Raw genomic sequence first — 144179 nt, forward strand, 5'->3', positions numbered from 1 at the left:
TTGCAGGGTTACACCAAGTCATGGTGATATTTTGTCTAAAAATGTCAAGTCTAACATGCTGGTTCAACTCTGGTTGTGAGGGGAGGATGTGGGCAGGAGCATCGAGAGTGAACTAGAAGGGAGGGAGAGGGTCAATACCAATTCCAATCGAGCTCAACAAAGACAAAGCAATTCTTGGTTATATGAGTTCTTGAGAAATGAGAACAAAAGCTAATGAAATATGAGGTATTGTGTATGTGCAAAAGTATATTTTACCCATACATTCAAATTAAACAATCACAACCTATTGGTGTTTGTGTGCATTTTTGTGTTTCACCTATTAATCCAAATTTTGAAAAAACATAACCCCTTTAATATTAAAGCTTTTGCATACAAGTATTTAAATATTTTTACAAATGTTTCTAAACACAAGTTTTTTGGGAAATGATTTTGTTTTCAAAACCCTCCAATATTATTTTCAACCAAGGTGCTTGTAAGACCACTGAGTCATTTCTCAAGAGGGTAGGTAAGGTATAGGAGAAGGGCCCTTTCGTGCAAGAATACATTGTCCTACAAAAGATATTGCAGAAAATGTAGCCACCAAAAATATAGATAAAAATGGTGGTGAACTATACAAGTTTGCCCTAGTGTTCCACAAGAGCAGTGCACTGCCAAAAATACAATACTCATTGAAGATAGAGGGTTAGAACATAGAGGTTTTGGAACAAGTCAATGCCATAATCTACACGTTCAAAGTGTTCCAAAATGATGAAATGTTGAATGCCATTAAAATTGAAAAAAATAGAATTTAAAATGTGTAAATTTTTCCATGGTTTGCAATGAAACCACTAGTTGTAGCTAATAGCAGATAGCAAAAAGCCAAATACACTAAAAGAAAATGCAAAATTAATAATAGATCGAAAAAAACCATAGATTGTAAAATCTCTGAGTTGCCAAATATTCTCTATTATTTTTGCAGACAAGTTTAACTCACAAGTTTATAAACACAAAAAATTATGGGTAAAAATGTTGAAAAAAGTAAAACACTAGTTGAAATCTATTTTTCACATTTTCTTTTGGCTATAAAACCATGCATTTTCTCTTTCAATATTTTAATTTATAAATGATTGGTTTTGTAATTGAATTTTATAAAAGATATATAAAGATATATGTTAATTTAAGAGAATTTAATTTTGATTACTCTCTAAGTTGTATGGTTCTTGTTTTTGCGATTGTCGAGTAGTCTCCAAGTCTAAGTCTATGAACTATGAGACAAACATTTTTATTTATGACCTTGATTGAGAAAGGAAGACAAAAAAAAATCTTCACTAACTATCGTGGCCATGTTCCTAAACTCTCCTATTTATTTATTTGTATAGATAATAGGTCTTTAAAACCTAAATTACAAATATTATTAATCCATCTTCAATTGAATGCTCCTTGGAGAGTTCTTTATGGTATTTTGACTTTTATTTCCTCTTTCATATTTCCATTTTTGAGCTTTTTCCTTTTTGAGATCGTGCAAATTTAAAATTGGCTAAGGCCACATTGTTATTGATTTTAGATCTTGATTTGAATTATATAGATTAGTCTGAACAAAATAAAAGAATTTTTTTATATTTTATTGCCAAAGTCTGATAAGGATCATAGAAAAAGGAGAATTCAATATTTTGAATTCTCTTTACATTTTGAGAAGGAATATAAAACATGTTATTGAGAAAGGGATGCAAAATCAAAGATTTCGTCAAAGGGATGATTAGGCTTAATGTGTTCAATGTCAATATTCTCAATATCTTCCCATAAACAAACTTGATCATCCTTCATAAACTTGTCTATCCAACCATTACCAGGAAGATATCTTGCATGAAGAAAGTACATTAGAAATTCCACATTTCTTCTAATGACAATTTTCCATTTATTAAATATTTTTCGATCTTTAGCGAAAATGATAGGAAATAACGGTACATTATTCCTTCCTATCAAATTTATGTATGGTGAATATCAAGTGTTGATATTCTGGAGACCATTACTAAGAGTATTTGGTGATTATCATATGTTGATATTCTGAAGGCCAGTACTTATTATATTAAATGTCATACCAAATGATGAAAATCTTTTGAGATATCCTTAAAATTGTTATTTACACTTGTGTTTATCCTCCCTAGCTAAGAGGGAGTGTTGATGTTTTGGTAGCTTTAGTAGGATAAACTTGTGATTGATAACTTAATCAAAGTTATATATATATATATATATATATATATATATATATATATATATATATATATATATATATATATATATATATATATATAAAACTTTGATTAAGTTATCAATCACAAGTTTATCCTACTAAAGCTACCAAAACATCAACACTCCCTCTTAGCTAGGGAGGATAAACACAAGTGTAAATAACAATTTTAAGGATATCTCAAAAGATTTTCATCATTTGGTATGACATTTAATATAATAAGTACTGGCCTTCAGAATATCAACATATGATAATCACCAAATACTCTTAGTAATGGTCTCCAGAATATCAACACTTGATATTCACCATGTATTCAATAAGGTAATGGTCTTTATAACATCAACATATGTTATTCACCATTATAATATCATATTTGAGTATTGGTCTACAAAATATCAACGCATGATATTCACTAAATACTCTTTGAGTAGTGGTCTCCAGAATGAGATGCAAGATATTCACCAAGCATTGTGAGTAATGGCCTCCAGAATATCAAGTCATATGATATTCACCACATACTCTATGTAATGGTCTCCAGAATATCAATTTGTATAACATTCACCATATACTCAAAATGTTTATAAGGTATGTGCACACGCATTCTTATAATGCTACCATATAAACATCCATCATGCAATGTATAATCTATCATGATCTTCATAGACATCATAAGATATCCATCATAATAGAAAATTTTAAGTTATTGTAAGATCATCACCTTTCAATAACTTCTGCAGTTTCAAGTGATGATCATTTGGAAGTCGTCACTTCCTCATGATGTACACAAGGGTTAGGGCCATCACATAGTCACAAGGTATATATGAATTATAGTCCTTTTGATTTCTACAATTTATGACTGGAGAATCCATCTCAACATGTTTTGCTCCGTTTGAATCAATACGATCGAAATCATTGAAGGTTGATTGAATCATATCCTCTATTGGCTCCCTCTCTTTCAAGGTTGCTTGAACTATCAGTCTCCCTATGAATCTCAATCTCTCTTTTCCTGCAAGAACATTCTTAGAGGAAAAGATCAAGACAAACATATCTTTTAGTACGCATACAAAAAATTAGAGAGGGATTAATATAATACTCAATATTTTCCTTACATACTCCCATATTGAATCTCTTTAATATTATATTACATATCATTTTGAATGAATGTATATAATACAATTATGCACATATAATTCATTACCACATATATTCTCAATTATATATGTTATATAATATTTTAAAAATAATATTTATAAAATGATCATTAATAATAAAGAATACCTCAATACCCATCATTATTTGATAGTTGAATCCCTTCATTACCACCTTTAATATAAAGTGCTTTCCTGTGTTTGATCCATTCACTGAACATGCCTAGCGGCATATGTCAACAAATACTCATTGGTTTATGTTTAGTAATGGTTTACAAGACTTACCTGCTAACATCAACATCTATGTCACTTCTCTTACATATGAATTTCCAACGATATACCATGTCATCAAGTTGGGTGCTCATGATAATGTTTGATTTTAATATTGGCACTTAACCCCAAAATTTTCTCTTTTATGGTCCAACTCCATGTATTCATGAATTTCCTTTGATAATCCAATGATGTGTATGTCAAAGTCTTTGTTGGTTGGTCAAAAACCTCTTTTGGCCACAATTTATCAACACCTTAGCAAGCCCCAGATATGTTATAGCCCTATATTAGCTTCTACATGCAATCCGATGAGAATAATACTAATTATGCATCCTTTGGAGGGCCTCTGCTAAATGATGGTCACCCACTTGGCAGTCAAATTAAGAGTTTCTATTTAAAAATATGATTTATATACACCCCTTCTCTATTTTTGCAGACTTGAACACAAAGGGCCCTCATCGTCCACGTCAGACCCATTTCCTTATATCTTTGACTTCATACTTTCCTTATGAGTTGGTGGGCACATTGGGGGTTGTAAAAGGTTTTGGGTTATTGCACAATCGACATGGTGGTATCCATGTGGGACATCGCCTTACAAGTCAGGTCTCAAATGTAATTATCTAGTTCACTTTCGCATGGAATGATCATTGCATTTTTACCGTAGAAAACTAATCATTGATGATTATTCTTGTTGGTTTTTGAATAACATGCCACAATCATTACATTTCAAGTATTGAATGTTTCTTTTTGTTTTCTATAGTATATAAACTCTCTTATCTAAACATGGCCAAACTGTTTGATGTTCCTCCTTACATTCAAGACTACATTCCTCTTTAAATCTTGATATCTTTAATTCATTCGATATTTACGAACATCATTTCTGCCATGATAAGAACTTAGGAATCAAATCAAAATACACAATGTCCTCATCAATAACTTATGTTGTATTTGTACTTAGATAAACATGTTTGAATATTATTAACACTACTATTAAATCCCCATCACTTTGTGTTCACATAGACCTCTATGTCGATGTTCTTCTCCTATACATCGTTGTAATACTAACACCATTCCAGTCACAAAACATATAAACTTCCAAACCCAAGTGATCATCATTGCTTCTTAGATATATCCATCACAATATGTGCTCATCTACCATTGAAGTGAAAGCAACTTTCACTTAGATCAGTCTTTTTTGTTTTAAATTTATTTACATTTGCAAGTAAGGCTATGATACCATGTTGAGAAATGAGGATTGCTTGCAGATGTAATTGCATTGCCTTATTGGTATATGTTTTCCAAATGCATTCATCTCTATTTGTATGAGGAATAAACCGATAAGAGACATGTCCCTTCATGGGACATGTCTATTAATATAATTAATATATTAGATAACTTAATCAAAGTTATATACATAAACTTTTCTCAACTGATAAGAGACATGTCCCTTCATGGGACATATCTATTAATATAATTAATATATTAGATAACTTAATCAAAGTTATATATAAAAAAACTTTTCTCAACTGATAAGAGACATGTCCCTTCATGAAACATCTCTATTAATATATTATATATATATATATAACTTTTCTCTGATCTCACAGGTTTATCCTACTAAAGCTACCAAAACATCAACACCATCAAAGGTTGTTTGAAATTGCAACTTTGACTATAGTTTCCATATCTATTTCCTGAGTCCAACGAGCCTATATACATCTAGTTATCCAAATGACCTTTTCATGACTAAAAAAATCCAAAAAATGAAAGGACAACTCATCAAGTAGTCCAAATGATTTGGAATTTAGAAAATGAATAGACAATTAGAATAAACCAAGGGGTCTATTAAAGTCAGAGTGATATTGTTGTTAGCGAGATGAATCTTCATCCTAATGTACTTAATTGAATGCTAATACTTACTTCATATTGATTATCGTCATGATTAAAAGAAACACTAACAAAGCTTATTGGGAAAGGATGAGAGAGCACAACCAAAACCCAAGAAAATAAACAAGCAAACTAGCATAGTAAAGCCAAAAGAAATGAAACTAGACACAATCTGAAAGCTACTAAGAACCCTTCAACAATAGAGGAAAACAGAGGGAAAGAAGGAAAGGAACAAGAAGGAAAAATATTTCAGGGGGCATTGTAATGTTCGAAAATTTTGTAATGGTCCTTACAAAGAATTTCCAATCGAAAAGAAAATAATAAAACAAGACCATGAAAAATAGGGAGATTTAACCCTGAGAACATGAATGGGAAATAGAGAAGCACAAAACCAAAAGAGAGAAAAACTATAGAATGAAACTTAAAATTAGAAAAGACTATTTAAAAATTGCAAGCCACATACTAATAAAAGCAAACAACTAATACGAGAAGAGAATCTGAAAACTAAGGAACCGGGCTAAATAAGGAAAAGGAAAAATAAAATCTAAGAAGACGCAAATCTTAGAAGGCTAAATCTCACCGAAAAGGAAGAAAATCGAAAAACAAAACAACTAGATATAAAAAAGAGACTAAACAAAAAGAAGGAGAAGATAGCCGAGAAAAATAACCCTATGAATAGTGTGAAAGAATTTTAGTAAGGGAAGATTGTAATAGGGAGATAAGATGAAACTAGGCAAAATATACTAAGTAAAAGATTCTATGCAAGACAGATATCTAATCAGAGATAACTACAAAAAAAAAAAAAAAAAAAACCTAGCTTAAACAAACCTATTCTAAGCAAAGGAAATTTAACTATGAGCTTAGAAAAATCTACCAGACGATGTATTGGTTTTGTTTGTAGAGACTTCATATTTGATTAGGGTGTATATCTTAAACAATTTTAAACCAACATATACGGACAAATATATAACCATTTAAGACTTTAGTAACATATTAAGCAATTTTGACCCCGGTTCAAGGATTTTGACCCGTCGACGGAATCCTTTAACAAGGTCCCTCTATGGGTCAGGTTGTTGAATCTTCCCCTTCACCTTTGGGTGGATTCTGTCCTAGAGGCGGTGGGGGAGGCCATTTTGGATTTCTTACTTGTGGATTATGCTTCTTCCAATGTGTATCGCACCACTTATGCTCGGATCCTAGTTGAGGTCAACATCTCCAAGGGTCTCCTTGCGATGATTTGTTTGGCCTCCCCGATTGGATCTTGGATCTAGTGTCTTAATTACAAAGGTATCCCTTTCTGATGTAGGAAGTGCCACAAGACCGATCACCTTGCTGCTCGTTGCTCCTCTGAAAAACCTAGACAGAAGAAGTCTCCTTCTTGGTGAAAGAATGTGTCGGATGATCATTACACTATCCTCAAAGCCCCCTCTATTGGGGATGGTGACTTTCCTCAGGACTCGTTGGTCATTGTCACGACTATTGTCCTAGATAGCTCTCCTATGGCCCCTTCGTTGGAGACCTCCTTTGTTCTACCCTTGTCTACGGATGTCTCCTTTGCAGATGATTCTTCGATTGAGAAGGAGTCTGATGTTCCTCCTGGTCCTATTGGGGGCTAGGACCCTGTACCCTCTCATGGCCCCGCCCCTATTTTGGACTTTCCTCTTGTTTCAGTGGGGGGCCAGCTGACCTTGGGTTCTTCTAGGGAGATTGTTGTTTTCTCGGATTCCCCTAGGCTCCATTGTTCTGTTTCTTCTAGGGATTGGATTGCTGAGGCAGCTAAGGTGGAGGATGGTTGGACTGTAGTAAAAAGAAAAAAAAAACTAGGCCACCTACTCCTCCTTTAGAAATGAATCTCCGATCATGCAAGGGAGGCTCTAAATAGAAAGGGCAAATCGTGATGTATCTGGCCCTGCCTCCTTGTTGGATCTTTTCTTTTGGCTGGTGACTAGCTTTTTGTCACCATGGTTACCCTTAGATTGGGGGGTGACCAGTTCTGCGTCTGTTTGTTGTACCTTTTGTTTATGCTCTCATTGAAAATCTTTAGGCTTGTACAAGGTTTTAGGCACCCTTCAAAACCTGTTTTACTTAATCAAAAACATAATAAGCGATTTTAAGAAGAAATTAAAAAATAAAATATTTAAGAATTGAATCTACACATATCACTAACAAGCTAGCAAAATCTAAACTCAGCTAGATAAACGATAGAGCAACTATCAGGTATATGGGTTGCAAGCACAAATAACGGATATAGACAAGAACTAATCAGAAGTTAATCACTAAATAAAATCTCCAAAGATTAAAAGATTAAACTCTTATACCAAAATGAATAACATATACCTAAGATCAAAATAAATCCTACAAATTGTTTGAATATTTTTTACCTAAATACTGAAATTTGTAAAGACAAACATTAGTTCAACAATTAAGTGAAGAAAGCGAGATTTAAAACTTTAATTCATGCACCAAACTCAAATATAGTCCATAATCTATTATATTTAATTATCCTAATCCAACATGGAACAATTACTTATGAAAGGACTAATACAATAAATAAAAATTTAAATCCCAAATTAGGTGACATCTTGATCAAAATTAATAGAAAACAACATGACCAATTCTGAGACCTAAAATTTTTTAAACAACCAAAAAGAATTATAGATAAGGTTAAAAACTTATATTGATATAAGAAATCAAACCTAAATATCAATGGGCTATTTGATACAAAGTCTACTAGTAAACCCTATAGGATATAAAATCTTTATATATGATTTGCGCTTAAATTGAATATAGTGCATTAGTACATTTTATGTAGTTTAAAAAGATAGCTAATTAGAGCTAAAAGCCTTCGAGGACTCGAATGAAACCATTACATAACAAGAGCTCTTTGATAGAGCTAGAGTCCCTGCCTTCTGTAAAAAATAAGAGAATCATAGTATTTGAATAGCAAAAAGATATAGAATAATTTATAGGAGAAGAATAAACAATCATTTGTTAATATTTCAACAACAAATCAAATCTAGATTTTAGTTTAATATCTACAATTTGATTTTAAATTTATCCTAAAATAAAGGGGGACAATTTAATTTCTAATAGAATGTAAAATAATTTCTCTAAAAAACAAAAATATTTGCAAATGATATTTTACCATTTTTTAATATATCTTCATTCCACTTAAATATAAGACATATAAGTTTGATTAGATATTTTAAGCATACTTCGTCCATAAAAATAGTCATATTAGTTTTTTATTAGAATGGATAATTGACACCAATAAATATTGATATGATTTTAATTCACTACTTCCTATATTTGTATTTTAAAGATGGTTCTTCACAAATGGTGGAACAAAATGCACATTGAAGAAAGAATAAAAGTTGAAAGCTTTAGTACTTAGATTGAGAGCTCTAATTCAAAAAATATAATGCCAACATTTCAAACCCCAAAACTTTAAGTCGTGCTTCAAGAATGAAGCATAACAAATAGAAATGTCATCATAAAATATTAAAACAAATATATAAAATATCAAATTCAATTATTTTCTCATTTCTTATATAATTGTAACAATAAAAGCAAAATATTTTTAGCGGTTAGAAACACTAATTTTTTAACAAATATATATAAATCTAACATTGACATTTTAAATATTAAATTTGTTAATATCAGAACATTTGCTTTAAATCTTCTACTATAACATTTAAAATTTAAAAGATTTGATAAAATAATATATATTATTAAAATTATAAAATTTTAATAAACATCTTATTAGAATATTTGAAGTCAATTCAAATTGTACAAATTAATTTCTTTTTATTAATCATTACTTGAATAATTTTTCTACTGATTATTCTCGTATCTGGAAGCCTTCTAGTTTAAAGAAATTGAATTCTTCCTACCATCTCATTATACGAATGATTGTCAGGAAAGCAACAAAATTGCCGAGAATATAATTGCAATAACATATAGAATTTTCTAGATATCGAGAGGGCAATGGAGAGAAAAAGATACGTAAAATATTTTGTGGGAGACGGTCATCGTTGGCACCAACAGATGCATAAAGCAGCGGGTAAGGTGTGGTGGGCGCATTTACGGAGATACATTTTAAAAAGTTGTTTAAAAGTGTTATCAAATGTAAGAAGCCAACTAAATGAGGTTTTTCAAATCCATTCCATTTTTAGTGCCAAATTTATCTCAACTTTTTTTACATAGTTTTTCTACATAGTATTTCATTTTAGGATTGAAATTTTACTTAATATTGTTGGTGTTTTCATTTTTGGGTAAGGTAAAGATGTTTTGAAACTTGAAAAATTTTCACATTTTTTAGCAGGTTTTGAAACTTGAAATTTTTTCACATTTTTTAGCACAAAGAGACCTGAGAATTTGTTTGACAGTGGGTGAAGAGAAAGAAAAAGAGAAAGAGAAAGTAGCAGCACTCGTTCAGGAGAAGCCAGATGGGAAAGATAAGTTTCAGCTGCAATATCTTGCTTCTTTTGGTCCTAGAATCCATCCTCACTGCAATACCACCGAGGTCCACCAAAGCCATACCACAAGTCTCTGATACAGCTAGTAGGAGCAACCATATTGCGCCAAAGCTACGAAGGCTGTAATGTCCATTAACAACGTGCAAGGGGATCATTTAACTCCACTCTAACCCCACCCCCTATCCTGTGGTTATCAGTACAACAGTTGCTAGTGAGAGGGCTAGCTGTCTCTGTCTGGTGCTAAATCCTCAACTGCTCACTTCTGACTTTATTAATACATGTACGCACCTCCTTTGTTCTCATTGAGGACCCACCTTGGAATGCATGCAATCGCTCTATCTCCTGCTAGCTGGAATGAATAATTAGTTAACTGACAATATCATACTAATAATGTCATTAATGCATCTTTATCTTATCATTTTTATACTATTATTTGAATTGGAAAAATAATATTAGCCCAACAGAATTAAGGCCCCGTTTGGTTACGGGAATACCGGGCGCGGAATAGGGTTTTCAGCGCCAAAATCGGGTTATGGAAGAAAACGGTGGCGTTTGGTTCATCAAACGCATAACCCGGTTTTAGGTTTCGTCTGCCAATTTCGCTCAAAAATTGGAAGAAATTTCTTCCAAGAAATAGGTGGAAGTTGAAATGAAAACCAAGTTTTGGGTTTTTATGAATGCGTTTGAATAAATCGTCGGGTCCGCCGAATCCGCCTTAGGTTTTTGGAAGAACAAATTGGGTTTTTTGGAAGACGACGGTTGTATTGTTTTCGTGCTCTGTTGTGCGAAGGCGAGGGTTTTTGGTTTGCTGCGTTTGTTGGGCTTGTGGGTTTTCTGTGGCCGTGGTTTGTGAGGGTTTCTGGTTTGTGGGTTTTCTGTGGCCGTGGCGTGTGACCGTGGCATTTTCTGCGATTTCTCTTCTCCACTTTGAACAGCGGCAGCGGTAAACGGTTCTCCTCTCACACCCACCTTTGCATACTGAATTTTTTTAAGTTTTTTTGGTTCATTCAAACGTAACTGTTTGTTTCAAATCTATTTTTAAAATAGTCAATATATGTGGTAACTGTTTGTTTCAAATCTGTTTTTAAAATAGTCAATATGTGCTCACTAATAAATTTGAGTATAGTGCTGTGAGAGATCAATACCAGTGAAATGAAAAATTAAACTTTGTAACAGTTTCTGGGTGTTTGTTTTAAATCTGTTTAGCAAAATAGTCAATATGTGCTCACTAATAAATTCCACTATAGTGCTGTGAGAGATCAATACCAGTGAAATGAACAACCAAACTTTGTAACAATTTCTTGCCAGTAATGAGTTCTAGTATGTTGTTGTGAGAGATGAATGAAATACCATTAAATAGAGCCAAGTCATAAACTTGTGCTCACTAATAAATTCCAGTATAGTGCTGTGAGAGATCAATACCAGTGAAATGAATAACTAAACTTTCTAACTGTTTCTTGCCAGCAATGAGTTCTAGTATACTGCTGTGAGAGATGAATGCAATACCATTAAATAGAGTCAAGTCATAAACTATGTATGAATCAACTATGTATAGATCAATGTCAATCATGGCTTTTATCTATACATAATCAATATGTGCTCAATATGTGCTTAATAATGAATTCTAGTGTGTGCTCATGTGATTACCTGTATATATCATAGTGCCAATCAAGAAAAACATGGCAATCATGGCTTTTATCTATACATAGTTGACCTATACGTAGTTTATCATGGTTCAAATCTGTTTAGCAAAACAGTCCAATATATGCTGTAACAGTTTGTTTAGAATCTGTTTGACAAAATAGTCAATATATGCTCACTAATGACTTTCAGTATAGTGTTGTGAGAGATCAATACCAGTGAAATGAACAACTAAACTTTGTAACAGTTTCTTGCCAGTAATGAGTTCTAGTGTACTGTTGTGAGAGATGAATGCAATACCATTAAATAGAGCAAAATCATAAACTATGTATAGATCAATGGCAATCATGGATTTTATCTATACATAATCAATATGTGCTCAATAATGAATTCCAGTATGTGATCATGTGATTACCTGTATATATTATAGTGCCAATCATAATAGCAAAACATGGCAATCATGCTTTTATCTATACATAATTGACCTATACATAGTTTATCATGGTTCAAATCTGTTTAGCAAAATAGTCCAATGAGTTCCAGTATAGTGATGTGAGAGATCAATGCAATACCATTAATCAAAGTGAATCATGCCAATGAAATGAACAACTAAACTATGGATATATCAAGTATGTATTGATCCATGCAAAATCATTCAACATACTTATGAGGTCATAAACTATGTATAGATAAAAGCCATGATTTCAAACTATGTATAGATCAATGCAGAAAGAAACTCTATTCCTATTGCCAACTATGCTACTTTTCATCTTCTAAAAGACGAGCCTCAGTTTCAGCGGACCCGACGATTTATTAAAACACATTCATAAAAGCCCAAATTCAAGTTATAGTTTGTACATGTGTATGTGTACATACATACATGTCTGTGTATGTACGTACACACATACATACTTGTGTGTGTACGTACATGCATGCATACATACATGTGTGTGTCTACGTACATGCATGCATACATGTGTGTGTGTGTGTCTACGTACATACATACATACATTCATGTGTGTGTATGTACATACACACATACATACATGTGTGTGTACGTACGTACATGCATACATACATGTGTGTGCACATACATATATACATACATGTGTGTATACATATAGACAAATGGAATCAATATTATGCTTTCATTGGTATAGATAGATTACATGGAGTATAATGACACATTGTAATTTGTTCTTTATGGGCTTATGATCCTCGGTAGTTGGTACTCCTTGTTGTATTTGAATAAATAATTGACTTCTTAATGCAATGAGGCTAGCAAATAATCATGTTGTATCTCGATAGGTGATAGTTGATATTTCATAACTGATAGTGTTTAAATTGTCCACATTTCAGGTCACTAATGGATCCTATGGAGAGTATAGAGGTCCAAGGAAGCATAGTTAGGAAGACCACATACACCCGCATTCTCACAATTCTTTTTGCTTTTGTTGGCATAGCCAAAGTACTGGTAGCCCGAGAAGGTAGTCAAATGGGTAAATGAATAAGAAAAGGAAATTTCTTTTGTAGAGACATTATTCATTCGAATGAGGTGGATTGTCATGATCAGATTCGGATGAGTAGGGCAGCCTTCTTTTCTCTAGCTCGTATTCTGAGGCTGAAAGGAACAACTAGTGATGTTCCTCCACACCCTTGGGCACAATCTAAGGAACCGCAAGATTGCCCATAACTTTGGGCACTCAGGAGAGACAGTCAGTCGGTACTTCCACAAGGTTTTGATGGCTATCTTAGCCCTTCACAGAGATTACTTCATACCACCTAGTCCAGGCACTCCTCCTGAAATTAGTGGGAAGGATCGTTTTGAACCATTCTTCAAGGTAAATCACACATTATTACAAGTTTATTGTCTAGAATGTTGTCCTTATCTTATTATTACTTGAGCATACATTTGATCAGTGTATCATATCCCACAGGATTGCATTGGAGCCATCGACGGTACCCATATTCCAGTGCGAGTTGATGTCGACATACAGGGTAAATATCGTGATAGAAAAGGGAACCTATCACAAAATGTTATGGGTGTCTGCTCCTTTGATTGTAAGTTTCAATATTGCCTTGCTGGTTGGGAAGGCTCTGCTGCAGATAGCCGTGTTCTAGCCTCAGCTCTATCCAGATCAGATCCACTTGTAGTTCCCCCTGGTAAGCCAAATCACATTTTAATATACTCAAGGTTATGCTAAATGGTTCAAGTATTGACAATATACTTTCTTTATATAGGAAAATATTATCTCGTGGATGCTGGATATCCAAATGCACCTGGATTTCTCGCTCCTTATCGGTGTACACGCTACCACTTGAAAGAGTGGTCAAGAGAAAACCCAATAAACTCTGCACATGAGTTGTTCAACCATCGACACTCCTCTCTTAGAAATGTAGTAGAACGTACATTTGGTATTCTGAAGCAGCGTTTTCCAATCTTAAGACATGCAACGTCTTATGATATCATGACACAATCCTATATTGTTTTAGCATGTTGCATACTTCACAATTTCATTACGATAGAGGATGGCCTTCCATCGGAAGAAGCTATTGAAGAGGAAGATGATCGTGATGGGATAGAGGTGCCACTACTTGAGACATATGGGTTGTCTCAGGAGGATAGAAATGAGTGGGCCCAATTTCGAGAAGATATAGCAAATAGGATGTGGGAAGATTATAGATCTCGAGAATAAATGATTTATTAGAAGGCAATGTGTTTTATATGATTAAATTGATGTATGCATATACAATGATGGTGTTTGATTTCGTTATTCTGATATCAGTCTTTGCTACATTCTAATTAAATAAAAAGAACATTAACTTTCAATTTCACACCTACATTATGTACAAAAATTGTTGATCATATCTGCAATACACAATTCAACTTGAAATATAGATTACATTGATTTAAATGCAAGAAAGCACAATTATTATACATCTTTGCATTGAGAAAGTACAATAACATGCTTCATAATGGGGCTCATGACTATTTACTTGCCATTGATATCACCATTTTGTCTTACTGGTAGTTTTTTTGATGTTGATGTGTTATCATCAATTATTGCTTAAAATGTGTATCATCTTCAGTTAAATTCTTTCAAGTTTATTAAATGTTAGCCTCATTGCATTAGGATGTATTAAAAAATGATATTTAAAGTTTATCATCTTCAATTTTAAATGAAATACAGCAAGGAGTACCAAATGATGAAGATCATAAGCCCACTAGTAAGAAGAGAACAACGAATTCTTTGAAAATCCTATTTTTTTGATGTTACTGCTTGCTGCATTCCATTTAAATTTAAAGAGCAATAACTTTCAATTTCAGTCGTATGATTACTTTAAATCGTAATACGTTTACCTATTCAATATGTTAGCCTTGTTCCATTATGACGTATTACAAATTGATAGTTAAAGATTTTCTATTTCAAATTTAAATGAAATACAAGGAGTACACAATGGCATATACCGAGCTCATGATGAGCATGGACGGATCTGATCATGTGAAACAGATGTGTTCTCCCATTACTTTGAGTGATATAGATGGATCCCTCGCTGTGAGCAACAAATCTTCTTCTTCAAAGAAGAAAATGTGGACAAAATTGATGGAACGCAAGTTTTTAAACTTGCTCCTTGAACAAGTCCATCTCGGACGGAAAGGTGAAGGTGGGTTTAAAAAAGAGGCATGGACTGCGATAGAGAGGACATTCAATGCAGCGATGAACTCGAATCTGTCACGAGATCATTTTAAGAATAAGCTAAAAACATGGAAAGTAGGATATAAAGTAATGAAGGACTTGAAAAATACAAGTGGGTTAGCTTGGAATGAAGAAACTCAAACTGTGGATGCTGAGGATTCAGTGTGGGATGACCTTTTGAAGGTAGGATCATCTTTGTACTCTTTTCATTGAATAAATTTTTTCTTCTTATTTTAATAATGAAAAACTTACAACCTAATCCATCTATTAATGCTTATATGTAGAGGAGAGAATTCAAAAATGCAAAAATGTATAAGAGGTCACCTTTCTAATATTTCAATGAGTTGGCTGTAATTGTTGGTAATGACATTGCTGAAGGGTTCGCATCTACAACACCCCTTGATGCTAAAGAAGGGCACCCTATGAACGATGCATTTAATGTGCTTGATGAGGATGATACCAATTGTGGTACACCTCTTGACAGCCAACCAGATATTGATGAAGAGTTATATCATTCCAATCAGTCGAGTGCAAGTGCTAGAGGGACTCCTCCACCATCATCATCAAGGAGGGGAAAGAGGAAGAAGACATCTTTGGCTGCATCATTGGATGTGATATGCGAAACTATGAAGGAACTGAAAGATGGCCTCATTAAGCCTCAGATTGTAAAAGTGGATAAATCTGAAGATGATAATATTTTGACTGCTGCATATACTGCTCTCAAAGCTGTCCCTGAACTGAGTCGAGCAATTTTCGTGAAAGCACATGATACCTTCGTGCTTCAACGTGAAAGAGTCAAAGGGTTCTTGATGATGGATGAGGTGGAGAGAGTGGAGTGGATTGCAATGACATTTGGTACCATTTAGCTATTTCAGCTACTGACTGGATTGCAATGATTTATGCTGCATGATTACTCTATTCAATGGTTTTGCATTAATCTCTAATAGCATTAAACTAAAACTATATTAATCTCACATCACTATATTGGAACTCATTATTGAGCACATTTTGACTATTTAATTAGTGATCTCTCATAGCACTATACTGGAAGTCATTAGTGAGCATATATTTACTATTTTGTTAAACAGATTCTAAACAAATTGTTACAGCATGTATTGGACTGTTTTGCTAAACAGATTTGAACCATGATAAATTATGTATAGATAAAACCCATGATTGTCATTGATCTTCCATGTATCCATACATAGTTTATGTGTTGGCTGTGTTTAATGGTATTGCATTGATTTGTACATAATTTATGACGTCATAAGTATGTTGAATGATTTTGCATGGATCTATACATACTTGATATATCCATAGTTTAGTTGTTCATTTCATTGGCATGATTCACTTTGATTAATGGTATTGCATTGATCTCTCACAGCACTATACTGGAAGTCATTAGTGAGCATATATTTACTATTTTGTTAAACAAATTCTAAACAAGCTGTTACAGCATGTATTGGACTGTTTTGCTAAACAGATTTGAACCATGATAAATTATGTATATGTCAACTATGTATAGATAAAAGCCATGATTGTCATTGATCTTCCATGTATCCATACATAGTTTATGAGTTGGCTGCGTTTAATGGTATTGCATTGATTTGTACATAGTTTATGATGTCATAAGTATGTTGAGTGATTTTGCATAGATCTATACATACTTGATATATCCATAGTTTAGTTGTTCATTTCATTGGCATGATTCACTTTGATTAATGGTATTGCATTGATCTCTCACAATACTATACTGGGAGTCATTAGTGAGCATATATTTACTATTTTGTTAAATAGATTCTAAACAAACTGTTACAACATGTATTGGATTGTTTTGCTAAACAGATTTGAACCATGATAAACTATGTATATGTCAACTATGTATAGATAAAAGCCATGATTGCCATTGATCTTCCATATATCCATACATAGTTTATGAGTTGACTGCGTTTAATGGTATTGCATTGATTTGTACATAATTTATGACATCATAAGTATGTTGAATGATTTTACATGGATCTATACATACTTGATATATCCATAGTTTAGTTGTTCATTTCATTGGCATGATTCACTTTGATTAATGGTATTGCATTGATCTCTCACAACACTATACTGGAAGTCATTAGTGAGCATATATTTACTATTTTGTTAAACAGATTCTAAACAAACTGTTACAGCATATATTGGACTGTTTTGCTAAACAGATTTGAACCATGATAAACTATGTATAGGTCAACTATGTATAGATAAAAGCATAATTGCCATGTTTTGCTATTATGATTGGCATTATGATATATACAAGTAATCACGTGAGCACATACTGGAATTCATTATTGAGTACATATTGACTATTTTGCTAAACAGATTTGACACAAACAGCCAAACACTGTTACAAAGTTTAATTGTTCATTTCACTGGTATTGATCTCTCATAGCACCATACTAGAATTTATTAGTGAGCACATATTGACTATTTTGCTAAATAGATTTGAAACAAATAGTTACCACATCTATTGACTATGCCAAGCAAATAGCAGATAGAAATAGAACCATGATAAACTATGTATAGGTCAGCTATGTATAGATAAAAGCTAGTGATATACTTGTAAATTTCATTATTGAGCACATATTGAGCACATATTGATTATGTCTAGATAAAAGCCATGATTGCCATTGATCTATACATAGCTTATGAATTGGCTCTATTTATATGGTATTGCATTCATCTCTCACAGCACTATACTAAAACTCATTACTGGCAAGAAACTGTTACAAAGTTTAGTTGTCCATTTCAGTGGTATTGATCTGTCACAGCACTATATTGAAATTCATTAGTGAGCACATATTGACTATTTTGCTAAACAGATTTGAAACAAACAATATGTATGTACACACATGTATGTATGTACGTACGTATGTATGTATTATGTGCGCATGTATACATACTTGATCTATGCATTGCATTGATCTCTCACAACACTATACTGGAACTCATTACTGAGCACATTTTTACTATTTTGCTAAGCATGTATGTATGTATGTACACACATGTATGTACGTATGCATGTATGTATGTGCATATGTATGTACACACATGTATGTACGTATGTATACAAACTTGATCTATGCATAGTTTAGTCATCCATTTTATTGACATGATTGGCATTGGTCAATACACAGGATAGTTGTTCATTTCATTGGCATTCGCACGATTGGCATGTGAAGTCATTCCAAATGGTTAATTGGCTTTGTGTAATGGTATTGCATTGATCTGTCACAACACTATATTGGAAATCATTACTGAGCACTTTTTTTCTATTTTGCTAAGCATGTATGTATGTATGTGTATATGTATGTGCGTATGTATGTATGTAGGTGCGTATGTATGTACACATGTATGTACATGTGTATGTATGTATGTATGTGCGTATATATGTATGTCTGTGCATATGTATGTTCACGCATGTATGTACGTATGTATACATACTTGATATATGCATAGTTTAGTCATTCATTTCATTGACATGATTGGCATTGGTCAGTACACAGTTTAGTTGTTCATTTCATTGGCATTCACACGATTGGCATGTGAAATAATTATAGAGGGTTAGTTGGCTTTGTTTAATGGTATTGCATTGATCTCTCACAACACGTAGTTTATGATCTCGTAAACGTTTGGTATAGTTGTTCATTGCATTGTTAATTAGAGTTATATTTGAACCATACATACGTGGAATACACAAAGAGTGGCAAATGATGAATGCTCAATTGTAGAACTTGAAAGCATATAGAAATGTGATTTGCTAGATGATTGTATAGTTCATGATTCTGTCCTATGTTATATCTATAGTCATAATTTTCTTGCATATGTTTTTATTTTTTTGTCTTTTTGTCCCTATTTGATTTCCTATGTATGTTTTCGTTGACAAGATTATCAAAAGTATTGAGGATTTTTGGTAGATGATTGTACAGTCATGATTATGTCCCATGTTATATGTATATTCCTAATTTGCTTGGATATTTTTTAAATTTTTTTTTTTTTTTCCACAGTTTGGTTTCCTATGTACGTGCTTCTTGACAAGATTGTCAACGATATTGATAAAGTGTCTTTCTCTTGTATTTTTTTATTGCTCTTGATTTGCTAATATTGCAAGACCACACATGCTGATAAAAAATGAGCTATCGAATGATTGTTTACTGTGTTTGTAAACGATCAATATTTCTGATGCCACTCCTTGGTGTATTCCATTAAAAAAAAATCAGGTTTTAATTTTTCAAGCATGTTTAGTTCATATATGCAGGATTGACCATCTAACAACACAAACAGTAATGGGAAGATTGAGCAGCATGAGAGGGTTGCCGTCGAATGTGGGGCATAAGGGCATACATCGTGGATTTCTCAGTGTTTTCGTATGTAACGGTGTGTCGTCGAATGTGGGGCATAAAGGCATACATCGTGGATTTCTCAGTGTTTTCGTGTTTAACGGTGTGTTTTCACACCACCATCAAATCATGGATATTGTTCTATCAAGTTAGCAAGTTTTCATATTGTAGTAATTATGTGAAATTCATTATTAGAATTTCATGATGTTAAAATATGATTTATATGATTAATGATTTTCATGATCTTTTTTTTAAAATTGCATGTAAAATCTATGTTGCCAAAATTCCACATTTTTTAAGAGCAATTATTAACAAAGCATCATTTTTCTTGTTAAAGTTATCATCAAATGTTTAATGTATGTGAATGTAAAATGGTATATTTTTTCCTATATAATATTTCACGTAAAATTTAGTTGCATATTTTGTTGAATAATTAACTAACTTAATAAATTTATTAAAAGGGAGAGATACATAGAGGGGCAGAGAGTGCGGGATAAGGAGGAGGGACGGAGGGACAGAGGTAGAGAGTGAGAGAGAGAGAGAGAGAGAGAGAGAGAGAGGAGCTTGTGTGTTCCTGCATCTGTAGAAAGGTGTCTGTTGATGTGTGTTTTATGACTCACCAAACAGTAGAACGAAATACTGAAATATCTTATCCTCTCTTGAATATATATCTGTCTATGACCTCATCAAGATCTTCAAATGTCTCCTCCCCAATTGAAAGTATTTTCCAAGTCGAAGATAGCTAGCAAAATCCTTTTGGTCTTTTCCTGCCTCCACAATATCCTTGTGTGCATAAACTCCATTGAAAATGTTCAGTGTTAGAATCAAGTGAGTAGGCCCTTTCAAGCATGGACGGATAATACTCTCCCCTGGCTCTTTATCTGTTAGGAACTTAATGGTTTCATTCTCTTGTTCACTTCGTGAAATGGAATCCTCTTCCGCAAAATATGGATCCTTAACCTCCTTATCCTTATCCTATGCACCCTGATAGTTATCATTCTTTAGTGAACTCTCTTTGCAAGTTAACTCAACTAGGTACTTCACTTTTGTCATAGTTTTCACCCAACAAGGATGTTGCCTTCTGCAATTTTTTCTAAAGGATCTATATCTAGATCATCAAAAAGCTCCTCTTTCAATATTATTCATGTCAAGCTTGATTCCAGATCACAAATTATACGATGATTTTGGACTCTGCAGAGACAATTTTTTCCATTAACAGGGTCTCTTCATTTTCTCCAGTCAGCAGATAAAATTCCTCATCCTGGGATGGCTCTTTATATGGCGATCTCAAATCCTGAAATCCATGTAACAATTCACTCTTTATGTCAGCAAGGGTTTCCTGCTTTTTATTGGATGTCCATTGCTCCACACTTCTAGCATATTCATCAATATCAAGGGCATTTAACAGATCAGGATATTTTTGACATGCTCAACAACCATTTCTTGTGTTTCCTCATCCATATCATCTATATCATGTCCAACTTCTTCACAATATATGTCCTTAGCCATTTTCTTGGCAAATTCATATGACTTTGGATGAATTCTAGTATCATCCAATGGATCCATAACATGGTTTTCGGATGCTGCTTGTCCATTCCCTCTAACCCTTAAAAAAACCAATAGCATTTATAAAGACAAGTGGCTTCATAGCCTCTACAGTTGGTTGTTGTAACTATTACCTGCTCAACAGCTTCATACTTTTCATCTGGAGTAAGGAAATGGTCCAGTGAATGAAGCTTCAATGATAATATTTCTTTGCCAAGACTATATAATGTTGCAACCATGGCCAATGGATTCTGAAGATACCGACCAAGAGCCACAACACGCCTCACAATCCCTCTCTGTGTCGGCAACTAGTCTTAAGAGATGCGAGAATTCTCATATAGTGTAGGCAATAATTCATCTGCATAAACAACATTTATTGTGTCCAATCCTTCTGCCAAATCACGTGGATGAACACAAACACAGGGAGGGATAGAGAGAGGACACAAACACACATATTTAGCGGCTAAATCACAAGGTTCAAGTTTCAATTCGAGTTCGACAATTATGAAGTTCGGATGAACTTGACAATAAATTCAATTCGACGATAAATTTGTCTTACACAATTTTTCAAAAATATATAATATATATGATCACAATTTCCAACAATGGGACAAAAAATAACTTCGTACAAATGATTGCATGTATGATTATTTTTTACTTTTCTTTGCTAATAAATAGAATTAAAATAAAAAATAATAATCATTTTATTTATTATTGACTAACAAAATAAAACTGTGAATATTCAAAAATAAAAAATAATAATAATGTAGTCTAATTATAAATAAATTAAATCATAAATATTAATAATTTACTCATTCTAATCCTTGTGTTTCACTAATTAAATAAGATTAAAAAAATTTACATCAAATTCCAATTCCAATTAGAAAATGAACAACCAAACGCAACAAAAAGATATTCCTAGTCATATTCTGTTCCAATTCCAATTTCTAAATTGGCAACCAAACGCAGAATATGGATTTGAAAATTCATCTTCCGTGTCAACCAAACGGTCCAACTATCTTCCTAAAATACATAACCAGGTTTTCGAAAACCTGGTTATCAGATAACCTGGTTATGAGGAAAATTCATCTTCCCCAACCAAACGGGGCCTAAGAGTATCGAATCAGAAAACAGGAATTAATGAAAAAAAAAAATTATAAATAAAACATATGAATGTTGTTTTAAAACTTTAGAAATAAGATTTATTTTTATTGAACAAATAAATGAGAGGGTTTCAAACAAAAAGTAATAATTCCTTTACTGGTAGTTAATATACTAATTATCATGGATAAAAAAGACATCAGGGAATCTAACTTTTGCTCCACTGCTCCCAAAGATCCAAAACGAATTACCATCTCCCTGTAACTAAGAAACCCACAATTAAATTTACCTCGCCTCCCTGCCAAAACACAGACCCAAAAACATTGTTCAACACAGTAGTGGACACCAGTGACGCTTCTAGAATCTCTAGTGCCTGTAAATTGTTAGACTTATCACCAAAACAACATTAAAAGTACTCTATTGTAATCGAACTAATCAATCCCAAATAAAATTCAAAAATACGTTTATCCAAAGAAAAATGAAATGAAACTTAATGCTATGACCTTGTTGCGATCAACAATTGCTTTCCGCTCCCTAAGATCTATCAAGTTTTTAATATTGAGCTCATTGAGCAACATTATGCTGGTTATTGTTGAACTACCTGTTACTTTTAGGCCATCAGTTATTATAAATGTAAGCATTTCTTTTAGGTAACCGATACTCTCTTGGGACGTAATTGAAGGTTTTCTGCTTCCGGTGGTCTGGTTGACGATATTGGTATTTTGATGCAGCTGAACGAGGCGGCTGATAAACTGTCCGCAGATACATCTATCTGTGCTGTTGTAGCTGATATTGTGAATTATGCCTCTCTTTTGTAATATATAAGGACAGACATATAAGAAAATTCCTCCTTCAATTTTGAGAGAATTATTAAAGTAAGAGGATATAAATTTAGGATCAAGCAGCTAGGATTTATCTGTGTTCATAAACTGAGGCGGCAATTTTTCAATGCTATTATAGAGATTGGAGACAGACCTAACTTTTGTAGAAGATTCGGACTCATTCAGTAATTTGAGGGTGGCACCGATGGGCATAGAAAGAAAACTGAAAAGAAAATCAACAAAATTTTTACCTGCCTCTGCATATACGATGCGTTGAGTTTTAGTGTTTATGAGGAAATGTACATTCATTTCTTCAAAGCTACTATCCGCCATTTTATAAAGTAGGAAAGAAACAAAACTAATATATATATATATATAGCAGTAGAGCGATGAGTGATAAGAGTTTGGGTAAGCAGCGCTATATATTATAGTGAATCAGTTCATCGAAGTATGAGTGGCCATTAATGGTGAACCGAATTCCTCCCTTCCTTTGACAGGCCACTCTACAAAACAAAAACACCCAAAACATAAGCCCTCAAATATCCCCCAAAATAAACCCCAAATCACAGAAATCGAAAAGGAAGAGGCCAGGGGAGCTTAAACTCACTCACCTTCTGTACATGACGGGAACAATGCTGGCTTTGAGTTTGGCAATGTTCTGGAAGATGGGCTGCGAGAGATCGAAATGCTCCAGGTGAGGATTGTACCATCCGCCATTGTCGTTGGGCAGAGCATTGTTCGGCGGCCAAAAATTTGTAGCAGTGACGACAATTGAGCCGGAAAGACACCATTGCGCATCGTCATTTCACTAAATATCGTAGCACTCTCCGCAGCTCAAGCCATTGTTGAACAGAGTAGTGCTCAATGCTGCAGTGCTCGTTCCATACCTTTGGCTATAAAGATTTCTATAGCCGCAAGCCCCACCTGCAATGCAAATACTAGTTAAAACCACTTTCAAACCAAAACAAGACCACTTGTAAAGCTTCCCAAACACCGAATTTCCAAGAAAATACAACAGAGAAAATGATGAAATATTCACTCAGCCATTGTTCCAGATGCATTGCTGCCTTCATATAAGGTAGCATGGGCATTGGTCCAGTCTGAAGCACGGGCCAACACAGACATAGACAGAAAAACAAGCAGACCTAAAAGAGCCATTTCCTTCTCTACTACAGAGGAAAACAAATAAAACCCAATGCAAAGGAAAAAAAATTCGAAACAGCTAAAGTGTCGGGTCAACTTCCTTCTGTTTTATTCTCATAAATGAACATTAATAATCGTGCACAGCTGTTTCTTTTTATTATTCATTAATAATCGTGGACGTGGACAGCTGTTTCTTTTTATTACTCGTCAACTTGCTTGTACTTTCATAAGCGAACATTAATAATCGACAGTGTTTATTATTTTTAAGAGAGATTGAAAAAAAACAATAAAACCACTAGGAAAATGGCCGCGGACGAATAGGAAAGCAGAAAAATTTCAGAAAAATAGAAATTAAATACATAAAATTGTATAAATCATATCATATTTTTATTTTCTCTATAGTTACAAAAATGTGAAAGGAGGATTAATAGTTTTTATTTGATATGAAAACAATAGTCTCTGCCTTTTAAAAGGCAGGGACTAATAAAAGGACGTAGCATGAGAAGCTCTTCATCCATATCTTCACCATCCGCCTCTACTTGAAGACTGAAGTTACCTCGTCCTTCACCTTTTTCGAAAAATTTGATTTTTTTAGTTGAAGTAGTCAGAAACTGTAAGCATTGTGGTCTTCATCAATTGATAGCGAAGGAGGATCAATTTTTTCCTTTTTGAAGATTGGAAGCAGCCAAAAATTATTCCTATTCTTTAACAATGTTACACCATCGGAGGAGAAAATCTATGTTGGCCTCCATCTCAGGCCAAACTTTGTTAAATAAATTTTTATCTCTGATGGTTAAAACCGAACGCTTGGGAACCTTTGCCCATGTGAGGCTATGAATTGGCCAATCCATATACGTTTCTGGATATTGAATTTCCATTTTCTGATTGATGTTAAAGACTGCTTGGTGCAAACCTTTCATCCAAGTCAGGTCGAAAATGGCCTCACATAGCTTGACCATGTTTGAGTAGGTGATAACAACTTTCAAAGATACTGCTATTAAACTCTCTACTACTTCATTGTTGGTTCTCAATGAATTACTATAATTGAAATGTTTTTCTCATAGCGCTCTACCAATAGCAAACTAGATCATATCATCTAGACTTTGGAGAATGTTGTTCCATCTTTCTAATTTGATTGAACCTAAAAACACCATAGTCTTGTTCTCATGTTGAAGGAAATGAACTACACCAGTATACATGACTTGATAAATCAAAAGTTTTACTAAAGAAGAATTGACTCCAGGTGAGGATAGTGACACTACCAAACAAATTTTACCATAAAAATCAAAGAGCCTAGGTACCCTAAATAGAAGACTTGAACAAGACGATACCAGAGCTCAAGAAGTAGTTAATAAAAGTGTATAGTTTACAATGCAGAGAGATCTCAAAATATCATGATGAATAAATGGTGATCGTGTGATAATGGCAGACGTACAAATTCTCACGAAAAGAAGATAGCTACGGATTCTGATGCAACTTAAGTTAATTAAATTAAGTGGAGGCATATACCACCATATAGAGTAATTATTTCAGACCTAATTCTATACCTAACAATTGGAAACACCTCTGAGATCTTAGCTAACTTAAGTGGTTTTAGAATAATAAAGTTGGGAAGTTTTTTAATGTAAGGAAGGTCTTCACCAACTTTTCGCAAAGTATATCAGCATAGGAATATTACACATTAAAACTGAATAAATCTACAAGAGAAATAATCTAAATACTCATTAGGAAGATAATAAAGCTAAAACTAGCAATCCTTCAATGAAAGTTTTGTTAATATAAGTCAGTTTATTCATTACAATAAAAGATAAATAAATATAATGGACTTATCCTCTTTAGTAAATATTATAATATTAATAAGCTATTAGTTATAAATTAGATAAGGAGATAATTCTAATGAAGGGTATTATAATAAATAGATTAGAAAGCATAAAATATAATTACAGTTTTTATACAATTTTATGACATAAGTTAATAACATTCTACTTCCTAATTTGATAGATATTTACTATTTTTATATACAATTAAATCATCAAATCTTACAATTGGGATTAAGTCTTAGCTTAGATGGAGATAGACTCTATTAAGAAGTCTCATTTTCTTAACACTTTTGCAATTATATACAAGTACCCTTTATTATTAGATTGATACTTAAATTCCCATCGGCCAATTAATATTCCTATCAAAATTTCTAATATGTCTAAGTTAACCAAAGATTTGGTTACTAATTTGAATAATTTAAACACCTAAAGCCACTATATCTTAGTAGGCCTCTATCAAATAAACCCTGATCATCCAAGGATTGAGGATTTCCAACTGTGGAGTTCCTTATTCGTTAATTGGCAACCGATTATGCCTATCTAATATGATTATTATAGAATTTAAAATAATAACTTCTCTTATAAAAATATTTTTGCCATCTCTACCTTTATTAGCTAGACCATTTGTTGCTTTATTACCTTCTCTATAAATGTATTTTATAACAATTTCCTCAAAACGATCTACTATGGGTAAGGCAATTTCTAGCTTGGAATCCTAAAACTCTCCTATGACGACATAGATCCAACCATTGAAACATAAGGAAAAAAACTAAATAAAAATTAACTAAAGGACTACTAAGTAGCAACCAGAGACAGTTACAAATAAAACCCCAAAATATCAAAAGCATAAAGAAACAAACAATAAATAAAATTCCCGCCACAAGATGGCAAGATGACAATTATGTCATCCTCACCATGTTTTAAAATAAGTGATCCTCATTGTTCAAAGAAACTTAATTTGGTAAATGTCGTCTCCAATTTTGTCATTACCAGTACAAGAGTAAACCTCCCAGTCGTCTTGTCTTCAAAGTACTACTTTGGGATTCCTTGGCACAACTAAGCCACTACAAAATCTTCTATCATATGCACTTCAAGAGTCACAAGGAGTTCAGTGTGTTGATTCCACTTATTTGGGCCTAGAATGCTAATCAAAGTCTACAATTGCAATGCAAAATTGACAAAATAATTGTTGTTGCTACCACCAACAAACCAGCAAAAGTTCATAACAAATTGGACAAGCCCTCTCATTTCTAAGCAAATTAAAATAAACCATGCAAGAAGAGTTTGTAACAAATTGGACAAGCTCCTTTATTTCTAAGACTGCTCACAACTTCAAATCCTCTTAAACAATTATCTTACCCAATCCATAAAACTCTCCTGGCAATGCACTACTACCATAAACCAAAATGAAAAATTAAATTAAAAAAAAACAAAGAGACCATGACATAGAAAATCACAAACAAAAACCCAAAAAGATCAAAGCATATAGGAGCAGACAGATTGTAATACCCAGGTCACAATAGGACAGTTACATCATTCTTTCATTATTGATTTTTCATGTTTCATGTTGCAGGTTTTAGTAGGGTTACAGGTGGAAGTTTCTTTTCATTGTGTTTCTCTTGTAGTATTGTATCGAGTCTAGGTGTTTGCTGGCCCTTTAGTCCTGCACAGTCCTTTGTTGCAGAAGTCAAAATGGAGGTACACATTACGACCAACCTGGTGTTTTATGGGATTGTTTCAGTATAAAAAGATGCAGCATTCAATGAAGATGGAAGTTCATAGCAAAGGGTTTTTGAACAAGATAACATCCCTACCTCCACCTTGAAAGTATTCCCAAATGTTGAAAGGAGTAAAGCCATTAAGAATGAAGAAAATAGGCTTAATGTTGCAGGGATTTTCTTTGTCTTCATAAGTAAACATTTTATGGCCTACCATAGAAAAATTTAACAACTGGGCCATCTCAATATAGGGAAAAAAACTTGGCCTATGTGGAATAAGTCTAGAATGGTCCAGAAAAGATTGTTTTATATTTGTTTCTAGAGGACTGCGATGCAAAAAAGAGTGGTTTATGAAATTAAAATGTTGCTAAATTGATATTTTGGATTTTACCATGGCATCCAATGGTTCAACCAAAGAAAACAATTTCTTACTAATCCCCAAAACAAGTATGAGCTCAAAAAAATTGAAGATACTTCATCCTTCCTGTTGAGTAACTTAGATTGTTTTTTGGCAAATGTATTAACATTGGCAATGTGATTGACGTGTTCCAAATGCAGATTTGGAACTCCTATAAATGTAATAGTGAAGAGACATGTCTCTGTGGTGTAATCATCATTTAATAATATTATATTAACATAAATAATAATAATATGTATAACAATATATATATTATAATATATATATAATGTAATATATATATTATATTATATACAATAATATTATTTAACATGGATAAGTATATATAAGAAATGATGATTTACCAATAACAATAATGTATCTCAGATCAAACCAATCCAACTGAAGCTACAACCTTAACACTCCCTCTTAGCTAGGGAGGATTTGTAGAACACATTATGCTCTCAAGTATATGAAGAGATATTGTCTCAGTATGATATTCTTGGAATGACATATTTAAGAATATCAAAATATATTTGTTAATTTAGATGTTGTCTTTCAATTTAATCCTAAGTATAATTCAACAAGAAATATTAGTCATATGATATTCATCATACTTATATTCTTTTGATATGTGCACTAACATCAAATAAGAGATGTTTATCAAGAGAATAAGTTATTTGATTTTTGGCTCTCTGGGACAATTAGGTCGATCGGATTAACAAAAATCTTTGGCACTTTGGGACAAAAACTTAATGAATTCCGATCATAATATGTTAATTATCAAGACTTCCAATTATTCGGAACAACATGATAACATGTCTACCACTTGTAAGACCGTCACCTTACAATGGTTACCTTCTATTCATTATCATGACTTCTAGCACTCTAGGACAACTTAATTAAGTTTGTCATGATAAAAGGTCTACCATTTATAAGATTGTCACCTCACAATGGTTACCTTCTATTTATATATGTCAATGAAAGATCATCACCTTTCATTACATATCATATGCGAAATCATAACCACCATGAACCAAGCTAGAGGGTGGTACAAAGGCTTTCACCTCAATTCTCTCTCACAGAGAGGAATGCAATACAAGGAATTTCACGTAGAACTTCTCCTCATAGAGAAGATATCATTCACAAAGGATTGCACCTCAAAATTCTCCCTCTAAACAAGGATCCTAGGAAGTCAGTCCAGTAGTTACTCCCTTAGAGCCTCTCTTCCCCCAAGGATTCTTGTCACACTTACTCTAAATCTGATATCAATCCTCTGATTTTTTAGTGATAAGTCAATACTTCCTCATGATTCACACAAGAGTAGGCCAATCAAAATCATGCAGTCAGACACATGTATTTCTAGACTCCCTCTAAGTATTAATCTTCTAAGCTCCCGTGTTGCCTTCGAAGAAGTGTCATGCTCCCTCCTAATGTAGAAGGATACTCATAATCTCAATCATCAAAGACATTTGCTTCAAGAGCCTCACTTTATCTAGCCTGGTCACAACTTCTTTTAAGCTATTGTCATAAGCTACCTAATGTGTCACTCTTCTTTTCCTGCAAGATCAACTTCAGATACAAAGGAAAAGATCAAGGCAAATAACTCTTATAGTATGTGTAAAATTACAAATAAGAGAGAGACTACAATAAGAAATGAAATACAATATTCAAGGATAATAAATACCTATCTGCACATTAATGTTCTTGATACAAGTTGCTCCAATGAAGGCCCATATGTATCAAATAAAATGATGTCGTTGTATAAACATTTGTCAACCAATAGGAATGAAACATTAGTTATTATTCCCCCCCACAATGTAAAATTCCCACTCATTCCATCAACATTGTTAGTGATGCTTAGTTCACATGAGAGATAATCTCAATCTCCCTCTTTTTCCTGCAAATACAAGTGATGCCATTTGGAAGTCATCATTTCCTCACGACGTACACGAGGGGTGGGCCCATTAAAATCATAGTCATGCATATGGACATTCAAACTCCCTCTGAATATCAATTATTCAAGCTCTATCAGAGGGATATGTTAGACTCCTCTGAATCTGATATCTATCTTGCTTTTCCTGCAAGAATATTCTCCGAGAAAAAGATCAAGGCATATAGCTTATAGAGAAATAAAAATCACATATAATTATTATTGTCGATATTATTATTACAAGAACAATAGGAATTTGATTCTATACTTAATTCATTAGTTCAGCTCAATGTTCATAAATAATATCAGTATTTAATACTATAACAAACGAATTTTCTTGACTAAAGAGACAGAGCTATTTCTGAATTAAGAACAGATATGAAATCAATACTTCAACCAATTTACCGAAGTGAACATCTTTAATTCCATTTGATGTGAAATTAACTGAATTGACATTCAATTGAAATAACAATCAATTGAAATAACTAATTTCTATCATAATTACAGAAAGAACTATAATCATTATCATTAATTCTATGATATTTGATATTCACAAGAGAAAGAAAATGCATAGCAAAGGATGGAAGAAGAACATAAAAAATCTAACTGGAGAGTCTCTTAATAATTGTGCAAGCCTCGGCTTTCAAATAAGAGGAGAAGCATTAGCTTAGGCTTAACCTCCCAACTGCAGACCATATCAATTCCCACACAATCTTTTGATAAGAACGACCCTCTCTACCCCAGGGCTAGGCTTGGGGCACTATTAGTCCAGCCATCTGAGCAATACCAGTGTTTAGAATGTCCACTTAGTAATAGACGGGCATGTCTGATTAACTGGCGCCACCAACATCATGTTATTTATAAAAGGCAAGCATGCCTTTAATGACCTTGGCCAAGGTTATTGGATGGGTTTCTAATACCCAATCACCACCGCTCGACTTAACAATAGGATAATTAGTTGGACATGCACGAGCTATTGATTAGTTCTTTAAAAGATTAAAATTATCATATCAATTCTTATTCCTATTTCTTGTTCTTGTAGAATTTTCTTTCCACCTCTTCACCCTCTTTCTTGGCCAACCAGCCAGGTGACTCCTAGGTGTCTGTTCATAGAGGATGTCAATTCTTTTGCTGAAAATCAGTTGATGGAAATAATAATTTAGTACCGGCATGAAGCCGTCCTTAAGACTCAAGGACTTCCCATAAGAAATTTCAAAGGATTATAATTCAGATTTGAAAGACAAGCTGATTTGAAATGGAAATAATAGCATGACATATGTATTTTTTGGTTCAAACTTAACATGGTGAGATAACTTGGTGTGCTTGATTGAATGAATTATTCGATAGACTTGATTTACTTCACAGCCAAACATTGTTATTTGAAAATCCTTGAAAAACTATTCTGCATCTGTACTTTCGAATGCAGTACATATACCAAAATAAAGATTAGAAACTAATTGCAATAACCTGATCAATGAAAGAATGGATCTTTGATTAATTCTAAATGGCCGGCTCTCAAAAGTCTGATTTGCCAATGCGGATTTCAGATTGTGGAGACTCTTTAACAACAGGAACAGTGGCTCGGTTTCTGTCCAATATCAGCCGTGAGAATAAGGAAAAGAAAAGAGAAGAAGGAATGGAATAGAACAACAGTATCGAAGCTTGCTACCAAACATACTCTCGAGCATATATCAAATGAGAATAATATAGAAGTCACGGCTCTTGATAGCATTTACAAAAGATTATTGGCTTCTTGGTTCACCGATTTAAAAAGAAGAAGATGCCAAGTGTACTCCTCATCTCTTATAGAGACTTATAATTATAAAAAAGAATTCGAAGGACTCCTTATTAAAAGAATAATTTATAATTTTATATCTATCTATCTAGCTATATATATATATATATATATATATAAAATTTTCGAATGGTGACATCATATTATTATTGTGTCCAAGGTTATACCTATTAGATGCGCATATCTAAATACGTGCATACTTGGGAGATTATTTTATCTTCGTATACTCTTAATGTATATGCATATTTATATATACGTATGTTAATAGAGATGAGCTTGAATAATTTAATACTATGGTGCCACCATACTTTTATACTTATGCACCCACACACATGCACACACGCGCACACACACACACACATATAATGAAATGATGAGAATGCCGCCATAAACCATTTAAAGGTACGTATTTTGATTGTTTTTAAATGTTTAATGTTTAATTGATTGTCCATATAGCTCATGCGTCTCCAATGTATATACCCTGTTATGCAGTCGCTAAGTCCTTACCAAGATAGTTAGAGGTCATACCTATCAATCAGATAAATAGACTAAGGTAGTGCCCCATTCGATATTAACTGTTAAGCAATGCTTCCCCCCTTTGTCTGCTCTTGCAACCACCCGTGCAACATTTTCCACAATAGTAACAAGTTTACATGATAAATCCATATTAACATAGATAGTAGTACAGAGATTAGTTGATTACCATCATTCAAAAAACAAGCAACTGCTAACTACCATCATCAATAAATAATTATACATAATAAATGATAACAACCAAATTCATATGAAACAATGGTTACATATAACTACCCTTTTCACATGAATAGGAAAACAATAGTTTTTAACTAATCATCTCAACGGCTATAATAACTTTTTAAATAGGTCAAAATTTTGGGATGTAACAAATACAAATAAATTGTAATCTTATGTAATATATCTTCTTATCTCTTATTTAATATGTGTTCTAGTTTAAAAGCCCTTCAAGAGGATTATTGCTTGGAAGATAAGTTGTCTTATTAAACCCTAGCGGCTATCCCTGCTCCTCTGCCCACCCCCCTCCTTGGCGCAAGTAGAGAACCCAAAATGCTCAACAATTGGCCCTCAAAAGGATTTGAAGGATATATGATCCTAGTTTGAGAGCTACTACCCTTCTAGAAAAGGAAGCTCTTCCATTCCACCTTGCCACTCGATACATTAGGAACCATTTGAGAAGGACGGTGTCCCCCCTCCCCTATGGATTGGAATTGTATCATGGACGATAATTACATAAAGGAGGTTGATCCTTTTGTGAGAATAGTGGGTCGAGTTAAGAAGATAGATAATGGTTCAGATGTTAATGCATCTACTAATGGTTTAAAAGCCCTTCAAGAGGGTTATGGCTTGGAAAATAAGTTGTCTGATTAAACCCAAGAGGTCATCCTTGCTCCCCTGCCACCCCACCCCCCCCCCCCCCCCCCGGACCCCCTAATTTTTGTCACTCATTCCCATGTTTCCACCTAGGCTCATAGGTAGAGGGCAATGGTACTTCTCAAGGGGTTTCAAGTGATGAAACTATTAGAATGTAAAGTACACCAATATAACTGAGGGGGTGGGGGTGAACCAGTTATCCAACAATTATAGAAATTATCAACCTTATTAATCATTAACCATATGAGCAATATAATTAGAAACCATAACAAGATACTCATACACAATAACACCAAATATGTTCACGAGGGAAACCCTTGATCAGAGGGAAAACCTCGGTGGGGATGGTACCCACAAAATTATGTACTAATATAAATGTTCCTTGTTAGAGGATGGACCCTGTTAGAAGTCAATGAAATACATTCAGTACATATCGCTCCTTGTTAGGAGACTTTGAATCCATGTTAGGAGAATCCAACCCTGTTAGGAGTTGTAGAAGGCAAATGGACTCATTGTCCAAACAACTAAAGGGGCAAGACCACTGAACTCATTGTCCAACTAGTTTCTATATTATTCCTTGCAAAATAATAGAAATGAATTGTACTTGTATTTCCTCTGTCCTATCAACTGGACTGCCTCTTCTGATCTTGTCACCACATCACCAAATTTGCATCATTAATCCCTTGGATCGCTTACTTGCATCTATCAAACACTTTTCTCTTGTTCGCACTATCTCGATCACAATGCTTACATACAATCAAGGAAAATACCTTCCTTTATACCAAGTCCTTAAAACAAATCCTTGAGACGTTATAATAGGACCACCTTAAGATATTTAATTATTTCGCAATTACAGAACACTGTCAGCTCACAGTCTTTACAACTTCTCACACATGCAACTTCAGACCTTACGCACTTGTTGACGTCACCATCAAAGTGTCTGCACTCACTATACAACTTCACATGTCACTATTCTATCTCTGTTAGGAGATATTATCCAACCATCATAAACTGCTTCTTAGATACTTTGTCTGTATACTGCTCTTCTATAAGTCGCCCATAGCTCCTCCATATCTTCAACTCTTTGCTTGCACTTTAGTACATGTCATCAGGACACACTATAGAATATTTTCTCAACCACGCTTCACTTGACCATCTGTACATTATCCATACGACCTCGTTCTTTGTCTGTTACTCTTTCAATATTTACAAAATTGCTACTATGTTGACATCAATGACAAACATAGTCATAAAATCCAATATATCAATCATGCTAACAATGTCCACATGCTCTGGCAATGCTTAGGATACTCCCCCAAGGAATATCATCAGCATTCATGCTGACAAAAACTATGGAAGAAGTGGATATTAATGAGAATGACACTATGGAGGAAGTGGAGATTCCTTCATCCCTTAAACTAATACCAAAAAGGAGTCTGAAATATTAATATTTCAAGATCAGAAGAAGAAGAGGGGAGTTAGAACCATTGAGGTAGATAAAAGTATGGAACCCCCCAGCAAGTACCATTGAGGAGGGTGTCCCAAAGAAGAAGAGGGGAAGGTCGGTTGGTTCCTCAATACAAAATAGAGATCCAAAGCATTCTAGAAAGCAACTTCCAAAATGCTATAAGAGATTCAAAGATCCAATGAACACTAACTCCTAAATTTGAGCATGGATCTAAAATATGACTCATGGAGTGTCAGAAGACTAGAGTCACCTCACAAAAACTACATCATTAAAAGGTTTCTCATGATGACTAAAGAAATTGACATCTTAATCCTTCAAGAAGATAAGGCCATTGGGTTGTCATTGGATATTGGTTTAAAATACATATGGAAAGATGCCAAAGCATTCACTACTTTTCATCAAAAAGGCAAAGGGGGCATCTATCTTAGCCGACCACAAATGGGTTAAGAAAATTTCAAAATGGGGATGCTCCCCCTGTTAGAGGATAAATTGGATCACCTTTACAATTGGTAATGGAGAGATAGGCAATTGTAATGTTTATGCAGCAAATGATCACAGAAGCGAGATTGAACACTGGAAGTGGATATTCCAGCTAGATGGTATTTTGTGGATCATTAGAAGTGATTTCAACATGATTAAAGCACCTCAAGGTAAGGCTGGAGGTAATAAGTTCAAATTAAAAGGTACTGAGAATTTTTTCTGGAATAAAATGATTAATAAACATAAGTTGTTTGATCCATTAGCTGGAAACAAAAGTAATCATAAGGGTATTTGGCACACATGGTCTAATCTTCAACAAGGAAATAAGAGGATATTTTGCAGGTTGGACGAAATCTATGTGAACAGAGAATATTTAGCTTTAGGAAAGATGATTTAGGCGTAAGTGTCAAGGTCTCCTCAATACCGTGTCCAATCATCATCCTATCATGCCTAAAGTCTTTCATATAGGGAAGGACTGTAATGCAAGGATGGTTTTGCATCAAATACCTTTCTACCAAATGATGAGGATGTCACTATTACAATCAATGTCATTAGATGATGTAATAAAAATATCTATAAGGCATTAGAGTGCCTTGGAGAGATGGGCACAGAATATATCTAGCTGGAAGACCCTCTTCCAAGTTGTAGGCAAGAAAAAAGCTAAAGATAAGAGGTTGGAGTCAGAACTTCAAAAAAATCTTTACCAAGCTGAAGAAATCCTGCAAAGTCACCCGGCTAATGTTGTTGCTATGGAATTTGTGGCCCAGTCTAGAGACTCCCTCAGGAGGTTGACAAATATCAAGATCCAGGAGGCCAAAACAAGAGCTAGACTAAACTGGATCAATCATGGGGACAAGGGGTCTGGATTTTTCTTTCAAACTCTCAAAACTGAAGAGGCTAAAGAAAGGATTAAGACAATCTAGAAGGAGGGAATAGAACTCAACTCCCAAGTAGACATAATTAAGGCCTTTGTTGGATACTATAGTAAGCTCTTCACTACAGAAGATGTTGATCAAGATATGGAAACTGCCAGAAATAGTATCAGCTGTATTGTTCCTTAAAAAGTTTCCATAGTTAAAGCTGAAATATTGAACAGCCCAATAATAGTGGAAGAGATCAATAACATCGTTCAAAAAAAATTGCATCAAAATGGCCTCTAGACTGGATGCGATTCTTGTGGAGTTCTACAAAAAAGAACCTTGATTGGATTGGAGATGAAGTCCTGCAAGTATATATAGAGGCAATTGGAATGAAGTCACTTGGGACCGAAATCAATGTGGATCTCATGAAACTGGTTCCCAAAGATGGGGACAAAACACATATTAAGATTGGAGACCTATTACCTTGCTAAACAAATCCCACAAAATATTAGCGAAAATGTTTGCCTCAAGACTGGAAAACATTCTTCCTCGTGTGATCAACCATGCCTAAACAGGGTTTGTTAAAGGAAAATATATTCTTGAGAATTTGATCACTTTTTTGAAGGCTATGAACTGGGCTAGGGACTTTAAGCAGCAGTTTTGCATGTTGCTCCTGGACTATGAAAAGGCCTATGATAGTATTGAATGGAAGTTTATCTCTAGGATGCTAAAGTGCTTGGTGTTCCCTAGTTTTTCTACCAAATGGTTGTAAATCTTATGAATGGTACCAATTCCCGGGTAGAAGTGAATGGGGTTAGATCAGATCCATTTGAACTCTCTAAGTCAATAAGGCAAGGTTGCTCACTTGCCCCAAACCTCTCATAGAAGAGGATGGTGAGTACTTGCTAATGTTCGATTTCCTGATAATACATCAATCACTACTCAACTAGAAAAGGATAATGTGTGCAATCTTATGAATGAATTGGATCTTTTATGTGCAGCATCAGGCAGTAAGGCTTCACTCCCTAAATCTATTATGCTTGGATGGGTGTTGGCATGATGATGATGAATGGGTAGAATGTTTGAGTGAGATTGGTTGGATCATCATCCTAGTGTTGTCACTGCTGGCAATAAGATGATCTACAGCTCATAGATTGGCTATACCGGTGGATAGATTGATCAAATAGACAAAACTGTGAAGAGTTTAGTGTACCAGATAAAAGACAGACTGATACAGTAATTTGGATATGTAGTAATGTGGTTGATGAATCATCATGCATGGTTGATAGGATATGTTTAATAGAGGCATGTTTCTCCATTTATGAAGGAATATCCACCAGAAATTCAGTAGAGATGAAGATTTGAACAAGTCTACAGATCATAGAGTGAAGAAGAGAGTAACCGGCAGAGTATACTTCTGTAGATCCAATAATCCAGTAAAGATTAAGTTGTTAGTTGAAAAGTCAAAGTGGTTAGTTGTGTTTGGGCTGACATCATGGCACAGAATTCAAAGTATTGGCACTCGCTCACAAAATTTGAATTGCTTTTAAAGCCGACTATGGCAATACATTCAGGGTTTTCCCACTGCCTTAAGAACAGTCTAAAATAGATTGATATATTGATGTGCAGTGACAGTTGGTGCAATTGTTGTGATTGTGCCATCAGTATAGTGTGTTACATGCAATTCAGAGTAAATGATTGGTCGCAAACAGATTGGATCTGTCATGCATTGAGTGCAATATTCAGATCACCTGTCACTTGTTGATTTTAGCAAGTTGACAAGATAAAACCCCTCATAGGTTCACTCCTAACAGGGTGAGAAGGATCCTAACAGGTTTGAATTACAAAATTCTCTAACAAGGTGACTCTCACAAGGAGTTCTAAATCCCTTAACTGGGTGAATCCTAACAAATCTTTATTGTAAGTATCTAACAAGGCTAAACACTCTTAACCAGGCACATACCCTTAACCGAGTGGATGTAATGCTCCTAACAGGACAACTTATTACTGCAGTAGTGAGAATTGTGGGTACTAATTCCCACCATGTTTTTGTCCCTCCGACCAAGGATTTCCACGTGAAAAATACTTTTGTTATAGTGTTGCATATGTTGATGTTTGATTTACTTTGCTTCTGGATTGTTATTTCCATTGCATGTTACATATTGTGGATATTATTGGTAGAAGTATTTACATTTATAATTACACTGATTCACCCCCCTCCCTCACTCAGTGTCATCTAGCATTAACAATTGGCATCAGAGCAAAGTTCCCTTCAAAAAGCCTAACAACTTGGGGAAGGTACTTGAAGGAGAAATGGAGTCTGCTAGATATGTGAAGAGCCTTGAAGATCAGCTTGTATATGCTGAACATGCAATTGAAAGGTTGAAAGATCAACTGAAGCATTCAAGAGATAAGAGGAAAGAATTATGTGAACAAATGGAAGCATATAGCAACAGTCAAGCTGAGGATGTTGATGCCTTTAAAGCCTTCTCACAAGAAAATGAACAATTGCATAAGGACAAGAACATCAAAAGAGAGATAAAGGCTTTATCCATCAAGATAGGTAGGAAATAGGAGCTCTGAAAGTTGCAGAGGAAGCAAGAAAGATTGTGGAAGATGCCCTAAAGGCAAAAGTTGATGAGCTCTTCAAATCTGAACAAGAGGTCGGTACTTTGCATGCACATCTTCATGAAAATAATGAGGAAATGCAAAATCTAAGAGGTAAGCTCAATAATCTGATGATAAACAATAAACAATGAAAACTTGGGTATAAAGAATGGGAGATTACAGAATGAACTAGATTCTACAAACAAATTGCTGTAGTAATTCATTGAAAGTTCTGCAAAGCTGAATGAACAACTTAGGAACCAAAGGATGTATGGTGAGACTCATGGTCTTAGATATACCGGTTATGAGGTTGGAGAATCATCTAGATCCAAAAAGCCTAAACAAGATGGCCAAGTCTCCACCCAAGATGAACAAGAAGAGTCCTGGTAATAAAGCCTACAAACCAATTTTTTTTAATTGTCATAAGGTGGGAAATACTGCAAATGTATGAAGGAATAGGACTAGTACTCCTACATGTTCAATTTGTCTTGAGTCAGGTCATACTGCTAGAGTTTGCAGGAATAAGCCAAATGTGTTTAGTGATAATTGCTATAATTGCAACAAGTTTGATCATAAAGCTAATGAGTGCAGGACTAGATTGAACAATCGAAGAACGTTTATAAACTGAGAGAGCATTTAACAAAATGAGAATAGGTGGAATTTCACATGTTCACATTGTCACAACCATGGCCATATAGCAATCAATTGTAGATTGAGAACCGACAGGGGTATTGTAGGACCTTGGAGATCTACAATAATTGCATGTTTTCATTGTCACAAGATTGGACATATTGCTAGGTTTTGCAGGTCAAAGGACAAAGGAAAACTACTGGTAAACCAAAAGAATAATAAGAAAGGCAAGCAGATTGCTAGGGTTAAGGAGACAAGAAATTGGATAAGCAATGTATAGATTAAGGATGAAAGTTAAGTCATTAGAAGGGTCTGCATCTCCATCGAGTGCAAAGAATTCATCTGCTAACTAAGCTTGCATTAGCTTAAGGGAAGCATCAGCGTCAAATCCACTTATGAACTCTCTCGATGTATGTGTGGTAAGTTTTATCTACATTATTAGATGCAAAATGATGAGTTATGATGCGATACAAAGTTTGGTTGCATGATGATGATTTACTTTACCGAGAAAGAGACTCGGTTAAGCGGTACCTAGTTTTGCTCAACCGGTGATGCATTTGACATTGATGAGCAATGGATGATAAAAGGCAGTTTTGACTTCATTTGTCACTCGCACGTTCAAAGAACAAGTGCAAAAGTGCCAAAAGTGGTTACTTGGGCTAATGAAGAGATCTAAGCTAGCAGGAGAAGGATTTATTGTTGATTTAGTGCAAGATTCAAGTTTGCTTGAAGGAACCCAAATTTTGCAGTCTTAAGAGGTACTTATCGAATCTTAAGCTTGAATTTCTTGTTAGAATCTGATAAGATTAATAACCCAGAAAACGAGTGCAAAGAATAAATTTCTATACTATGAATGCAAATGATACAAAATCAAAATAGCAACACAAAGTTAGTCTCCAAGAGAGTAATGCAAATGCTAGAAGCAAAATAGCATTAAGAGGATGCAAAAACAAGAGATGCAAATACAAGCCAGGTAGCATGTTTATATAGGCTAGGAAAAGGGAGGAGGTGGCAACACCAACCAATGAGGAGCAATCATCTATCGGACTAAAGATAGCAAAGTATCTTCCCAAGATAGCTAATGGATGCTCACATGTAGGAAGGTGACACCTCACAACCATTCACCTAATAAGACATGCTTTATTAACCTAAGCGAGATTATTAAAAGTGTAGTAAAAACCTAGCAATATAGCAAAAATAAAAAACTACACTAACACCCCCCCATAAGCGAAACTTAGGTGGATGTAGAAATGGGTCTCGGCAAGTCAAGTCTGATGAGGTACCCATGTACATAAGATTTCCCAAAAGAGAGAGAAAAGAGACCCCCCAAAAAAAAGTCAAGACTTCGAGTGAGAGGAAGAGGCCCCCCCCCCAAAAGATGCAGCATCTCGCACCCCCAGCAAAGCTCGCAAATGAAGAAACTTGCTCTCAGTAAAGGGTTTGGTGAAGATATCAGCAACTTGCTCAGAATTCGGACAATAGCGAAGGTCAATGACATGACCATGGATGAGCTCCTGGATGTAGTGCATGTGGACCTCTATGTGTTTGGTCCGCTAATGATGAACTGGATTCTGTAAGATTTGAATGGCACTCTGGTTGTCACAAAATATGACTGATGATTGTCTAATCTGGATACCAAACTCAGTGAGAAGATGTTGACGCCAAATGGCCTTAGTGGCAACATTTACAGCCCCCCGATACTCAGCCTCAGTAGAAGATAGAGCAATAGCAGACTGCTTTTTTCTTGACCAACAAACAGGACCTGACCCAAGTGAGAAGCTATATCTTGAAGTAGACTTGTGATCCTCAGAATCACATGCCCAATCTAAATCTGTGTAGCCCACCAAATCAAGCTCAATACCTACTGCGTAGTGAATACCACAACTATGAGAACCCTGAATGTAGTGAAGGATCCGCTTGGCTGCTTTCCAGTGCAGCTCATGGGGCTCCTGCATGAATCGAGAGACCATGCCTACAGCATAGGAGATGTCAGGTCTCGTATGAGTCAAATAAATGAGACTCCCAACAAGTTGGCGGTACAAAGTGCCATCAACAAGTGGAGAAGAACATTGAGCCTCAAGTTTGACTCCAAAAAGGAAGGGAGTCGGAGCACGCTTACAGTCAGCCATATGAAACCTCGAGAGTAAATCTAGAGCATACTTGGACTGTGTGATGGCGATCCCAGAAGGAGACTGAAGGATCTCAATCCCTAGAAAGTAATGCAACAAGCCCAAGTCAGTCATCAAAAAACTATCCTGAAGGGCCACTTTGACAGCCTTAATGGTGGGTGAAGAACTTCCTGTGATCAGCAAGTCATCAACATACAAAACCAAAAATAGAAGTGAATCACCCTGTTGCAAAATGTAGACATTAGGATCAGAATGGCACCGAGTGAACCCAACTAATAGAAGGAAGGAGTCCATCTTGGCATACCAAGCCCGAAGAGCCTGTTTGAGGCCATAGAGAGACTTTCGAAGACGGCACACAAGTGAAGAATCCTAAAGGAAGCCCTGTGGCTGCTCCATGTAGATCTCCTCATGAAGGTCACCATGAAGAAAAGCACTCTTCACATCCATCTGATGTACTTCCCAATGATTAACTGTAGCAATGGCAAGAACAATTCGAGTGGAATTCATTCAGGCAACTGGCACAAAAGTCTCAGAGTAATCAATCCCAGGAACCTGGGAGAATCCTTTGGCGACCAAGCAAGCCTTGTGTTTGTCAACTGACCCATCTGCTGCAAATTTTGTCCGATAGATCCACTTACATCGAACAAGTTTTCTTCCTTTAGGAAGAGGGACAAGATCCCAAGTGTGGTTCCTCATCAAGGAACTATACTCTTCCTGCATAGCTGTATCCCACTTAGGAATACCAGAAGCCTCATGAAAGGACTGTGGATCTGAGGCAGTAGCAATGAAGACATATGGAGCATCCTGGAATTGTGAACAAGTTCGCCTGGTGTCTGATGGATCCCCAACCCAATCATTTGCAGACTGCAAGGTCTGTCTAGCCCAAAGTGGACAAGAAGATCGAGAATCTGGAGGGGAATCATTAACCTCTGAATGATGACTAGGAGAGGAAGGAGGTGAGTTCTCTGAATCACTTTCTGCATCAGAAGTAGAGATAGAAGATTGTTCAGGTGAATCTGACTCATCAGAAGATCTGTCATGTATTCCAAGTGACTCTAATGTCAAGGTAGAAGGAGTTGAAGAAGTGATAGAAAGCGAGCTTGAAGATCCCTCCTCAAACTGAACACTCCTCTCAATGAATAACTCATGTGTAGTAGGGTGGAGCAACCGATAACCCTTCACACCATCAAGATAACCTAAAAATATGCAAGGTCTACTTTGCGGATCCAAGGCCTTACGTTTCTCTGTAGGAATGTGGGCCCATGCAAGGGAGCCAAAAACTCGAAAGTGCTTAACTAATGGTTTCCGACCGCTCCAAGCTTCAAAAGGAGTAACTCCCTTCAAGGCTCGGTGAGGAACACGATTCTGGATATAACAAGCACAGTTAATGGCTTCTGCCCAATACTGTGGTGCAAGAGATCTAGAGTGAATCATACTGTTTGCCATTTCTTTCAAGGATCTATTCTTCCGTTCTGCAACACCATTTTGCTGAGGATTGTATGGAACTGAATGCTGTAAATCAATCCCCTCTGAAGTGCAAAATCTTTCAAACCGATGGTTGACATACTCACCACCATTGTCTGTGCACTAAACCTTGATGGCTTTCCCAGATTGCTTTTCTACAAAATTTTTGAAGTCTTGAAAATGATCAAATACCTCTGACTTCTGTTTGAGAAAGTACACCCATGTATATCGAGAAAGGTCATCAATGAATGTGAGGACATATCGAGCCCTGTTGAAAGAAGGATGTTGAAATGGACCAGCCAAATCACTGTGAACTAACTCTAGTATCTGTGAAGCTCTCCATGCCTTACTTTTGTCAAACTTTTCCTTAGGATGCTTACCAAGAATGCAACCTTGGCAAACACCTCCTGAGAATTGAACCGAAGGCAACCCTGTGACCATGCTCTGCTAGTTGAGCCGATGCAAATAGCGGAAGTTAAGATGGCCAAACCGCTCATGCCATAATTTACTCACATCATTAGAGTGAGTGAGCAAAACAGATGAAGGAGGATCAGGAACAAAGTGAGAAAACAAATAGAGTCGTGACTGATGATCTGCTCTCCCAACTGCAACTACAGAATCACTATGCAACTCACGTATCTCCACTGAATCAGGAGTGAACTCAACCCGCTTGCCTAAACCTGTGTGAGTGATTTGGTATATTGATAGGAGATTAGTTGATAATGAGGGTACACAAAGAACATCATGGAATGTGGCATCCTCCACATCAACAAACCCTCTCCCACACACCTCAACAGGAGTGTCATCACCCATCAAAATAGAAGGCATAGTACATGGCTCCAAGGATGCAAGTTCTTCCTTAGATGAAGCCATGTGGTGTGAAGCACCCGAATCAAGAACCCAAGTGGATGGTGAGGAAGCAATTGCAACAAGAGCCTTGCCCTTTCCTTTCCCCTTGTTGTTTTCTTTTGCCTTGTTAGACCCTTCATTAGAACTTTGTTTGATGGACTCAGGAACACTAATATTATCCTTCTCAAGAATATATGTCAAGTGATCAATTTGTTTCTTCAAACATTTATGTTCATCATGACCGGGTTTTTTACAATAGGCACATTTAACATTTTCTTTCTTAGGCTTATCGCCCTTAGAGGATGAGGCATCAATAGTTGCTTTTGAAGCAATTGGTATCTGATCCTTCTTTTCCTCACTATTATTTTGTTTCTCATCCTTACTATTGTTGTTACTACTTTGTCCTTTTTGTTCTTTTGTGCCTTGGTTGGCAGCTAAGGCATGTGACTTAGACGACTTAAGAGTGCCCATCTGGATTAGCTTGTTCTGTTCTCGAGTGAGATTGACAGCAAAATCATCTAGAGATGGCATGGTTAATTGAGTACCAAGTACACCCTTAGTAGTGTAGAAGGTAGAGACAAACACAAAATATTCTGAACTTAGCTTAGAGAGAATACTAAGAATCAGTTGTTCATCTTTCTTTTCAATTCCACATTGTTTTAACTGCAGCCTTAGTGATTTCAATTTGGTGAAGAAATATTGGATTGTGTTGAAATTGCCTGGACTTAAACTAATTAATTCATTTTCCAACATATGACCCCTCATTGAATCTTGTGTGCCAAACAGTGTTTCTAGCTTTGTCCATATTTCATTTGGTGTATCCAAAGACTCAATGTGAAATAGCAAGTCAGGAGAAACAGACAAACACAATGTTCCATATGTCTCATCACATTTGTTAAACCACTTAGACTTATCTTCATCTTTATCAAGTTCACTTTCAAGTCCCATAGTTATCCTATTTAATCCAACTTTCCTTAAGTGAATTGTCATGCGTGATTTCCACTCAAAGTAATTGTATGGAGTTAGGATGGGCATATTTGTTTGATCCATGATGAAGAAATGCAGAGAAGAAATGCTAAAAAGAAGAGAACCCAACCGCGACAATGCCCCCCCCCCCTTTTTTTACTCAATCAAAGAATCCCTCCCAAAAGAAATATGATTTGGCACTTTATTTTAGTGCGTTTACAACTACCAATAGAAAGAAATACTTAGTGGTCTTGATTTCAATGCATTACAAACCCTCATGAAGAGCATATGTTGAAAGTGAAACTTAGGCACAATAATCAAGGAAACAAATAACACCACTGTGATCTACTCGAAAAATCATGCACTTTCAAAAAAAGAATCGCCTCGATACGAGGTCGTATGAGAAAGTTATGATCCTCCGAAGTTTTCAAAACGAGAACTGTGCACAGTTACGGCCAAGAATCTGCAATTTTGAAAAATTTATGCATGAAAATCAAAAAACAACTCCACTAGTGGATAGAGCACCAAAAAATAGCCAAGGTCATAACAAGAATCACTGAAATCGGAGTTCGTATGAGCAAGAACGAGGCATTTGAAAACTGCATTCAAATTTGCGACTGCCAACGAAGAGGGGTACGGCTGTATCTTTCTGCGCTCAATTCTGCAAAATATGTAGATTGCATGCAAAAACTAAAAGATACCCAAATGGATTTTTGGGGCTACGAACAAAACCCAAAAAGCGTTTTTCTTGTTGATGTACAAAAGATGTAGCTGTAATGTAAATTAGACGCCTTTAACAATAAAAAACGGCTCCAAAAACCAAGAAACGACCCTAGCAACCAAAAAATGACATGCAAATGTTGAATTAGCTTCCTAAGTCCATCAATGGCATGCTGGAACCTGCAATACTAATTGAAAACTTCAAATATGCATGTTGGTTGTCAGATTTGAGATTGAAACCGCAGAAATTAAAAACGTTTTTGTCAAAACTTTTCTAATTCTCAAGATCATCCAAAGATGCAAGACAAGAGCATACTTCGTTTTTCAAAAAACTACAATAAGATTTATTAGCCCCCCCCCGAATCTCTCAAATAAGGAAACTAAAACTACTCTTGCACATAGAAAAGCTCTGATACCATATTAGAATCTAAAAAGATTAATAACCCAGAAAACTAGTGCAAAGAATAAATTTCTAAACTATGAATGCAAATGATACAAAATCAAAATAGCAACACAAAGTTAGTCTCCAAGAGAGTAATGCAAATGCTAGAAGCAAAATAGCATTAAGAGGATGCACAAGCCAGGTAGCATGTTTATATAGGCTAGGAAGAGGGAGGAGGTGGCAACACCAACCAATGAGGAGCAACCATCTATTGGACTAAAGATAGCAAAGTATCTTCCCAAGATAGCTAATGGATGCTCACATGTAGGAAGGTGACACCTCACAACCATTCACCTAATAAGACATGCTTTATTAACCTAAGCGAGATTATTAAAAGTGTAGGAAAAACCTAGCAATATAGGAAAAATAAAAAACTACACTAACTTTTCTTACTAGAATCATGGCTACACCATACACCAGTTGTTGTTGCTGCTACCGAGAGACCATGCCCTAAATTCAAGAAACACCCCTTCAAATCCACTGAGGTTGATGCGATGGCTACCCTATCCAGTGTGCCCTACGGTGTAATGTGTGTCAAAGATATAAGGGCCTACATTCATTGCAAGATAGGAAACCTAGTGGCAATAGAGATTTTTTATCAGTACAAAGAGCTATGTGAAAATAATCTAGAATTGAAGGATGAACATAAGGGTTTGACGAACACAATGCATTTCTCAAAGAACTTCGAGGACGAGAAAATTTATGTATTGAGCAGAGTTCACAACCAGTTCCTGTGGTTGGATAGACCATACAAGATCACAGAGGACGCAATACAAGTTGTTATGCTACCAGGGAAGTCTATATAGTCATATCATCTCAACAAGACGAGCTGACCTAGTTGACCAAATCCAAGTGGGATTGGAGACCGATGATAGTCAATGATATCACTGATCGCAAAGTGAGATTTGCCTCAATGATTACTGGATATAAGGTTTGTATAGTCTAGGGGGATGAATAGCATACCGGCAACTACTATTCTAACAACATACAAGATAATTAAGTAGAATGCTAACTTTGATTTGTGTATAAGCAATGAGAGATTAGTAGTGATTGAATTTGGAGAAGATCAAAACCTATAAGAAAATACCATTCGAGTATGGATAGGTACTAATGGAATTATTCTTTTACTTTCAAAATTTCTCTCGGGCATAGGAAAAGTTGCACGGACTTTGGATACCCCAGCAATAGTGCATATCAAAAATTGTATAGCAGTACTGGGAAATAGGTTTACTAGTGTGGTATGGCAATATTTTACAGACTTCCAATAGAGGATCCATCAAAGAGAGAGGATTCCATCAGTCGTGGTGGAAAAGTACAGAATACTATCTATTTCATGGTGGATACAATTACTTATTTGATGGAAGCAATGAAACCAAGAAGTTATTGGGTAATATTGATAGGATATGAAGTTGAGGCTGATCTTTTGATAGCATATGTGAAGGATCTATTGTCCAAGCCTAGAGATCCTAATGTTCCAAGGTTAGGGGCTTGATGAAAAGGATATGGAATTTTATAGCAAGCTCAATCAATCAAGTGATTGAGAAGAAGATAAGAAACGAGGTTGAACAATTTTCTATTAAACAAGATTTCACCAAGGAGCAAATTGTGAAGGCAATAGTTCAGCATACATCTCAACAAGCTGGTACATCCAGAATAGCAGGAGAAGAAGTTGAAGTCGTATATTTAATCAGGAAAGCCACAACCAGGATGCAAACAAGGACAACAATGGTGAAGAAGGAAAAAGCCACTCCACCAACCAAAGTGCCAATAAGAAGTAAGAAGAAACTTGCTCAAGCTAATAGGCCTAAGGCCTCCAAGAAAAAGAAAGATGAACTAGCTAAGGCTACTCAAATGAGGAAGAAAGAGAAGGCCCAGAGAAAGAAGTCTCATAAACCTGGTGAGGAAGAAGCAACAGAATTAGATAAAGGGCAGCAAGAGATGAGAGCAAGTAGGACAAAGTCAAGATAGTCGATGCTCCCACAAAGAAGACCATTCAGACTAAAGTAAGTTTCACCATGTTGATAAGATTGTTGGTCGGTAGAACAATGGGGTATAATGGCAAATGTTATTATGATAGCTTTAAGGAGGATGAGCATCGAAGAATTGAAGATGTTGTAGCAGTTAGCATGAATAAATTGGGTAAAGCACTAGTAGAGTTACAAGGTCAAATCCCTACTCTATATAATACACTAGAAGCTAGATGGAAGACTTCTCTAAAGCAAGGCAAGGAGTTCATTGAGTATGTTTTGAAGCAACTCCAACCGGGATTGTCACCTGATGAGATAAGGAGATTCTTTCCCAGACAAGACCTTACTTCAAGCCCAAGAAGACGTCAACCAGACTACTCAATGGAGAAACATAACTAGTCCAGGAGGATACTAAGGAAACACTTTAAAAAAATTGTTGTTAGACGAGAAGAAGGAAGAAGAGTTTCAAGTAATTAATGATGAACCAAAAAAGGAAACATGAACTAAAATTACACATACAGACAAGGGATGGAAGATAGGTAATGTCAAGGTGACTATTGATGACATTTATATTCCAAGTGGCACTGAACATCAAATGGAAGGACTACATAAGGCAAAGATAGACCAAGTTATGGAAGAATTGATGGTTGAGGATGCTACTGCCAATGCTCCTACCGCAGAATAAATGCAAGAACCAACAACAGATAATATTGGGATGGATCAAAATAAGGAAGAGCAAGCACAAACAAAGAATGTGCAAGTTGAAATTGAAAAGGAGAAGATTGAAGAAGAAAAAAAGGATACTAGAGAAAAAGGGAGAGCACAGGAAAATGTTGTGAAGACCTTGTCTACCGTTAAGACAACTATTGATGATGATGATGAACATAACCTGATGGTTATACAAGGGACAATTGATCTAAGTACAATGAACCCTACAAAGATGACGAATGTGACTATGGGTATCAAGTCTAAGGCCAAGAAAGATCAAAAGGACATAAAAATCATTCAATCTACCAGAGACGTATTATCGGATTTGATGCAAAGTGCAACAAAGAAGGCCACACCTATTCAGCAATTAGGTCAATTCGTGTCAACTACAAAAGGGAAAATAACAAGTCTAGAGGATGCAGCCATATAGAGTGTCAAGAGACATTATGAGAAGAAAAGATCTAATTAGTTAGCACAAAGGATTGGATTGGATAGAGTAACACTGACAATTGGAGTCAATCATGTGAAGAACCACTAAAAGTGGGTGGTAAGAGACTCATTTCTATTTTTTATTATGCAAATTTTGTCAAGGATATGGGTAGGAAGAGATGTGAAGCTCAACAAGAGCTAAGGTTATTAATTATAAATTTTGATCCCATCAAATAATCAGCTACAAATTTTGGAGCATCTATAAATGTTGTGAACCACAAGCTCAAAACTTAGGGTAGTGAATAAGAGAAACAAATTAGTACATTGATGGATTTGCAAACTCAATTGATTATTAAACTTGATATTTTACAAAAGGGAGTCAAGGAAGCAGAGGTAGTCTTATCCTTGCCTAATATGAGTGCTATGGGTGGACTAGAGGAATTAGCATATCAGATATGTAGTCACTATAAGCCTATACCCGTAATAGTTTTGCATTTTTGAAGTTTTGTACACCTTTTTCATTGTTATCAAAGGGGAAGTACTATAAGTTGAAAATTTTGTATATTGGGTATTAGGCGTTTTGGTACTTGGAGTAGTATGTAAAGTATGTATAGTGATGTCATCATAAGGAGGAAGAAGTAGAGTAGTACACAGGAAGAGTTACTAATAAGCAACTAAAATATTGGTCATGATTTTGTTTTTGGACACTTCGTCAATTTTTTCTCAAAGTGTTGCCATCAATGCTGAAGGGCAAGATTGCTGGCATGATGATGATGAATGGGTCGAATGCTTGAGTCAAATTGGTTGGATCATTATCCTAGTGGTGTCACTATTGGCAACAAGATGATCTACAACTCATAGATTGGCTATATTGATGGACAGATTGATCAAACAGACAGAATTGTAAAGCGTATAGTATAACAAGTAAAAGGCAATCTGACACAGTAAATTGGATGCGAGGCAATGTGGCGGATAAAATATCATGTGTGGTTGATGGGATATGTTTATCAAAGGTATGTTTATCCATTTATTAAGGAATATCTACTGGAGATTCAGTAGAGATCAAGATTTGATTAAGTCTACAGCTCACAGAGTGAAGAACAAAGTAACCGACAGAGTATACTTCTCTGGATTCGGCAATCCAGTAAAGACTAAGCTGTTAGTTGAAAAGTTAAAGTCATTAGTTGTGTTTGGACCAACATCACGGCACAAAATTCAAAGTATTGGCCCTCACTCATGAAATTTGGATTGCTTTCAGAGTCAAATATTGGGAATATGTTTAGGGTTTTTCCACCACCTTAAGAATAGTATGAAATGGATTGAATGATCAATCTGCGATGACGGTTGGTGTAATTATTGTAATACTGGCAACAGGACAGTGTTAGAAGCAGTTTAGAGAATAGCATTGGTCAGGAACAGATTCGATCTGTGACGCACTTGAGTGCAACATTCAGATCACCAATCACTTGACAATTTTAGCAGGTTGACAAGCTAAATTTCATAGCAGGGTTACTCCAAATAGAGTGAGCAGTATCCTAATAGGTTTGAAGCAAGAAAATCCTCTAACAAGGTGACTCTCAGAAGGATTTCTTAATCTCTTAACTGGGTGGATCCTAATGTTAACGTTTGGTAGCTTCAGTTGGATAAACCCGTGAGACTAAACTAAGGATATATATTATATATATGATGTATATATATAGTTAAACAATTAATTGTTATATTAATTAAATAATAATGAATAGACATGTCCTATGAAGGCACGTGTCTCTCCACACATTTCCCACAATATAAGAGACAAATTGCTGCTCTTGGAAAACATATACCAAGGAGACAATGGTATTACATTTGCAGCAACCTTAAAACTATCATGGTATTAGAGCAAGTTCCCTACCAGATCTGAGGTTTTGAAGTGCAGATTCTACATTATAAGAAAGTACTGAATATTTGAAAGATTTACTACATTCCTGTCGTGATTGAAGTTTGGCATATTATCTGTAGACTCTAATCTTTATTCAAATTCAATGCCACCATGAAGTTTATTCTGGTTCTTAAAGCTTGTATTGTGGGACAATTCTTAAGGATGATTCTTATGCAGTTTTAAAACTTCAGTTCACTTATACGTAAATACAACTCTTACAGATTGTTCAACATCGATCAAGGATTTAATATATATGATGGGGAGCTGAGTATGTATCGAGCACATCTCCGCAAGATATATTGGAGTAATTATCTGATATTATTTCTTATTGGCTATCGAAATGATTCCTCGACATAGAGGGGTGGAAATTATAACAGATATTATGGTCAGCACCTTTATATTAAATCGAATGATAGCAAGGAGTCTACATACATACAAATCAACATTTACCATGCAATCTTTATATAGGTGACTTCATCAGCGATTATGTCTCTTGAAAAATAAAAGGACATTATGGATTTTAATATCACTTTTGGGAAAGATGTTATAAGAGTGATAATTATCAAATTAATAGTGCCAATAATAGCAGAACGCAAGTGAATTGTTTGATAGAATGCCGCCATGCGAGAGATAAATTCTGCAATGCGATGCTATCACAGGAACAAAATGAAATGTCGATATTATGCAAGACCAATACTCTGCAAGACCATATTCTGCAAGACCAATACTCATGATATTAGATGTCATATCAAAACTTTTAAGTACTTGGTGAATATTGAATGTCGATATTTTGGGAGACCAATACTCATAATATCAGACGTGATATCACAAATTTTTGAATACTTGGTGAATATCGAATATTGATATTCTGGGAGACCAATACTCATGATATTAGATGTGATATCAAAACTCTTTGAGTACTTGGAGAATAGCGAACGTCGATATTCTAGAAGACCAATACTCTTGATATCAAATGTGACATTAAAATGGTGGATATCTTTTGATCAAAGATATCCTTAAAAAATTTCATTCCTAATATTACCAACGGTGTAATATACGTCTTGTGTTTATCCTCCCTAGCTAAGAGGGAGCGTTAACGTTTGGTAGCTTCAATTGGATAAACCCATGAGACTAAACTAAAGATGTATATATATATATATATGGTTAAATAATTAATTGTTATAAGAATTAAATAATAATGAATACACTTCCCATGAAGGCACATGTCCGTCCATGTGTTTCCCACAATATAAGAGACAGATCGCTGCTCTTGGAAAACATATATGGAGGAGACAGTGTTATTACATTTGCAGCAACCTTAACACTAGCACCTAATAGATCTTTATTGTTAGCTCCTAACAAGGCTAAACACTCTTAACCAAGCACATACCCTTAACCGGGTGGATGAAATGCTCCTAACAGAGCAACTTATATTTGTGCCGTGTTGCATGTGTTGATGCTTGATTTACTTTGTTTCTCCTTCGTTATTTCCATTGCATGTTACATATTGTGGAAGTTATTGGTGAAAGTATTTAGATTTGTAATTACACTGATTCATCCCCCCTCCACTGTCTATTTCATCTAGCATTAACATGATCAGCCTCCTAGATGGTGTAATAAGTTTGAAATATCTTGGAGAGGACGTGGTCACATTGTGAAGTACTTTGGAATCCCTTTTTCAAATAACCCCAATCTAGGTGAAATGTGGAATTGGATTAGAGATAAAATAAATAAAAAGCTTAATAAATGGAACATCAGATACCTTTCCCTGGCTGGGAGGTTTCAAGTCTGTCAAAAGGTACTTTCATCGTACACTATCAATTATTCCTCACCTTGGCTGTTCAACCAAGCCTGGTCAATTACATCTAGAAGAAGGTAACAGACTTGCTTTTTGTTAGATGACAAAGGGAACAGGAAAAGACATGCAGCTAACTGGCATTGGTGTACTAAGAGGAAAGAAAGTGGAGGCATGAGACTTAAAGATTTTGGAATGCAGGGACTCGTTTTTGTTGTTAAATGGATTGCAAAATCCACTTTAGGGGATGAGCCTTGGAAGGTTTTGATTAAAAATAATATTGCCAGGGGCAGTCTTGCTAGCACTTTTACATGGAAGGGGCTCCATATTAATGACCTTATGTCTGGAAAGTTTGCAATTAAGGTCTCAAGATCCAATGTTTTCAAGGCTGTATGGTAGAGCCGGGAACATTTGAGAAATTTAGTCACTAACAACAGCTGTATTGATGAGAGAATATAATCTGTGGTGAGAAGTCATTATGCTGGAGTCTCAAAAGGGGCGATAAACCCTTGGCCCTTATTCAAGGCTTCTCTGCAAAGTATTGGGCTGGTGAGGGCATTAAAACAATTCAATGACATTATAAGGGAAAGCAGAATCATTAGCTGGCATTAGTTGGGAAACAAACTTGACATCCCCCAATCTCATTGGAGAACTTATACCATGTTGAGGGAAGCCTGTTGTAGTCTCAACCTCCCAAAGGATTGTGATATTAATGATGAGAGAAACTTATCCCTGAAGTGGTCAGGTGGAACCCCTCTTACCTCCACCAAAGCAAAACTCATTTACAAACTCCTCTCAGATAGCCATGATATTTTTGAGCACCCTAACTCCAGCAGGAACAAGAACCTAGAACCCACTCAATGGAGCAAAAACCTTGCAGACTTATGGCAGCATAGACCCATGGAACCCAAGAAGTCTCTTTTTAGGCGGCTCTTTTTCCTGTATAAATTAACTATCAAGAAGCCTAATGGGGACATAAAAATTTGTTCATTCTGTAGAAGTTATGAATTATCTCACACATCCTTTTTGACCATTTCTTTGCCAGGGAGGTATGTGGGATCTTTGGTCTTTATTTGCACCAAAATCTCAGTCTTTTAAATATTTTAACTGGTAAGTTCTTGGGCGTGAATAACTGCAATAATTTACTTTGGTCTGTTCTTTCTATTGAATTGGTGTGATCTATTTGGAAAATGAGAATAAAGACATGTTTAATAGGAGTCTCTTCAGCAACTCATATAATAACATTTCCTTGCAGGTGACTGCCATTTTGAAGATTGATGAGAAGAGTTCATTAAACTATTAGAGGAAGGTAAAGTCAGGATGCTGAAAAATGAACTAGCATATGGATACACCACAGTTCAGGAACTTGCAAAGAGCATCCCCTTTGAAGAGGCCCTGAACCAAAAGAAAAGGTATGGAGAAGGTTGCTTTGGAAAAAGGAAAGACAGTTCAAGCTGCTCCAGTGTTTGTTCTGCCTCCACATGCTATCCCACAGAAAACAAGGGGAGGTGTTCAGGTTTTTTGGTTTGGAATGAAGGTCACTTTGGATGGATTGCTTGGGTTGCTCATCAGGGCAATGATCTCTGATCTATTAGCTGATTTTTAAATTTTTTTTTGCAGTGCTATTAATGTAACATCTCAGTAATTGTTGTACTCTCCATAAGACGACCTTCTAGTATGGGGCTTACCATTTTTTCATGACGAAAATATCCGTATGGAACTGGTAGTACATTGTAAATGCTGCTTTTTGATATACTCAATAGAAATAAAAAGTTAAAAACACTTCAGGGGCTGCAACTCGGCCTAAGGGTCATGGCAGAAGGGATGAATTTGATGGATGATTGGATAGAATGTTTGTATGGCTTTAACAGATTAAAAAGCATATGATAAAATTAAATGGAAATTTATCTTTGATTATATAAGATCTTTGGAGTTCGGAAATATCTTATCATTATGTATGTTAAGGTATTCTTCTTGGAATGTGTAATGTCCCCTTTTTTAGCAGCTTCCTGTAGTTGGCTAGGTTAGTTCACCATCGCTACCCTCGTGAGCTGGCAGTAGGATTTCAGAGTCTCAGTTATGTGGTTATAGGCTTTCCAACAGCCTATGGTGTGTTTTGGCTCCATTTGAGGGACTTATTATTTATAGTAAGTCAAATTGTTCATTCCAATGAGCTCAGTTGAGTTAGAGGATTTGGGTGATGCTCCCAGTTTTTATTTCGGACTTTCGACTTGGGCTTCAAGAATCTTGGAGGGAGCGTCTATTTATAGTAAGTCATCCCGTTAGGTTCATTCATCGTCTTTCATCATCAGGATCACTTTGTTGTTGTCAAATTTCGAATCTGATGCTTCTTTAGTTGTTTTCACAAGACAAGTGAATTATTATTATTATTCATCTAAATACACTGAGGTTGCTATTTTTGTTGGTGTTGTTTATTGGTCACCTCAGTATCATAGCTCGTTGGAACCGCGACGAAAAGTTTTAAATCGCAAGAACAAGAAACAATGGCCTTGCGTGTTAGAATTTTAAGTTATGGTAGAAAAGGTCATTTTCAGGAGCCAAAAGCACTTAATAAATTATATTAATGACACTTTAATATATTCTAATGTTGTGTAGAGTAAGCTTCTTAAGTGGAGTTCTTTTGGGAAACCGGTGCCATTTGGAGATTATAAATATGAGGACATTTGATGAGAAAAACATCCAATTATTTGATTATCTTATTTTGCTCTTGTTGTCTTTGTGACATTTTTGAGTTTGAAGTTTGTGCCTTTGTTGAAGTATAAGGGTTTGGGATCTACAGCTGAAGTATTGTAGATTTAATTCTAAGAATCCACATCTGAGGTATTGTGAACTTTTGAGTTTTATTATCGTCTTCTCTTTTTGTATTAACGGTGGCTGAGGAGCATTTATACAATTCTATATTATAATTTCTCTGTTGCTGGACGTGGGTTTAGTCTGTAGATTGGAGTTTGTTTTGGGTAGCATTTGTAAGAGTAGACTATGAATGCCAGATTGAAATTGGACCAGGCGGCTTTCAGTTTGACTTTGCAATTACATTTTATGTCAAAGACTAGGTTCTTAATTTGAAAAATTCAGTTTATATTACATTGTTTGAAAGCAAACAAGCTGGCTTCAAATTTTGATTTATAATCAGCCAACAATTAAATTCCCTTTTCATTATATTGCTATATGGTTTGTTGATGAATGAATTTAGAGGCTGGTGTGAATTGTTTCAAAATTGTTTATTGGCATTTGGTATTTATTTATGCAAAACTTATAAAGCCAAAATTAAGTAAATTTGCGATCAGTTTGTTGTACATCCTAATATTGTGTTTGAAAATTTATGACATCATAGATTCAGTTGTAATTGGGCTGCTTGCCAAGTGTTTGACAAAATGTCAGACCATCGAAATGTGAAAGAAACTAATGCTTGATTTAGCTATAACCAGATAGGGTTATTACAGTGGTATCAGAGCGATTTCCGGCCAGCTTGCAAGAATTGGGCTCAGTTTTTATTTTGTTTGGTGTTGACTTTGAAGATTTTCGGATTTGATTTCTAGAGTGACTAGCACTTTATTTTTTTCAGCTATGGACAGACATAGGACTGGCAGTTCTAGAAATCAAGGGAGTAATGAGGAAGTTAGCATAAAAATGAATGCCTTGCAAGAGAGTTTGAAGAAACTGAAGCTTCATCAGCAGAGGTTGGTGGAGAGCTTGTCAAATCCTAGGACAGTTGAGAGGGCGGCGAGGTATATAGTTTCTGTCTTAAGAAGGCCGATATTGAGGTTGAAGGGAAGCTTGAGTTTTCCTCGACAGGTGTTTATGATGCTGATGTACTTATATTTACTACAGCACCTGCTAGCCCCATCCGCAATGTTGATGGACTCATTTCACAGAGATCAGTAGATGTGTCAGTACCATTGGTGGATAGGACATTGAACTTTAGCAAGTTGAGGCTCCCAGAGTTGTTGCAACTAGTGCAAAAACAGTTGATGCAGTTGTTACTACTGACACTTCTGGCTCTCTCGAGGAGGGGATTATTATTGGAGATTTGTATGTGAATTATCATAGTGTTGCTCTAGTACGAGAGGCAACTGCTTCCTCAGGTGGGACCTTTGCATGTATGGAGCCACCCAGCTGTGATGTCGGTGATTTGTATGTTACAGTGGAGTTAGTAGATGTCGATGCAGATAGTATGGACACATTTGATGATGTTATGAGTTGCACCAGGTACAATATCTCTTGCCAGATATCAACTGATGACTCCGAGGAGGTTTTGGATGGGTCCCAGGATCAGTGTTTACAAGATCTATCCTTTGAGGTGGACGTTGAGACATGTGGGGATATTGATATTGTGAGGGCTCCCATTTCTTCAGATGAGGAGTTGACTGAGGTACATAGTAGTTGTATCTCGAATGCAGAGTTGTGCAAGGTCGATAGCACACATGCAATGAGTGATCTTGTGGTGCGCAATTCTAATTCGATTTCCTATCATAGTGCAATTTGTGAGACAAAGAGCTTGCATAAGAGGCAGGGGTTACAGAGGCATCATGTGACTTGTCAACTGAAGGTGAGTGATAGTGACATTTCTTCACCTCTTGAGCATTATGATGCTATTCGTCAGATGCTAGCTACATCTGGTTGGGGTGCTCCTATGTTAGATGAGCACGGTGATAATAGTCTTTCCCTAGCGGAGGTTCATATGCTTTGAGAGGTTGTCAGGATCTTGAAGCATAGTTACTCTCAATTAGTTGCTGACAGGGATTACCTTCTGGAGTGGGGTAGCACCTGTTATGGGACGTTGTTAGGGAAAGAGGAGGTAGTTGAGCTTACCCAGGAGCTTGAGGTGACTATGGACTCTCTTTAGTATACTCAGTTGGCTCTTCAAGAGTCACAGTTATAGTTGGATGATGTTATCGTGGAGTTAGAGCGCATACAGTCGAAACTAGCCCTAGACCCTATTCAGTTACATATTGTGGTTGGTGGTGAGTTTGCTTCCATGGTTGAGAATGATGGATGCGATGATATGGTTGACACATCCATCCAAGATATAGTTGCAGAAGATACGGATGAGATGAGAGTATCAGGGGAGTTGGGCTCTCATGCTGATTTGCTTCTGTCTGCTAGAGGCGAATCTATTTCTTCATCTCATACAGCTGATAGCATTGGGCAGTTGGCAGTGCCACATTTTCAAAGGGATCAACTATGGGTTGCAGGGGAGTAGGTTGATGCTTCCACATATAAATTCTACTGCACAAAGTCCTTCATGGAGTATTTGTTGGAGAGTTTGGTAGTGAGGGAGGATTCATACAGAGTGTCTAAGGGTACTCTCATCCGAGGCTCTCATGATATTCAGAGGTTGGTCGGAAAGATTGTAGAGACTCTATCTGCTATGCTTCACCACAGGGATTTTGAGGTTGGGTTTGCTAAGATAGTTGCCCAGGATCTTGCCTGACCAATAGTTTGAAGTCAAAGATTGGAGCCATCTTTTGATTCCCAATTCGATGATGATGAGCCCTTGATAGAGATTGGGAGTTTTTATCGGCATTACACTGTGAGGAGTGCTCATCATTTTTCTTTTGACCCAGAGGTAGAGGACTTAGTTTCACGTCAGTGTCAGTTAGCTCCAGTTTCATACCATCCATCATGGGATGGGTTAGCACCATCTTTTGCAGATGGGATTAAAAGTTGCTTGCAGTGTCTGCACACCCCAAACAGTTTGGTAGGGGTTGGAGTTGGTGGTAGTGTTTCAGGTACCTATGGTTGTTACCATCTCCGCAGTGCAATTGGGTGCGAGTATCAATTTGATGGGGACTCAGGTGTGGACAGTGTTGGTATTTCAGTTGGGTTGAGTTTCGATGAGTTGTTGCCTTCATCAACACCTCGGGTTAGTTTTTAGATAATTCTGATGTTGGTGTCCGTCATTTGAGTGTTGGTGCTATAGGAGTTGTTTGTACACAATAGGGATAGTACACAATTCTACCTTTGGGATCCAGGTGGATTGTGATGTCCATTTTGCTCTAGGATTGATTGGGGACAAGCAATCATAGGGAGGGAGGACTATTATGTCCCCTTTTTTAGCAGCTTCTTGCAGTTGGCTAGGTCAGTTCACCATCGCGGCCCTCGTGAGCTGGCAGTAGGATTTCAGGGTTTTAGTTATGTGGTTATAGGCTTTCCAACAGCCTATGGTGTGTTTTGGCTCCATTTGAGGGACTTACTATTTATAGTGAATCAAATTGTTCATTCTGATGAGCTCAATTGAGTTAGAGGAGTTGGGTGATGCTCTCAATTTTTATTTCGGGCTTCCGGATTGGGCTCCAAGAATCTTGGAGGGAGCATCTATTTATAGTAAGTCACCCCGTTAGGTTCATTCATCATCTTTCATCATCAGGATCACTTCGGTGTTGTCAGATTTTGAATTTAATGTTTCTTCAATTGTTTTTGCAAGACAGGGGAATTATTATATTATTCATCTAAATACGCTGAGGTTGCTATTTTTGTTGGTCACCTCAATATCATAGCTCGTTGGAACCAGGACGAAAAGTTTTAAATCATGGGAACAAGAAACAGTGGCCTTGCGTGTCAAAATTTTAAGTTATGGTGGAAAAGGTCATTTTCTGGAGCCAAAAGCAATTAATAAATTATATTCATGGCACTTTAATATACTCTAATGTTGTGTAGAGTAAGCTTCTTAAGTGGAGTTCTTTTGGGAAACCGGTGCCATTTGGAGATTATAAATATGAGGACATTTGATGAGAAAAGCATCCAATTATTTGATTATCTTATTTTGCTTTTGTTGTCTTTGTGACAATTCTGCGTCTGAAGTTTGTGCCCTTGTTGAAGTATAAGGGTTTGGAATCTACAGCTGAAGTATTGTAGATTTAATTTTGAGAATCCACAACTAAGGTATTGTGGACTTTTGAGTTTTATTATCGTCTCCTCTTTCTATATTAACTGTGGCTGAGGAGCATTTATACAGTTGAATATTATAATTTCTCTATTGCTAGACAAGGGTTTAGTCTGTAGATTGGGGTTTGTTTTGGGCAGCATTTGTAAGAGTAGACTGTAAACGCCAGATTGAAATTGGACCAGGCAGCTTTCAATTTGACTTTGCAATTACATTCTATGGCAAAGACCAGGTTCTTAATTTGTAAAATTCAGTTTATATTACATAGTTTGAAAGTAAACAGGCTGGCTTCAAATTCTGATTTATAATCAGCCAACAACTAAATTCCCTTTGCATTATATTGCTATATGGTTTGTTGATGAGTGAATTTAGAGGCTGGTGTGAATCATTTCAGAATTGTTTATTGGCGTTTGGTATTTGTTTATGCAAAACTTATAAGGCCAAAATTAAGTAAATTTGTGATCACTTTGTTGTACATCCTGATATTGTGTTTGAAAATTTAAGACATCATAGATTCAGTGGTAATTGGGTTGCTTGCCAAGTGTTTGACAAAATGTCAAACCATCGAAATGTGAAAGAAATTGATGCTTGATTTAGCTATAACTAGACAGGATTATTACAGAATGCTATTGCTCAAGTCATTATCAATGTCCTCCCAACTTGATCTTTAGAGGTCTATTAGACAAGGTTGTTCTTTAGTTTCTTCTCTCTTTGATATTGTTTTTAAAGCTTTTCGATATGCTTTAAGACATAACTGTCTAGGACACCCCCTTAAAGCTTTATCTTTGTCAATTGAGAATAAAATAGAATGTCAATTTGCTGATGGTGTTGCCTTGTTTACTGTGCATATGGAAGATAATATTATAAAGGTGCAAAAAATGATTAAATGCTAATATAGTGCTTCCAAGTTTGTCGTGCATAAATCCAGTAGCCTTAGTTGAAGCTACATCCTCAATGTTGGCTTGATAATGATGAGTGGTAGTGAAGGGCTCAAAACGAGAAAAATATCTTGGCATTCCTTTTGCTTGAAGTCCTTCAAAAGCCACGTGAGCCTAAGGTTATGAATAAGACAACTACAAATACAACTAAGGGGCATACTAAATTTAACAATTGCTAGAAGGTTTAGAGTGTGCCAAAAGGGACATTAACGCTTTATCTTATCTTATCTACTAGATTGGTATGATGTTCATATATAGGGTGCTTTAAAAAGTTGGTTAGAACATTCAAATCATCTTTATTCTATGCCTTATTGCTACCTTTTATGCACCTTTCAAATTGTGATCAGACATTTCAAAATTGTGGGATATTATTCGAATTTGCTTTGTTTATATGGCTAAAGTGCAAGCTCCCAATTGAGCAGGCCCTACAAAGTGCCTGTTGGGTTACCTGGCTTAGTTGTCTTGTGGATGGTGCCGTAGATTATGGGTTCAGTACTGGATTTGCACCTGTACTGTTTGTTCAAGGATTTACACCTACTCACTTTTCTTTTGAATAACAAAGCAACGTGCCAATGTGAGTCAAACTTTTCCAACTATTAATTTTGTGAATTCTAAAGGTTTTTTGTGTTTTTCATATTAAATATTATATATGAATATAAAAGTTATTAATGTGTGGGTTCAGTGAGAGATTTGCACTTGTATTGCTTTTTCAAGGATTTACACCTACCCACTTCTCTCTTGAATGACATAGCAACATGCCTAGGAGAGGCAACCTTTGCCAACTACTACGTATGTGAATTCCCAAGGTTATCTATGGTTTTCATATATAAATATTATATATGAAATATAAAAGTTATTAATGTATTCTATATTAATAACTTTTAAATTCCATATATTATATTTATAAATTATACATTATATACTATATTTTTACATTTCATATGTAATTTTTATATGTTTTTGTATCGACAAACCCAACTCAAAAAATAAATTCCCCAACTGGTGAACCAAACCCTCAAACCATAACCTGAGGCCAAACTAGAACTAGCAACTTAACTTTCATCTACTTAATCAAGCTCAATAGATTGCACTCAAAAAGAGTGGAAAACTTACTATATGTGCATTCCAACTTTTGCGTCCTTTCACAAAAACATGACTACAAGAAAGATGACACAAAGTTGTAGGATGTTGACACTAATTTGATGCCTCACCTTCCCAGCATATTTCTCTTCGGAAGTCTGAAAGCCAACAAACTTTAGTAGAAGTGGCAATGACACTAGCATTGCTTAGGGGTTCTCTAATGTTCCTGCAATTAATGTTGATGATGATATCAATGATTTCAAAATTCATTTAATAATTAAAAGTAGTTGTTGAACTTGACATTATCCTTTGAATATTGAACAGGGAACTTGAAATTTCAACAATGAAAATTTTATATTATTTATCATTTTTGTCTTAAATGGCATTCAAGATTATGGTGTCCTTATTGTTTATACGATGCTATGCGATATTCTAATCTTAATCCATTGTTTGTTTGTACGAACAAAACAAAACCCAAAAAGAAATTTCTTGATCCACTAACCTAAACCAGGATCTGTACTGGTGCAAAGCAGATAGTTTAGCTGAGTTCATTTGTAGGTGACAATTTCAGTCATTTGAAGCTTAAGTGTTAACACCAGCTCATCCAGTTGTTTGACTGATCTTCCTTAGGACTTGCTGAGTCATGTTCTGTTTAACTTTAGCTGTTACTTGAGGGAGTTACGTAGGAGAAATTAAGGCATAGTTTGTTTCAGTTTTACTAGCTCTTTGCAAACACCGTAGGAGTGATTATTTATGTATTGGATGGTTGAAGTTAATCTAGCTGTTTAAGATTCCATCGAAGAGTTAATTTAGGAGACTGTTGATGATAAAGGGGGCAGCTGAAAATGCAGAGTCCAGGGGAGAGAAAGTTCTGAAGATGTCATTTGCTATTACCGAATAAAGAATACTGTGAAGGAAATTCTGAGAGTTTATTAAGATTTTTGAACCTCTCTGTCTATTGTTCCTCTGTTTTACAAAATACATGTTCACAAATTCGCACATATGCGGTTTGACTATGTCACTTCTGTGGAATTTCTGCATCATGTGCCATAACCAGCACCATAGCAACTTTGCAGATGGTCCCTGATACTTTTATTTTTGTTTCACTTAATCCTGAAAACAGGCTATGATGTTTAACCATAGATTCTAGACCAAAACTTCAACATCAATATCTGAAAGCATCGACTCTACATTCATTTCTCAAAGTTTCCTTATTGATTCTATAAACTTTAGAGTAATTATTTTTGCAGTAAGACATTTCAAAAATCACTTCTAATGACCATTTGGAGTGAGCTCTAGCAAATTTGTTTCTAGGTGCTCTCCCAAAATACTTTTGTGTATTCCTTTTTGTTTGGCATTGATTTGTCCATTCAAAGTATACCAACTTCGTTTTAGAAGAAGAAGAAGATACTTTTTTATGAATTTAAAGTTGTAGATTAGATGTATGTATAGTAAACTAATTGATGATGGCAAAACACAAATAAAAAGTCATAGAAAGTAACCTGATATTTGACCATGTTAACCAAAATGTGACAAACTATTTGATAACACAAAATAAGTTGTAGATTAGATGTATGTATAGTATGCTAATTGATGATGGTAAAACACAAATAAAATGTCATAGAAAGTAACCTGATATTTGACCGTGTTAACCAAAATGTGACTAACTATTTGATAACACAAAATAAGTTGTAGATTAGATGTATGTATAGTATACTAATTGATGATGGTAAAACACAAACAATAAGTCGTAGGAAGCAACCTGATATTTGACCGTGGATAACACAAAATGAAAATAGCTGTAAACATCAGGTGCATGTGGTACTGGCCTTTAGACATGGTTGCAAGACCAGAGGGAAATTAATAAAAAGAATTAATAGGTTACACAGTAGGTATGGTAACAATGAAAATTGTAGCATGCCTAGAACCATAATGTTCAGAGTGTGCATCTAAAATAAACTCACAAATCTGAGCCAAGCAGGCAGCAGTGAACTTGACTAGGTCAACTTGAATGAGTTTGCCAGGAATCTGCAAAGCCTTCTACATTTCCATGTTTCTCTCTAAGATTTGTCTGAGAGTTGATCAGTGTTGAGCACACTTTGTTACGCCATTATCGGAAACCTTATGCTTAAGCTTAAAATCCTCATCTACATTTACAGCATTCACTCTTTCTAATATCCACTTCTTTAACCCTAAGCAGTTTGTTTGATCCAAAGTAACGAGACTTGGACCCAGCTCGGACTCAGCAAGGGTAACTTGACTCGTGACCCAGCTCAGACTCACTTGCAACTCAGCAAAGTGATTAAACCCTTGAAATTTAGAGATTTTTTTGGATTTAAATTAATTCCATGCACCCATTATTGAACAAAGATTAAAGACACAATAACATCATAAAAAAGGAAGGTAATTTGATCACATACATAACATATATCAATTATGTAACTACAAAGGCAAAAAAGAAAAAAATCAGCCGAGTTAGATGAGTCAGCCGAGTCACCTAGACGAGTCAGCTGAGTCACCCTGCCGAGTCAGGCGAGTCAGGCAAGTCAGCTCAGTTGACTTGCCGAGCCAAGGTCACAGGTCATTTTGACCCGGCTGAGACAACTTGACTCGCCGACTCAGACGACTCGCCTGACTTGCGGCAAGTCTTGTTACTATGGTTTGATCTATCAATGACTACAAATTGTTTGAACTTTGATTGATGAGCAATTTCTCCAATTATCTCCTTGGTGTAAGACGGTGACTAGTCCATAAAAATTTAGAAGTTTGCAGCTTGTTCCAGCAATTTGAAAGGATTGACAGATTTGACTAATTTATTTATATTATTAAAAGATAAAATAGAATCCATAAATATCCAATTTATTTTTAAGTGCAAGTTTGCCTATTTGAGCCTGAATGACCCCAATCCCAATCATATGCTTAAAACCATTTATTAATTATGACTCCCAGTTGTGGGTTCTTCTCATGCAAGCCCAAGGTTCAACTCCATTGGCTGGGTTTATCTGGCTGTTCGCCTCGGGGACCCTGTCTTAGAGCTAATCTCCAGACCGTGTGGCTGCCCCTATCAATTTCCCTTTGAAAAATAAACTATGACTTTCAAGTGATAATGATGTGTGATGCTGTGAAATTACTACTAAATTTCTGCTTCAAATGGAAGAACCTATTTATCTGGTTTACTGATTTTCATAATTCCTTTTAAGGACTTCTATGAGAACTTTAAGAGAAACCGACCCGGATATTCAAAATGATACAGCATCAAACCATGGCTACAGCTTCTGTAATACTTGGGTGATGAAGAAATTGTTTGCTAAAAATTATGTTTAATTGCTCACTCCTTGCTCTAGTACAATTCTCATTCCACAAATAATAATGCAATTTTCTGTAATGCGTTTAAGAAGCAACAAAACTTCTAGCTGTTAAACGGTCACCAATTAGATCACATTGAATGTCTGCAGTGAAAGAAATTAGCTCACTTAACAATTTAGTAGCTCCTGTGCATACCTTGCTTGACGAACAACTAAAGGCCGAATGCATGGCAGGAAAATATACTCCCGAAATGTCATATATTCACAGCCAAAACCTTGTCGAGGAGGGCCTGTCTGCCTTCTGCTAAAGACTTTATTAATATGTTTGTCGTGGTTTTTGAGTCCTGACTCTCACTGTCTAGTTCAAAAAAATATAATTTAATGTACGCACTCTCATTCCCAAAATCACAATTTAAGATTGGATTGAGGTCTTTGTGCGTTTGGAAGCATTTGAAATTGCATTTTCATAAAGTGTCTACAGCCTTGTAGATTCAGGATGCGCTCTAATAATGTTTCTAACAAACCTTGCCTCTGGCATCGTCAATACTGTGTAAAGAGAAAGGCTCGGGCCATTCATGGATTTGATTTTCTGCCAAACTACAAACCTAGGCCTCGTAACCTTCTCCAAATTTATGCGCAACAAATTGGATTTCGTAACTCTATTATTTGGAGGGAGCTGCATGTCTTTAACTAGAAAGTCCATCGTCTCACGAACTGTTTCCTTGGACATACGAAGCACTGTAGGTGAAGCCCGGCATAGTTGCCAGGTCTCCTCAACCGAGAGCCCGCAGAGTTTGAGATGTTCTATCTTGGCCTTCAACGTTTCCATGCGGCCAGTGGCCACTTTACTTACAATATATTTGTACGCATTGCTTTCTTTATCGGGGCAAATCTCCTGAATGAGATCAGCTTGAGCAGGCGTTAGAGAAGTGCGTCGCAGAAAGAACGGATCTAGCCGTATGAGTCGTAAGTGCTCCGGGCCCTGAAAACCCCGTCTCTCCCAGAAAACAACGGAGGGCTTCAGGGTCTTCTCCAGGTTACAACCCAAAATGACGGCATTTCTAAGAATGTGTTTGATGAGCAACTGTTGGGACTGAAATAGATTCTTAAGAAACTCCATCTTCGGAAGAAGGTCGTGCTTGAGGCTAAGGGTAAAGATGAATGGATTGCGCTCCAGAAGCTTGGCCAGAGTTTCACCTTAAAAGCCGAAATCTTCCAACAATTTGATTTTGGGTTCCAATATTTTTTCTGCATTTGTGGTGATCACTGATGGTTGTCTGATCATTATTTTGGCAATTTGGACATGAGAAGCCGTATCTGCTCAGCATATCAGTACACTGTTCGACCTTGTCGAGCGTTTGAAGCCTCTGCAAGGAGGGTTTCCATTGAAACATACGATTGATGTCCTTGGCAGAAATGTTGAATCTGGCGGAGGCGAAGTGGGAAAATAGGTTATGCGGACGAGCATGGTTAGTGACAAGGGTTGAGTAGAGATTGCGCAGATGGAATGGAACGAGAAACAACTTGCGGCATAACATGGTGGTCATGGATGGAGCTGCCACGGGAAGAATGCAGTCGGAAACAATAAGCATTTGCAAACGCCGTCCACAGCTGCTAAATGTATCATTCGCTGCTGAACATTTTCTGTAATAAATCAAATGTGATTATGTCTTTGTATGTTTATATGCTAAATTTGTGCATATGTATTTCTGTTTATGATTTTAGATATTTTTACTTCTTTGTAAAGGACGGATATAATTTCATTTATGTATCTTAATTTTTCAATTAAATTGCAGATCATATAGCTTTAAAAAAAAATTAAATGTAATTTCCAATGTCTATTTTTTTTTCATTTTAAATTGTTTTATAAATTATATTTTTTATTAATTCTATAAGAATATCTTAATTTTTGTACAGACTTATGCATTTTGCATCTTTTTAAATATAAAATGAGTTGGAATGCACCTCACTTTGAGCATTAAAATAGTTGCTTCTCAAATTTTTAAACAATTTTGTTTTCGTGGCTCCTTCAGGGCACTTCAAGTTTTCAAATTACATTGTCACGTGTTTTCATCCACATCATAAACCATTAACCTCATTAACCTTTAAAAGGTTATTAGGTCCATTTGGTTGTGGGAATAGGAATAGCTATTTTGGAATAGAAAATGGGGTTTACATATTTCTATTCTATGTTTGGTTCATCTAGAATTTGATGAGAATTCACAGACCCAAAAATTTATGTTTTCTAAGGCTCGTTTGGCTGCGGGAATAGGAATAGCTATTCTAGAATACTTATTTTGGAATAGAAAATGGGGGTACATATTCCTATTCTCTGTTTGATTCAACTAGAATTTGATGGGGAATTCAGAGACCCAAAAATTTATGTTTTCTAAAATAAATAAAACTAGAATAGGAATACGTATTCCAATTCCACCTATTTAGGTGGAATTGCAAAACTTCATTTTTGGGCTAAAATTGGAATATGTATTCCTATTTTATTTTGTATTCTAATTTCGATTTGGTGCATCCAAGTGAAGAATTCAAAATTTAAAGAATTTACATATGCCTATTCCACTTGTATTCCCATTGCCATACGGGCACTAAAATAAATAAAACTAAAATAGGAATACTTATTACAATTCCACCTATTTAAGTGGAACTGCAAAACTTAACTTTTGGGCCAAAATTGGAATACGTATTCCTATTTTATTTCATATTCCAATTCTGATTTGGTGCATCCAAACGAAAAATTCAAAATTTTAAGAATTTACATATGCCTATTCCACTTGTATTCCCGTTGCCAAACGGTCCCGGAGTTTGAATCTCTATTTTGACCCAAAATCTTAACCTCTTGTTTCAAATGAGTTAAGGGCCCATTTGATTGTTGGAATAGGAATAGAAAAATTAGAATACTTTTTCTATTTTCTATTTGGTTTGTCACTTGGAATAGGGAATAGGAATACGTATTCCCATTTTGCCTCTAAAATGAGCTTACACCCATTCCAAAAAATAAGTGTTATTGGAATAGCCATTCCTATTCCCAATATTACATACCTAAATATTAAGATAAAAATTTCAAACACACTTTCCCTACCATTAATCTTAACCTCCAAAAGCTAACAAGGTTAAGTTTTGGGGTACGCGACTATCCTCCCTACAAAATGCACCATTTGACCAAATTTCAAAAAATTGAAAACACGGTAAAAATTTTATGAAATTTTCAGCATTTTATTTTTATAATTTGCATATTTGATTGAAAATAACAAAAACTTTGAGAAAAATTCATTGTGTTTTTATGAATTTGAAAAATAATAAAATTGTTTTGACTTTTTTTTTTTTGGTTTTGTCTTCAGTGCATTTTGTGGAGATTAGCCGGCACCTGTTTTGGTTAGACCTCTTAACCCGAGTAGATAAAGGATAATAATTGAAAATTGAACCACCTCAAATGCAAGTGTAAGATGATCAGCCAAGAGGGAACATAATCAATGTTTTGAAGGTATTCCATGGAGAATTTGAAATCTGCAAGGCGAGTCTATCCACATCATAGGATAGATCATCATGGCTCGATGCAACCCTAGACGCAATGTTGGGAATATGAGTCAGAGATGTAATCTTCAAAGCATCTATGTGTAATAAACTGCGCTTGCCTTCTCTCTAGTCTGAAGATTGATGCTGAGATCTTCACTTCAAACTCCAGCTCCACCACTCCATTTCCACCGTTCTATAAATAATTTCTAGAATACTTCAATTTAGGAGTAGTTTAAACAAGAAGCATGCTGTACATATGGCATGCATTAGATGATATTTTTGGATGCATTTTAGTTTAGTCTTAGTTACTTCTTCTCCCATCCTTAATCATAGGCATGGAATAATGCTAAAACTACTGTCAGAACTCCTGATCTATATTTTGATCTATGCGTTAGGGATTAGTTTTAACAATTTTTATTTGAATAAATGTATTGGCTGAACAGAAATTTGTTGGTGGAATAATATATCAGTTTTTTTTCTCTGCAGTAAAACAGAGCCTCCCCTGTTTTGAATATTATCATTTTTTTTATTGTGTTGCTGCTGTTGTTTGAATCCTACATTTGGTATCAGAGCTGAAGGTGTTTGGAAGACAGCAGCATGACAAACAATTTGCAAATCTCAGAGTTTGATGGAGTTGATTACCAATATTGGTCAATCAAGATGAAGACTTTTTTGATTGGGAAAGATTTTTGGGAGATCGTTGAATCTGGATATGAAGAGCCTGCAGATTGGAATACTCTCCAACCTAATGACAGGAGATTGAAGAAAGAAGCTGAGAAGAAGAATGCAATGGCATTGTTTCACATTCAGATGGCTCTTGATAAGAGCTTGTTTCCTCGAATTGTTGATGCACAGACAGCAAAAGAGGCCTGGAAGACTCTAAAAGATGCTTACCATGGCAATGATCAGATTAAGGTTGTGAAGCTACAAACCTTGAAAAGAGAATATGAGAACTTGAAGATGAAGGAGACAGAGAGTGTGGGAGATTTTTGTGTGAGAGTGAAAGATGTGACTCATAAAATGGCCACTTTGGGTGAATCTATTGCTCAAGAGCAAATAATACAAAAGGTATTGAGATCTCTAACCCCAAGATGGAATATTGTAGTAATTGCCATAGAAGAAAGCAAAAATTTAGCTACCATGGAGTATGATGAATTGGTTGGATCTCTTATATCACATGAGGATAGAATAAGGGACACATCTATCAGTGTTAATGAGAAGGCTTTTGCTTCCCAATTGCAAATTTCAAAGAACGATGGTGCTAGCAGCAGTAGTAACAACAACAAAGGCTTGGGAAGGGGCCAAAATCAGATTTTTTCAAGAGGATCTAGAGGAATAGGAGGTGCTCAAGGAGGAAGAGGTAGAGGCAGATTTGATAAAAGGAACATCCAATGCTATCATTGCAATAAGTATGGACATTTTGAGAGAGAGTGTAGACTGAAATCAGGTAACAATAGTGCAAATTATGCCCAACAAGATGAGGATCCTTCCTCGGGTAATTTATTTTTGTGTTATGGGAAAGGTGAAAGTAATGTGAATGATGTTTGGTATTTGGATTCTGGATGCTCTAACCATATGTCTGGTAATAGAGAAATATTTTCAAAGCTTGATGATAGTTACAGATCCAATATTACCCTTGGTAATAACAATACTGTGGATGTTGCGGCCAAAGGAGCCATGGATGTTCAGACAAAAGAAGGTATGAAAAGTGTTCAAGATATTTATTATACTCCCAAGTTAAAGCATAATTTATTGAGTGTTGGGCAGCTATGTGAGAAGAATTATAGAGTGGTATTTGAGAGCATGCACTGTACTATCTATGATAAGAATAAAAAAAAAAAAGTGATTACAGTTGTTCCTATGACAAAGAATAGGATGTTTCCTTTGAAGTTCGGTCAAAATGATAATCAGGTTGTCAATATGGCTTATGAGGATAAAAGTTGGTTGTGGCATCTCAGGTATGGCCATTTGAATTTCAATAGTTTGAAGAATCTAACATCAAATGCATTAGTTCTTGGATTGCCTAAGGTTGAAGAGCATAAACAAATTTGTGAAGGGTGTGCAAAAGGGAAACATTTCCAAAAGGCAATGCATGGCGGGCCTAATACCCACTTCAACTTATTCATTCAGATATTTGTGGTCCAATGCAAACACAAAGTTTGGGTAAGTCGTCATATTTCATTACTTTTATTGATGATTACTCACGCATGTGTTGGGTATATTTTTTGAAGACTAAAGATGAAGCCTTTGATACATTCAAGAAGTTTAAAGCTCGTGTAGAGAATGAGAAAGGGAACACAATAAGATGTTTGAGAACAGATCGAGGAGGAGAATTTTGCTCAAACAATTTTCAAAATTTTTGTGAGATGAATGGCATCAAAAGACAACTCACAACTGCATACACACCCCAACAGAATGGAGTGGCTGAAAGGAAGAATCGTACTGTGGTAGAAATGGCAAGGAGCATGTTACAAACCAAGGGTTTGAACAATTCTTATTGGGCTGATTCAGTTGCTACAGCTGTATATATTCTCAACAGGAGTCCTACAAGTGCCCTACACAATATGACTCCATATGAAGCATGGTATGAGAAAAAGCCTAATGTAAATCATTTTAAAGTTTTTGGTTGTTTGGCTTATGTTCACATCCCTGATCAGAATAGGCAAAAGCTAGATGCTAAAAATGAATCATGTATTTTTGTGGGCTATAGTGAAGAAAGCAAAGCTTATAGATTATTCAATCCTATTACTAATAAGATTGTTGTTTCAAGAGATGTGATTTTTGATGAAGGGGGAGTTTATGGTCATCAAAAACAACATGTTGGAAAGCCAAAATCAGTTTTGAATGATGATGATATTGTTGATAATGATAATGAGCAGCCAGCTAATGGTTCTATTTCAAGATCACCAAGCCCACCAAGAAACCCCTCACCAATACCAAGAGCAAGTCCATCCTCTAGTCCTCCAAGGAAGGTAAGAAGATTGAGTGATATTTATGAGAGGTGTCAAAATCAAGCACATGAAGAAGATCCAATAGGTGAGACAGTAAATTTTGCATTACTTGCTAAAGCTGATTTTGAGCCATCATGTTTTGAAGATGCATGTGCTAATGAGGTTTGGATTCAAGCAATGAATGAAGAGATGGATTCCATTGATAGGAATGAAACATGGGAGCTTGTAGATCTTCCACATAAGAAGAAGAAGATTGGCACAAAATGGGTCTATAAGACCAAGTATAATAGTGATGGGAGTGTTGAAAGACATAAGGCAAGATTGGTTGCTAAAGGTTTCACTCAAAGGTATGGCATTGATTATGAAGAAACTTTTGCACCAGTAGCAAGACAAGAAACTATTAGGATGCTAATCTCTCTTGTAGCTCAAAAGGAATGGAGTATTCATCACATGGATGTGAAAAGTGCTTTCTTGAATGGGTACTTAGAAGAAGAGGTATATGTGGGACAGCCACAAGGTTTTGAGATTCAAGGCAAAGAAGATTATGTCTACAAGTTGAAGAAGGCTTTGTATGGCCTCAAGCAAGCACCACGTGCATGGTATGCAAGAATTGATGGATATTTTCAGCAGAATGGCTTTCAAAGAAGTAAGAGTGAACCTACCCTTTACTACAAACAAGAAGGTAATGATATTCTCATTGTGAGTTTGTATGTTGATGATTTGTTATATATGGGTAGTAGTTCAAAGATGGAAGATGAATTTAAAGTTGCTATGATGAATGAGTTTGAGATGAAAGATTTAGGTCTCATGAAGTACTTTCTTGGCATGGAGGTTTATCAAGGTAAAAATGAAATTTTTATTTGTCAAGAAAAGTATGCAAAAGATATGTTGAAAATTTTTGATATGGCTGATTGTAAACCTCTTTCCACTCCAATTGCTCATGGAGTTACATTATGTAGAGATGATGGTGCTAAAATTGTTGATGAGACATTATACAGGAGCATTGTGAGGAGTTTGATGTTTTTAACTCACACAAGGCCTGATATTGCTTATTCAGTTTCATTGGTTTCAAGGTATATGACAAATCCATCAGAGGAACATATGAAGGCAGCCAAGAGAATTTTGAGGTATGTGAAAAGCACGGTAGATTTTGGCATTCACTATTCTTCTAATAAGTTTGAGCTTGTTGGCTTTAGTGATTCAGATTGGGGAGGTTGTTTGGATGATCGAAAATCTACATCTGGTAATTGTTTTTCTTTGGGTTCTGGTTTAATTACATGGAGTTCAAAGAAGCAAAGTATGGTTGCTCTCTCTTCTACAGAAGCAGAATATGTTGCGGTCACTTCAGCTGGCACACAAGCTTTATGGCTTAGAAAGCTTCTTGAAGAAATTGGAGAGATACAGGTTCAGCCTACTGTGATTTTTTGTGACAACATAAGTGCCATTAAATTGGCCAAGAATCCGATTCATCACAGCAGGACCAAACACTTTGATCTTAAACAACATTTTATCAGAGATTTGGTACAAAATAAAGCGGTTGAGTTGAAGTACATCAGCACAAAGGAGCAAATTGCAGACATCTTCACAAAGGCAGTTACAAAAGATCAGTTTTTGGTACTCAGAGATCAGATTGTGAGTCCTCTCAGCATCAAGGGGGAGTATGAAGATTGATGCTGAGATCTTCACTTCAAACTCCAGCTCCACTGCTCCATTTCCACCGTTCTATAAATAATTTCTAGAATACTTCAGTTTAGGAGTAGTTTAAACAAGAAGCATGCTGTACATATGGCATGCATTAGATGATATTTTTGGATGCATTTTAGTTTAGTCTTAGTTACTTCTTCTCCCATCCTTAATCATAAGCATGGAATAATGCTAAAACTACTGTCAGAACTCCTGATCTATATTTTGATTTATGTGTTAGGGATTAGTTTTAACAATTTTTATTTGAATAAATGTATTGGCTGAAAAGAAATTTGTTGGTGGAATAATATATCAGTTTTTTTTCTCTGCACTAAAACAGAGCCTCCCCTGTTTTGAATATTATCATTTTTTTATTGTGTTGCTGCTGTTGTTTGAATCCTACATAGTCGCGATAAATTGTATGGTTGATGGGTTTTCGGTGAACTCCACTTGAATCCAAGCGTGTTCATAGCAAAATTATCGCTCCAAATCTTTGAGAGTCGTTGTCAATGCTGCCATAGCAGAGCTATGGATGCGCGTAAACAGTTTGACAAAATTCTTCCACTCCCAAATCAATGGTGTTTTAATCTCCAGCAATACTTAGACACCCCACATGAAAAGGAGTGATAAAATAATGACGTCCGTTAGAGAAAGACAGCGCATATATGCATTCGGGCATAGCGGCAGAAGTTTTGAGCCTTGAAGGAGATATGTGAACATCCAAAACACGTGCTTCCTGATTCAAGATTCAACGCAGAGATGTGAAGAAAATGGTATCGGGTTTTACCACCAATTTGGCCACTCCAAATGAGTTCGAAGGTGACTGATCAATGTCATAGACCCATGCCATTACCAAAATGAGACTCAATGCTTCATTTGAAATAATGAGCCGAACAGGAGGAATACTTGATTGATCAGTGTGCCAACTATGGAATCACAAATGAAGTTGTTGAATTGTTTGTTAAAATGCTTGAAGTGAATATCATGTTTACGAACTTCCTTTCAGACGGGATTTGGGGTAGTCAATTCCATACTATCAATCTTAATTGTGAACATCTGCGAAGATAGAAATCTTGGGAGATCTGAACAATCATTTGACAATGTATAAAATCTTAAGAAGTCAACGAAGAGCATGGCATGTATTTGACGAACACCTCTAGTATTGTACTGCATGTGAGATATGAAATGTCGTAACAGATAAATATGTTAGACAGGAGATCATGGACAAACCTTGTGAATGGTTTAATGAAATACACCTAACAACCTATCTACTCAACAGTTTTCGATAAATTGAAAGGACTTAAAAGAAGATATTAGCAATGGCAATGCCAAGCTCTGTTACTTCAAAGGTTATAAAAGCACAAATCAGATAGAATCAAAGCATCTTAGGCACAAATTCGTGGTGTTTAAGTGATTGATTGATGAAGAGAAGCCAGGCAACATTGTTGTAGGAGAGTGAGGATGGAAAATCTGCAATGAAGCTCACATTCTCTTTAAGGAAGAAAATATGTTGAAGGATAGCTCATCATCCCATCATGTTCACTGCACCATGCACCATGCAACATGCACCATGCCTGTAACTTGTTTGACGGAATGCTCTACACTTCCAAAAGAGAATTTATGAACAAACGCATGGCTCGCATATTATATTTCAAACAAAAATGGCCCATTGCAAAATGATCTTGATTGGTAAAGTGATTGTGAAATGTCCATTTGAAACATGAATTGATAAATCATGAAATATAAGTGTCAGAGATCCGATTATACTCCTACTTTGAAAAGTATACTTCCCAACATTGGTAATACTGTCCTAAGAAGCATTAACCTACAAAAAATTTGGTCATCTCTTGAAAGTGGTGACAGGACCCCCTTGGCCAGGTAGATATTGGAGAGTGGAATAGCTTGAGCCGGAGGTCATCCTATATCAGCACAGTGTCTGGATCTAGGATTGGAATATATGAAAGCTTACCAACCAAATACCAGAGAAGTGATTGCATTAGATAATAAAGTGACTGTTCGTTTGGATCATGTTTCTACTGCCATTGCTTTTCAGTTACCTATCAAAGAACAATATGTCAACATAGATATAAGGATGGCAAGGGAGTATTATGTTTCAAATCAAACTTAGTGGTTAAACATTGTTTCTAGGTTGTGGTTCTCACAGCAAAGGAAAGGTAAATCTCAGTTAGCGAAGTCCATCCACAGATAATTGCTAAAGAAAGATGTGATGAATATGGTAATCCTTCTGAGCAAGATAATTAGAGACTTGCATGAGTTTGAAGGATGCAGGTTCCTATTTATCAACATGATCGACAAGGGGAAGCAACACATAGATTGGGCAAAGCTTATTAGTGATGCCTTTGTTAGAACTTATAATCTTTCCTTGGTTGTATTTATTAAATGAGATAAACCAAGGTATCCCTTATGTTGTTTATCCTCTAGTCCGCATGTGAGGACAAACCTTTTTTTGTAATTCCTTTATTAAGGAAAATAGATTATTTCTCTTTAAGAGGATTATGACACTTGTTATGCACACACTTATGAATGTGGCAATCATTCACTTAGGAGTTACAAATAACTCCTCTTCTCATCTCTTTATAAGAGATGCTTCTCTCTCATTCTACAATACACAATTATGATGTAGTTCATGTAATGAGCCCTATGGCTCCTCATTATCTCCTCTCTCTCTCTCTCTCCATTCTTAGGCATTTGCCTCATTCATATAATTCACAAGAGGTTTTCTTTGCTTTCCCCTTTCAAAAATCTGTGCCTCCATTATTGTGTTGATCTTGGAAAGCTCTTGCAAAATATAATAATTATGTTCATTACAAACTCTCTTAGATTAATTTATAGTTCTTTATTTTTTAGTTCATTTTGATCTTATTATTTCTAACATGGTATCAGAGCTTTCTAATCTTTGTTTTGAGCTTTTGTGAAGGTTACCATATTGGAGATTTTTTGATAATAGAGGAGAAGAGGAGCAAAATTTCATTTTTAATCCTTTGTGTTACGAGTTTTTTTAAATAATTTTTTTTCTAATCTTCTTTGGAAGGCTTGTCGCCAAAAGGTATTTTTTTAAAATTATTTTTTTACTCTTGTTTTAACAAATAGCATTTTTTTTAAAATTATTTTTTCTAAATATTCAAAATAAAAAATTCATTATTCTTTCCCTAACATTTTATTGCAGGGAACTTTAAAAAATCCTTATTCATGATTAAATTTTTTGATTGAAATTCTATTTATAGGTCAAAACCTATTCATATTATTGTTGAAAGTTTAAATATTTTAAAGTCTAACTATACTTCTTTTATTCTTTTTTATATTCTAATCCGATTATTTCTTTAAGATTTTTTTTGGGATCAATTTCTAAACTGGTCTTACCTTTTCAATCTTTCTTTTTTACTTGACCTAGCTGTCAGCCTATCCTTGCGCAGCAGAAGTGTGGTGTGGTGAGATTCTTCCTCACCCTCTTTGCTGCAAACTGCCTCCTCCTACCAACTGCAATAACCTCGCAACAATCTCTTGTGCCTTGGGTAACTGGTTTGAAACAAGAACAGAATCCTAATGCAAATGTAGGGACATATGGTTCAAGGCTTTATAGCTCACCATCTCAGGTGTCACCAGTGTCATCCAGCTATCCACCTCCTCCCTGGACTTCTAGCAGCCTAGAATCTATACCACAATCTATAAGCCCTCAACAGAGAGCCATGCTTTATGGAAATAGTACCGTTCCTGTCTCATCACCATCAACTTGTATGGTACGTACTTTGCAGCAGCAAAAATCATTCAATTCTATAAGTGAGATAGCTGGAGAACAGTAGAGGGATCTAATAGGAAACATGCAAAACATGACACTACGGGCTTTAATAGACCTTTAATACCACCAAAAGTTTAATGATTGAATAGATAATTAGGAAGCACCCAATAAATAACCTCTTGTAGATTTATACTGAGTGCATTTGTACTTAAATGATTTTCACCAGGCAAAAGTTAATATATATTTACTGCATCGAGAAACAGTAAGTGTTGGGAAGTGTTTCTTTAGGATCTCCAAGGAGCTTTTTCATTTTATAATAGAAAGTCTAGGAGGCATAATAGATCTTGGTGAAGTAATAGTATTCCTTGAAGAACTGCTACTCTAATGTTATGGAGTTAAAATTCTTTTTAATTTATTTATTGTGGGGATGGTTAGTTACTTACTGTTACTGAATTTTGGCATTGGTTTAAAAGTTATTGTAGTCTGAGAAATGCACAAACAATATAAGTGCCTCATTCTGTTGTAAGTCTTGCACGCACTCTCATTGAGTAGGCTTTGTCTGGATATGGTTGTAATTTAATTTCCATTTGGTTGTTAGGTTGATCCTTAATTTCTATCTGCTATTTTCTCACCAGGAAGAAAATGAAGAAAATATAAACATTAAAAAAGTCATATGGAACTGAAATACATTGAACTGCTATGGTCCCTTGTAATGTAATAAGTATGTTTCTAGAATCGATTGAACATGATTTGACCTATTCTGGAAATAATATTGCTGAAAGGAAGATGGGCATCAGAGCTTGAAATTTTTAGTTTTGCTGTTCTTGTTATTCATGTGAAAGAAACATCATTCCAAGTAATATTGCTTTGAATGAATGAGAGCGCCAGTTAACTCTCTGATTGGCAGGAAGAATGCCAGATCTCTGGGCCTCATAAAAAAGGATGCTTTTGCTAAGGGCAGCACCATAGTCATGGCCTGCCATTGCCCCTCCATTTTTTTGGGTTTCCATCATGCCTCTATCTTACGGTTCCTCTTTTCTTTCTCGTGCTCCTCTCTTCTTGCTACCTTCAGCGCACTCCTCCAGCTGCTCATTTAGAAAGTTTGCTCTTGATTTTGTTCAACTTTAATAATCTTGTGCGCTCACATTACTTCAACATTCAACATTTATTTTAATCTTTGGATACCTGACCACCCTTTTTTTAGTCGTTGATTCAATTTTTGGAGTGACTCTGCACACCTCTATCATTATTATTCGCCTGAGTCTAGTTAGATGTCAAACTCTATCATCATTATTTCCCATATATTCTTCTCTATCTTATTGCTTTTTTTAGTCGTTACCTGTTACCTCTGTTGTCAGCGGAAGGCAATATTCTTTATAAGCTTTTTTTGGTTCTCAGGCATCACTAATAGTCTCATCTTTTAAATTCTCCTGTAACGTTTCTAATAATTTCAAATGTTTTGTTTTAATTTTTTGGATTGCTATTATATTTTTTAGCCCTTCAATATATGGCTGGGCTAATTATGCCTTGGAAGGATTGGATTGTTAGTTATATTCTCAATTAAACTAAAACATTGAAACATTTTTTAGATTCTTAAATGTTTTCTATTTTTTTTAAATAGAGTTCTAAATTTATAAAATTTTATATTTCAGAAACTAAAATCTGATTCAAACAATAATTCAAAACAAGTGTGGAAATATGGAAGTACAATTCTTTCCCGACACAAGTAAGCTGCTTAAAAATGGAGAGCTCCAATTATCTTCTATACTGAAAATAAAATATATGTAAGAGTAAAAAATTCAGTCTTGGCAGCTACTAGTTTCCTCACAGATATTTCACTTTTAAATTCTTGATTTCCTTTATTATTGTTGCTCATAATTTTTTTTGCATCATTTCTTGTAACATGTTTTTACTATCACTTTAGCATTTTTTTTTAATATTTTATATCTATTAGATTTCTTTTTTCACTTTTCCACATGGAAACATGTAGCATACACATTTTTTTACAGCTAGTCACAAGTTGCAGATCACAAGTTTTTATTTTAAAATTTCTAACATTTTTTCACTGAGTTTCATGATGTTAGATGAATTTTTATTATTATTATTTCCTTCCTCTTTGCCTTGTTATTTTTATTTATGTTAAATCTCTCTCAAAAATTTAAGGAAAAGGCTATTTTTAAAAAATTTTAAGATTATATTAAGATATAATTTTTATAATAATAATAAAAATCTTCTATTTATCTAATTTTATGGTTTTTTTTTAAATTAAAAAATGTAATATATTCTTTTTAATAGATACAAATTTGAAATTAGTTTTTTTTTTTTCTAAAATACATTTTATTCTACTTAAAAAAATTCACTATATATGCTCTCGTCTTTAATATTGATTATTTTTACAATACTTTCTATGTTTATTATTCTTTAAATATGAAAAAGAGTTTTTTATTCAAGAAAATATAAACTTTTGGAAATTTATTTTCATATTTACAATGAATTTAGTCATTTGATTAGAAATATTATAAGTTCTTAAAATATTTTTTTTTTATGTTATTTGATTTGATTTAAGCTAAAGTGAGTTGTATTAGTAGAATTTTAATTGAAGGCTTTTAGTTTGCATTTTTTAAAATTAATTAATAGCCATTACTTTAATTTCAAATTAGTTGAAATCCAAATTTGTTGCAATACAACTATTCTATTACTCTCTTTATTCTTAAGGTTGATGGCACAAAACATTAATGTCTTTGATAAAACCCTTTTAAATGAGTTCTATTTAGAAAGATGACATTTTTAAAGTATTACATATGTAATTATGTCTCTTTTTAATCATTAAAATCTATTTTTTAAATTTTAGGTATATTTATTTGAGTATATATGGGTGCACACATACATGCCCAAATAAATATTATAATTTTTTATGACTATGATATTTATTAATTTGGTATATTCTTTCAGAAAATAAATTAAGTACCCATGTTTACCCTCAATGGAGTTTTCTACTTGATATCCATATACTATTTATTTCTCATTGATCTTCCTTGGATCTTTGCATTTAGCTCAATTTTGTTTGGATTATGAGTTATCTTACACATTTGCCTTCAACTTTATTGTGATATTTTGATGTGCACACAGTTGCACTTTTATGCTTTTATAGCATCGTTCTATGCCCATGTTGGCACTTTATGGTTTTATACCATTGATTTACATGATTTATATGATATTCTTTTTGAGTTGCATAGGGAGCCAAATTTTCAAGGTTAACTATGTAGGTCCCCTCAGTATAACTGATACATAGTTTTCTTATCTGGCCCATGGAGTATCCCTTCATCCTATATTGGTGTGCATTCATTTTATATGGAGTTTCCCTCCATTTGATCATATCTGTTCCACTTTGATAGGATAATATATTTATGGAGTTTCCCTCCATTTGTTCTATTGGTTCCACTTTGAAAGATTGATATTTATATGGAGTTTCCCTCCATTTGATTCTATATGCTCTACTTTGAAAGGTTGATATTTATGGAGTTTCCCTCCATGTTGTTCCATTTTGTTCCTCAATGAAGAGGATGTTATTATTGGAGTTTTCCCTCCAAATTCAGTTGATTTGATCCAATTTGAAGGCAATACATTGTTAAATCCTCATAATCCATTCTTTATTAATATCTTAACAAAAATCATGATAATAATAATTTGATCTCCATGTCTCTCCTTATACTTTATTTTCATATATTAATGTGATAATGATCTGCATACTTCATTGCTTAGATCATGAATCATGCATCTTGTGGAGGGACGCCCCCATTAACTTGCAGTGGGATGATTCATTAAGTGGACTGTCTATATCCACGCGATTGATGCAATGTTGATGCAAGTATCATTAGTTGGCCTTGTCTGTGGTCATTAGTACATTAGTATAATATACTTTTCATGAGAACACTGATCAAACTTTTTTTTTACTTATTGATAATATTTTGAGCATATACTTTATCTTGATATCAAGTTATTTATTCTCCTCATTGTTTCTTTATGAGAGTTTTACTATCCTTACTCAAATAGACTTTCTAATTTGAATATAAGATGAAATACTTCTTGTGGATAGTTGTCTTGTTTCTTGTGTCTATGTTTTTCAGGTAATTCATCCAGGCACATACAAGACAATATTCTTTGGTGTACTTTAATAACCTATCCACTTCTCTGTTGGCTCTATGAAGATCTTCCTACACTCACAAGAGACCTTTTGCATAATTGAAGACATTCTCAAAGATCAAGTTACTAATATTTAGAATTTCATTGTAAAAATTTGGGTTTAATACCCTTTGATATATTTTTCCCAAGTAAAGATAAAAGGGGGGTGTTAGAATTTATAATCTTTCCTTGGTTGTATTTATTAAATGGGTTGTATTTATTAAATGGGATAAACCAAGGTATCCCTTATGTTGTTTGTCCTCTAGTCCACATGTGAGGACAAGCCTTTTTTTGTAATTCCTTTATTAAGGAAAATAGATTATTCCTCCTTAAGAGGATTATGACACTTGTTATGCACACACTTATGAATGTGGCAATCATTCACTTAGGAGTTACAAATAACTCTTCTCATCTCTTTATAAGAGATGCTTCTCTCTCATTCTACAATACACAATTACAATGTAGTTCATGTAATGGGCCCTATGGCTCCTCATTATCTCCTCTCTCTCTCTCTCTCTCTCTCTCTCTCTCTCTCTCTCTCTCTCTCTTCATTCTTAGGCATTTGCCTCATTCATATAATTCACAAGGGGTTTTCTTTGCTTTCCCCTTTCAAAAATCTGTGCCTCCATTATTGTGTTGATCTTGGAAAGCTCTTGCAAAGTATGGTAATTATGTTTATTACAACTCTCTTGGATTAATTTATAATTCTTTATTTTTTAGTTCATTTCGATCTTATTATTTCTAACAGCCTTGCATAGATAACTTATTGAACTCCATTACTCTTCTATGCTTTTGCAAGTATAAAAAGTTGGCTTGGACTTAATAGATAGGGTATGTATGATGATGCAACTATCATTTACAATCATCTCTCTCAGTTGCAATATGAAAGTAGCCTACACCATTTCAGGAGAGTGAATAATGCATTCATGATGTTGATAGTAAAGGAACTTCAAGGAAAAATGGGACTCAAAATTTCACCGGAAGCAGTAATGGCAATCTAAAAGTACAAAAGTTACTTCATATGGTTCTCAAAGTCCACTTATATTTGATTAGCCGCTCATCAAGGATAGCCCCTTATGCTACCTAGAATCATTGATGATAAACTGGTGTTGATTGAGATATGTAGGCAAATTAGTCAAATTAATAACTTTTGCAAGAATAGGAGGGCAAGCAAGATATATTTTCCTATTGGCATCAAATATTACAGGTGTGATACTGCAACAAATGTGAGGAACATACAAAGATCCATTTCCAAGATTAATTTATATCCTTACACTATGAAGTTTCCTTATGACAATAAAGGCTACATAATCAATGAGTTGAAGCTAACTCCTTGCCTTGGTTGCTTTCTGACTCTAGAAGATTTTTGGGAAGACTTTGAAAGTAATTTCAAAATCAGGAAGCAAGATTGGATGTGGCTTATTATAAGGCAAGTGATAGATTTCAAGGTGGATATCGACATGACAGACATAGATAATTACGAAGGTTCATTGGTCGACACTTTCTACTAGAAGAAGATTGGGCTACTAGAACTTCCACCAATTGATTGGTCTATTCAGGAGTTGAAAAGTTTGAAGGAGAGAACTGCTATGTCATCAAAAGAACAAGGGAATGGGTGACTAAAATAAGGATAGAAAATAAAGCTACTAAACTTAAAGGTAAAGGGGGTAATTCTACTAGGAGAAGCAACAATGAAGAAGAATGATCTCAAATGGACCTAAAGTGACTTCAAGTGAGAAAATGTAGCAATTGGATACAAGTGGTAATGGTGATGATGAAGATCCAAATCAACCGTCTTATCTAAACTATGTGAAGTTGAATTTGCAGTCAAAAGAAGAAGGACAAAATAGAAGAGTAAAGCTGACAAGGTGAATCGGGAAGAAAATAGACCCAATGAGAATGTTGAAAAATCTCCTCAAGTTGTTGAAAAACATATTCCAGTTGCCTCTTCACCTAAAATAGTAGTTTCTCCCCAAAATTTCTCTCCTCCCGAGATATCATTAATAGACATTATGTAGATAGATAACTAGTTATCTAACACAGAGGATTTAATGGTGATCATGGAAAATCAAGAAAAAAATACACAAGTATCATCTCAAGCTCCTACACCTTCATGGATGTAAGCGAGTCTACAAAAGAAGAAGGTAGTTCAGATGGCTCCACCTTCATTTGATGTGGTCTCTAGTTGTTGAAAATATAAGAGGAGTAATTACGACATGACAGACATAGATAATTACGAAGGTTCATTGGTCGACACTTTCTACTAGGAGAAGATTGGGCTACTAGAACTTCCACCAATTGATTGGTCTATTCAGGAGTTGAAAAGTTTGAAGGAGAGAACTGCTATGTCATCAAAAGAACAAGGGAATGGGTGACTAAAATAAGGATAGAAAATAAAGCTACTAAACTTAAAGGTAAAGGGGGTAATTCTACTAGGAGAAGCAACAATGAAGAAGAATGATCTCAAATGGACCTAAAGTGACTTCAAGTGAGAAAATGTAGCAATTGGATACAAGTGGTAATGGTGATGATGAAGATCCAAATCAACCGTCTTATCTAAACTATGTGAAGTTGAATTTGCAGTCAAAAAAAGAAGGACAAAATAGAAGAGTAAAGCTGACAAGGTGAATCGGGAAGAAAATAGACCCAATGAGAATGTTGAAAAATCTCCTCAAGTTGTTGAAAAACATATTCCAGTTGCCTCTTCACCTAAAATAGTAGTTTCTCCCCAAAATTTCTCTCCTCCCGAGATATCATTAATAGACATTATGTAGATAGATAACTAGTTATCTAACACAGAGGATTTAATGGTGATCATGGAAAATCAAGAAAAAAATACACAAGTATCATCTCAAGCTCCTACACCTTCATGGATGTAAGCGAGTCTACAAAAGAAGAAGGTAGTTCAGATGGCTCCACCTTCATTTGATGCGGTCTCTAGTTGTTGAAAATATAAGAGGAGTAACTAAGAGGGGAGGGGCGAATTAGTTACCACAAAAACAAGTCCAAGTCCCTTAAGATGTCAATAATACAAAACAAAAACTCTATTGTAACTCAGTTAGCATAGAATCACTTGGTTAACACAGTAACTCGGTTTACACTAAAAATAACTATCACTCGATAAACACTCGATTAATACTGAATATATGCACTGTTACTTTTTTACCACTAAACATGCAGATCTTAAGATATTAAGTGTGATTAACCTTAATTAACTTAGTTGCAGAAACATAAAGCAAATGAACATATGAGACACCAAGATTTAACGTGGAAACCCAATTTGGGAAAACCACCAATTACAACTAGTTGTACTATTTTTCACTCTTTTGAAATGAGCCCTATTAGGAGACAACTCTATTAAAGGTTACAAAACACACTGTTATGTGTGATCCTATTAAAGGATTTAGATCACCTTGTTAGGAGTGGCCTGTTAGAGGTCTTTAGATACTTAAATCTTATGAGATTTGGTAAATAATTATTAGGCTAACTCTATTAGGAGATTTGATTCACTGCTACAATTATTAGAGAGTAACAATGACTTGACATGATTGATGATGCAACTTACTTTTTTGATTTAGATCTCAACTCTAGCTTAAGTAATTAATCCTCCTTAATCAGAATATTCTGTGCAACTCGGTTAACTCAGACACTCTACTATCCTTCTAATTTGCTTCCTTTATTCATCTTCTTCCCTTCCATATGTTCACACATTCAATCCTCAACTTGACCTTATATGTATATGAATTACCTTGTGAAGTTAGCTTGAACACACTTACAAATATTTAATAATCAGCCCTTAAGTTGACTAGAACTAAAAAAATAATCTAACAAACTCAATATGTTGTAACAGGAAAATCCTTTGTTAGCCAACCCAACTCGGTCAACACTAACTCAGAAAAAGACTTTCCTTTGGCAACCGAGTGAACTTGATTAACACTAAATCTATGCCTACTTTCCTTTGGTAACTGAGTGAGCTCGGTTAACACTAGTTCCATGCCAACTTTTCTTTGGTAATTGAGTGAGCTTGGTTAATACTAGATTTCCTTCGATACCTGAGTGAGCTTGGTAGATACTGACTTTGAACTTGGTTATTACTAGAATGCTCGACATACACTGGAAACTGTCTTCAATCCCCGAGTGAGCTCGGCAAACACTAACTTGCCTGGTACGGCTTGACATTTTGTGTAACATCAAAGACAACATACAATTGAATAATTATTTTCAACACTAGTTTTCTTCAAAAACCTCCTAAAATGATGTCTATGTTGGTCATTGATAAAACTTCACATAATTGATGTGTAGAAATAGTGAGGCCTACAGTGGAGAAGAATGTCGAAGAAGCCTCAGAGTCAGATTTCACTCTGAGCAAAGTTGATCTTGGACCATCTAGTGCAAAAGGAGATTTTTAGAACTTTGAGTTGTTTATGGTGCAAATATTATAAAGAGTAAAGAAAGAAAAGAAGTCAAATGAATAGCTCAAAGAGCAAGTGTAAATGTTGGTATCATACATTAACTCAGTTAGCAATTCTTCTAATGCTCAGGCAATAATTACTTCACCATCTCTTACCAATCCTGAAGGTATTCTTAATCACAATGTGGTACATAACATAAATAAGAAAAGGTTTCATAGTATGATGATAGAGGCATAGGTAAATAGGATGATAGAAGATACTTTGAAGTTCATAAATGGAGCAAAAGAAATTTGTGGGAATATCATTATGCAAGTGGAAGAGATATCTAAAGAACTCAAAATTAGGAACAAACAAAAGGCCACTTGGCAAGGAGTAACTGATGAATTATAGGAGATGTCAAAAATGGATGTGAACACCTTAATTCTTGAAAAGGTTATTGCTGATCTGACTAATAACCAATTACACTTATGGAGTAAGATTATCAACTAGAAAACAATAAACATTAGTAGAGGGATCGCCGAATTCGGAAAGTTGATAGCTACAAGTGAGTGGGCAAAGTGAAAGTCTCAGATGAAGTGTTCACAATTATTGCAGGTGGAGCAGCAATTGGTGATCTTCAACATGTTGATTGTTAATTTCTCCTTGATTCTTTTAGTATCAGGATTGATTCAAATATAGAGAATCAAGTGTCATATGCTGAAACTATGATGATGAAGCTCAGTCTAGTCTCAGTCACTCTAGAGGGTTGCAACATTTCAACATATCAACAAGAGTTAGAAGAGATCCATGATAAACACTTCAGAGCCAAATTTAGGATGGAAAAGTGTTCATTCCTAATTATGATTCTATGACAGCAATACTTGATTCCTATAGAGATTTCAAGAATAAATCTATCATGTCTTGATAGATGGATTTTAGTAGTTAGAAGCTTTAGTAGTTAGATGTACATTTCATGCTCTTTTAGTGAATTTTGGCTTGAGTCATGTTTGTAGATGTTTTCCTTGTATAGTTTAATTTTTGTAAGGTTAATTAACCTTACCTAAATCATGTATTTGGGAAGTAGTTATTAACAAAAGAGTAGTTCTTAACCTCAAGTCTATATAAGGAATAATTTTGGCTTTGTAGGGGATATTTTGGACTTTGGAAATAGGGAACACTTATGCTAAAATTTTGATGAGAAGACAATTTTGGAAAGTGTGTATATTTTTTGTCTTTGAAATCGAAATTCTCTCTTATGTTCTTGTTGCAAGAAAATAAATGGAAAACACGTTTGGGTTCTTTTTCTAAAATCTAAATTGTTGCAACGTAAAACTGTTGATTCTTTTATTGTGAATGTTTTTGTGGTATTGTGTGAATGTTTATGAATCATGGATCAACATGGTAATAATGATTATCTTCAAGTGTAGTTCTTGATCGTCTTTATTATCAATTTATGTTAATTTAAGAAAGTTGTGAAGTCATTTGGTGTGTTTGTCGTTCAGTACCTTTTTCTTTAATAATCAAGTTCAAATACATCTTTACTGAAAAACCAAAACCTATATCTTACGAGGGAGTTGCCCCTTTAATGCAAAGGAAGACCGCATGTTAAGAGGCTATCCAACTATTGAGAATAGTTTTCCACATAGACTCTGTTGGATTGAGTTACATCTTTTTCAAGTGACAAATCTCTTTACCAACATAATTATAAATATTATCAATTTCTCACAATCTATTAGGATCCTTGTGTTTTACATGAGTTTTTTATTCTTATATATTTTTTGTTATATATTTTTTATTATGCATCTCTTGCTCACTTGCATACCCATGATGATGGATCAATCACATCCATAAAAAATCATACACAATCTAAACAACACTCACACACAATCTAAATAAAGTTGTATAACACACATAGTTTGTGCCTTATAAGATTGTTAAAAGTAAATAATGATATTACAAATTCTTCATTTATTTTATTAAAAAATATATATATATTCAAAAAAATTATTTAATATTTTAGTTATGTATTTTTTATAAATATACAAAATAAAATATCTAATATAAATATATGCAATGAAATATACATAATTAATATAATACAATAGCAAACTAATACCCAAATTTGCATATGCATACTTCAATTGTTGTCATAATACTAACAAATACTTACATACAATCAATGATGGGAATCAAAACAGGTTTAATCCTAATACTTTGTTTGTAACCGAGACCATAGAAAATGATATGATGTGAAGATAAATACAATTCAAAAGAAAATAATACTAGAATCAGTGCAATCAGCCTAACTCTAAGTATGAACTTATTTTTTCTTTACATTTGAATTTCACATCTGAAAACAAACATTTCTATATACATTTCAAAGTATGCAATCAATTCATATTAAGACCAATAATCTCATGAAAACCATTTCTTGAGTTGCAACTGAAAACCTGATTTCAAATAAGACATGGCAGTATGCGTGTGCTAAAATGTTTACACACTTCTATGAGTCATGATATCTAATATTGCTCAAGAATGAGATCTTAAATGGTGACTCATAACTCTCTATTCATGGAGTTCAATGGTTTGTAATGGAGGCCCTTAGTTTGACCTAGTTTGTCCCCATGCAAGCACACCATAAAATGAGAGATTCAAAGAGGAAAAGAAAGAGTACCAGTCTTCATGATCATCAAATATACATGCAAATGAAGATGCAAGCTAATCTAAATGATAACAATGCAAATCAATGCAAGAAAGAAAATATAATCTATGAAAGCAAATATGACTCTAAACTAATACAAAAATGCAAAGATGAATTATGATGATGGAAGCCATGGATGCATGAGAGAAGAAGACAAGAAGAGAGAAGTTGCAATGAAACTCCAATGTCCAAACCCTAAGGCTCAAACCCTAACGCTCAAACTCCTCCAAAATTGCTCTCCAAACCTGCAGCATAACAATACTATAGCAACTAACATCTATCCAAATGAGAAGGAGATGATTCCCTATAAAGGAAAGTGTGGAGGTTGGAGGCTTCTCACAAGAGCAATGTGGGATAAATCTCTAAAAAGGCAAGTAACAAGAAAAAAAAGCCCACCACTTAGAGATATGTGCAAAAAGGGAATCTTTATAAGATTTTATTTGATTTATTTTCTTTTTTCATCAAAAAGAGAGCTTTACGTGGGGATTTATTTATTTAATTAAAAGAGAGATTTTCTTTTAATTAAATAAGATAAGATTATTTAATTAAAAGAGAGATTTTAATTAAATAAGATAAAACTATTTAATTAAAAGATAGATTTTGTTTTAATTAAATAAGATTATTTTATTTATTTAAAAGGATGTTTTCTTTTAATTAAATAAGATAATTTAATAAAAAGAGAGATTCTAATTAAATAAGATAAAACTATTTAATTAAAAGAGAGATTTTCTTTTAATTAAATAAGATTATTTTATTTATTTAAAAGAACATTTTCTTTTAATTAAATAAGATAATATTTTTTTAATAAAAAGAGAGATTTAATTAAATAAGATAAAATTATTTAATTAAAAGAGAGATTTTCTTTTAATTAAATAAGATTATTTTATTTATTTAAAACAAATGTTTTCTTTTAATTAAATAAGAATATTGATGAAATGATCAAACCTTAGGAAATATTAAAATAATTAAATTAATTGCAATTTGATCAAGGAAAATGATTTGAATTGATTCAATAAAATATTGTGATGCATTGATTTAGGAAATTGATAAAATGAGAATGGGGGCCCATAGTCTAGGCAACCATTTAAGGGTGCATACATTTGCCCCTCTTTGACTAATGTGTGATCATTTTGGGAACACATGTAGTCAAAGAATGCAGTTGAAGTGTGAGGTCGATTTGGGTTCAAAAAATGACACAAATATGTGGTCAACTTAGGAACACATCAGGACAAAGAATAAATTTTTTTTATAACAATTTTGTCTTGACAAAGACAAGGCTATCCCAGGCAGAACAAATATTGATAAAGTTGAATCAAGGATTGAAGTTTGATAGGTACTGCCCCCTCGTGATTGAAATCGAAACGAAATAGAGAAGAAACAACAAATTGATAGATTCAATCAAATTGAACTAAAAGATAAGGTTCTTGATATAAAATGAAAAATATAAGGCTCACAGAACCAAGGTAGATCATCAAGCATGAAGATTATGCCCCAAAGTTGAATTAGAAGAAAAGAAATGGGGTGAAAGAAAATGGAAGATATAAGTTTGGAAGAGGTGGAAAGAAGTGGAAAGAAGAAAGAGAATTTGCCTCAAGAAAGAGAATGCCTCAAAATCAATCAAATGTTCAAGATAAATTTTTTTGATTGAGATCACAAAAGAAGATAAGGAAATGAAGATCAAGACATGATCACGTTTGATTAAAAGTCCACAAGAAAGATGAAGGAAAACCCTCTCAAACTTATAATGTAGCCTAAAAATTCAAAGTAACATGAAGTCTAACTAGGCAAGCTACATGAAAATAAAAAGGTGTACTTGCAATAGAGCAATTGTAACATAGGATTTTGTGTTCATCATTTATGAAAGAATGCAAAAGAACTTATTTTCATCATTGGGCCATTATTAACGAACATCGAATAATCACACAATCATCACTAGTCACAAGCACAACTATGAAGATATGAATGTGATTTATATTGGATTGGAATGTAGAAAGATTCTAACATAAGCATCAAAGTCATAAAGGTCAAGATGACCTCAATGTTAGCTTACCCAATTTAATGTAGCAAAACCATGCTTGCATCAAGGCATAGATGTTGGGAGGACCATAAGAACTGTTGTGCAAAAACAATCAAGGATGATGTCTCAAATCTCCTAAAGTGTTTCAAGGGGACAGAAAAAGACACTAGAGTTTTAAGACCACACCCACAAGCAGAAAAAAATTAAAAATATGCCCTATGTCCCAAGACCTCTAGCTATGCATACCAGAGAGACTTATTAGACAAGGACACTCAACAAAAATTAATAACAGTCAACACACAAAGAAAAGTTCCTGACATAGCTCAAGAATTAAGTATTTGTGTTTTAAAAATTTAAGTGTATAAGACCACATGACAAAACTGGGTAAGACCAAACCAATAAGTGTTAAAAAACACCCGATGTCAAGGGTTGTATTGAAAAATACAGTTGGGGTGGTGTTGAAAAACACTGTTTGTGAGGTATCTTAAAGACTAACACATCCAATAGACCAAAGCTAGCATAGTTATGTCCCCTAGACAAAGACAATAATCAATTCCAAACCAAAGAAATAAGGACAAGGAATGATGGAGAAAGACTAAGTGTCAAGGACATGCACTAAGAAATAGGGGTGCAAAGGCCTCAAGTAGCACCTGTTTCTAGGTTTCACCACTTGGATCTTATTGCAATTTTTTGATTTTTTTTCTATTTTTGGAATATTTAATTTTTTTGGAGATACATCAAAGCTCCTATTGGTAGGTTTTCACTAATATTATCATTTTTTTAGGACATTTTCCGATTTTTAGAATTTTTAACAATATATCATTTTTTAGAATTTTTTGAAATATATCATTTTTTGGATTTTTTGAAATATATATTTTTTAGATTTTCAAGGATCAATAAATATATACAAAGGATGCCCCTAGACAAATGGACATCAAACTCCCAAGAACGATAGTATCATGTAGTCCCAATATCTAGCAAGGTGGAACACAAGAGGGATTAACAAGCTAGCAGGAGAAATGGAAGACAAGAGAATGAAGGAAAATGAAGAGAAGAAATCCTCAAGGGAAAACTCCTCAAGAGTACCCAAGCTAGGGGAAAATTGTCATGTAAAGCACATTTGGACAAGCAATGAAAGGCCAACATAGGATAAGTCATGAAAGCATAATGCAAGAGTAGGAAAGGATGTAGTCTAAAGGAGTAGAAATGTCAAGAGACTTCACAACATCATGTTTTACTCTTTTTTATCATATGAAGACCAAATGAGAAAATGATAGTGAAATACTAGAATGAATGGAGGAAAATAGATATGAAGGCTAACCACATGAAAAGAATGAAATCAAGATCATCATAAGATAGCTCACAAGATAGCCAAATGTTCATGTATAGGTCAACATTGTCAAGATCAAAGTGAGATGATGGAATGGGTGAAAGATGTAGAAGAACTATACATGATGCCTGATTGCCAGGTTTTCATCACGATACTTATACCAAGCACCACAAGGGAGTAATTTCCACCATAGAAGGAATTTATTTCTCTTTACTTTTGCTACCAAGGCGCCTATTTCTAGGTTTTCACCAAGGTACACTTTCAATTTTTTTAAATTTTTTTTTTTCATTTTTTGGAAGAAGAATTTTTATTTAGATAATTCTCCTTGAAAGGATAAACCATGATATGCCAAGGATTCAAAATGATATGCTCAAAGATGTTGATAAGGAAAGGAATATGGAAGAGAAAAATGGAGGATAAGGTTATATACAAAGCGAGTGAGGTTGGAAGATAAAAGGAATAGGAAAATGAGGAAAAATGATAGAAGGTAGAAGGATAGTGAATGAAAGGATTGTGAAAGGCTAGATGGAAAGAAAGAGAAGATCAACGTCAACACACACCTTGAAGGGTGGCGAGAGGATGGAGGAAATGTAAATGAAGGAATACATGAAGGAATATGGTGAACGAATAGAAGAGGTTGCAGTTTAGGCACATGGAATGGAAGAATGCTTTTGGAAGAAGATGAAGTGGAATTCTTTGGAGGCTTGAATGTCAACTTCACTTGTTGCTCAACATTAGACTCTTTCAAGAGAGACTTTAGAATCCATATAGTTGTAGGCTTTTCATTTCCTTTTGATGATTTAGAGAGAATATCTTTAATGATGGATTTTGGAACCAATACTTGTTTTGTAGTTCTCTTCTTAGATATCTCTTTTGACTTTATGCCTCTATGTTGATTAGAGGAGACATGATGAGCTTCTTTTTTAGATGGATTCTTGAATTTCTTTTTTTTCTTGTATTGAACATTCAAGTTACTTCCAAAAGACTTGAGACTTGTGGAAGAAGGAGGATATGACTGGTTTAGATGGGTGGGTGGATGAACAGGATTTAAGGATATGCATCTACATTGATTGTGTGGAAATATAGGAGATGGAGGGACATAAAGACCCAAGATGGATGAAAAATTAGGAGGTGAAAGAGAAGGAACATAAGGACCCGAGATGGAAGGAAGACATGCAACCCTTGGTATTGGTGGAGGAAGTCCAAGGATGGACGTGGAAAATGATAAAGGATAATCAATAAGTCCATCAACATCTATATGAAAACCAAGAACATCAACATATTTAGAGTGAACATTAGGATTTTCAATAGGATCATGAGCATTGTGAATAGGAGCAACTTCTTTGATAGGATTTCTTGGAGCTTGAAAAGACTTAGGAAGAGTAGAAAGTGGAAGCAAACATGGAGTGGTAGAACAAGAAGATGGAATAATTTAACCTTGAAAAATTTCTTTGGATAGAATAGGCATAGAACTTTGTTCACAATTTTTAGTAAGCTCGAGAGAAATAGTGGAAGTAGTGTCTTCATCATACTTAGGAGGTGGATAAAACATAGGATATGGAAGAGTGACATCTTGAAGGAGATGAAGGGGTGCTTGATCTTGATCTTTCTTGACATTTTTATCTTTATCCTTTTGAAAGTCCTTTTGACATGGAGCCACTTCTAAGGAAAAAGGAATATATAAGGTCTGCATGATAGGATATTGAAGGGGAAATTAAGGACTAGCTGAAATGAGCATAGTAGGCATAACATCAGATGAAGGTGGAGTATCTTTAGTCTTAGCAGCTTGAAAAAGGTTTGTAGTTAAGTGTAGGTTAGATGAAGTTTCTTTTAGAGGTAGCCCTTGAGGATACACATAATCAGTGTGGGAAGCACTAGACTCTTTGATTGATGTAGGTATGTTGGATAGCTTTGAAGTTTTAGGAATTTTACAAGTGTTAGAAGAAGTGGAGGTATCAAGGAAACCATCAGTTGACATAGGTTCATCAACATGATCTAGCTCAAGAGAAGTATCCTCATCATATAACTCTTTAGGAATTTCAATATCAATATTCCATCATCAATAAGATCTTGAATTTTACATTTCAATGTAATACAATCTTTAGTTTTATGACCTTTATTTATATGGTAACCACAATAGTGATCATCTTTCCACCATGGAGGTTTTACCTTAGGTTCATAAGGTCTAGATTTGTATGGTAAAATAATTATATTGTTTGCAACTAAGGTTTCAAGAACCATGTCATATAAAAATCTCAAAGGAGTAAAAGTTTTCTAAAAAACATGTCTAGGACCATTTTTGTCATTCTCATCTTGGTCAAAGAGAGGTCCATCATAAAATATTGGCATATGCTCAAAGGATTTATTACTCGTTTTCTCTCTCAAGAGGTCTTTGGATCTAGAAGATGCAGACAATATGGTATCTCGATGTTTTTCAAATATGTCATCAAGGAGTTCATCCATTTCTTCCCTCTCTTGTCGAGTGATTATGTAACTCATATCCATATCTAAGAAACAAGATGCTAAGGGTGTACTCAACTTACTAAGGTTACTCTTAGGATCAAACCAAACTACTGAGTTGTTCTTGAGTGATTGATTAAATACAAGTTCTTTTCCATTATGTCTTTGGCGAGTTTGACCTAAGGGTAATTGGTTAAAGACTACTTGAGGTTGCTTTCCTTGATCTGCTTGATATCTTGTTGTAACCGACATGAAAGAAAAGGTACTAGTTGATAGGACAACCTAAGAAATGTTAGTACCAAACTAGGATAGTAAAAACACTCGCTTGTCCAAAAAAGAGATGATAAGATAGAATTTTTGCAATAGGCATAAACCAACATTGTCATAGAGGTGCCCACTACTTTGGGTGAATACCTTAATACATATGGATCAAGAGGATGATTTACCAAAATTATAATTAATTAAAATTTATTTTGAATGGAAGTGAATGGACATGAGATTACTAAGACTCTCCAAACATGTTATCAAAGAATCCAAAGGTTTATCCTCTCAACAAGGACAGTTTCTAACTCATCAACTCCAAGCAAGGTCACTCGTAAAATAAAATATTACTGATTCAAGAGGTCAAAACACAACAACCTTCCAACAATGAGGTAAGTGACTTAATCTGACCTGGATCAACCAAGGAGGACTGGAAATGACTAGATAACAAATCGAGAAAGGTTTCAACTTGGGAACTCAGTTTTCTTGTTTGTTTGAATTGACCAACTAGATGCATCAATAGATTTTTTATCATAAAACAGGCACGCAAGACAACACTCAGGGAGTTCAAGAAAATGTCTATAAGAAATGGGTAAGGGACAAAGCAACCTTGCGCATAGACAAGAATAGTGTCTTAGTATGATCTAACCCCTAGAACCACTACTGTGTATTTTCTCAAAATGTTTTCCAATCACACACATAGTCCTAGAAAAAAAATTGGGCTACATTATGGTTCTTAGTAATGGTCAACTCTACAACTCTTGCAATCTTATGTGGGAAAAATTCAATCTCGACACACTAGGGTTTTGACACATTTCGAGAATTTAATCAATCAGAGATATTGAGGAAATCTAATAGCCCAACAAAAGACTGCACCTATGGAGATTTCTACCACAAAGACATTTATATAGCGAGTGTTACTACCATAGCAAAAGTGGCTACTACCGCTTGAGGCTCCATCTGCATGGTTTACCGAATAAAGGGAGTATCCACTATGGTTAACCCTCTCTAATTAAGGAAGACTCACAAAATTGGACCACATGGGGACTTAGTTCAAATTCAAGGGTTCCAAGTTTCTGATGTGCCTAAAAGGGAATAGAGTATACTCCTCTAGCCTCTTCACCTCACCCAAACATAGAAAACAAATTCATTGATACACTAATATAAAATCATTTTATTGAGATTTGGAAAGCCAACACCAATCACTATCAATCTCAAGAGAGAAAGTACCAACAAATATAAAAAACAAACCAAGCGAGACAATGAAATAATATCAAATCCTTACCTACCTACAAGGGGATATATCGTCAAGAAGAGCTTTGTATGTCAGGAAAGTGAATGAAGCCCACTCTCTCAAGATCACCACAAATAGTGTTCATAGGGCCTAATTACTATGTGAAACATGTACACAAGAAAGAAAATCTAGGTCCAATTTTAGAGCACCAATCGAAATGTGAATCATGAAAGCATGTAAAACACTCAAGTCAAACATATGAGAGGTTCATTTTTAGTTCTAAAGTCCAAATTTTATAAAGATGTATACAAATACCTAAGATCCAAAGCAATGCACGTATATAACTCCACTAATCTAACAAATCAAGCAAGCGCTCTTAAGCAAACAACAAGCAAACCAATACAAGATAGATGTCTTATGCAAACCCTAGGGTTAGATCTCAAAATCTGATTGTTAGGAGTAATAATAACCAAAAAATTACCTAAATGAAAACTCACATCATGTACTGAACCATGTGAAAATTAAATGCCCTTTTTAAAATTTTGATTTTTGACCTAGTCAACAAGATTAGACATATATGCCATGAATTCAGACCCAAAACCCTAAATACAGAAAAGAGACCCCTATTAAAAAACCAAAAGATTTCTAAAAATTTCAAAATTTCAAAAAAAAATTCATTTGTGTCTTAGGGACCCATTTTGTCAAAACATACTAGTTTTTGTAAATCAAGTGTTTGAGCCCTCATATGAGATCTAAACTCAAAAAATAAAGAAAAATCCCTATTTAGAATTTCGAGACCTTTCGAAAAATGTAGAATTTTTTAAAAACTTTGCTAATTTGTGTCCAAAATTTTTTTTTCATGAAAAATAAATAAAATTTATGAAAAACACGAATTATCTAAGAAAAATCTGAATTTTTAACCGAAGCTTCTCTAATATTTCTTCAATTGAAAAAAACTTTCAGATAAAAATATGAAATCGTTTGGGAGATATGATCAGATCTTTAAGATCTAGGGTTTTTCATCTCCAAACAAATCTACATAAGGGGGTTAACTCTAAAAAAAGCCAAAACTAGCATGTAAAGGTGGGTTGCCCCATGTTGGGCACCAAAAATGTGTACTAAAATATTGACACACTTCTATAAGTCATTATATCCAAGATTACTCAAGAATGAGATCTCAAATGACAACTCATAGCTCTCTATTCATGGAGTGCAAGCATTTGTAATGGAGGCCCTCAATTTGACCTAGTTTGTGTCCATCTAAGTACACTATAAAATGAGAGATTCAAAGAGGAAAAACAAGAGTGCTAGTCTCCATGATCATTAAATATGCATGCAAATGAAGATGCAAGCTAATCTAAATGATAACAATGCAAAGTAATGCAAGAAAGGAAATCTAATCTATGAAAGGAAATAACAATGCAAGATTAATCTATGAAATCAAACATGACTCTAAGATGATATGAAAATGTAAGGATGGAGCATGATGATGGAATCCATGGATGCATGAGAGAAGAAGACAAGAAGAGAGAAGTTGCAATAAAGCTCTGATGTCCAAACCCCAAGACTCTAACTCGAACGCTCAAACTCCTCCTCCAAAATCGCTCTCCAAACCTGCAACATAACAATACTATAGCAACTAACATCTATCCAAATGAGAAGGAGAGGGCTCCTTATAAAGGGAAGTGTGGAGGCGGGAGGCTTCTCACAAGAGCAATGTGGGATAAATCTCTAAAAAGGCAAGTAACAGGAAAAAAAGCCCACCATGTGTAGAAAAAAGGAATCTTTATAAGATTTTATTTGATTTATTTCCTTTTTTCATCAAAAGAGAGCTTTAAGTGGGGATTTATTTATTTAATTAAAATAGGGATTTTCTTTTAATTAAATAAGATACGATTATTTAATTAAAAAAAAAGATTTTAGTTAAATAAGATAAAACTATATAATTAAAAGAGAGATTTTCTTTAATTAAATAAAATTATTTTATTTATTTAAAAGGATATTTTATTTTAATAAAATAAAATAAGATTAGTTAATAAAAAAAGAGATTTTAATTAAATAAGATAAAACTATTTAATTAAAAGAGAGGTTTTCTTTTAATTAAATAAGATAAGGTTATTTAATAAAAAGAGAGATTTTAATTAAATAAGAGAAAATTATTTAAATAAAAGAGAGATTTTCTTCTAATTACGTGAGATTATTTTATTGATTTAAAATGGATATTTTCTTTTAATTAAATAAGATTATTGATGAAATGATCAAACCTTAGGAAATATTGAAATAATTAAATTAATTGTAATTTGGTCAAGGAAAATGATTTGAATTGATTCAATAAAATATTGCGATGCATTGATTTAGGAAATTGATAAATTGAAGAATGGGGGCCCATAGTCTAGACGACCATTTTAGGGTGCATGCAGTATGAGACTTAAAAAAGAAGCCATCCAAAGTCTAGTCCTCCAATAGAAAGAATAAACCAATTTGGAGCTGTCATTTTCTAGCCATTAATAGTTATTGATTTCCACCCAAATCATGTTATATGCAAACACATTTGAATTTGATTTCAATCCTCACTTTAAAGAGAGAACCAATGCCATAAATAAGACACAAATTTTTGGAAATATTCTAAGAACTAATATCATGTCAATAAGCAATTAATTCAACTCCTTAGTTGACTTTTTGGATATCAAATTATTTGACCATAATAGGCTAAAAATTAGAACCCAATAACACCAAAACATGCAGATAAAAACCGTCTCAAATTTTGATTCTTGAAATTAGTAACTAAAAGTTATATCGATTCTCACTTCGCAAAAATTTGTAATAATAGTTGGTCATGACTATTAGCACCTAGAGGGTCGTAAAGGATTTTCCCCAATTCAATCTATCCTTTCAACTATATCTTTCCCATCCATATCTGGCCCTATAGTACAACTTGGAATATTTATAATTTTGCAGGTTTCTTTTAAATACATAAATGCATATTGACATGCTCTTTAGTTTAACATTTTCAAAATACAATTTTGGACTTTATATTAAAATGATCTATTATTACATTATTGGTGCTTCTACATTATATTATAAATATAAATTATAAAACTTCTAACATAATGAAAATAGGTTTTATAATTGATTTCTGACTAGCTTATAAACATATATATTATATAGAATATTAAATATTTAGAAGTTAGTTAGTTTAGAATAATAATATAGAATATGATTGAATATATGTATCATGATACATATGTGTTTATATTAAACATATTCAAACAAAAAATAATTAATTTAAAAAAAATAAAAAAATGTTCATTTTTTTTAAATTAATATTATAAAATATAAAATATTAAGATTTATGAAATTATATTTAATTTTTTATAATTTTTAATCAAAGTTAATATTAATAATGTTATGTTATTAATGTTTTGAAGCATTCTACAATGGTACAATGGGCCGAGTTGAAAGGTGTGAGCGTGTAAATGTTAACATCTACTTTCTAGGTTAAATTTGACTACCATCTATCTGTAAAAACCTTAATATTTTATTATAAATATAGAATATATTTTTAAAATAATTTAATAAATATTACATAATATATTTTCTAAAATTATAAACTTAAGAGAAATAAATAATCATTTAAAGAAAACATAAAATAAAAAATTAACTAAGATTAAAGAATCAAAATAAAAAAATCTTAAAAAGTGCAAAAAAGAATAGAAATAAAAATATTTTTAGATGTAGTAATTAAATTTTAATATTTTTATAATGGATATTATCACTTTTTTTTTAAGATAAATTTATTTAAAATATCAATACTAGTTATGTAATTTATTTAAAATAATATATCATACTATGACAAAAAAAAAATTATATAAAAATTAATTTTTTTTTGAATCTTTTTAAAAAATTTACATTATAGAATATGTACTTTTAACACAATTTTATAAATTTTAGCTTATATAATAATTTTATATAGTCCGCAAAAATGCATATCATTCAAAAGCTTTTAGCCAATTAGATTTTATAAAATTAATATATGATAATTATTTTGTTAAAAAATATAAATATAATATTATTAAAATATTTGATGAATTTGATTCCATAAAATAACATGCTTTAATTACTTGTTAAGAAATGTCAATGCCTATAGTTCCAAAGCCTATACAATGTCAAATACACTCAAAACTTTTAAAAATTACTATTGAACAAAAAAAATTATTCACTTTTTTGTTTTTATCTTATATCATTTATTTATTTTTCTTTTATAGATCCAAAATAGTGATTTGCTTTGACACATACATAGACTCCTATTTTCCATCAATTTTCTCTTTTTAGTGTTGTACTAATCAATGTGATAACCTGTTTTCAATTTCAGTCTATTATATTTTGGTTTGTTTTCCCTTTAATTTTTGCAATTGTTTTAATGTACAAGAGGAGGGATTTGTAGTTTGTGTTAATGCAAATTATTCTTTGGTAATAATTAATAATTATTAGTTCCCGTCCAACAACATGATACTATTGCAATCATCGAGTGTCATAAAAACCAAGTCAATTCTTTCAATTAGCTAATAGAAATCAATAATTTTCATATGTCTCAACTTTTTTACAAAGTTCAATTTATTTGTATATTTATTGAAACATATAAATACTATTTATTTAGAAGGTCATTATTTATTTTGAAAAATAACAGGGAGAAAAATAATTATTCTCAATCATAAATTAGAAAAAAATTCAATCAAGTCCATCGCTAATACAAATATCATAGTATTATTAAAATTGTGAAGAAGCATCTAGAATTTTGGAAGTATCTACGTCAAGAGACAACACAACAATATATACAACATGGGATTATAGAGATGACATGTTCTTAGATCAACAACCCTTTTTGCCTCCCTTGCCAATCTCCAACAATACTAGTTACAAACCCCTAGAAGCAATCAATAATGAGAAATAAATCTAGGATTCAAAGGAACTCTGAGAATGACAGTATGCATACCCCTTCAAACCACAAAAAATATGTGAAAAAGACCAATAATTACACCCTAAGAACATTGTAACACAACCCCCTAGCCATTCTATACAACACACCCATTCCATGGAATTCATATATTCATTTAGTATATCCTTTGTACTTGCACAATGTATATATACCAAAATAACATATATGCATGCCCTAGCTTATACCTCTTTTCCTGTTCTCTTCACTCCCTTAAATTCCATTTTTTCTTTGCTATCCATCTCTCAACATCTTATACAATAGTTTTCCAAACAAATAGAATTAACTCATTTTGGAAAAAAAGAATGGTCCAACATGTACAAAATCTGGCATTCTGTCTTAGCTTGGTGCACCTACTTCTTATGTAAGATTCATACAAGAACACATTTCCAATACCTCCAATCCCCTTCTCCTTCTTGAGTTTCTAAAACTATGGAGAATCAATTAGCCACGATTTCATTTTCCTCTGGAACCAATTTAGATTTGGTGTTGCCTTGCTTGAACACCTCACCATATCCGCCTCATTGATTTCAAACTTCTTTTGTGTGTTGCTTCTCTCCTTGATGTCCTCCTTAGGGATGTAAAGTGGTTCTCCTTCTTAGATAGGGGACCCAATCTGAACACTGGACAACTTCTCCCTTCAGTTCCCACTCTCCCCCCTTCCCAAAACTCCTCCAAATCAAATTCCATGTCTAATGACTTCTGCCCAAAAATCCTCTCCCAATGCACAAAATCACCAACCAGTTTAGATGGGCGATTCCTTTCTTCCCAAAAATAAAAAATCCAACTCTTGTTCAAGAGGTGGCTCAACCCAACTCATACCTCCTCACACCTCACCACCGTTAAGGCCTACCATGCCACAACATTGGCATTGTGCAATTTTTTTACGTTGTAGGAAAATGGTAGAGCAACCTTATCTTTTCTTATACTGCTTCAGTTGCTTGAAAGTTTCAAACCCACTGAAGAAGAAATGCATATGAAACTAATCCCATTGACGAAATTGGAAAACTTATTGATGGGCCTATGGGAAGTGTTGGGCAACATTTTGGTGTCACAGATGTCTATCATTTGGCAAAAAAAATGAGCAACAAACATTTGATGATAGAGAGCCTTACTTGCCTAGAAGACTTTGTCCTATTTTCATAGTATAATACATTTTTCATTGACGAGGACAATTGTTCACACAATTTTCCCCCACATAGCACTAACATGCACAACACATATCTTTCCCTACAAGAAAAATATATTTACGTGTAATTCCATTTTTTGGCAATCTGCCACCTCATCTTAGTAAAATTCCATCTAAAGCAGTAAAATTATTTATTTAGTTTCTAAACTTATGGAAGTTTTCCCAAATAATTTAGCTTACTCAAATTTCTATTGCATCGTAATATAACTAGTTAATTATAAAACCTAGTATATGGTAGGAATGATTATCTTTGTAGATCTTTATCCAATGGGAGCACTAGAACATGCTAATACATTGAAAGGATTCACTCTCTACTCCCTTGTGTGTGTCAATTTAAATAGTAATAACTTTATTTATTGAAGATCAATCATAGAAAGGTGATATTACATTGGATAGAGGAGATCTGACATTTGCACTGAAGTGCAAACTAAAGGATTAGATATTGATACATTCTAACAAGTTTTTCAAGGTTTAAATCTCTTAACAAAGTGGTCCTAACATGCCTTTGTAAATCTCCTAACAAAGTACTCACTTAATTTTGATGTAAAATCATTTGATCAAGGTAGACCTAATAGTCTTGTAAGCCTTTAATAGGGAATACCCCTCACAAGGTAGATCATCAAAAGTGATCAAACATTGTAGCCTTAACAAACAAAATTTATTACTATGATAGAGAAGATCTTTGTGAGTGTCAGCCCTATTGCAATTTTACCTTCACCTTGGAGGGTTTCTATGTTACCAAATGTTTGTATCAAGTGTTATGTGTTTGTGAGTTTTATTCATGCAATTAGATGTTATGTTGAAGTACACAATTGCATTTATATAAGGTTTATGTTTAAAAAAGGGTTTATATGAAGACATCAAATATGATTCATGTTTTAAGTATTAAAAGTTTTATAGATCTTGATTCAATCCCCACCCCCACCCCCCCACCCCCTCCTCTTAGTATCTTACTTTCCTTATTAGATTTCCAACAATTGGCATCATAGCTATGTACTCTTGGTAGAAGTCTAACCACTTACTAGTTAAGATCTTGAAGGAGTTAAGAATTTGAAGATGGAAGGCTATAAAGTGGGAAATATCATTCAAAACTAGAAGCTTGATACTCAGATTGCATTTGAAAAAAACAAGGCTACAAAGGAGGATCATCAAAGAAAGGATAACAAAGGAATGTGATTGTGAAACCCAAGAACAGGAAGCATATATGCTATCAATGTGGAAAACTAGTCCATACAAACAAGAGAAAAATTGATAAGTCAAATTCAAAACCCAAATTAAATGGTTATTGTTTCAATTGTAACAACCAAGGTCATCAAGCATATGAGTGTAGATCAAAGGCCAATAAGGCACCATTTACTTCTAGAATTGAAGGTTATTGTTACACATGTCAGAAGTATTGTCATAAGGCACAAGATTGTAGATCTAATGTAAAGAACAATTGGACACCTAAATGTCAAGGAAAAACATTTAAGAAAGGTGATACCATAAATTGGGAAATACTTGGGCGAATTGTCAATATTATGGAAAGTATGGACACATTGCAACAAATTGTGCTAGGATACATCTCAGAGGAAGATAAAGAAATTGGAAAAAAATTGGACTTGTATGTTTGAATTTCTAGAAGGTCAGTCACTTAAGCAAAATCTGCATGAACTGAGCATTAACACCTAATGTTGAAGAAAATAATGGAAAGGCAAAAGGTGTCATGCCCTAAATTTATTGAGCCAAACACAACTTCTTCTTTTTAATCTATTTATTTTTTTCTATTTGACTTTTGATTCCTAGTTTATGCGAAGGTCATCACATTAAGTTTATATTCTATCTGGGGAACAAACTATTATCAACTTAAGAATAAAATAATTTATGAAAATATGAAGGCTCCAAACATATCACATCTTCCTACTAATTTATTTCTATTGTCTAACTTTTTATTCTATTATGATAGAGCGATGGTTAATTAAAATTAACAAAATACATGATACCGTAAAATAGCTCCAACCCTATTTTTAAGTTCCACTAATTCTTTATTGCATGATTAAATAGCATAACTAGCTTCCAATTAACTTAAACATGGTCTAATACCATAAACATGATCAAATAACTTAAATGTAATTAAAATCTAAATTCTTTAATACATGAACTAATATTTTAAACTAAACTCTATTTAATATTCACAATGAATATTGTTAGCTAACATCAAATTCTAAATCTTCATCTCTTATCCCTTAATGCTAGGTTAAAATATCTACTTACAATAATCTAATCCAAAAATACATCTAACACCTTAACTTGCTAACACTCTCCAACCCCATTAGTAAAATACAAACACCCATCTCCTATAAGATAACCTAACAATGAATAAAGCATCTTACTTTAATGCCAATTATTAACATTTTAACAACTCGAATGTCACTTAATTCTAGATAAATGCCTAAATCCAAAGGCAATTTATGCTATATTTCTTTCTACCCTTCCCCAGACGCTATCCTTTCCTAAGTTGGCGCACATATTTCTTCCAATGTAGAAGAACCCAAGGGGGACTAACTTTGACATAGTCAGTTTGTGAGCTTATTTCATTCTTTTATGCATTCAGTGGGATCCGCATGGATATGGGTGTCTCCAAACAAATCTTGAGCCAGGAGCTAGTGAGGGTCTTCTAGTTCTAGGCGTGATTTGATAGGATGTCAGAATTAAGAGTGTGTTTATCTTTAATTTAAGCTTGCAAGAACTTCCCCATCCATGGCGCCTAGAGGGAAATGGTATTAATCATGTGAGGAAATCAAGTACCGTTATTACTCCTTTCCATGCAGCATTGGGTCGCTATTCCACTTCCTCCCTTGTTCCATGTTGACCATCTAAACATTAAATCACGTGCCCAACATACAATTACTCCACCACCTTCTAGGAATGGGCGCCTACAATCTTTGCAAAAAGGTGGGTCATATCCCACTCTTCCCTATGCTTTCTACGCATGATGGAGCACCCTTAACCAAATGTGGAGGCGTGCCCAATGAGTCGACTGCTCCTGACATGGCAGAATGTCAGCTTTTTTTTTGTTTTAAGTCTTACGCGTAGGAATTAAGAAGATAGTGATTTTATTTTTATTTTTTTGAGTTTAAGGCCTTTATTTGCTAAGATGATCCATACTTCTAACAAGAGCCATTATGTGCTCTTTATACATTTATCTAATTATTATTTTCTTTATTTTAAATTTCTTTTTTTGAAATTTTAATTCACTTATTTTTATTTGAGTGTGGATGTGACTTAGAGGTCACATGATTCTAATGTGTACCATTTTGTCACTTAAGATAGGTATTATATTAGCCTAGGATATTTATTTATTTCTAAATGCTATTTCATTATTATTGGACAGTCTAAAATCTGGAGAATATTCTTCTACTATTTAATTGTTCTGTAATTTGGGGGAGAATTTATTTCCCTTCCCCATACATTTTCCAGAGACGAAAATGTATGCCTACAACAATGTATCTCATAGCTTGTATTATGTCTTCTTTTACAACAAACTTCATTTTATTATATCATGAAATAAATTTGATGGTTTCCCTACTTATAATTGCATTAAGTTTGGAAACTAAAATCAATGTTTCTATGCATGTGACATGAGCTCTCAACATAAAAATTTTCTTCCAAATTATTGAGTGCACAAAAGGATTGTAAGAAATTTACTAAGTTTTAAATTTATACAATTAAAATCAATGGTATCACTTAACATCTATGGATTACTATTAACATTTCGTCTTTTATAAATACCACAAGGAGAAAGCTTTCTTGCAAACTTTCCTTCATATCATGATAACTTGAACATGGAAGATTTCTTGTAAATAACATTCATGTATGCAACCCTACCTTAGTACAACATTCCACTAAATGATATTCAGCAAGACAAGTGAATGGGTCTTAATGTAAATTTTCATCAAAATTTCACAATGAATATTGCTTTATTAGCAAGGTGTATACCATCCCTAACTCTCCTTACACATTTCTTAAATGGTAACAATGATACTAATGTAAGTCTGCAACTCATATCAATGCTTTCATAACACATAAACTCCAAAAGATCATTACTTTACAATGTAACATGTATATTCAACGTTTTCAGTTTATTATTTCCTCTACTTATACAATTGTTAACCATGCTACAATCTCCTTCATCACAATGAAGCAACACAAGAGACTCTTCAAAATCATGAGGAACATGAACATTGAAAGACATGAACAATGAGTAGCATGAACATTGATCAACATGATCATTGAGAACATGAACAATGAGAAACTTGAACATTGAGCCTTTTTTTTTTTAACACACTAGGATCTTCTCCACTTTGACAAGGGTGGAACCCTAATACTTCATGGCATGCATCTTCACAAAACCTGCACATAACACACACAAAATAGGAACCATGGAGGCTCACCTCCCAACCTAGGCTTCTATGAAGCCACCCATTGAGCAGGGGAAACAAGAACCAAACAGGTTACACACATACTTCACCAAACTTTGCATGAAACACAACACAAAATACAATCAACACCCTGTCATGGCTAGCACAATGATTCTCCACTGGAATCATAAAATGTTGGGTGAAGGTGGGCTCTTCAAGGAGGAGAAATTCTAACAACATATATATCATATTGCCAATGCATTTTGCCTCTCAAGGCCACCACAACATAACAACATATTGCCACTGCATTGCCTCTCAAGGCCTTCAACACAACCATCTTCTCTTCATCCACCAAACCTCCTTATTCCTCCCAAACAACAAGATTCATGGCCATGATGGAGCCCATGCTCCATGATAATAACAAACCTCATCATGAGGTAAAAGAAAAAGATTTATTTTCTCACCTGCAATGTCAAGCCCAACTTGTGCCCTTCACCCAAGGCTTCTCTGCCCTCCCAAGGGTGAGTGAAGCCTTCACACCCATAATCACAATCAACACTCACATTCAAACAAGAAACAACAACAAAACAAAAGAAGAACAACAAAACAAAACCAAGAAAGGATCTCCAAAAGTACAAAACACATTCACTTCTTCCCAACACAATGACAAGCTCATAACACAAGATTGACAATGCAATGCATACTCCATTGATAACTTTTCACACTTGCAGATTTTCTTATCCATACTAAAGAAAAGAATAAAAGAACATGTTTGAGCCACCAACCTTGGTCCAAGCTAGGGTAAGGATAGTTGTCGTAGAGCCCCCTTAATCTCCCTCCAAAACTTAGCTGTCTCTAAAATTAGAGAGTGGGTGAACAACCCACTAACTTGTCACTCCCCCCTTAAAAGACTCTCCACTAACCCTTTTTTAGTAAGAAACATCAAGCCTCCCTATCTTACATTGTTGCTCATCCAAAATTAAAAGGTTGACCAAGTGGGGTTGAGAGGGTTTCTATCATAGAAAAACTCAAATTTCGAATTGATTCAAGTTGGCTTTGTTTAAGGGGTTCCCAAAGCTAGGAAAACATTAAAATACATAAATTTAGGCCCCTAACCTACTATACTACCATTAGGGTGGCTTTTTAACAATAAAATAACACCTTAGGTTCCCATTTAGACCCCCTAATCTCCTTGTCAAGTTTGAATTCGAATTGCAACATGATGTGACCCATCCAAACAATCTCTCCCAAATGGGTGTACTCAAGCATTAATTTGAAAAGAAGGAAGAGGACCAAGATTGAGTAACCTTGAGACCAACACTGTAGGTGACACATAGACTATACAAGTGTCAAGTGACACACATAAAAATACATTACATTTTCCTTGGCATGCCTTTAATGCATCTAATATATGATTAAACATATTCACAAGCAAGCAACCATACAATTATGAAGAAAAATACTTTCACAACGAGGCTTTTGAATCTTCCAAAGATTCGCCTTGGTTAAACTATGTTCACAAGGTTTGGAACTTGTTTCCCCAAGAATTTCCATGGTTCCACTTTCCTGCACACTTAGCTCAATGTCAGTAGTCCAATGAAATAATATAAAAATACATGTAGATAAGTGCAGAATAATCCAATATCATTTAATCCATACTAACTTATTCAGTTAACTTCCATCTAATTATTTCCATAAACTATTCAAAACATTTCAATGTCAAAATATGTGTATCAACATTTATCTTTCTTATCATAATGAAATTACCATTCTATATACTATCACAATACTTGTCTATCATAACCATGAACACTAAGGTCATATCTATTAAATCATTTAAGCAAATAAATGGATCCTAGTATATGTATTTAAATGGAAATCACTAAAATGTAGACTTTTAAACTGGTATCTTTTCAATCAGGTTAAGGATAATGACATTCCTAGCAATATCCCTTCATCATATAATGAGGGGTTTGTGTGTGAGTTTCTAGGGTTAATTCCTCAGACTGTTAGAATGTTTCCATAATTAGGTCATCATAATATAAAACCAATTTTCAAATGTAACCATATGTCTTGTTGTCCTCATTATCAATTTATATTTATTTGCATATCATAATCCTTCATCTTATAAAGCATCATAATCGAATTAACGTTTGTTTAAAAATCATATATCATCATAATATAATTAACATTTCGCATCGCATCAAAATCTAATAGTATCAGGTCATAAAACTGTATCCATATGTGTTCAATCATTTCATACAAAATAACAGGTTCTTATGTAACATGATCAGATTAACATTCTGAACAACCTCATAACCTATTCTCTATCATAGTGATGAAATATTAAATTCATGACTATTAAGTTACAAGGAATGTGAGTTGGGTTCATTTGCATATCTAAATCTATCCTTTGGTGCTAATTTTCATTTGAACATTACAATTTGACATTCAAGTATTTATGTAATTCAATTTCCATTAAAGCAATTGAAATAGCTTAGAACATGAAATGAAATAATTAAATATAACAATTAGGTTCTAATAAGTGTGAATCATCAAAATGTTGATATCAAAATGACATACCCCTATAGGCTCAAAACTATATCAAAACATCAAATTAAAAGTACCACAATGCAATTATGTCGTCTATACTACGATGGATTGGGTGAGGCCTCACAAAAGGTTAATACTAATGAAGTGAGAAGCCAAATGAATCAGACATGGAAAAATAAAATTGAAGGAGAGAATAGTTCAAATGGTGAAGTTGTGATCACCCAATCCAATGGATTAGGTGATTCCCCCACCTCAAACTATGTAAAGAGGTATGTATGGAACTATGTTTCAAATTGTTAAATCTTATATCAGTTCCTAGATTAAATGCACTAAAGTCAAAAACTACATCATAATGGATGCATGAGGATAAGTTTGAATAATAAATTTGAGTAATGTATGTTAGTGCCAAGTTGAGTTATTAGTGTTGACCAAGTGTTAGTAATGAATTTCTGAAAATGTTAAGTGACCGAGTTGTAATGATAGTTATGACTGATTTGATGGAATGAAGAAATGTGATAATCAAGTTATCCTGTGTTGGCCAAGATAGCTATATCTCACACACTATTTATACAGAGCATTGATGAGGCCCTAATATTGAATTTTTAAGGTATATATCAAATTCCATAAGTCATTTTTAACACACAATGATCAATTTTTTCAGAGAGAAGATTGAGTTCAAGAATTTGGAGAACTTTTAGTAGAAACTTCAAGAGATTCAAGGTGTGTTTTCGATAGTTTTTGCAAATTGTGAAGAAGTTGTGTGGTTGTCAAGTTGTGTTGAAATTGAGTTCAAACCCCAATTTTGGAGAAATGACATCTAGATCATCTACAAGTGAGAAGAAGGTGGACTTAAAGGTTAGTAATGCTCAACTAGTAAAAAATAATGTTTTTCCTTTGCCTAAGTACAAGGCGTATCTTACGATAGCGATGAAGGGTGATCCCTTGGGTGCCTTGTCATCAATCCCACCTAGTCATAATGATTCATGATCTTAGGTCATGTTACATATGCAAAGTAGGAGAGGTAGGAGATTGTAAATTAAGACTTGCATATGAGAAGTTGTGTGAATGAGTTTTGAATGAACAACATAAACACCTAGCCAAGAAAGGGTTGAATCATGCCCTAAATTTTCCTAAAACCATTAAGGTAGAATGGATCAAAATAGTGTTGAGTAGGATCCATGATATACAATTATAGTTCAAAAATGGACCAATAAAGATCAACAAGAAAATCATTCATCATGTGACTAGTTCCCTATTATTAACAAGAAGAAAAATAGGTGATGTTGAAGCAGAGATGTCATTGAAGAAAACACCCTAGCAATTTGGAACAAAAGAGGGTTAACAATATCTACCATTATAGATGTCGAGATCGAGTTTGGTGTAAGGGTTATAGCCCAAAAGTTCTATTAGTCAAGCCAACTTGATAGTGTTCCTTGTGTAGTCGTGGACTAGAAATAGAAAATTGTGAAGAAAGATCATGCTTATGATCTTGTCGAGATTTAACTGACTCAATTATCCAAGAATCTGACTACCATCTACAAAGCCAAAAATACTATGTATAAGTTTGGATCATTGATGATTTGCATATTTTTTCTATGTTCATATTTTTTTTCCTACTTTTGCAAATGTTGTTTAGGATCAAGGCAGACCAATTACACAACAAATTAACGAGTTCATTCATCAATTGGGTGATAAATTTGAAATGTTATGGATGGATATTTTGAGGAGTCTAAATAGAAAATAAAAAAGAGGACAAGGATATCAAAAATTTTGGTAGATAATTATTACAATGAAGTATGTTTTCTTGTTGACATGGACTATACATATGTACATGCATTAATTCCTAGGGTTGTATGGTTGAGACCCTTGCCCTATGAAATCACTACTGATGAGGTGGCTACAACAATTACTGAATTTTTGGAAGATGAGGTTGATAAAAATGTAGAACCATTTAGAAAATATGAGGATGCCAAGTTCAAGATCACAATTGACTTGAAGGTTGCCAAAATCAACAAGAAAAGAAAAAGTATGATTAAGGACTTGGAAAAGACTTTGAGTGAAGGTGCAGAGAAGGAGATGCCTCTGCACATTACCTAAGGCAAAGGTGAAGAAAAAACCAACAATAAGAGTGTTGATGATGATGAAGAGGTCAATGAAGAATAGTAAGAAGAGAATATTAAGGGAAAAGGAAAAGAAATAATGGCTTTCAAGCCATAGGCTAAAAAGAAGAAGCAAAATGTAATTGTCAAGCCCTCTATCAAAGAAAGTCTGAAAAAGGTAGTGACTAAGCCTACACCATCACCATCAAGGGTGACTAAGAAAAGAGCCAGGGTAGCTACCACTATAGCTGAGACTAAGCCCAAGAAAGGAGTGTAAAAGATTATCAAACCTACTTAAGGCAAAAGGTGCATAGAGAGGAAGACTACTACTGAATAAGAGGTTGAACTAATTAAGCTTTCAAAGAGGCCAAGAAGAAGGGTAATGATGGAAAAAGATGAAGAAGAAGATGATGTAGATAAAATTGAATTTGATGATAGTATCTAGTTTATAGTTGTACATAAGATACCTAAGAACATTGATGAGGTATGTGACAATATCAGAGGTAGTGTTGCCTTGTCAAGTTTTTAAATTTATCAAGTATGAAAAGTCAAGCAAAACTAAAAAAATCAAGATTGAAGAGGCATTGGTTGGTGTTATGGAAAATTTTAAGACTATGCCATTAGAGATAGGAAATAATGTTCCTAATGAATTGTACAATAAGATAGATGAAAAGTGGCAATATGCAATAATGACTGAAAGACGAATTAGAGAGGTCATATTAGCTCAAATAATGATTGTTTGAAAAATAATAAAATCACTAAGTATAGAAATAGATGTGTACCTAAGGCAAGAACCTATTTGGTATTGAAAAATAAGATAGAAGATATTGTGTAAAAAAGTAAAATGATCTAGAAGAAGATATATGGCTTAATTCCTAGAGATGAAAAGAAGGATGATGAATAGGAGGAAATTGAATAAGTTAAGCTAGATAACCAAGAATACTATCATCCTGACATTGGGAATTTGGTGGAAGAAATATAGAGGAAGGTTCAAGAGAGAGAGAGATGCTGAGATAATGGGTGTTGCACACATTGCATAATTTTGTTATATTGTATTATTTTATTTTATTATGTAATGTTGCACCTAGATGGACGTGCAACATGTAAAGATTCCCATGGGATATACTTGATGAGTTGTATTGTAACATTGTAATAATATTTCATGTAACTATTTAATATTGGGGAAAATAATTAATTTTTTAATATTAAATGTGGGGTTAATGAGTTAGGTAGCACGTGCTCTTAGCACATGATTTATGTAATACCACTTGGTGGTTTTGTGGGACTTGCTACTATATAAGCAACCACAAGGGTATTTGTTGGTGGGAGAAGACAAAAAGAAAAAAGGCAATAGTCAAGCGGGACAAGGCTTGACAAGTTAGCCAAGGGAGCATTTGTGAAGGTTGGAAGCATGGCATGGGATTTGTGGATTCATGCTTGTTCACATGGATTGCTTGGTTATGGCTATGGCTTTGAAGGCTTCCATGGTTGTATTGCAGTGATATTTTTCTCTGAATAATACATGGTAATGGATGCTTTTGGAGGTTAGGTTTTTTCCCTCAACGAGGGTTTCCTAAGGTATATCTTGTGTCACATTTTTGTGGGTATGTTGTCTATTCTCATGCATGTAGATTTTAATTGTATATATATTTCAGATCTATTATGGGTTATGTGGAAATGATTATATTATTTGTTACAAGTTTCTTTACAAGTGTTATCAGAGCTATGGTTGTGTTGTTGTTACTCTAGATTGAATCCATGAGAATGCATGAGAGGATAAAAGAGAGGGCAAGATATATGAGTTGTTTATTGCAGATCTAAGGGTTTTAGATTTGTTGGACAATAAGGTTTTTCAAATGTTTCATTTAAATGAGGGTTTTAAGGGGAGATTACATAAATAACCTTCTAGGTAAAAACAAACCTCATCATTGGATTTGGGTCAATGTTTCTATTATTTTTGATATATAATATGCCCTAGTTTGGCCATGTTTAGAGGAAATGAAAGAGTTTTTTAGTTTTAGCCCATGATGGCCATCAAATTTATTCTTGTCAGAATTTTCATCACGAAAAAAAAAAATCACAGTGAATATGGTAAAAAGACCGTCTTAGTAAAATGACCATAACTTTCTCTCATGATATTGGATTTTAAACTTCTTATAGGTGTTGGAAAGCTAATTCAGAGAATTACAACTTGGTGTAGGTTTGGTTCTATGATTTTGACATATTGTAAGGTTTTAAGAGCCCAAAATTTATATGGTTTTTATTTTGAGCACAAATTAGGACATAACTTGGGCATACAGAGTCAAATTTTGGACTTCAAATAGTCAACAGAAAGCTCTTGGAGAGCTCTACACATTGGTTTAGATTTGGTGTAGGTTTGGCATGGTCTATTTGGTGATATATTAATCTAAATAGTTTATGATATATATTGACTATGGTAACATTGTGAGTTTATGAAATTGTATGTTTGGAGATTCAAGATTTGATGTCATTATATACCCAATTCATATTTTAGATTGGTCTCATAATGATATGGTTATCACTGTTTGGTTTGGATATGTATGATGACTTGTTGGGTCTATAAGTTGTGTAGTGTCGTAAGCAGTCTACACTTATAGGTTACATTTATAGCTTGGTTATGGGTTGTCTTTGCCCATTTATATTTCATTATTGATGCATATTTAGATTGGTAGCTTGGATTTGGGTTGTCTATGCCCTAAATCACATGATTTTTTGATTTTTCCTTCATGTAAAAGGGATGAGATGTTGTTACCAAGTACAATCATGGTGGAGGATTGTGGTTGATTATTTTATGTTGATAGGTTGGACACATTGAGTGTCAGATACTCAGTTCATGGATGTGATTATGGTGCCATGGATTTTGGCATGACATGATTGGATATATAGGTACATCCTTGATTTTTATTGGTTTGGATTCTTGATTTGGTTATAGTGTTATATCTTCTTTGTTAAGGATCATGGTTATTTGGTTTCTTTTGAGGAGCTCATAATGTGCACTTTGAGTTCTTTGATGGTTTGATGCCTTGGTTGATTCTCATAGTTATAGGATGATTATTTCATCATGATGTCATGGATAGCTTGGATACACAGTCTAGTGGGAGCTTGTGATAGTGATGAGGTGATAGTGCAAGATTAGTTCTTGGTTTGGTTTGTATCTTCTTGGTTTGGAGATCTTGGTTTTACTTGGTACTGACACTTTGGTTGTGTGTATAGACTTGGGGGATCTTCATGTAGGAGATGAATTTTATGATGCCATAGGTGACTTGTTACCATGGTTGAGTGGGAGTTCTTTTTGGCATTGATATATTTATTGAGTCTTTGCAGATGTTGGAGATTTGTCTTAGATCTTGTTGCTACAGAAGCATCTTTGACATTTGCATGGTGCACTTGTTATCTTCATGGTGTGTGAAGATGGTTAGATCTCGAGGACTCATGGGGTTCTTGGTTATCTTCATGATGTGTGGAGATGGTTCTTCATGGTATGTGGATATTTTTTTTCTTTATGGTATGTGGAGATGGTTTTCTTTATGGTATGTAGAGATGGTTGCATCCTGAGGACTAATGGGGTTCTTGGTAAAGGTTTGGTTTATGCTTTCATTTGACATGTTATCTTTGGTGTTAGGATGGTTTTATTATTATTTCATGGTATACTCTTGATACACATTTAGAGTTTTGAAATTTTATAGTATGTTCATATGGAGCATGTTATCTCTTTGGTTGAGATGGTTTAGATCATGTTGTCATGTTTATGTTCTTGAGGCCATGGTCAAAACTTTGACAATGATCTTGGTTTAGTTTCTTGGTAGTGAGTACATTGATCATAAGCTGGATACTTTATGATATTGCTATGTTTCATTTGGATTTGACATGGATTGATTGGTTACATGTACTCATGGATACTTAGAGACGGTGGTGATGCTAATTTCTCTTGGATTAGAGAAGTATTTATTGGGATAGTTGTTTGGTTTCAACAAGAAGTCTGAGCGGAATTCACTTGATATGGACTTGAGAGGAGATTTTTCTTAGTTGAGTCTTGGTTGGAGACTTGGATATCTTAATGAGCATTCCCATTCCCCACTCTTGGTCTACTCAGTGGCTTGCTACTTGATAGGTATAGGCCATTGTTTCTCTCAGGTGTATTTTAATTATGCTTGTCTTTCATGGATATGGATCTTGAGATATGGTACATGAGTTAGTTCTAGAGGGTTCATTTGAGATATGGTTTAGCATTGGTTATCTCCATTTACATATGTTTTTATGTTGGTTAAGTTTGGGAGATGGTTTTATATTGGGCATATTCCTTGGTTTAGGAATGATTTATGAGTTTGATCTTCTTGTGAGAGGCTTACATCCATGATTAGTTATATGGTATGGTTTGGGTGTTGTTGAGGCTTCTTGGTTGGGGTTTTATGGAGATCTTACTTGCACAATTTACATCTAGAGGTGTGTGTAGAAGGACATGATATCGGTTATGATTTTCATGGTTTCTCTTTGGTCTTGGTTATCTTCCTAGATGTTTGGTTTCACTTATAGTGGATTTGAGATTGGTTGGAGATTGTGATCATTGGTTTGTGCTCATGTATGTCATGTGAGAGATGACATGGTTATTCCTTTATCTCTCTCCTTTTTTAGTTGTGGAGAGCTTGGGAGGCTTTTGGAGATTTTTTTATGAGATTTTTTCTTGTAGGTTATTGGTTTATGTATTGTGAATATCCTTAACACTACATGTATTCACTTCCTTGAGATGTTGTGAGTGGATTGGTTATAGATTTGGCATTATCTTTTATAGTGGGAGCTTCTTGGCATATATATATGGTAGGTATTACTCTTGAGGCTTATGATTGTAGGTTATAGATTGGATATGTTGATGATGTGAGATTCACTTGGTATGCCTTTGGAGGTATTGATACTAGGATGGGTTTGACACTTGTTATGGGTGCTATTTTGGCTATGAATATTTTGAAAACTACAAATACATATGATTACCTTTTTCAGGTTTTTGTGCTTGGCGTTTTAGTTGGTACAAAATTTTATGATCTTCTAATGCGAAAGGTTGGGTGGCTTTCTCTTTGGATGACTTCTATGTATGTTCAGTGGAAGTGGCATAATAGGAGGTGAGTTCATTCATGTTTGAGATGTTGGATACTTTGATTTTGTTGTAGGTACCAGGATGGAGCACTTCGTGTACTTTGATCTATGATGGTGGATGTGCTGGGAGGGATTTTTCCCTTGTTTATTTATGTGGCTACAGATTGACCCTATGCAATGTATACAACAAGTGGGATATTGTTGAGATAATGGGTGTTGCACACATTTCATAATATTGTTATATTATATTATTTTATTTTATTATGTAATGTTGCACCTAGATGGACGTGCAACATGTAAAGATTCCCATGGGATATACTTGATGAGTTGTATTGTAACATTGTGATAATATTTCATGTAACTATTTAATATTGGAGAAAAGAATTAAATTTCCAATATTAAATGTGGGGTCAATGGGTTAGGTAGCACATGGTCTTAGCACATGCTTTATGTGATACCACTTGGTGGTTTTGTGGGACTTGCTACTATATAAGCAACCATAAGTGTAGTTGTTGGTGGGAGAAGACAAAAGGCAAAAAGACAAGAGTCAAGCAGGACAAGGCTTGATAGGTTAACCAAGGGAGCATTTTCGAAGGTTGGAAGCATGGCATGGGATGTGTGGATTCATGCTTATTCACATGAATTTCTTGGTTGTGGCTATGGCTTTGAAGGCTTCCATGGTTTTATTGCCATGATACTTTTTTTGAATAGTACATGGTGATGGATGCTTTTGGAGGCTGGGTTTTCTTCCCTCAACAAGGGTTTCCCAGGGTATATCTTGTGTCACACTTTTGTATGTTGTTTATTCTCTTTCCTGTGGATTTTAAATGTATATATATTTCAGATCTATTATGGGTTATGTGGAAATGGTTATATTCTTTGTTACAAGTTTCCTTACAAGAGAAACAAGAAACAATTACTATTAAAGATAAACTTGTAGATAATCCAAAGGATGAGAGTAAATTGGTCAAGAAAAAATTGGAGGATACTCTTATTCAGATGCCTATTCATGTCAAGCCACAAGACCCCAATCTAGTACTTGTTCAAGTCAAATAATATCCCAAGACTGGAGGGGAAGATACTACATAATAGGTAACTAATACTATATTAGATACATTTAATAATGTTGTTACACATGTGAAAAAGAAAGAGTAAATGAAGAAGGATGTCAGTGTTGTCGAGCAATAGGATGTGTTGTCCACTGAAGGTCAAACTGCACATGAACCAGAAAAAATACTAATGAAAGGTAGGGCAATGACAATGTCACAACTGAATAAGTTATGATATAAGAGAGCCAAAATTTATAGGTAGATAAATCTACCACTGGTGAAGGAAGATTGAGTGCCCCAGGACCCCACATTAAGGGAAAAAAGGAGGAGGTATGACTGAGTTCAACCAGTGAACTCACCCCCACAAATGCATAAGATATAGGTACTATAACTACACAACAAGTAATTTGTATTCCATCATAGAAAACAAATGAAAATTAAAGAAAACAAGATGAGAAGCCTAAAGGAGCCAAGGAGGAACAAAGACTAAGTGTAGAGATTCCCACACAAAGTCTACAATTGTCTATGTTGAGCTATAGTACCCCATATTTAAAGGAGAAAATAATGAAGAAAAGAAAGACCAAATCTCTTGGAGGAATACAAGGTAAACCATTACACCTGATGAAGTGATTGTGATTCCACAATGGGACACAAACAATTTAACATACGATCAAATGTTTACACTTCAAGAGCCATTAACTAGGAAGAAAAATCAGAAAGAGATGAGCAGGGAGCATAAAAAAAAGCAAGTTTTGCATGAAATCATAGACATATTTCTAGAGATTGTTGATGTTGAGAACTTGAATGATCAAGCCCCTATAATGGAACATTTAGTTCAAATAGTTGAGAAACTAAATGTCCCAGATATTGATGCAAATGAAAAGTTATTTCAATGGTTAGAAAGGAAGTTTAAAAAGAAAGTCATGACAAAAGTGGTGGCCGAGATTATTGTCAGATAGGTTGAAAATTTTCATCTTGTAACTAATATGAAAATTGTAGTAAACAATGTACATACATTATTCAAGAAATTGTGTGATGTTTCATTATTCATAGAGGTAGTCCAGGCCAGAAACTTGAGGCATATTTGAAGTATAGTGCACATATGTTGAACATTGATGTAAGTTCAAGTTCTACACATTTTTCTAAATTGGGATTCATGCAAGGAAGGCAGGTAGAATTTATGGTTGAAGATAGCATAATAACAACTAATCTCATTTCTATTCAAGTCATGTTAACACCTCATTTAGAGGTTATAGAAATTCATTTGAAGACTGCTAAGGAGCTAGTGCAAAGAGATCCAATTTTTTCTAATTGTAGATAGCATGGTGGATCTTGCTGCCAAATTAAAAATAAAAATTCAAACACTTGAATCCCTAAGGACAAGTTGGGATAATGCATTAGTGATGATTTTGCATATTCACAAGCCATTTTTGGACAAGTATGGTTTGACCCCTACTCCCCAGCAACAACTGTGACAAAAAAAAGGGGAATGAATGAAGTTGTGAATGATCAAATGAATGACAATTAGAACAAAAATATTTTGGAATAGATTTCAAAAAAAGAGAGTAGAAGTCTATGTATAGAACTAGATACAAGCATTAAGGATATACTAAGGGGGAGTACTTATGTTTAATTTTTGCAATATAAAGTTTTGATCATGGCCTAGTGTGTTTACCACTAATGGAAAAGGGGGAGATTGTTGATCCCTAAGGAAAAGTTGTCTATTAGAGTCAAACATTTGGTCATTCACAAGGCAGGATTGGTTGGTCATCACTATGATCGAGTCATCCTATCCATACTAAGTAATGGAATAAATAATTATATATATTTTAGTTAAGTGTTAAGCAATAGTTACTGTCAAGCAAGCTAGAGGTCACCAAGTACTCTAGTGATTGCTAAGTTTTTTTAGTAATCAATAGAAGTTGAGTAATATAGTGACTGAGAAAAATAGTGTGAGCCAAGCATAGTGAAGGTTGAGTGACAAGATGTAGAATATACATGGTAGAGTGCTAGTAAGGTACTAGATTCAAGTAAGATATTTGTCATATTTATTTCGAATGGAACAAAATCTTATGTAAGCCATTTTTTTCAAGTTTGAAGCATGTTTTATAGATCAAGGAGCTAATCAAGGAGTTGATTACATGTCCAATTGAGGATCATAAATCTCTATGAAAGACAATCAACTAATCCAAAAATTAGAAGGACTAAGTGACAAAATAAATGAATCTAGATCATTGATTGGGATATAGAAGCTTCACCATGCAACTATTTAAGAAGGGTTTTAGATCTAATTCTTGTATATGGAGTGTATGTGATTAAGAGTTTGGATGCATGAAAATTAAAAGGTGAATCATACAGAGCAACTGAGAAGTGCAATGAACACTTTTGAGTAGAGTTATTGAAGATCAATCACATAGAGGTGATACTACATTAGATAGAGGAGATATGCCATCTGCATTGAAGTGTAAAATGAAGGATCAAGTAACAATACATTCTTATAGGTGTTTCAAGGTTTAAACTCCTTAATAGAGTGGTCCTAACACGCCTTTGTAAATCTCCTAATAGATTTCTCACTTTTTTGTGATGTAAAATCCTTTAGTCAAGGTAGAACTAATAGTCTTGTAAGCCTTTACAAGGGTAGACCCCTTACAAGGTATATCATCAGAAGTGATCAAACATTGTAGCCTTAATAGGCACACTTTATTGTTGCGATAGTGAAGATCTTTGTGGGTGTCATCCCAACCACAATTTTACCTTTGGCTTGTAGGGTTTCTACATTATTAGATCTTCATGTCAAGTGTCAAGTGTTTGTGAGTTTTATTCATGTAATTATATGTTAGATTTGATATTATGTTGAAGTACATGATTGCATTGATATAAGGTTTATGTTTAAAAGAGGGTTTATTGAAGACATCAAATATGATTCATGTTTGAAGTCTTAAAAAATATCACAAGTATCCTTCTTATGAAGTGTCTTGGCTACCCTAGAGTTGGAAATACCAGAAGTAGGTATCCCCTTGATTGAGCTTGATTTAATTTTATGACATCAATCTCATTCTAGTAGTTCCTACTCTAACTTTTGGATATACAACATCAATCTCATGCACTCCCTCAAGTTGCTCCTTCATTAGTTTGGTCAAGCTCCACAACAAAAGTGGTTGAAACTTAGTCATGCCACCTCCAACCATCCTCCATAGACCTCACCCCATGTACAACTTGACACCAAGTTCTACACCACTCATAATGTCCTCCACACCTTCATCCCATAGAGGCTCCATGCATAGTTGCAATACCTTCTATGCCTCATTTCTCATCCCCAACATTAGAGCCTATACCAAGAAAGGGGAATTGGTGTTTAATTTTATTATGGGATGCAAGTTTGAGTTCAAATACTCCTCCCCAAATATGGTACAAATATAGTCCAAAAAATCAAAATCATCAAACTGAAGTAGGTCCCTCATGTACTTCATGGAAATAGCTCCACAAAAGGATACGAGTTGATTTTAAGATTGCAAAGAGAAATTTACCTACATGTGCACACCTCCCTAAGCCAACACTAGGAAATAGAAACAAATGTTAAAATGAAAATGACAACAACACTACCAACCCAAAAAAGGGTCCTGAAAAATCTAGATCACCATCCCTAATGTCATTGATTGACATGAAAAAAGTAGTACTTACATACTCTTGATCATGTTGAACTTAAAAGGAAATAAATCACCATCAAAATAAATCTCTCTCACCTATTGTATTTGTACTCATTTGAAAAGGATGCGACTATCCTCCAAACAAAATGCACCTTTGATTTTTTTTCAAAATTATGAAAATACAATGGAATTTTACAAAAAAATTAGTCTAATTTCATGTTGATTTCAATGACAAATAGCATAAAACATCACAAAAAATAAGAAAAATTCATTGTGTTTTTATAGATCTAAAGAATTTTGTTTTGAAAATTTTGACTATTGGGTGCATTTTGTCTTGAGGATAGTTGGCTTTATTTGAAAATGACACTTTGCGATAGCATTGAGCCTACACCAATCATGGAATTGATCTTCTCAAATTTCTAGATTTGTTACTCTCATTAAATCCCTTTTCAAAATTTAAATCACTCATATAAATACTTCTAAGTCTTCAAAAAGGTCACATTCAACCTAGTTAGGCCCACCAACCCCATATTTAGATATTCTACCCACCTCCACATTTGCCTCCCTAATAACACAAGTCACTTTTGTTATTTTTGTGGTAATTGATTAGGCAAGTATTATACACTTCTCATTAAAAAAAAATTGTGGTTAACTCATCAAGAATTTTTGAGTTGACTCGTCAAGTTCTAAGTTAACTAGTCCAATGTGTTTATGGTTAACTTTTTAAGGCAATATAAGTCATGTAATATTGTCTTAGGGTTAGGGTTTTCTAAGGAGGATTTATAGCTTATTGCAATGACATTGAGTTGTAAGGAAGATTTTAGATTATAAAAGGTTTGGTTTACTGGATAATAATATTGGACTCTTTGTCTAATAGACGTAGCCCATAAGTGGGTGAACTATGTTATTTTTTTGTGTCTTCTATTCTATATATGTGTTCTTTATTTGTTTGTATTCACTAATGCATTTGGTGTCATTCTCTGACATTCATTTATGATGCTAGGCACTTTTGGTTGTGGTTTTTTTTTGTTTTTGTTTATATCTTGACCCAGGTATTCAAAATGATACAACATCAAACCAAGGCTACAAATTCTATATATATTTAGGTCTAAAGAAGTTATTTGTTGAAAATTATGTTTAATTATTCACTCCCTGCTCTAGCGTAATTCTCATTCCAAAAATATAATGCAATTTTTTGAAAATCCTTTCATAAGAAACAAAAATTCTAGCTATTAAATAGTCACCAATTACATTACATTGAATGGATGTAGTGAAAGCAATTTGCTCAATTTAAAATTTAGCAAATCTAATGCATACCTTGCTTGAAGAATAATCAGAGGTCAAACACATATCAAGGAAATTACTCTCGCAATGTCATATACTCACAACCAAAACCTTGTTGAGGAGGGCCTGCCTACCTTTTGCTAAAGATTAGATTAATATGTTTGGCATGGTGTTTGAGTATTGACTCTCAGTATATCATTCATAAAAATACAATTTAATGTCACAAAGTCTTATTCCCAAAGCTTGTTGACAGTTGCCAAATGTATCATTTGCTACTGAACATGATTTCAATATTGAATCAAGTGTGATTATGTCTTTGTATGCTTATAGGGTAAATTTGTGTGTATGTATTTTTAATTTAAATTTATGTGTACAATTTTATATATTTTTAATGAATTTTATATATTCATTAACCAGATCTATATTTATAGTATATCAAAGATAAATATATAATTAATATTGTATAATTTGTTATACAATAATTTTCATTAATATCTTTTGGTATATTATTCTAGTATATTAAATTTTTATATAGAATTTGTTGGCTCTTGATTTAACAGTGTTTTAATAACCAAGTATGCAAGGCAAGAATGTGTCTATGGGCAACTATCTCCAATAATGGACACAATTTTACCAAGAACCTGGGCCAACTATAAGGCTACACTCCTTCTTCACTTCAGGCTCTGCAAAACCTAGGCGGGTGAACCTCTTAGGATCCAATTATGTGACTAGTGCAATGAGCATAATCAAAATCTAGAGTAACAGATAAAAACCCCTAAATCTTCTATACTTAACCAATACTTCATAAGCATGAAATAACTAATGACCTCACTCATGAAATTGGTAAGCTAAGTGCGGGTTAATCTTTGAATAACTTTCAACATGAAAGGGGAAACGTTTGATTAATGATGTTGACTCAACACAACCTCAAATATGCAGCAGTATAACAACTGATCCTATAACTGATCAGTGCCTAATCCATTGGGCAATTCCATGAATTCAAAACATACATCTATGACATCAGGACATATTTTGTATACTCAGACATCAGATCTATCTAATCACCTTATGATTTAGACATCAATTCATATCTCATTCTCACAAAATATCCTTCTCAAGTAACCAGTAACCTTGTTAAACATATCAAGCATTTATTTGGCTCTTTGATCCAACAACAAAATACATCAAACATACAACCTGAACGGGATGCAAATGGATCTTAGATTTTTGTTCCAAGACCACATAAGACTTACAGATTGTTGAGACAAGAGACAAGAATTAGAATGAAACTAATGAAACTCTTGTTCATATGTATTCATTTCCTTGAAACAATACAATCAAATGCATGAAATCAAAACCTAAAACAACCTAACATCTCAGGACTATCTGTATTATCTTTACAACTGCTATTCATATAGGAGAGAATATACTGAAGAAAATGGTGTCTCAGTATTGGGAATGCATTAGGACTGGATCCAAAACCTTGGTATCATAGTAATGAGCAAATTTTCTCCAAAAAAATAGAACCAAATATGGTCTCACAGTGAAAAACTAAAACCCTACTGATTCACAAAGAACACTGCCAACCCCCATAATGAATGAAAGAAAGCAAGATATAGAAGAAGATGAATTCCTAGATCTGATCTATGCTTGACATGTGTCCACTTGAAATTCTATCTTCTGCATCTGAATAACCTCTCTCTTCTCTCTACCCATTTGATGAATCAAATCCCTGCATTTTACCTCTAAAGGCATCAAATATCTCAAAAACTTGATGATGAAAGGATCTAACTAATTTTGATGTAATATTCATGGTAAAAAGTGAAAATTAGTTCAATATAACCTCTAGAATGCAAGAAAACTATTTAGAGTTGATTTTCTCCTCATTCAAGCTTCAAAAGGTCTTTAGATCTACCCTCTAACAAACTTTGATGCTCAATGATCAAATCTGCTTGTTCTACTACCAATGCCCCAAGATTCACAAATTGACCTATAGTGTGAACCAGTGAATACCTATGCATAATCTGACCTCATATTTAGAAAGTTCATCTATTCCCAGTTTCGATGGTATATTAGAACGCGCATTTCGATTAAAAATTGCTCTTGTTATTGCCTTCTAAAGATTGAAACTTTGTTATGGCTTTGCATAAATAAAAGAAAAAAAATGAAAAATTTAACATATTTCATAGTTTGAACTATAGAATATTCAAAAATTGAAATCAAATTTTTCATTCTAAGAATGAACATGTAGGAATAGGAATATTTTATTTTATTTTTTAAAAAATCTCCTTTGCTCTTTTGACCAATTGGAGAATGCCACTTGTCAATCTTTGATTGGCTCTGACCATCCAGCGAGACCCACATCTCATCCTAACTCTCCTTCCACATTAAGACCATGTGTCATTGCCATATCAGAATTGCTATCTCGCTATGGTAATTCTCGTGCATCTTCCGTTTGGCAACGTAGCAACGATCCTTGGTTCGTTCACATAGCACCATTGGCACCATCTCGTCACCCAAATTCCATGTCATCGCGAAAGCATGCATGTTTAAAATTTGTGCTTTATGACCTCCAGTTATTGATCACATGCACGCGGGTCCCTCCTCACAAGAGCCAGTGGCTTACAAAAGCCACAAGTCTTAGACACAAGGCACAGGGTTTGATTTTCTATTTAAACAATTAAACAAAACTTTACCCACCCAATGTGGATTATATTGCTTTATATTGTTTTCCCTTTGTTTACCCCTTTTCGTGGACTGTGCTTGACGTCTGCTCATTTCTTCACTCCTTTGCAATCGGCTTGTTCTGCCCCTTTTAACTTTTGATGCCTGGCGTGAGCTCTTTCAAGTGTGGGCGGCTTTTTATACGGGGCAGCTATGTTTTTTTGAGTGGAGACGCCTCATTTTAACTGGCGTGGAGATTTCTTCCTTGCGTTTCCTTGCCATGCGGCCTTCCTTCCAAATGTCTCTACCCTTCATTACATGGCGCAAACCTCCTTCCTGATGGCGTCCCCTGTTCCTTGTGTGGCACTCCATATTTGCTGGTGGCTCAGACTAGCGTGGAATTTCTTCTTTTATATGAGACACCTCAGGTTTACCCCACTATAGGCCAGCTTTACCCCACGTTGTCTTCTCTTATAATGCCGTGGCTCCTCCTTTGTTTTGATGTGGGCTCTGCCCCTGTTTGCGTTGACTGCTACTCCCATGTGGGCTCTCAAGGCTCTTGGCGTCTATGCCTTTGAGAAGGCTTCCTTGCAACTGCATGGATGCTTAAATGCTTTGATGCAGAGACGCCCTTTTCTGAGCCAAATTTTTCTTGGGCACATCTTTCTTTATATCACATGTTTTTGGTTCTGAACCTACAGTTTTCTCCTTTACAACAATGCACAGTGGTATTCCTTGGACGACTTAAATTGCAAAACGTTTTCCCCGATCATATGGAACAACAGATGCATTATTCCTCACTTCCTTCATTTTCTTATGCCGCGGGCTTAACTGCCTTCCTCATCGCGTGGGCATCCTTTTAAAAACGTGGAGATTTCTTTAAAATGCGCGCGGTCTCTATTGTTTCATGCCACTTTGTCCTACTTTATCCTTTTTCATGGCTTTTATGGCACTTTCTATCTTAGATGGCTTTTCAAATTCTCCACATGCATATAAAACTCGGGTCATAGCTTATTGTTCTCGAAAGTTCCCTAATTACACGGCTGTTTTGAAACAGAGTGCCTATATACTACGTTCAGCTACTGATTGGCAGATAATATCGTGTTGGAAGCTAAAAGAAAGGCATTAGAAGTCTTATGTTTATGATTGAAATAACGTCTGCTTTCTTCATTTGCTGAGCTCTTTTTATTGACTGGCACCATATCTCCATATGGGCTCTGTGTGAGGCTTATCCTTCAATCAACCTTTTTCCCTATGCGAATGCTCCCTCAAGCTTTTAGCCAGCTCCCTTTGTCATGTGTGGGGATTTAAAATTCTTGGTCACGGCTATGGTGCTGGGTCTTCTTCCTTTTATCATGCTGGGTTTCTACCTTTGCGTGAGTTATCCTGCTCACCTTCTCATGGCAGCAGCCTAGTGTCTTCTTCATGGCTATTTCTCAGCTTCCTCTTATCACAATTAGAAAAATAGTAGTGATAGCCTTTTCATTAGCCACTTCAAACCTTCTGCTATCTTGTCGAATGTTCAAAAGTGACTTAAGAAGTAAATGATGGAGAAATCCCAGATTTATGAGCCTGGTAAACAACTAAAGCTACTACTGAAGGTGGAAATAACTGAACTGGGGAGAAAAATACATTAGGGGCCTGATAATTTTCTGTATAAAAAATTTGCATTGCCATGGCCAACATATCATCATGGAGGTAATGGAGAATGTGGCTTTGAATGAGTGCTATCTTCATGCATTTAGGCAAAGTGATATCAAGAACTTTTCCTACTAGAAAGCATCGGGCTCAAAAAATTGGGGTTCCTCCTTTAGCAAGTGTGCCCTACCACTTCCAATCCTCATTCAAAGGTCCATGATGTGTTTGGATCTCCTCTCCTCATGTACTTTTTAATGATTATGTTAATCTTTATTTTCTGATATCTTATTAGTCTGGCATAATTAGTCAGGCCCCAAAGTGGGTCTGGCTAATTTTTTTTCATTCTCGAACAACTGAATCCTCCAACTAATCTATAGAACATCTTAAACTGATTAAAAAAAAATTTGAGTACTTCTCTACCAGTAATAACTCATTTTATCATATTATTCCAACTTGTTGACTTTGTGTTAGGAGGTCCTTTGACTGGCCTTAAAAACTGGTACACTGACTCTCTGTATGACACACTTGTACCCTATCGAATCTCATCTCATGAAAAATTTGAGGTCAAAAGATATTTGCTGTCAAAGTTGCCTTCTCAGAATCATCCGCAGATAAACATGTCAGAAAGCAATAAACTGGGTTCGAATTTGGCCTTAAGAACTGGGCAAATGAACACTTGAGAAAATGAAAATTGGGGCGTTGGTTCATTGTCACAAGGAGAGTATAAATCTATGATTTGGGTTCATGAAAAATAATAGGGCGCAAATGGAAAACAGTCAAAGTGAGCTACTTGGACTTTGCAGATTGAAACAATGACAAACATTTTTTGGAAATAGAATTGACTAAGAAAAGTGTGTAAATGGATTCGTCATGACTTGCAAACTAGCACACTTAAAGTATTATTAGAGAAAAATGCAGGGGTACAATCTATTTGATCTCACCAATCACAGATTTGGAGTTATAACATCACGAACAGGGGTTCCAAAAAATCTGCAAATATCGACACTAGTAAAAGATAGAAATTTCATATGGAATCGCATTTGAAAACTGATCAAACAGATTTTTCATAAGGTAAAACTTGAAACATAGCAAGTCTCTAACCTCTACAATGGAACAAAAAAGACAATTTCTCATTTTGGTCAATTGGGTCAAAGTGATAACTTGTCAAACAGGGCTTCCCAGAATTTTGCACAATTTGCAAATGCATGAAAACAATAAACTACCAACTTTGAGGGATTCAAAACCTAGTAAAATAGACTCAAAACGACTCAAAATTTGAAACATAGGTTCTCGAGTATGGACACTATATACTTCCAAAGTGGCAAGTCATGAAACATTTCTAGGTGCGAGATATTCAGTTGCAAACATAGCCTCCTATCACTGTTTGACACTTGGGGTAAAATGCAGATTTGGAATTTGCTCAAAATGAGACTTCACGGAATAGCTCATAATGATGATTTAACTTCATGGAACAAGTAGATAGGCTGAATGGAAGGTGTTAGAAGCATTAAACACCTTATAGGGCTCAAAGGTACAATCAAGTACATACGCATTTAAAAGCATTTATGGGGCTTGAATTTCTCAATGGTACTCAAAATTGACCATGCAATTTTTAGTCCCAACAGAATTATAGTATAATATGATGATAATATATTATAAAGATAAAATGTTATTATTTTTTACCAATAATTTAGTTATATTTTAATATCACATGAAAGTTTACAATATCTATTGAAGTGGTAGATTTGATTAACAACATATCAACATCTTACCCCATGAGACAAAACATACATGGAAGTAAACAAAAATGACTATCAACCCCCCATCCAAACATAACAACATCCATTATTTTCCAAATCACCAAACTTCGGTCAAAACATCAAACAAAAAGACTTACCTATATATATCATTGGAGAAACCATCCCCACATTTCCTCCTTTGACATGTATAGAATGCACATATCATTGTGCATATCTTTCTTCGTACATTGGACATGATGTGCCTTGGTCACCCTAGAGCTTGACACACCAAAACAGACACCCCCTTAACTAGGGTTTATTTCTTTTTTGGCATCACTCTCATTCTACCGATTCCTGCTCCTCAAACTTTTGGATGTACAACATCAATCTCACCCACCCCTCATGCATGCCCTTAAGATACTCTTGCATTAGTTTGATTGAGCTTTACAACAACAATTGTTGCAACTCAGTCACACCACCTCCAACAACCCTTTATGAGCCTTGCCCTATGTATAAGTTGACTAGGTTATGCCTGACTAACAATGTCCTCTACACCTTTAGCAAACACCAACTCCATACATAGTTGTAACACCTTTTGAGTCTTATTCCTTGTTCCAAACTCCATTTCCCTTGCAAATAAAAGAAAAGTGGTGTACAAATTTATTATTGGATGCAAGTCTAATTTCAAATACTCCTTCTAAAGATGATACAAATATAGTCCCAAAGTCTAAATCATCAAAATGAAATTGATATCACATGTGTTTCATAGAAATAACTTTAAATTTTTTTTACGTTCGATTCTAATATTGCAAAGATATATTTTCCTCCATATTTATACGTCACTAAACCAACACTAGGAAATAGAAACAAATGCCAAAATGGCAATGAAAATAACCTGACTAATCCTAAAATGGGTCTTGATACATCAAGAGCACCATCCCCAATATCATCTATTGATATGAAAAAAAAAAGTAGTTCATACTCTGAACCACATCTAACTTTAAAGGAAACAAATCCCCATCAAAATAAATGTCTCTCACCTAATGTAGTTGTACGCTAAAAATGACAGCTCATAATAGTGTTGCACTCACACCAAACGTGGAATATGTCTTCTCAAATCTCTAGAATCACCACTATAAAGTCCCTTTTCAAAATTTAAACCACTCAAACAAATACTTCTAAAATCTTAAAAAAGGTCACATTTACCTAGTTAGGCCCACTAACCCCTTATTTGCACAGTCTATTTTCCTCCACATTTTCCTCCCTAAGAACAAGAGTAATTTTTGTTGGTTTTTGGTGACTGAATAGACAAGTATTGGACACTTTGGATATATAGATACTTGCAATGATATTAAATTTGTAAGGAAGATTATAGATTGTAACAGGTTGAAGTTACTGAATAATGATATTGGACTCTCTATTTGGTGGACATAGCCCAAGATTGGGTGAACTCCATTAAATCTCCATGTCTTTTGTTTCATATATGTATACTTTATTCCTTTTTGTTATTGGCTATATTTTCATGTAAATATTAGGTTTTTTTCTAAGTGATACTAACAACTTTAAATTGTTCAAATGAAACAAGTGATTTCCTAATCCTTTTGATATGCTCGTTCAAATACCAAGCATTTGTCTCTCCTTTAACAATGTCATTGACAATAATTTGACAATCACCTTCCAAGTGAAATTTTTCATTTTGAAACCATTTTTCCATCAATATTGCATTAATGGAAATCAAACATTGACCTTCATTATTTATTCCCTTATGAATATTCTTAGCCTTGATTGCAAGTGTTTTCCCCCCCATTCATCTCTTCTCACGAAGCCAACATCATATGGACCTAAGCTTCCTCTTGAGGCCCCTTCCAACTTGATTTTAATCCATTTTATTTTAGGAGGTTATGAAACTACATTAGACCTCCCAAAAAATTGAGGTTTAACCCTCAAGTGCCCATAACAAGCTTGAATTTGACAAGAGACCAACAACATTGAATCCTTATGGTTAAAATGAACCTTACCAAGATTAACCTAAAAAGAAGCATTTGATACTAATTCTAATATTTCCTTCTCCAATTAAACTCTGAATCTCTTTATATCTTCTCCCTTGCCTTGAAAGATCCTCCTATTATTTTCCTTCCAAATTCCCCATAGATTTATTGTTGGGACTACCTGCCAAATTGGAGAAAAAGTACACTCCCCATCTTGAATTCACCACCGCTCTAATACCTGGAAAAAGGATCATGCTAACCCATCATCCCTATTAAACATTCATAGGCCTCTTGATCATAATCACAATGAATAAATAAGTGATGAAGAGTCTCTTTAACCTTGTTACACATAAAACATTTGAAAGAACCTACAACCCCAATCCTCATCAATTGGTCTCTTCTGAGGATTATGCCTCTACCTGTCTATTGACCCTATGGTAAGACATATTGTCAATTAGTGACAAACCACTTAAGCTATCCAAGAAGGGACCAGTTAATATTGCAACTGAGATTTTCACTAGGGAGTAGATTTTAGAGTAGCCCAAGCAAATGAAGGTATACTATGTTAATTGAGCTCACAGTATAACCTGAGAAATTTAGTATTATTAGTGGGAAACAAGTTTCATGTGTGAACCAAGTTCATAGTGTTAACCAAGTCCACTATTTAAATTGAGTTCCTATATCACCTAAGTTTCTTAGAGCTATTCGAACATCCAGTGATAACCAAGAAATAGTGTCACTCAAGCCCACTATATTGCCCACATGTTAGCAGATCATCAAAAAGCACTGTATTTCCTGAGCATCAGTACTTGAGCTAACTTAAAGGTATATTTGGTTTTTATAAAGATATCTATTGTGGAAGCCGACTTGAACTGAAGGTATTGTTTGAAGGATAAATAAGGAAGACAAATTCATTTGTCCAAATACGTGTGAGATATGAAAAATATATAGTATGGAAGATACATGAATATTTGAAGGCATAAGAAGAAAATACAAAGTAGATTGAGTAAGAAGGCTACAAGGCAGTATAAAGGACAAAGAAGAGGCTCATCCATCACAATCAGGTGATTATATTATTCAAATGATCTTATTTAGCAAATCAAGTTGCAAAATAGTGATAATGTTCTTGACTCATCCTAACATGTGCATTAGTTAAATCATCTAACTAGGTTGACCTAATAGTCCTTTGCTAAATCTATTAAAAAAGTAAATAATTCATTTTATTGTAAAATAATTTTGCAAGGTGGACGTAACAATCCTTCATACTCCTAATAGAGTAGATCACCAAAAGTGATCAATTGTAAGCCCTAATAGGCCAACTTTATTACTGTAGTAGTGAAGCATTGTGGGTGTCATCCCCAACCTAGTTTTACCTTCTACTTGGACGGTTTCTAGGTTACCATATCTTGTGTAAAAATGTTGTGGTGTTGATTTCTATATTTCTTTATGTTAATGGATGGAAGTGGATTAGATAATCTAAAAATGTAAACTTGAAGTAATCTTAGAGAGAAATGTTTTATTGGTTCCTGATTCATCTCCCCTCTCAATCACTTTCTTGTCATTACATTTCCAACAATTGGTATAGAGAAAGGTTCTCCTATTAGAGGCTTGATAGGTAGAGAGTAAATATTTGAGGAAATGGAAGTGTACAAGTTAGAGAAATCTATTGACAATGACAAATTGGATGTACACATGGTTATGGAGCAAGTCAAGAAAATCAAGGAATGACTTACTCACTCCTTGAAAAGAAGAAAATAATTGGCTATATAGATTAATGAAAATCTCCACATAGAAGAAACAATAGGAGATATATACAAAGAAATAAGTTTAGAAGAAGTAATTTCAGCCATAGAAGATCTACTAGTGATAAATGCTAATCTACAAGAAGAAGTGAGAAATTTGAAAAGAGAGCAAGAAAGTCACTCAGTCAAGCTATGTGAAGTCATGGAGAAAAAGAACAAAGAAATAAATGATAAAGAAATGGAGGATGAATACAAAAGACTACTTGAGCCACTACATGAATAGATGAAAAGATCGATGAAGTTTAATAGTTATCTCAACATCAAGTAGACATGGCAGATCAACTAGATGATGCAAATCAAGGAATCACCAATCTAAGAGTAGAAAATGGAAAACTCTAGAATGAACTAAGAGCTAAAAAGGCACTAAATGAAAGAAGATTAAGGTACAAGAAAGTGTGAGTGAATTATACGAATAAACTCTAAATTGAACCAAAGGCACTACTGGCTTAGGGTATACCAATCAAGGTGAGTCATCACAACAAGGAGCACAAAAGAACAAAAGGACTACATGTTACACTTGTGGAAAAATAGGTCATACACCAAATTCTTTTTGGAGCAATACCATGCAGTCCAAGTTCAAATTTTAGTGCTACAATTGCAACAAATATGGTCACAAGGAAAATGCATGTAGAACCAAATCAAAGTTTAAAGGAAATTGTTTCAAATATCACAAATAAGGTCACAAATCTTTAGAGTTCAAATCAAATCCAAACATTCAACACAATGGAACCAAACAAAGAGCATTTATTGGTTGGGACTACAATACATGGGGAAAAAGTCATTATTATGGAGAATATGGGCACATTGGTATAAAATGTGTAGAGACTCACATTAGAAAAAATAAATACCAATATAAGATGCTATGTATGCAAAAGAGATAGGTCAGTTGGCAAGAAATTTGATGAATAGAGATACAAAAAATTATGATGGAGAAAATAAAGGCAAGTCAAAGATTGAAGAAATTAGAAATCAGAGGAATCATAAATGGGTAAGGAAATTAGAGGAAAGGCCAAGGCAAGAAGCTATCATCATCCAATCCAATGAGTTGGGTGAGGCATCCACCTCCAACTAGGCATCCATGGAGATGACTAGAACTAGTTAATCAAGATAATCTTACATCAGTTCTAGATGTGAAAAAGGGATCAATTCAAATCTACATAATAAGATGCACAAGGTCAAGTAATACATAATTATGTTTTAACTGAGTTACAACTTAGTTGTAACTAAGTTACTTGTTATCAAAGAGTAGAGATGTGTTACAACCTAGTTCTACCTAAGCTATGAAAGCATTAGTTCTTGCCAAGCTTGAATGACTTAACTGAGTTATTCTACCTACCATTGTATGATACCTTTAAGAGGCCCTAGAAGGAAAAATTGAGGGTGTTATTTTTACCTCACATTCAATTTTTAGAGATATTTTGAGCCTCAACTAATCTAAAGGTGAATTAGTGTTGAAGAGAAAAGTTGCAGTGAACATTTCAGTTGTTTCAAATTTCATCTTTCACCAAGTATTATGGCATCCAACTCCAACTTGAAGATCAAGAAGGCTTCAGAAATGTCCGTGAAGACTGTGGTTTGTGAGGCACCCAAATTCAATCTTTATCCAACAATTATCGAGCAAAAAAATTCAATGGGAGCACATTTAACCATACCACCAAAGGTACTATTGATTAATGATATCAGTTTATTCTACCACTACACTGTTCAAGAGTTAGCTACATTTGAGATGAATGAAGCATATAATGCCCTATGTGACAATGGAGTACTAAAGCCCAAACATAGACATTTGGAGATTAAGGGTTTAACACATGTCCTATACATGCCAAGGGATTTCAAGATAAAGTGGAATATATTCATTTTGATCAAAATTCATTACATGTCTTTTTGGCTCAAGTAGCCTATGAAGATCACAAGAAGATGATTTACTGAGTTATGGGTTACCCTATGCTGGATAGACCCAAAATGACAAAAACCCTAGCTCGTGGTGAATTGGAAAATAAGATACTAGTAGAATAGGATGGAAGGGGAATAATATTAAACAATGTCACTGACATAGAGATCAAATTTTGGATCCATGTCATTGCTTACAAGATCTACAACTTGAGTAGACCAAATAGTGACCCATGTAAAGTATTGACTTGGCTTACAAGGTGGTAAATAACAACCTATCACTTGACCTTGCCAAGTTGTAGCTCAGTCAACTTAGCAAGAACATGGAGTGCATTTGAGATTCAAAGAAGAAAATATGCAAGTTTGGATCCCTTCTAGTTTGTTTATTCTTTTATGTTCAAAAGTTCTTTCCATCCAAAGGTAGTGTGGTCCAGAGTAAGGATAGGCCAATATTTTATCAAATCAATGATTACATAAAAGAGTTGGGAGGAAATTTTGGTGGTATAATGGAAGCATATTTTAATATTTTCAAGGAGAAACTATAGAATAGGTATAGGATACATCAACAATTGGTTGACCATTATGCTTAAGATAATTATTTCTTGGTTGATTGTGATAACACTCACATTCAAGCAATCATTCCTAGGATTGCATGAATGAAACCCCTATGATATGAAGTGAACATTGATGATACAAGGGATATCATAGAGGCTCTTTTTAATGAGCTTGTTGACCCCAAGGCAACATACTTTGGTACCTATGATGAAGAAAAGACCAAGATATCTCTAGAGATAGAGATTCCTCAAGTCTTGAAAAGAGGAAAGAAGAGGATGGAGACCCTAAAGAAGAAGTTGAAAGGTGACCCTCTCATGCTAATTGAGGATAAAGGCAAAGATGAAAAGGAAGAAGAAGAGGGAGAAATGGAAGAAGAAGTGGAAGAACAGGAAGAGGAGAAATAACCTCTTAAGAAGAAAGGAAAAGTGATTACAAGGGCACCCAAGAAGATAGCTACCCCTATAATCACAATTGCTAGAAAATCCAAGAGGAAGCTTAAACTTCAAGATGAAGATGATGAAGAAAAAAACACTCTATTATCCTTTGAGAAACAAGTCAATAGATTAAGAGAAGGAAGTGGCATTATAGGTTTCAAATACATGAAGTATGAAACCAAAGGAAAATGAGAGAAACAACATATAGAAGATGCTCTAGTAGAGAAGAAGGAAAAGTTGAAACATGACCCGAATGAGTTAAAAGGCCAAGCCCTTGATGTCCTACTGGAGGTATTTTACACAAAGATGGATTAGTGTAGTGCAAATAGAGAGGGACATCAGAGAGAAAACTTTAAAAAGCATCATGCCTAACCTCTCAAATGTAGAAATCAAGGAGGCCTTGGAAAATCATGAGAACATGCATACTCCAAGATTCAAAGCCTTAGAAATTTTGACAAATAATATTGAGGATCATGTGCAGACCACAACAAAGTTGTGGAAAATAATTTTTGAAAAAGAACGTAAAATGAAGAAGGATGAAGAGAAAGAGGTACAAATTGTAGAAGATTCTAATACAAAGATGATGGCAGTAATTGTGATTGCATCTATACCCTCCACTTTGAGCCAAGTCATGCAATTGAAGAAGAAGGAACAAAGTCTTCCATCCACCCAAGTAGGAACCAAGTTGTAGACTTAATCTACCTTTGGGACAACTTTAACTAAGCATAAACTAAAGGATGAAGACAAGGTTGACAAATGAGACAAAGAAGAAACTAAGAGTCAATTGAGTGGAGAGGAGAAGGAAGTGAAGAAAATGATAAATCAATCATAGTCCCTCCTAGTACTAAAAGAACATGTAAGAAAAAGGTAAATATCTATGATGAGATAGACCTTGATACTGAGATTATGATTCCAAAATTGGGATCAATCCAATCTCATTACTAATTAGATGGAGATCCCCAGTAATCTATGAAGAAAAAGGGCATAATAGAGGAAACTGAGAGCATAACGGAACAAAGGGAAAGTTCTTGAAGAAATCAATGCCATATTTTTGGATGTATTACAAATTGAGTTAAATAATGAGGCCCTTGTTATTGAGAAATTAGTAGATATTGTACATAAATTCAATAAGGACATATATGGGTAGGAAAAAAATCTGCAAAGGGCAGAAAGAAAATCTAAAAATAAATTTTTGGAGAATGTAGCAAAGAAAAATGCTATTGATCCATTGGAATTGTCCATTCTTATTGGAACTCTTGAAGGAGATGTAAATGATGTTGTTTCCTTGTTCAAAAAATTGTGTAATACATCAATTTTCACTAAGGAAATAAAAGACAAACTGACCAAGATTGATGGAGATTTGAAGAGTAGTGCTAGTTAGTTAGCACCTAACTTGAGTACCAACTCAAATCATTTTGTGAAGGTCAAAATTTTGATAGACTAGAAGGCAGAGTTATTGAGGGAGGAAGCAAGAATAAGGACAACCATATCAGACATCCAACCCATGATACTTCCTCACATGGATGTAATGCAAAAGAATTTGGCATATGCAAAGATATTAATTCATGAAACCAAATTCTTAGTTGTAGATCTCATAATGGAGATATCAGCTGAAATCTAGATTGAATTGTACATTTTGAAGTTACTACATGAAAATTGGGATAAAACTATGTCTTTAATTTTGAAATTACATAATGATTTCCTCATACACTTTGGTATTACCTTGTAAGTATATGTTTTTGGCTTTGTAACAAAAACAAGGGGAAAAATATAGTATGTATACAATCAAGGGGAAAATATGCATATGATATAGATTATATGTTCAGTCAAACATTTTTTTATAGAAAAATCCAAATTCACATAAATTGTAACCAAGCTACAAGGTCAAGTTCAAACTGAGTTACAAAAACCAAGCACATGCAAAGGGGGGGTTTGGTAGGACAATTTTGATTAATTTTTTTTTTTATTACTAATAAAGCTACACAAGATAAGTGTTTTTGTCACTAATGCCAAAGGGGGAGATTGGTGACCCTATGGTAAGACATATTGTCAATTAGCGACAAACTACTTAAGCTTTCTAGGAAGGTTGGCTAATATTGCAAGTGAGACTTCCACCAAGGAGCACATTTCAATGTATCCCAAGTAGATAAAGGTATACTATATTAACTGAGCTCATAATATAAACCAATCAATCAATACTATTAGTGGGAAATAAGTTTCATGTGTGAATTGAGTTCACAATGTTAACCGAGTCCACTACAAAAATTGAGCTCCTATATCACTCGAGTTTCCTAGAGCTATCCCAACATCTAGTGCTAATTGAGAAACAATGTCACCCATGCCCAATGCATTTCTTGAGTGTCAGTAGATCATCAAAATCATTGTATTGCCCAAGCATTAGTACTTGAGCTGACTTGAAGGTGTATTTGGTTTTCATTTTTCCAAATATGTGTGAGATATGAAAAATATATAGCATGGAAGATACATGAATATTTGAAGGCACAAGGAGTGAAAATGGAGCAGATTAAGCAGGCTACAAGGCCGTATTAAGGGCAGAGCATAGACTCATCCATCACAATTAGGTGATTATATTATTCAAAAGATCTTATTCAACAAATCAAGTTGCAAAGAAGATATCATCTTGTTGATTCATCCTAACAGGTGCGTCAGTCAAATCCTCTAACCAAGTGGACCAAACAATCATTTTCTAAATCTCTTAACATAGTAGATACTTCATTTTATTGTAAAAACTTTTTGCAAGGTGGACCTAACAATCCTTCATACTCCTAATAGAGTAGATCACCAAAAGTGATCAATTGTAAGCCCTAACAGGAAAAATTTATTACTATAGTAGTGAAGCATTATGGGTGTCATCCCCACCTTAGTTTTACTTTCTACTTGGAGGGTTTCTGAGTTACCATATCTTGTGTTAAAATGTTATGGTGTTTATTTCTTTATTGGTTTATGTTAATGCATGGAAGTAGATTATATAATCTAAAGAATTAAAGCTGAAGTAATCCTAGAGAGAAACATTCTATTGGTTCTTGATTCACCTCCCCCCCCTCTCAATCACTTGCTTGTCATTACATTCCCAATGCTACCAACCATGTAAACACTCCCTATTTTGGTATACAATGTTTATTATATCAAAAATTCTTCACCCATTTCTCAAATTGTACCTCATTTGATAATATGGTATATTCAAACTTTATCAATTATTGGTTTCTCTTTGATCCTTGCTAAATGATCTCATCCTATTCCCTAGAAGCCACCACCATTCTAGCCTTGAAAATTACCAACAATTGATTGAATTATTCATTAGGAAACTCCCAATCCATTGGGCCTTTCTATTTTACTTTTAATTACAATTTGAAGCTTGATAGATAAAATCTCTTGCACCTTATTCTCTCATGCAACCCTTGTAGTTATGATAAGATTGTGAGATACTTCCTCAAGATGTAAAGAATGTTTTCTTTCCCAAGAATGAAACTATAAGTCATCTTTCTCTCCCAAATCCAACTACCATGTAAGATGACAAGTGATAATCCTTCTATAAATGACTAGGAAATTCTAAACCATAGACCCTCTTGGAGGGTTTTCAATAGTTAAATTTTGGTTTCTATCATTAGTATTTAAATACTTTTCTTAGAGAATTCTAACCCATCTTTGAATTGGGTTCATTTACATATTCCAAATCAATTAGCCCCATAACCTCATTTATCAATTCCATTCCCTCAAACCAACATCATTGACTCCTTTTGGTTTACAAATAAAATCCTAGGCCAACAATGAGATCTTTGATGCAGGAGCATCTTGGGCGTAAGAACAATCTTGCATCACCCAAAAATATTTTCTTTTCAGTCTTCTCTATTTTAATAAGGACTAGTAGACAGGGTGGTGACTATTAATGGGAACTTGCTATTTTTAGTAAGTTTTTCATACAAGCTTAGAATGTTCTCATTTTCTACATGAGGGTTCATTATAGAGTTATAAGCCTACCATAAAAATCTCATTGCTCCAGCTTAAGTATTAGAGAAGTTATTGCAGATTTTTGGTGGAAATGTTTGCAAAAATATTTAGGCTCACCATTAGAGGCCTTATAGTGCCTGAATGAGGTCTGAGAACTCAATGAAAGGGGACTAGTGCCATTCCAAGCCTGTAGATTAGGAGACGGAATTGACGAAAAGTGGTTATAATAGCCAATCAGAGAAACGATTCTTGAGTTATAACCTTTCAAAGTGGGGCTACCCAAAATATCTAAAATAATTGTCAAAGATGTATTTTGTTGACTCTATATGTATTGTTAGGGTCTATCGGCCCTAGGTATTAAGTTTCAATGTCTAGAACCTTCCCAGATGGCATAAAATTGCCTATTTAAGAAAGACCCAAACATTGTCTAAGAGAGCTCTGGGTGGTAGTTCACAACTTAGTCTTGCAAATTACTATAATGAAGGTACCCATGTGGGTTAGCATTTTATACATGTGAATTCTATAATTCCACATTTGTGGCAAAAATGAGAAGTCCATATTTTGTTCATACATTTGCTATTGTTTCTTTGTTTCTATTATGAGTTTATGGTTTTAAGGGGGGAACCCTTCATCAAGTGGTGTCAGAGCTAGAGTTATTGAGTGTGTGGATAGATCACTGATTGTAAGGCAGTTGACTATGGTTTGGGCTAAGTGTGCAGACTAATCACCAATTGTAAGGTAGTTTGCACTAGGGTTTCAACGAAAGTGTGAAAATGCCTCCACGAAGAGAGCATGGTGGAAGAGTTGTAAGTGTTACACCTAAGGGTTTCCTAGCCCTCCAAAGACAACTACAAGAATTGGAAGAAAAAATGTATAGAGGAATAATTCTTCCTATAAGAGATGAAAGCGAGGATGAGGATGAACTAGAAGAAAATGCTAAAACATAAGTAGTTCTAAACCTAGAAGAAGAGAGGCTTTTTAGGGCCATCTCCAAGATTGAAAAAAGACCTAAGTTTGAGGTTCCCACATTTTTAGAAAATCTTAACTCAAAGGAGCTAATCAATTGGATCAATGAATTTTAGGAGTACTTTGAGTATGAAGATATTGAGGATCCTGATAAGTTCAAGTTTGCGAAGGCAAAATTAAAGGGACATGCAAAGATCTAGTGGTAGGAGGTTTAGTTGGAGTGAAATAGAAAGGGAAAGGAGAAAATCACCAAGCGGGAATAGATGGTAGCTAAACTAAAGAAAAAATTCATTCCCATGGATTATGAGCCTGATCTATTGTAGAAAATGCAAGGGTTGAAGAAAGTGGGAAAATCTATTCAAGAGTATATTGAAGAGTTCTATTGAGTTCTAATTAGAACCAACCATGTAGAAGCTGATAAGGAGAAAGTGGCCTATTACCTTCATGGGTTAAGGCTAAGCATTAAAGATGAGTTGAGTCTAGTTTGAATGAATAGTATTGAGGAGGCATACCAAATTTCCCTAAAATTTGAGGAGAAATTGAGCAAGAAGTTTGACAACAAGAATAGTAGAAGATGTCGTGGTGGAAGATCTGACAAACAATCTTATGGAGGCGATAATGATGATCAAAAGAACAAGGATGAGGATGGAAGTAATAATCAAAACCAAAGGGGAAACAATTTCAATCGTGTCTATGATTAGAACAATGGAGATTAGAGAGGAAGAGGCAGAGGAAAAGGATCTAGAAGAGGAGACTTCCATGGGAAATGTTTTCATTGTGGAGAAGAAGGGCATAAAGAATTTGAATGTTCCCAGTGCCAAGGAAGGATTGGTCAAAGAATAGAAGGCTAGGCTAGAGTTGCACATGTTAATGAAGATGCTAGATCCTCACATTCTAAAGATGCTAAAAGAGGAGAAGTCCTAGTTGACAAAAGAGTCCTATTGAGTGGTGAGAATGAACCTGATCAAAGAAGGAGCTTGTTTCACACAACATGTAGTTATGAAGATAAGTGTTGTGATGTGATCATTGATGGTGGATGTACTAACAATCTAGTGTTAGATGTGATGTTCACCAAGTTGAAGCTGAAGAGACCAAAACACCTGCATCCATACCATATTGCTTGGGTGCAAGATGACCACAAGGTCATGGTCAATGAGTAGTGCTCCATGAAGTTCAAGATTGGAAGGTACCAGGATGAGGTACTATGTGATATCATACCTATGGACATATGTCATATGTTGTTGGGTAGGTCATGGTAGTTTGAAAGGCATGCTATACATGATGGGTGAGAAAATACCTATACTCTAACCAAGGATGGAGTGAAACATAAGTTGAAGCCATTGAAGGAGAAAGAAGAAAAGGTATGTAGTGCTGCTAGAATATGTTTTTTTGATAGAAAAGAGTTTCTCAAAGGTATGAAGCATGAGCATATGTATTTTTCTATAATTCCAAAAGATAGTAAAGAAGAAGTAGAGGAGGTAATTATAGAAGTTGCAGATATATTTGGAGAGTTTTTGATATTATATCAGATAATGTACTTGATGGATTGCCCCCAATGAGGAAGATCAATCACCATATGGATTTGGTTCTAGGAGCCAGTTTTCCAAACAAGGAAGCACAAAGAATGACACCAACAGAAAGTGAAGAGTTGAATAGACAAGTTCATGAGTTGTTACAAAAGGGGTTGATTCAAGAGAGTCTGAGTCCATGTGTTGTACCAGCTGTATTAGTACCAAAGAAGAATGGAAAATGGAGGATGTGTATAGATTCTCATGCTATCAACAAGATCATAATCAAGTATAGATTTCCATTGCTAAGGATGGATGATATTATAGACTATTTGAGTGGAGCTAAGTATTTCACAAAGATAGATCTGAAGAATGGATACCATTAGATTCATGACAGAGAAGATGATGAGTGGAAAACTACTTTCAAGATAAAAGAAGGAGTATACAAATGGTTAGTCATGCCTTTTGGGATAACCAATGCACCAAGCACTTTCATGAGGTTGATGAATGAGGTACTGAAGGAGTTTCTCCGAAAGTTTGTTATTGTTTACCTAGATGATATTTTGATCTTTAGTAGGGCATTGGAGGAGCATTGGATCCATATTCACAAGGTATTTTATAAGTTGAGGGAAGAAAAGTTTTTAAGAAACTTGAAGAAGTGCAAATTCGTAAAGAAGGAGTTAGTGTACTTAGGATTTATAGTCTCAACAAAAGGTTTGAAAATGGGCCTAGAGAAAGTGAATGCTATCCTTGAATGGCCTAATCTAAGGAGTGTGATAGAGGTAAGACTGACTAGTTTTTACAGAAAGTTCATAAGAGGTTTTGGTGGTATTTGTGGATCTTTGACTGAAATAATGAGAGGGGATAGGAAATAATTCGAGTGGACTGTATTAGAAAAGAGTTTTAATCTATTGAAATAGAAAGTTATTGAGGAACCTATTTTAGCACTTTCTAATTTTAACAAGGTGTTTCAAGTAGAGTATGATGCTAGTAGTACTACAATAGGAGTTGTTATGAGCCAAGAAGTTAGACCTGATGCTTACTTTAGTGAGAAATTGAATGATGCCAAAAGAAAATATTCTATTTATGATTAGGAATTTTATGCTATAGTTCAAGCATTGAAGCAAGGACAGTATCTTCTTCCTAAGAGTTTGTTTTGTATACTGATCATCAAGCTTTGAAATATTTAAATAGTCAAGGAAAATTGAACCAAAGGCATTTGAAGTGGGTTTAGTTTTTGTAGAGTTATACATTTTTTTTGAAACATAGGAGTGGGAAGTCTAATAGAGTTGTAGATGCTCTTAGTAGAAGAAAAATTTTTCTAACAAAAATGCAGATAGAGGCGGTTGGGTTCAAGGAACTCAGTACTTCGTATCTAGATGATCCTGATTTTGGTGAAGTGTGGAAGGCTTGTACAAAACCTGTTACACTTGACAAGACAAAGTGTTTGGATTTGATGATCTAGGATAGTATGTTGTTTAAAGGAAGCTAGTTGTGCATTCCTAGAAGTTTAATGAGAGATGATCTCATCAAGGAGAAGCATAGTAGAGGATTGGCTAGACATTTTGGTAGAGTTAAGACCATTGCTTTGGTTGCTGAGAATTATTACTAGCAATAGTTGTAGCAAGATGTGAAGACGTTTGTACAAAGTTATAGAGTATGTTAAATGGCGAAAGGAGTGAAGTAGAATACAGGGTTGTATCAACCATTATTTGTACTAGGGAAGTTGTGGGAGGATGTAAGCATGGATTTTGTTCTTGGATTACCAAGGAATCAATGTGGGCATGATTCTATTTTTGTGGTGGTTGACAAGTTTTCAAAGATGAGATATTTTATTCCTTGCAAGACAACTAGTGATGTTGTTCATGTAGCAGAGTTGTTTTTTAGAGAAGTGGTGAGATTACATGGTCTTCCAAAGAGTATAGTTTTAGATTGAGATACCAAATTTTTAGGGTATCTTTTGCATACATTGTGGTAGAAATTGAAGATAGAGTTGAAGTTTAATTCCTCACATCATCCACAGACTAATGGACAAACAAAAATTGTGAATTGTAGTTTGGGAAACTTGTTGAGATGCTTGGTTGTAGACAAGCCAAAAGGATGGAATCTGATTTTACCACAGGAAAATTTTTTATGTAACAATTCTATGAATAGAAGTAGTGGTAAATCACCATTCTAGATTGTATATGAGAGTAGTCCAAGAAATGCTTCTGAATTGAGGCAATTGGATAAAGGAGAGATATGTAGTGCTAAAGTAGAAGAATTTGCTAAACATTTGAAGAACATCCATGAGGAGACAAGGAAAAAAATCATAAAGATGAATATAGTATAAAGCAAAGATAGAAGCGAGAAGGAGGTATAAGAAATTTTAGATTGGAGATTAAGTCATGCTTCATTTGAGAAGAGCATTTTCTAGTGGGGACATATAATAAGTTTAAGATGAAGAAGTTTGGACCATGCAAGATAGTGAGAAGGTATGATTTTTGAAATGCTTATTAAGTGGAGTTGCCTGTTGAATTGAATATTTCACTAGTATTTAATATTTTAGATTTGGCAGAGTATTATGAAGGAGGTGATGGAGATGATGTTGCATAAGCACATTGGAGTATTCTAGTAGCTAGTTTAGCTACAAAGGAGATTGAGGAGATATTGGACAATCATGTTGGCAAAATTACAAGGAAAAAAACTTATGAGGAATACTTGGTCAAATGGAAAGGGAGGCTAGTAGAAAATTCATCATGGCTAGCAAGGGAAGAGGTTCATCATCTTGGTTTTCCTTTGAACACCTGAGACATGACAAGGTCACTTCTCAAATTACCCCAGATGTCTGATGCTGGAGCATCCTGGGTGTAAGAGCAATCTTGCATCACCCAAAAACATTTTCTTTTCAGTTTTTTCTATTTTAATAAGGACTAGTAGATAGGGTGGTGACTATTTATGGGAACTTGCTATTTTTAGCAAGTTTTTGATATGATCTTAGAATGTTCTCATTTTCTACATGAAGGTTCATTTTAGAGCTATAAGCCTACCATAAAAATCTCATTTCTCCATCTTAAGTATTAGAGAAGTTGTTGTGGATTTTCAATGGAAAATTTGTAGAAAAATCTCCAAGCTCACTGTTGGAGGCCTTAG

General features: G+C 34.5%; 2 protein-coding genes across 2 annotated transcripts; one reads left to right on the plus strand and one right to left on the minus strand.

The window, feature by feature from the left end:
• Nucleotides 1–13291: 13291 nt before the first annotated feature.
• Nucleotides 13292–23198, plus strand: LOC149533571 (uncharacterized). The gene is made up of 3 exons (XM_089805888.1): nucleotides 13292–13492; nucleotides 13589–13687; nucleotides 23112–23198. The coding sequence occupies exons 1-3, from the start codon at nucleotides 13292–13294 to the stop codon at nucleotides 23196–23198; spliced, it is 387 nt and encodes a 128-aa protein (XP_089662014.1).
• Nucleotides 23199–23550: 352 nt separating this feature from the next.
• LOC149533572 (uncharacterized) lies at nucleotides 23551–66732 on the minus strand. Its single transcript, XM_089804176.1, has 3 exons — nucleotides 65273–66732; nucleotides 23813–24125; nucleotides 23551–23704 (listed from the first exon to the last, which is right to left on the minus strand). The coding sequence occupies exon 1, from the start codon at nucleotides 66194–66196 to the stop codon at nucleotides 65552–65554; it is 645 nt and encodes a 214-aa protein (XP_089660302.1). The 5' UTR covers nucleotides 66197–66732; the 3' UTR covers nucleotides 23551–23704; nucleotides 23813–24125; nucleotides 65273–65551.
• Nucleotides 66733–144179: the final 77447 nt, after the last annotated feature.

Source organism: Cupressus sempervirens, chromosome 10 (assembly GCF_028749045.1).
Source record: "Cupressus sempervirens isolate cs-2001-9-10 chromosome 10, ASM2874904v1, whole genome shotgun sequence".
In the NCBI taxonomy this organism is placed as follows: domain Eukaryota; kingdom Viridiplantae; phylum Streptophyta; class Pinopsida; order Cupressales; family Cupressaceae; genus Cupressus; species Cupressus sempervirens.

Coding starts and splice junctions, on each gene's coding strand:
- LOC149533571 (XM_089805888.1), top strand. CDS start 13,292: ATGTTCCTCCACACCCTTGGGCACAATCTAAGGAACCGCAAGATTGCC. Junction 13,493..13,588: donor GTTTTGAACCATTCTTCAAG/GTAAATCACACA, acceptor CATATCCCACAG/GATTGCATTGGAGCCATCGA. Junction 13,688..23,111: donor AAGGGAACCTATCACAAAAT/GTTATGGGTGTC, acceptor ATTTTGATGCAG/CTGAACGAGGCGGCTGATAA.
- LOC149533572 (XM_089804176.1), bottom strand. CDS start 66,196: ATGGAGTTTCTTAAGAATCTATTTCAGTCCCAACAGTTGCTCATCAAA.